The 144,179-nt window shown below is 39.3% G+C and overlaps 1 non-coding gene across 1 annotated transcript; it reads left to right on the top strand.

Moving 5' to 3' along the window:
* Positions 1-52,730: 52,730 nt before the first annotated feature.
* LOC145044530 (small nucleolar RNA R71) lies at positions 52,731-52,837 on the top strand. The gene has a single exon (XR_013681478.1). It is a non-coding gene; the product is annotated as a small nucleolar RNA R71 (small nucleolar RNA).
* Positions 52,838-144,179: the final 91,342 nt, after the last annotated feature.

Raw genomic sequence — 144,179 nt, 5'->3', positions numbered from 1 at the left:
TTGATTAATACCATGGGATCACTATCCCGAAAGAGATGTAAAATATAGATGCAAAACCATGGGATCACTATCCCGAACGAGATATAGTTTCTGAACCCAAACTGTGAATAAACTGATATTAATACGTGTTGTGAGTCGGGTAACCATACTAATACGACAACGTGACCTCCTTGACATTTGTCAGACGTCGAAACGATATCCAAAAATTTGTCACCCCAGGCGTGCCCGCCTAACTGTAGCTAGCAGTTAAGGTGTGGGATTGTCAGTCCCGAATAGATCTATTCACAAATTCCGCGCTCTCCCTCCAGGAGACTCTGGTTACACTTCCGGGGAGGATTTACTGATCATCCATAAAGGGTAGTGACTATCTCACAAACCAGTACTAAACTATTCACAGGGTTCTCATAAGATATCGACATACAGTAAGTTATGAAACATAGTACAGTAATTATAGATACATACATGAAATTATCTGACAATACATGAAAATGATACGGAGATAAACTGAAACAGACATAGTTTATCTACTAACTTGATATAGATATCAGTATACGATAGAAAGAACAGAAAAGACCCCAAAATTATTCCCATAATAATTTGATTAGTTTGATTGTTTCCTTAACTAAAATCCATTTAGTTGAAATCGAATAGTCATTCCTTATGCTCAGCATAATACATAAGGAGTAAAAGAGTTTATAAGTTTGTCAGATATTGTTTGAAACATATCAATGTTGTGATTGGAAAACAGTTATAGTTTGCTTGTATTCCCCCCCTGAAAACATTGAAAACAGTGAAAAAAAGCCGTAGGGGTATGAACTCACCGGACGAGATACGAGACAGTTTGGATGCTAAGAGTTGATCTGGAACTTGTAAACACACGAGGTTCCTAATTATCATGTAAAGATACACATTTGTATCTAATTAGGACTTAGTTTATTCATATGATAGGGACACTTGCTTCAAGTCGCGATAACACTCCGATACAAGTGTTTGGAGTGACCCGGGTGGCGTTTTAGGGACACGAGTGACACAAGGGACTTGGGAAATGAGCTGGGACATCAAAGGAACACTCCCCTTATGGGATTTTACGGCCTAAACACCCATCCCCATGAGTTTACGGCCGTAAACTCATGATGGGTGGTTTATGGTGCAAATTTGACTTACAACACTTAGGGGATAATTTCTAGACTTGGTTTAAGGACTTGGAATGATTACTAAACATCAAATAGATCCCTTTTATGGGAGTTTACGGCCTAGCTTAGCTCCATGGCCGTAAACCCCTATTTTTCCAAGAAAATGATGTTAAATGGTGCTAGAACAAATCACATGTGATTGGTAGAATTAATCCAAGGCCTAACATGAGTTTGCAAGGGACTTTTGGGGTGTTTGTGGAGTTTACGGCCCATGAAACCCCCTTCATGGCCGTAAACTCTAATACATGGTGCTCCAAGGTGTTTCAAGGTCTAGAACTTGCATGAAAGGACTTCTAAAATTCATCTAAGGGCCTTAGGGGTGTTTAGTTTGCATTCTAACACCAAAGATTTTGGAGTTTACGGCCCAAGAACAAGCCTTGCCCGTAAACTCTTAGAAATCCCATGAATGATCTGTTTAAGGTCCTTAAAGTATTTTTGGTTGGTCCCTTGATTTATTCCAAGGCTTTTGGTGGTGTTGGATGGCTTTCTAACACCTTAGAATTGGATTTATGCCAAGTTTCGGGGAGTTTACGGCCCAAGAACTCTCCTTGGCCGTAAACTCATCTAAATCCCCCAAAATTCATGTTTTAAGTGTCCAAATGCTAGAATCAAGGTCCTATAATTCATATCTAGGCCATAGAAGTGATTTGGAAGGGTTTAAGGGCATGAAAACCCTAATTATATGAGTTTACGGCCCAAGAATGATCCTTGGCCGTAAACTCCTTCAAACATCACAAAATTCAAGTTTTACATGTTTAGAGTCCATATCTTGAAGTACCATAGCCATATCTAAAGTCCAAACTAGTCAAGGAGGGGTTTAAGGGTTCAAAACCCATCATTTTTGGTGTTTACAGCCTAAGCACCTTCTTAGGCCGTAAACTCATATATATTGTCCAATTTCATGATTAAGTGTCTAGTTTGGAAGCTAAACATGCTATAGATTAAGGCTAGGGAGGTACCTTAAGGATTTGAAGCCTTAAAAATTGAGTTTTGGACCCTTAATCTTTGGATTTTGGAGAGAGGTTAGAGAGAGAGTATAGAGAGAAGGAAAAGCTTCAAATGAAAGCTGAAACATGTTTATATAGTTCCTAAAATTTGCACACGGTGGAATTCTACCCGATACAGACGTTAAACGCGGCTTTTGATTGCACCCGATTTAGTTTCCGTCACTCGACGGGAACATTTTTAAAAGTTATGAAATAATGATTTTTGGGCTAATAACATAAGTTCCTGAGTGATTTAGACACTCATTAGAAATAAATAAACATATAAGTTTATATAATTAACTCCAAAGAGAAGACGGAACGAATCCGATAACGGCGACTTTCCGGGTAGAACGGGTTTTGGCGACGAACAAATTTCGGGTTGTTACATTCTAGAAGAAATTTATGGATATGTAGGCGATAATGATCGATGGGACCCAAGAATCGACGGGTTTCTATGGGTATCTCTGATGCCGACTAATTCCCTATCGCCTTAGTTGTTGGAAAGGTTCACGAGTATGACTGCTTTACTTAGCTATATGATCAAGGAGAATGATTTGACCGAAAGGGTACCACTACTAACCCGTAGTGATCATATCAATTCTTGGTCACCGTCTTGGACACGTCATCTCACTGAGGTTTGGTCACGAGGTAGTTTCAGAGATTAAACCGGCGTGAGACTTGGCTATATGTTCGGAAGGAATTCTCGGAATCCTTCGGGAAAGACGTTTAGGAAAAAGAGCCGCAAACTTCTCGTTTCCCGTTGATCACAGGAACGAGGGATACATGTCAATTCTTATCAGGAAAACTTTTCAAGCTTTAAAGTATGAAATGATACGAAGGTTTGATGCCGAAGATCACGGGAGTCGGGTCGGGGAAAGATTTAGACAGGCGACCCTTTCGAATTCAAGGATAACAACATGAATGAAGCTCGGTCATTCCATGTCAAACATAGCATCAAAGCATTTCGTGAAAAGTTTCCCATTTAATCGAATGGAAGAGAATGATCCTCCGGACTGAGAATTCAATCTATAGGTACGAAGTTTGTGTTCTCTATCTTGCTGGTTAGCCGTCTCGATGGTACACATTTTCGATTACCAACAAAAGATTAAGTTTAGACAGGTGTTCGAATAGATAGATAATAGGTTACCATTCTAGTACTAGAATCGAAAAGATTTGTAGGTATAAGAGTTGTCAATGAGGGGTATTCCTGCGGTGACAGTAGGATCAACAGTTGTCTCCTCTCGTCCTATTATTAGGACTCTTCCGGTGTTGCCGGTTGTTGTTGCTTTAGGGCAATTTCTTTTGAAGTGGCCTACGTCGCCACAACTGTAGCAGGCCGGACTGATTCCCGCTCCGGATGATTGGTTTGTTGATTTGGCTGGTTTTCTGCAGGTTTGAGCAAGATGACCCTTCTTGCCGCAGTTGTCACAGATCCTTTCGCGACATGGACCAGGGATACGGTGATGGTAGTTGCACTTACCACACGAAGGAAGGGTACCGGTGTATCCACTGGTAGGAGTTTGGGCCATGGATCCGACAGCTGAGACAACAACAGGGGTAGTAGCAGCATGGACTGCTACCGTTTGCTATTTCTTAGAGGAACCTTGCGTACTATGGGCCTTCCGTTTGTTCCATAATTTCTTTTTACTTCCACCTCCACTTGTGACTTGCTCAGGAGTGGTGGCCTCCTCATCAGAGTTGTCTTTGTGATCGATTAGGATTTGCGCAAGATACTTAGCGCCGTCGTAGGTATCTGGCTTCGCAGCCAAGACATTCCCTTTTATTGGCTGGGTCAATCTCCAGATGAATCTCTCGATCTTTTTACCCTCCGGGGTAACCATTCCCGGACAGAGTAATGCAAAGTCATCGAATCTTTAATTATAAGTGGCTATGTCGAAACCCTTCATCTTAAGGTTCTACAGTTCGTGTTCTAGCTTCTGTATTTCGCCCCGAGGGCAATACTCTGCTAGCAGAAGCTCCTTCATGGCTTCCCAATCCATAGCATTTGCTACAGGTAGAGTTAAGGACTTGACTCGGCCGTTCCACCAAGTCAGGGCTTTGTCAAGGAAGGTGCAGGCGGCGAACATTTTCGGGCTAATTTCATGAGTTCCTAAAGGGTTTGGAATCACATTGGATTATTATAAACATATAAGTTTAAATAATTTAACCCAAAACGAAAACGGAACGAATTGACAAACGGTGAATTTTTACGGGTAGAACGGGTTTTCGACGATGGAAAACTTCGGGTTGTTACAACAAAGTCTGAATCCAAAAGCTCCAAGTCAAGCAATGACTCTTCAAGAATTTCATTCATCTTCCTTAAGCACCAAAACACATATAAACCACTTTGAAGCTCAAGAATCACTCAAATGGAGGTTGGGGTTTAGTTCGTAGGGTTAGAGAGGACGGGGGCTGAAGGAAATGAGGATTGGAGGTGAGTTAAGGTCTTTAAACAGTGACTGAGAGCCTAAATTAGGGTTTTAATCTGGCTTGGTGAATGCAATGCGTTCCCTTAGGGAACGTTGGGCGTTCCCAAATGCACCCGCGTCCAAAATCCTGTGTATGCCATGCGTACCTCCCTTGAATTCCATGCGTGCCTGTTTTGCCCCAACACCCCTCTAACTTCTAATGATAATAAATTTTGCATCCCTTCTCCATTTTTGACATTCTTTATATCTGTGAAAGGGTAACGAGCCCTACACATCTATAAAATTTATTTAGTCTGAAAATTAACCGAACCAAATACCCGAACCAACGCCTCTACTGATACCCTTGGGCCCCAAAACACAAACCGAATACCCAGATCATCCACACTACATCATCCACCTCCAAATGGGCCCAAACTAAATTCTTCAAGGGTTCTAAGCTTGCTAATACGCACTCCTTGATCACGACCTGACAATGGGAAATGATTCGAAACCGGATGTTACATTTATATAGAAAGACCAGTGGCAATCCTTGGTAGGAGGAAGAAGACTCTACAAAATAAGGTTGTAGATATTATGAAGGTGTAGTAGTAGCATCAAAATGGCTCAGAATAGATATGAGAGCCAAAGCACGAGATGAGAGCATTACCTCGAGTTGTTTGAGGTGGCGGACGTTAAGGAAAAAGTCTAATTCAAGTGTGGGAGTGTTGTAATGCCTGGATCTTGAGGTACCTTTTCATGTTATTAAATTTATCCTTTTGGGATTATCACGATGTGGTGGAGGCAGCACAATGATGTGGCATGACGATAAAGAGTCATTTAGGTCACCACTGTGTGGCGATATTATCCATGGCGTGGTGGCTGCTGAATTGCAAACCCTATTTCCGGGATTTGCTCCCTGTTTAAAGGAATTATGAGGCTAGGGTTTGCTCATCCTCAGCCACCATTAGTTCCCTCAATCTCTAAAGAAACCCTAATCGCTTTCCTCAATTATTTAGCTAGTTTTGGTGTCCTTGAAGCTAAAGAAGGAATAAAGAAGGAAACATCAAGAACGCAAGACTCCATTATTCACCTTAGCACTATTATGGACCTTTGTAGGTGTCCAAGACTTTATTTTTATCATACTAGGTTGCTAGATCTTGATTTTTTTCCCATAAACACCTTGTTAATATTTGATGGAATGGTGAGATCTCATAAAGTTTGTAACTTTATGAATCTCTAGCTCATTTGGTAAGCTTTGTGCTTTGGATCTGGAGTTTGGTTGGATTTTCAAGACATGCGTGAGATTTAGGTCATAAACCCTCATTTTGACCTAATATGGATTCAAGACATGCATCAGACATGCATGTATATATAGCACCAACTTTTAGGATAGTTTTGGTTCTAGAATCACTTCTGGAAAACAAAAGGATTTCAGACCTTCTGAAATAAGTGCTTACCAGTTAAGCTCTTGCCTTATTAAGCCTTTTTGGACCTTTGGATGTTCCTAATGGATAAAGTTGGAAACTTTATCCTTTTAGATCATATTTAGGTTTAGATATGAGCTTTGGAGCTCTTGGAGTCGAAGGAAACAACTTAATGCATGAAGTTATTGGAACCTTGGCAACCATGTCGTGGTCCTTGATAACCACAACGTGGCGGTTGGGATTTTCCCGCTTGTTGGATCGCATGCGGACCATGACATGACCAACGAAGACCATGTCATGACGATCGGTTGAAGTCAACATTGACTATTGACTATGACCGTTGACCTTGGGGGTTGACTTTTGACTTGGGGTTTTTGTTAAGTTGTTAATGTTTTAGTAGATAGATTAAGGTCTTGCCTTGTGTGATTATCTAGGTGACATCTAGCACCTGTTGTTGTATTTTGAGTGTGTGTTAACTTTTGATCTTCTTTACAAGGTGAGTTTCCTTCACTATACTTTAGGTCGAAGGCACCAATGCTGACCCACTAGATTATGTTGGTAGGATAATAATTATCATCGTGACAATTTCATGTATCGCATGTATGTGTTTGATGTCTCTGTGATTCTTACTAATATGATTATATGCTAGCTGTAGGGGGTGAAATAGACCCGATACTTTTTGAAAGACCAAAGTGGTTAAAATTCACCCAATACCAGTTGAAAGACACCGAAGGGGGTGAAATAGACCCAATATCGATGGAAAGAGACCGAAGGGTTTGAAATATACCTAGTACCTGTTGAAAGAGACCGAAGGGGGTGAAATAGACCCATTTATTTTTTGACCACTATGTATGTATGGTATGGGGTACTTTAGGGGAGGTCATTAAGCTTGGTGATTATAGTTTTTAGTTTATGTTTCAGGTACTTCTAGCTCAAAAAGGAAGGGCCCGACTTGATTGCACCTTATCCACCCATGTTTCCCACATTATGTGACTTTGGCATTTGTACTTTGATATTATTACACTATGTTACACTTTTGTTTGTTTTGGCATGAATACTAGATGTCTTGAAATGAATTAAAAATGAAAATTTTATCTGTAAGTTTTGGGATGTTACACGTTTAGGGATGTTGGATATGAAGACAAGTATATTAAAGAGTACATGGAAATATAACACAAATACTTCTTTTATTCATTATTAAAAAGGGTTACATTGTTCGATTTCCAAACGCTCCCTAAACATAAACTAAAAAAATAGAAAACAAAACAAAACTTCCATTAGCCAGATGGCGACTTCCTTCGACACTCTACTTCCACTGCTACTCATTTCATGAGAGTACATCAGTTTTGAAAACGTCAACATAATGTTGGTGAGTTTATAGGTTTTTATGGTTTTATTCTTTTTAGAATAGTTATATAACTCTTGAAAACGGTTTCTATTCTTTGTATTTTGTTTTCCTAGGATAAGTTACTCTTTTAGTACGTTTCCTATAACTTTTCCTTTTATAGATTTATATTCCTTTTTATTATCTTTGCATACTTTAATTACTTCCTAGGCATTCTCCTCTAGGTAGTTTAATATATTAAGGGTGGCAAGTAATGTTACAATGAATCCATATAACCAAGCTATATGAATTGAGATTTCCCCGCCACGACACTTCATCGGACATTGTGAAAAAGACTATAAAGTTTTGCCTATCAGGGTTGTAGCTAGCAACCGCAAGTGGGAGTGACAATCTTGTATAAACCTATACATAACTTTAATGCTCACTTAAGATTAACGATTATAGGTCCATGGTAGCCGAATATCAATCCTCTATGGATGAATACTACGTCTTATTTAAAACTTATTTTGATAATCCTTTTAAGTACAATTATTTATCATTGTTATTCTTTTTTAGTATTTCGTTAATATACTTTTCCTTATATATATATATATATATATATATATATATATATATATATATATAGTATATTTACTTGATATATTTGATAGGATATTAGGGCATCATATAGTTAAGTTCATTCCATACCATTAAGTTTTGTTTTGATATAGTTTATTCCATAATTATTTTTATGCATATATACATACATATATATATATATACACACACACACACACATATATACATATATACATATATACATGCATACATACACACACACACACATATATATATGTATATATAATACCATATTTATAATTTAATTATCAGGTTCTTGATATTTATAGAATATTAGGGCAGAGTAACAATTTTGTGCAATACCTATCCTAAAATTTGGCCAGCATAATGACTAGAAACTTGGTTACTCTAGGGAATAGGCCAACATAAAAAACCATGTATAATCCTTAGTGTAATCTTAGGAATTATAACGATTAGGCAAAATATCATTCTTAAAGTTAAGACAGGGTAACTAACGGCATAATATTATCCTACGACTTCCATGTAGTTTTAAAACTATTGATATACTACAAGTAATAATCTTTTTATAAAATCATTGAAATAGTTTTATAGCTTGTACCCCCTTCCCCCCCTCACCCGCCCATAAGACATTTGAAAACGGTGAAAGTTGGGTCGTGAAACTCACCCTGGTAGTGCGAGCCTTTGATGTAGGGTAGATTCGGGCTTGGGACTTTCGAGATCACCTTGGGATGCGAAGGCTTCGACCAATGAGAGAGAAGGATGCTCATGAATGGTGTGCATAAATGGTATGCAGACAATCCTATTTGTATCATAGTTTTGAAGTGCATGTGGCACAATTATATTTTTGCGTCGTGCTTGAGCTTCATGGCTCCATCCAGGACTCACCACATGTCACTCTCTCGTTGGGCCATGTCACCCAAAATCTTCACGAAGCTGAGGTCTGAATGCACTCCGAGCGAGACGCGTACCTCGCGTACAAAAATGATTTTGTAAAACTGATATTTCCTATGTACGGGCTCGAATATTTATCTTTTTTATATTTATGTGATGGTCTCAACTAGTACTACAACTTTCCTTTTAGTGAGACTAGCTAAAAATTGACCAATTTCTTAAATCCTATTTCGATGTTAATAACTTTAATTATGCTGTTGATTTTACTTATTACAAAAATCATAACTCCTCCAGTTGAAGTTAGATTTTTATGAAGCTTATATCCCCGGAATCACATCATCGTGTACTTTTTGAATATACTAACCAACATAGAAATGGACACGACTTTTTGGATACTCGTTTTAGAGATTATGAGTGGATTTATCCTTATACGTAAGAGTATAAGCAATCATATTTATTTAAAAATATGAAATATTATAGTGATATTATATTACATTTGTTTATCGAAGCAATTTCTAACATTGGTCAGTGAAGAAGTTTTTCCAGATTTCATATTGAGCATCTTCAACTTCTGAGCATCCTTGAACAATCTTGAGCATCATAGTGGATTGTTGGGTTTTGAGCATTCTAACACTCCTAAGTGTACATGCAACCCTAAATACCTTGGATCTATGTTTTCTCTATTATACATGCAAATATGAACTTTCCAAGGTATTTATCCTAACTAGCATAATAACATGATTCATATGAATATATCAAGTTAGAATTACATACCTCTTTGATGTAGAAAGTCTTCATGAAGCTTGTGTGCCTAGTGCCCCAAGTGTGACACCTCAAATAGTTCACACAACACCAAATACACATGGCATGACTTGAGAGAAATTGGAACACTTCATAAAATCGGATAGCCCTTTCTATCACTCATAGTGCACGATTTCTTGAGCCATGGGATTGTTTTATATGGTGGCTATTAGGGTTACACCATGTAACTCATGACTTTACCCATTCCTTATGCTCCATTGAGTATCCATGGGCCACCCCATGGACTTAGTCCAACATAAGGAATCTTGTATCACAAGCCCACATATATAAGAATGAATGATTTACACAATCAACCCATATATTTAATTAGTCTCCTTTTGATCACTTAATTAATTCCAAATTAATTCTTGATCAATACTAATTAAATAACCTTATGAATATATTAGAACTTATAATATAGTAACAAACCTTAAGTGTTATTTCTATCATTTTACTCTATCCAAATTCATGATGCCATGCAACCCAAATGGACCATGCTGGGTCGGGTCAAGTCTTACCAATTATAGTTTTGGACTTTGACATTAACCCAATAGTCTCCCACTTGGATAAGTCTAAAAATATTATTGCGTATGACTTCAAGAACCGACTGGCAATTGTAGCTCTCAAAAGCTTCTGTCAAACTCTAACGTTGTAGATGAACTCTAACCTTTGTCAATGATTTGTCTATTAGATAAGGGATCATATATTCCTCCATTCTAGACATCATATGGACTGAGACATGGATTATAATCATTCTCTTTGTCCATTTGTTGTTTCCCGATTTTCGATTTATGAAGACTGACTAATTAAACAAATCAAATCAGTCCTAGCCCGGCTGAGCACTTCCATTTGTCATCATCAAATCATTGAGGGGCCGACATATATCGCTTTTATCTCGAAGGTAAAAGGAATGGATAAACTTCAACTCATATGGCTTGTTCTACTACTTGTTGAATCATACACAAATGTACGTTTTATAACACCGAGTTACTGTATGCGTTTTCGTGCAATCAATGTTCAACTAACTCATAGTAACAACTCATATCTCTAGGTTTGAAGAATATAAGATATTATCGTCTCATAATCACCCGTGATAAAATCCATGAAGTGATTCCAATAAGCGCGGGTTGAATCCAATACTCAGAACTTATGAGCACCCATGAGTATTGTAGCCCTTTGTCCAACATCTTAGACCTCTACAAGCCAACCCATGGCAGTCTTAATTTATATCTACTTCCAACATATGGCCGACTGTGGATTGTTTGAACAACTTAGTCATCCAGAACAATGACCTAGTTATTCTGGAAGTTAAAACATGCAAAATGAAACACAATAATAATTGAATCCAATATGGTATCAAAACCTATGAAAATAAATAAAACACCTTTTATTTATCACCATATGATTACACATTATTCATTGTATACTATTTCAACTATCAACTTTATTCTTGAATTTAAAACAATAGTTGTCCGATGCTCCCAACATGTACACTATGTTTTCTAAACACTAGTCATGACATACACCAAGTATGTATACTATGTTTGTCTATGATCTTTACTTTGTGAATTAGATCAATTGAACATAACTCCAACGATCCTCTTTTCACAGTCCCAAATCCTTACTGCAAATGCAAGAATTCCAAATTCATGCCACTTACAGAAATCTGTTAGATTCTTAACTTATATGCATTGATCCTCTTGTAATGATTATGCACAAAGTCAGAAAGACTTGACAACAACCATTACAGAGCATTCCAAAGGATATCAACTCCTTGGAAACATCCTTCTTGCATTCAGTTTCCTAATCTTACACAGATTGTATAATTTCTAACTTTGAAGCATTTCCAGATTCCATTTTGACTATCACTTCTGAACAAGAGTTTCCTCCTTACACATTATGTCAATATGGTCCTTCCAGAATTATCACTATACTTCCAACTGTCCTTGAGCAACCAATCTTTGGTAAACCTTAGATTGTCCTCGACAATTGTTTAATCCTTTTAGTCATATCCAATTCTAGACCTATTCCCTTCTTAATGCCCTATGCATTCGAAAAATTTGAGAAAGGATGAATATAGCACATGTAATCGATCCTATATCCGAAGCATATGGGACCCCATTCGTGATGTCTCACATAAAGACTAAACCAATCTTTTGCTATAATATTTCCATTTCAATTTGCCAAGTTCTCTTAATTCAGATTATGAAAAGGGATGTCGTAATCATAATCGAATTTTAGAACGCAAATAATGGATACATATATAGAATTTTTCTTATGTTGAGCCATTCCAATATGAAATTCATATATATATATATATATATATATATATATATATATATATATATTTAAAACCTCAACCTAAGCTTTTAGATTTGAGATGAAGTATAATTTCCTCTCCCTTAATTATAGCAAAACAACTTTTTCCCAATTGAAACCTTTTGTTTTCTATAATTAACATTTCTAACTTGAAACCTTTATCATAATTATCATGCTCCCACAAACATGATGATTATTAGCATACCACTTATGCTCCCACTAGCTTTGACATGTACTCAGAAATCAGCTGGACTTCTTGGAGTCAATACTTTATTGACTTTCTTACCAAAATTTCAGAGTTCTGATACTAGATTGCTTTGGTAAATCTTTATCAATATCATACACCTTATCTTAGTTAGCTCACAGGTATGTCTAAACAATTTTAAGAACAATGAAAAGGGATGCCGTAATCATAGTCTCGATTGTTTAGACCTTTGCCACTTCTCACAAGTCCATGTTAGTGTGCCGGTAAACCACACACGCTCCACTAATGACTTTGAGAATGCAAATATCACAATTGCTATCTAGCTAAAATGTACTTAGTGAAAGTGTTTCCTCACCATCATTTTCATGAATCGGAGAGAAACCTTATGACACTTAGATTTAATGGTGTATGTGTTCTTATCCATGTGAATTGTCAAAACCATAGTCACAAGACAAGGATAATGACAAATCCAAACTCATATGGACTAAACTCAATCTTAATTCCTTGCAATCTGGCAGCTCAAGGGACTGCAATTGCTGCCAAGTTGTTGTGCAACCAATTGAGAACTCTAAGAATTCATATGAAAAGCCAACTTTAACTGGAATGGGCACAGAATATGTCAACACGATAGGTTATAAACCTCAAGTCGTGTGCTAGTGAAGAACTTCAGGTTTTATTCTTGTTTAGTTCTTGAGACTTTCAAGACCTTTAACACTCCCACTGTCCTTTTGACATATAAGACTTTCTTGTCAGATATTCAAGAAATAGTGTGGATTCTAATCAAGAAAAACACTTCACACAATTGGCCTTAGTTGGTCTTTGTTTTATCCAAAACATCAGAACTTACCAACTTCAAATGTACAAGAGTAGAAAACTTTTACTCTTACATTTGATAAGTGTTTTAAACCTTCTTTAAGACATGTCACTCAAGTTAAAATCTTAGAGTATAACTCTAAGAATTGTTTTTGGAATGAAGTATGAATCATCTTCTAGATTTAACCACTTCAACAATTCATAACTCCTCTGCTTAACTATCAGAATGCACTTAGAGGATGAATTGCGATAAGGTCTCAAAATCATTAAGATGGTCTTAAAACATGATACTAAAGTACTCTCCCATCTTTTTCAGATTTGAGAAACTTTTATCTTTCTGCCTAAATTGATTCTTCTTATTCGCCCTGCTTTACATTGAAAATTTTCCAATGTTTCAGAATTATACTTAAACTTCTAAGTATAACCATATTTACTGAACTTAAGTAAATCATGACGAATAGTCTTATCGATCTTTTGTGTTGGACTTAATCAGTGCACAAGAATGTGTACTCGATCCCTTAGTCCATCACTTGACTCACACATACATGTGAACAAGGAACTAGTCTTAATTTTTCAAAGATGAAAATTTCTCATTCATCATGCTATACAACTTGCATGATTCCAAGTTCCGGTCCAATTGAAACTTGGGTGATGAGGATCTTTCCTTATTTGGTAAATTTAGACATTACCACAAATGAGAGAATCAAATTCACTTTCCAATATTGCTATCAGTGGAATCTTATAAGCAACAATTTTCTACAAACGACATTGTAAGGATACATAAATAAATAAAATAAAAAATTTCCTTTTATTTTAAAACTTTGCGGAAAAACTTATCCTTACAATCCATATGAAAACTTGTTGTTATATATTCCTAAGCAATATCTCATAACTCCTAAGAAGTAGCTCAAGAATCCGATCTTCAAACTATGCGATAGAAATCCATCTACGCGATCAGATTCAACATATTCTTTCTTTAAGTTCCTTCACTTTTCTTTGATTCTTAAAACATCACCATGTGACCCAGTCACATCATGTATCAAGAATCTCGGAATAGAAACTTAGCAGAGTTAGATAGTGGACTTTACCTGAAGTAGAGTCAAACTTATTAACTTAAACACCCTTAGGTAAATTGGTAGCTTCGTAACCAATGCTCCTTCCTTTAGCAATTTAACATATGGACGCCTTGGTAATGGAACATGGGACTATCATAGACTTAGCCTTTCTCTTTACCATTTATTCAACTGAGTTGACTATGGCTGATCCCTTTCCATTGGGAAGAGAGAGCTTTACTGCATGTCCAATGTCATTATTGTCAATATCCACAAGTTTTAGGAAGTTGGTCTTAGCAAATAGATTAGATCATTAAGGGTCTTGTGATAGTCTTATTTCATAGGAGTCCCAAAGGAACTCACTACGTGACTTAGAAAGTGATTGAACCACCAACTTTCTCAAGACTTTGACACCCAACTCTCCCGGCTTGTCAATATGTGACTACATCTCCAAGATGTGACCACACATAGACCTTTGCTTGCCAATAGGGCTTGAGTGACGTTAAACATTTTCAAGAACTTGTGGGTTAGGGAGAATAATTGGAGGAGGTGAAAGAAGTATGATTTCCATGGGACATCATCTTCATTTAGGAAAGCTTGTTTCAAGAGATTTGGGTAGATCATAAATGTTTCAACTAGACATCTTTTTCGGAGATATTCAAGATAGTTGATTTAAAGTCCTTAATATAACACACAATATGAAATATTAAGGCTAGGACCCAACACAATACTTTTATAACATGGAAGAGGGATGTCGTAATCCAAGCTATAAAATATTTGAAGGTATGTGAATGACGATTCACCAATTTCCACCATGAAAAAACGAAATAAATTTATTAGTTTTTTTAATTGGATTTGGAACTCCTATATCTTTTGAGATTCATTGAACTGTTCAATGGCATGTTTCAATCTCGAGTGTGCCCTTCAGGTTTTGTGAATGGGATGCCGAGGATCACAAAACAAGGTGTGAATAACCATGCAAATATACTTGGTACCCTTAAGTGTTTACCCCTCAATCGATGTGCCGGTTAACCACACACGCTCCATCGATACTATGATAAAAATTAAGTTACCCTTTGCCTACCTTGTTAAATACGAGTTAGTGTGCCGGTTAACCACACACGCTCCACTAACTGACTTAAACAAAGTGCAAAGTGTAATATCATGGATTAGCACCTTATTCACATTTTCCTAAGTAACTAAGATTAGGTATTTATAAAAGGTTTAGTTACTTAGTATTTATCATTAATACTTTTAATGAATGGAGAATTATAGTCCTTTTCCTAGCCGTTTGGCTAACAACCCTCCACCAGTCAAGGAAGTGGTGGGTGAGAGTGGACACCCATTAAACTGCCATTTTATAGGCAGTAACCTTATACCCCCCTTACAGACCGACTTCATGGATGAGGCCTACTAACGGTAAGTCTGACTTTACTCTTATACATATATATAAATATTATTAACTTATAATATTATAAAGTATAAGGGTTGAATTTTAACTTTTAAAATTATAAGGGCTTAACATGGAATTAAAGTATTCAGGGGAAAATTTTTTAAATTCCAAAACTTGAGGGAAAGTTTTGAAACTATTCAAAACTCTTGGATTTTCATAACTTATGAGTTTAATTAAAGTTTTAAAAACTTTAATGAAGAGACTCTTGAGCATCCATAACTTGAGGACAAGTTATGGATTCATAAAACAATTTAATGAGGAAAAAGACTCATCATTTTGTAACATATGACAACTTTTATGAGTTTTAAGATTCATAAATGTGACTTTTAAAACAAGGTAACACAAAAAACTTTTGGTGATCCATAACTTATTCTTAAGTTAGGGAATTCTTTAAAAAATTAACGCCAAATTTTGTAACTCCATAAAAACTTTGAATCAATTTTTTTTAAACCTTTTAATATCCATAACTTATGGAGGTTTCAAAAAATTAAACTCTTTAGATCAAACTTTTAAAATTAATAAAATAATCATATCATTTTATCTTTTACTAAATTTCACCTAATTCAACTCATATAGCAAATTATTCAAATTTTACAAATAATTATTTTTTCACAAGAACAAGTAATTATCTTAAAATTTGACAAACTTCATGTTGTTTTTTTTTCCTTTTTTTTCAACTTTGAAAATAAAATATTTGCATCAATATAACAGAAAACAACCCGTGGCTCTGATACCACTGTTGGGTTTTGAGCATTCTAACACTCCTAAGTGTACATGCAACCCTAAATACCTTGGATCTATGTTTTCTCTATTATACATGCAAATATGAACTTTCCAAGGTATTCATCCTAACTAGCATAATAACATGATTCATATGAATATATCAAGTTAGAATTACATACCTCTTTGATGTAGAAAGTCTCCATGAAGCTTGAGTGCCTAGTGCCCCAAGTGTGACACCTCAAATGGTTCACACAACACCAAATACACATGGAATGACTTGAGAGAAATTGGAACACTTCATAAAATCGGCTAGCCCTTTCTATCACTCATAGTGCATGATTTCTTGAGCCGTGGGATTCTTTTATATGGTGGCTATTAGGGTTACACCATGTAACTCATGACTTTACCAATTCCTTATGCTCCATGGAGTATCGATGGGTCACCCCATGGACTTAGTCCAACATAAGGAATCTTGTATCACAAGCCCACATATATAAGAATTAATGATTTACACAATCCACCCATATATTTAATTAGTCTCCTTTTGATCACTTAATTAATTCCAAATTAATTCTTGATCAATACTAATTAAATAACCTTATGAATATATTAGAACTTATAATATATTTCTTTGCCGGGGCTTCGGCCTCTTTCCCAAAAAAAAACTTATAATATATTAACAAACCTTAAGTGTTACTTCTCTCATTTTAGTCTATCAAAATGCATGATGCCATGCAACCCAAATGGACCATGCTGGGTCGGGTCAAGTCTTACCAATTATAGTTATGGACGTAGACATTAACCCAACATGGATATGACAACATAAGTGGCTCATTAGGGATACCATGGCTCATCAAGGAACCAAATGATGCATCCTCACATCAAGATGGTACAACAAGCATATATATATGATGCATCTTGATCAAAAGATGGCACATCCTTTCCAAGGGCGGTATATCCTCTTCCATGTTAGCACATCTCCGTCACAATTTGCGCATCTAGACTCTAAAGTGGAATACTCTCTCCATAGTGGTGCATCAAGGCTATAGATGCCGCACTTGCTAAAGGAATGACGCATCATGCTTCCTAATGGCACACCTCATGTAATGCTAATTTCTGGGTATGTCTCTCTTAAAAGTATTAATGTTTCAAGTTTTGGATTTCTAGTGGCCACGACATGGTGAATGAGTCCAACGATGTGGCTATGGACAGTGATTTTGTGGAGGTTAAGTAAGTGCCACAGTATGGAATTCAATTTTCCACGACATCATCGCTATTTAATGAAAAGCCCTAATTTCGGAGTTTATTCCCCTATTTAAGGGATGTGATGGCTAGGATTACCCATCCTCAATCTCTAACACTCTCCCTCAGCCTGCATAAGTAAACCCTAGTCTCCATTGCCAACTATTGGGATTTTGTGGTGTTTTGAAGAAGAAGATGGTGTCCATGAGCTTTGTTTCAGCAAGCAACTCTCCCCATCCTCCTTGTGCATGTTTCCTGGACTTTTTTAAGTCCTCAAGATCCAATTTTTATGTTCCTTGCTTCTAGATGTAGCCATTTTGTCCCCTAATTTTCACCGTGTTAGAGTTTGAAAGGTTGGATTCGATAAATTTGGTAACTTTATGGATCCTTGTGGTCATCTTATTGTTATGCTTTCTAGATTTGAGAATCCTTGGATTTTTGGTCCTATGCTCAAGCTTTAAGTTCATAGTTGTCATGTTTTCGACCTAAAATAGAAAGGAGATTCATTGGACATGCATGTCCATACATATATGATTTTTATGGTCCAGTAGGTGTATGAAACCCTTCTAGAAACCTTATATGAGTAACTCTAAGTGATTAAGTGCTTAATTGGTGTTTGCATTCCTTGAGTTGCCTCTAAAGACTTAGGGTTTGAGATCTCCGCCTATTGAGATGCCTTAATGAATAAAGTTGGAAACTTTATCCATCAAGACCTTAGGAAGAACCAGATTTGAGCGTTGAAGCTTTTGGAATCGTTCGAAAACAACTTAAAATGTTAAGCTATTCATACAAATCCCCACAACATGGCTTTAGGTTGCCACATCATGGACTTAGTATGCCACAACATGGCGACTGGGTATGGACCCATTTATTTTGTATTTGTGATAACAAAACATGACCGATGGATGTCCATGACATGGCGATTCGTTGATTTGGAATTTTTAATTTATGACCGTTGGATGTTGATTTTGACCAAGTTTGACTTTAGGTCAAATGGATAAATTTGAGTTGTACAATAAGACTTGGTCCCTGTTTGTTGTACAGGTGACTTGTAGTGCTGATATTTAGATATCTGATTAGTTCAACTATATTCTAGATTTCGAGGTGAGTTATACTGACTGTATTCATGGGTTGAAGGCACCAATGACTACCCACTTGATAGTATCATGTATCCTTATGTATAGGATATTGTAATGCTATAGTGATATGTTAGACTTGTGAATATGTATGATTACTTGTAGTTGTTGTTTAATATTTATTTGTTGCATATGTCGACATAGTGTGGTTGGGTTGAGGTGGTACTGCTTTGTACTATAGGCCAACAAACCCATGGCAATCCAGTCGGGAGACTGTAGGATAAGGCAACCCAGTCGGAAGTCTATGAGCCACAGGTAATCCAGTTAGCAGACTGTGGGCACATTGAGCATGTGTAACAACTTAAATTTTCAAACAAAAAATTTCATTTTAAAACACAATAAACTCATATTAAATTTTCTCAAAAACCACAAGTGTCTTAAATGTCAATAAATCCACATGTAAAAATCACTATCCCAAAATCATAAAAATAATCTCACTCTAGTGTGTACTATCAAGCTGGTGTCTTCCCGCGAACATGAGAAGTACCTAAATCACATATCACACAACACCGTAAGCATAAAGGTTAGTGAGTACCCCAAAATACCACATACACAAATAATAAGCCTCTCATGGCTATAACTCAGTGTAGGCCCTCCAGTCTCATAGCTCGAGTTGCATCCTCCAGTCCTATATCTTGGTGAGGACCCTTCGGTCTCACAACTCAGGTTGGAACCTTTAGTCCTATATCTTAGTGAAGAACCTCCAGTCTCACAACTCGGTTTGGACCCTCCGATCCGATCTCATAAAAACACAGAATAACATAGCAAATATCATAAAGACAGAAAAGCACAATATCACATAACTCAATATAAGCACATAGGACCCTCCGATCAAATAACTAAGATAAGGCCCTTCGGCCGCTCAATATTACCACTCAGGTAAGTATAGTGAGAAGACTCACCTCGTAAGAAATCGATAACCTCGAACTCAAATCACCGGTCTAGCCTCCGCCTAACACAAACGATAATTATTTCTAATTAATAACGGTTCTCAAAGAAGCTAGAGTAATCCTTCTACAAACTCACAGAAGGATAAAAGACAATTTTACCCTTCCATGGCCTTAATAGTCCACAAATTTACCAATCCCTAAAAGTCAACTCAAAGTAAAAGGTAGCGCGTACGTGATGTGTACGAACCCTCTACGCTGGGAATACTCCTTTGCCACACATGCATCAGGGATTCTCAATCCTATGTTGTGCGTACTGGGATTACGCTCAACGTACGTCGTTGTTTTGTTCTTCTTACTTGTTTGGTCTTAATCCGTTAAGACCTTAGCTCAAATCTCAGATCTAGACATCCTAAATACTCTTACTCCATAAAGTCTGTGACTTTAAGCCTTTACATGGCTGATAAAGTCACAAACTTCAAAAAGCTCACTCTATATCCTCAAATATGCTCATAACTCATGCATGGTTTGATTTAAATGTCCAAGTCTCGATTTTATGACTCTGCACCACTCAAAACACACAAAGGAGATGATAATAAACTATGGAGCTCAATATCTAATGAAGCATCCATCTTTGGGACCAAAACCCTAAAATTGACTAAAATGATGCACAAATCAAAAGTGTGAGAAGGCTTTGAGCTTTATACCTCTAACTAAAGCTCCAACCACAGATAAGCTCAGATCTAAAGCCTGGACTCCCACTCCTTCCTCTTCAAAGCTTCTTCTTCACACATAGGAAACACCAAAACAATCAGTAAGTCACAAATGACCTCACAAGCTCAAGGGACGAGAAATTAGGGTTTGAGAGGTTTGATGTCTGGGAATGGTGGCCAGAAATGAGACCATCATGTCTTTTAAATAGGGGCACACCTCAAATTAGGGTTTTCACTCTGAGCGTAGTAAGCCTAGCATAATAGGTGGCTTCCACGTCAAAAACAAGCTTATGTGTACGCTAAGCGTACACTCACGTATGCCCCGCGTACTCATTTACTACCCTTTTTCTCATTTAAGGACCAAACTTGACAATTACTAATAGAACAATGGTTTATAGAGTATACCTAATCTTGGGATGTTATAAATCTCCCGCACTAGAATCAGACTTCGCCCTCGAAGTCATGCTCTTGAAATAGCTCTGGATACTGCTCGTGCATCTCGGACTCTGGCTCCTAAGTCGACTTGGATCCCTTTCGGTGTTACCACTGGACCTGAGCCAAGGGCACCTATTTGTTCCTTAGAACCTTCACTTTCTAGTCTAAGATCGCTATCGGCCTCTCAATATAATTTAGGCTCGCATCCACCTAAATGTCCTTTAATGGTACCACCGCTGTCTCATCGGTTACACACTTCCTCAGCTGAGACACGTGGAAGGTGTTATAAATCTGACTCAACTCTGTAGGTAGCTCCAGCCGGTAAGCTACCTTACCTAATCTAGCGATCACTCTGAAAGGACTAATGTATCGGGGCTCTAGCTTGCCCCGTTTCCTGAATCGGATCACCCTTTTCCATGGGGATACCATCAGGAGAACCAAATCTCCAACCTGGAACTCTAGCTCGGATCGTCGCTGATCTGTGTAACTCTTCTGGCGGCTTTGGGCTATCAGTAACTTCTGCCTGACCTGCTGAATTTACTCAATCATCTTTAGCAGTATTTCCATGCCACCCATCACTCGTTTCCCTACTTATCCTCAACAGATGGGAGTCCAACACCTCCTCCCATATAGGAGCTTGAAGGGAGGCATGCCAATACTGGAATAGTGGCTGTTGTTGTAAGAAAACTCAACCAAGGGCAAGTAGGTGTCCCAACTTCCTCCAAAGTCCATGACACATGAACGTAGCATATGCTCGAGCATCTGAATCGTACACTCACTCTTCCCGTCTGTCCGAGCGTGGTATGCGGTACTGAAATGCAACCGAGTACCTAACTCCTCATGAAACTTCTTCCAAAATCTGGAAGTAAAGCAAATGTCTCAATTTGAAACTAACGAGGTTGGCACTCCATGTCGTGCTATCACCTCTCTCACATAAATCTCGGACAGTCTCTCTACAAAAGAGCTCTCACTGATGGCGAGGAAGTGAGCGCTCTTCGTCAGCCGGTCCACAATCACCCATATCGCGTCAACCTCACGCTCAATCCTCGGTAGCTTTGTGATCATCAAAATCTATTTCCACTTCCAATAGGGAATCTCAAGAGGCAGTAATAGGTCATGTGGTCATTGGTCCTCCGCCTTAACCTGGCCCCAGGTCAAGCACCTCTCAACTACCCATGCCACGTCTCTCTCAAGTCACAAACTCCAAAACTCTCACTGTCTATCCTCAAATATGCACATAACTCATGCATGGTTTGATTCAAATGTCCAAGTCTCGATTTTTATGACTCTACACCACTCAAAAAACTCAAAGGAGCTGATAATAAACTCTAGAGATCAATATCTCATAAAGCATCCAACTTTGGGACCAAAACCCTAAAATGGACTAAAATGATGAACAAATCAAAAGAGTGAGAAAGCTTTGAGATTTATAACTCTAACTAAAGCTCCAACAACAAAAAAGCTCAGATCCAAATCATGGACTCCCACTCCTTCCTCTTCAAAGCTTCTTCTTCACACCAAGGAAACACAAGAACACTCAATAACTTACAGGCCTCACAAGCTCAAGGGACGAGAAATTAGTTTTTGAGAGGTTTGATGTCTGGGAATGGTGGCTAGAAATGAGGCAATCATGTCCTTTATATAGGGGTACACCCCAAATTAGGGTTTTCACTATGGGCCTAGTATGCGCAGCGTACCCTCTGGTACGTCCAACGTACTAGGTGGCTTCCGCATAAAAAACACACTTATGAGTACGCTAAGCGTACACTCACGTACACCCTGCGTACTCATTTAACACCCTTTTCTCATATAAGGACCAAAATTGACAATTAATAATAGAACAAGGGTTTAAAGAGTATATCTGGTCTTTGGATGTTACAACATGTATTGTTTATGTTCTGTTATATGAAGTATTTAAGGGAAACTCACTAATCTTTGGCTTATAGTTATTTGTTTCATGGTTTTAGGTACATCAGATGATCGGGGCAAGGTGTAGGCATGATCGAACACATCCTCCTACTGATATATGATTTGAGAGATTTTGTTACTCTGATTTTATGAATATGTTTTAGGAAATGATGTTTTGTATGACTTATGGTTTATGAAAATGGGTTTCAAAAAACAAACTTTTATCATGATTTTGGGATGTTACAAGTTGGTACTAGAGCCCTGGTTTGAGAGAATTGGATGGACACTTGTTTGATTACAGACGCAAGCTAAGGAACTACAAAATGTTTTTTCAGAATCAACTCTAAAAAATATCGATAGAGTCGGTGCGGTGTGTACAATTAAATGGAGCCTAGGAAATTATTCCCCAAGATACCCACACTTGTTTTGTATATTGATAATATGATAGAACTACATGATAGTTGGTAGGTTTGGGATCTCCAGGAACTAAATGATAGAATTGCTTGATTTATGATGTCTGACTGCCATGGAAAATTTCTTGATATTCTATATGGAACATACATTATTACTGTGGTTGCGTAGTGTGTGAGTCATAGTTGTACATAACTATGATTTTATATCATGTGAATGTTTGATTTAGCCTTATTTCGTATTACTTGTTTGGTTGTGGGATTAGGGTAGAATAAATTATTCGAATGTCTATTGAATCTAATGTTATGTATGATTAGCATACATGAGCGGCTACAGGGTTGGTAGAAGTGACATGAGTGAGTGTGGTTTGTAGAAGGCCAATATAAGGAATGATTAGCTACTCTTGAGAGGGTAAGTATAGTATGTATACGTTTCCTAGTTGAGAGGGAGAGGTTTGCATGGGAGTATCTGTCGTTGAAGTAGACGACAGAGTTAGTGATGGAGATCAGCAAAATTTTTACCGAGAGAGCCCTTTTCTACCCTGAGTATGTTGCTTCAGAGCAGGTTCAGATTTTCTATTACTTGAGCATGCTCAGAATAAAGATTTGCGATTTTATGTCGAATCAAAGATATAAATCTTTCTCTAAACTGCAAACTTTCCCTTAGAGGAGGAGGTTGAGATTGATACCCAAATGAGAGAGAATATGATGACCCTGGTTCAAGCGCAACCAGAATCAAAGCGGTTTAAACATGTTGATTCACGATCTGGAAAACAGAGGGACCACACTTATGGCAAGTACGAGAAGATTCATGAGGGAGTGTTTCGATAAATGACAACGTGCCACAATTACGGTAGATACAGGAATTATGGAAGAGATTGTTATCAGTATCTCCCTCGTCGAGCACTAGGATTTTTTAGCACTGTGATTAGGTTGGCCATGTGAAGTCCAACTATCCATTGCTTTCTACGAGGCCGATGCATGCACCGACTCTGACCACTCCTCGTATCACATGTTGGCCACCAGGGGAGGGCTGAGGCCTCGAAGGCTAGGGGTTGTGCATTTTAGCTCATAGCAGAGGAGGCTAGGGCGGCGCTTGGCTTCGTTACTGGTTTGTATTTATGATTATATTCTGTTAAATTGTTTCCTGTATGTGTATGATTGTATTTATGATAGGTACCTTCTAAGTGAATTCCTTTCCTTCTCTTGTGCTTTTTCTCTTGGGTGTGAGTTGGTCTTTTGTATCATAGTCCTTTAGTAGATATGACCTTGTGGAGTTAGACTGTCTGGTGCAAGTTTCCATCACTAATTAACACAAGGTTTCTGCTTTGATTGTTTTTTAAGATTTTACTTTAGATATATTTGGGGTGGCCTACCCAATTGACTTGATTCCCTTTCTGATGGAGGATGTGTGTGTAATCGTTGGGATGGTCTGGTTGAGTAAATTTGGAGCTATGATCGATTGTGAAAGACAGTTGGTAGTGGTTCTGATGTGTGTGAAACTAACTGGTTTAATCCTACTTTTAATTTATGAATTTGACACACAAAAGGCAGTGGACCTGTCAATTGGTAATATGAATTAGCAAGTAGGGTATCGAACTCAGGGAACGGAAATTAATCTAACTACTAGAATTACCTAAAACAATTTGTAAAATAGAAGGGTTTTCTCTAGTTTTGCAAGACTAGAAACTTAACTAAAATTTAAATAATCAACTAACAGCTGAAAACATGTAAAAACCAACTAAATTCATTGATCAAAAGGGTTTCTGTTTAGGTTCGATTCATTTACTCCTATGGTTAATTTTTATGGTAATGTAATGGATTAATTGTTATTGGTTACCGACTAAGGTGATTAGATTCACATTCGTTATTACCAATCCTTAGATAATAAATTAATTTAAGTAGTGATCAAGTGATTAAACTAATAAATTCCCTAGTTTAATTATCCAGGTTAAATAAGACTTGTAATTAGCTAATTAAATTGGTGATCAGTTAACCTCTTGTTGATGGTGTATCACACAAGCTCACACATTAATTTACCCATTCTCTAGTTAATCCTAGTTTCATATTCACTATTCCTAGGTATATAGCAATGTTTTTACATAAATTATATGAGATAAGAAATTAAGAGATGTTCATGCAACTTAATTACTTAGCAATTAACAGAAAATAGTTATGGTTAATACATAAGGGCCTTTAACAAGCTTAATTTAACAAGATTCACCACATAACAATTAATCAAAAGAGTAAATTAATCCATAGGAGCAAACTTGTCTACCCTAAAAACTCCAAAAATATTTTTTTCTTGTGTGTTCGTGTTCATTTATGGGGATAAATTTGATGATTTTCCTAAGTGTCCCTAGAAGCATGCTGCTGTATGTGTCTCAAGCCTCATAAGATTTTGAATAATGGCCTTCATGACCTGGTATACACAAACCTTGTCTTCCCAAAAAGGCCAACTCATTTATTCTAATCGTGAGCTACCTCACTCTTTTCTCACATGAGTTAAGAGTTTCCTGCTTGGTCCTTATTTTCGCAGCAGAGGTACTACGTTCTCTTACACCATCTCCACTTTACCTCTCCACTACACTCATTCCATCAAAGTAACCCTTGAGACTCTCAGAAATTACCGCTGAGGTTTATGGTTACACAACATCTGTGTTTATGATCTTAGTCTCGTGTCACTACGAGCTAAGTGAAACCCAACATTCAACACCTAATGAATTGATGGTGAGCAATTAAGTTGCTCAAGTTTTCACTAAAGAATTGACGAATGTACCCTACTAAAATCTCAAATTCTACTTTGTGTGATTCCTATGAAATTGTTAAACACCATAACATTTCTCCCCTTGGGATCCAGTTTTTCATTTTCTTCTGAGATTTTATATTATTCCAAACCATCCTTATTTAGCCTAATTAAAAGAAGCCTTTCAACATTTCTTCATAAATGGTTGATCGTAATTTAACGGGAATCCACTCTTAAACCTTAAGTTCTCTCTTGTCCTGTGGCATTAAATGCGCGTGTGGAAATAGTAACGGCTTGTCTCTCTAAAACGGCGCTTGTTGGGCGGCATGATCCTAGGAACCTGACACTCTCTCTCCTACGTGATCATCGCACGCCTCAACTGTCATCCATCTGTCACTCAACAACCCGGTTCAAATTCCCATAAGAGATTTGAAACGATTTTTCTCTCTCCTATCACGCACTATAAATAGCCCACTACACCACCTTTTATCTCTTTACCACCTTCAAAATTTACAGAGCGCAAATACTCCCAAACAGTTTCCTGTTCATCATCTTCTTCATACCTGCAAAAATGGCTGATTCCTCTTCTGTTCATGCTACCTCACAGATCCTTCCCATTCGCCCACAACAATGTCTGGTCATTGATCTTAACCCACTGGCGTACGACTCCTATATGTTGCCGGTCATAGAATGTTTGAAGTATTCTCAACTTGTTCCGGCTCTCTCCAGAATTGAATCTGTGCCAATGGAGGCTCTATCGCAGGTTTACGCGACTGCATACTACGACAAGGCCGTCGACCGGGTGTTTTTCGAGATTGCAGAACACAAAACCTCAGTCTCTCGCCAACGTTTCTGCACCTTGCTAGGGTTTGCTGTTGACCCTTCAAGAGTTCATCCGGAGTCGATTCAGATTGGCCATCTGTATAACATGTTTTACAACATGGGATACACAGAAGTTCTTACCTCTGTTGCTAAATTCAAAAAGTCATGCCTGCCGCCACAGTGGAATGGCCTATTTACAGTCCATTTCAAGGGCTTGTCGGAACGAAGCTCAGGATCAGACGGTGCAAGTCGTCTCTTCCTAACCATAATGTACGGGGTCTATAATGGGATTAACCTGGACTATGGGTTTGTCCTATGGCAACAACTTATTCAAAGTCTCTCCTCATCATCCCGACACTCTGAGGTGTCATTGGCCCGATTCTGGATCCTGATTACAAAATGGGCCATGGATAGATTTGATGTTCCTACTGCGGACGGTGCATCGATGTCTTTTGTTGGTACCTTCCATACCAAGAAGATCATCGTCTCAGATGCATCGAAGTTTTCCTTCATTGGCTCCATCCCAGAGTCAATGTATGGCGATGTGCCCTCTGACATCCGGTTGATTCGGAAGATCAAGGAGCTAAGGCCATCTGGTCCAAGGGAACTGACACCGGATATGCTCAGGTCGATTCATGATGCCGACAAACCGGTGAGCAGGGGAAAAAAGGCGGAAAAAGGGAAGCATGCGTCCAAAGCTCCAAAGGGACCTTCTCCCAAAAAGAGGAAACAAACGAAAGCTGCACAATCCCCACAGCCAAAGAGGAGGAAGACTCAACCGAAGCGAAAGCTTATTATTACCTCTTCTTCGAGTGACTCTGAGGGTGAGAGTTCGGGTTCTGACGACTCTCAAGGAGCCGACTCTCCTCAACGAGGCAAAACACCACCTCGTTCCCCTACCCCAGAGATGGCACTTCCCAATTCCCCAGTTCCTTCACCTCCACCAATCTTTACAACTACAACCGAATCACCTCACATAACCGAACCACCACAAACCAAAACCCATACAACCAAAACTACCCATACTCAACAACCACCCAAAATTATACCAACACCCATTCAACCTGATCCTACCAAACCCACAACACCCCCAACTTCACCACCCCCTTCCTCTCCTGAAAATGCCTCTGAGGGTGAAAACCCTTATCTTGGTGGTGAAAATATGATCTTTGATTCGGTCTACTATAGTCCGTTTCAGGTTCAGAGTGACGAGGAGGATGATGCTCCAGTAACAAAGAAGCATCTCAAAGAGCTCAACGAGAAGATTGACCTACTTCTCGCCTCCTCTTCCAACCAGCAGTCCTCTCTTTCTGAAGCTGCCCTTCAAAAAATTGTTGATGCCTTCTCCAGGGCTCAACATGATTCGGTGGCTTCAGCAACTGCTGCCATTGATGCATCCACTCGAGCCTGTGAGGCAGCGACCGCAAAAGTCGATAAACTATTTTCTGACGCTTCTGCCCTGCTGAAGTCCTTGCAGGACAGCGCCAATGCCACCAGGACATCTTTGGAACCAATTTTTCAGCAATTGGCCAACTTTGTCTCATCGGAGTTGACTTCGTTCGCTACTCTTCGCCAAAACCTAAGCGACGACAACTCGGCACTTCGTGCCTCCATTGATGCTTGCCTCGCCAAGCTACAAGAAGATCTTGCAACCGAGCATTCGTTGATGGACGATCTGGCAAGCCAAACAACCGCCCTTGAGCTCAAGACAACTCAACTCTCCCACTCCCAACAACAACTGGAAGATCTTCGATCCGAAAGGGAGGTGATCAAAACGTGTGTTTCGGATGTCCACGCTGCTATATCCAACATTCTGGAAGCACACGATCCCGTATTAAACTTTTCGGTGAGGCGCTCCCTTGCTGAAAAACTATCTCCGGCCATCGATCTTCTCAACAAAGTTGAAGGGCTACCTAGTTTCGTGTCCATTCCGAAACAAGGGGGAGATGAGAAGTCAGGATCGAAACCACCTCCTTCCTCCAAAGCTACTCACACGACCGAACCATCTTCGACTGGTCAAGCCTTAGGCTCGGGTGTGAAGAACAAAGGCAAAAACATAGCTGAGGAAGAAGATGAAGAAGGAGACAAGGAGACCATTGCTGACATTTTAAAAAGAAAGAACAGTCGCAAGGTTGACGAAAATGCTAGTCGTGTGGCGCGAGAAGCTGAAGAAGCCGAACGCAAACAAAAAGAAGCCTACGATCTCCTTGAGAGCCGAAAGACTCTCTTCCCTGCCTGGACCAGGGAACGTTTGATTAAAGAGACCATTGAAACTCCTAGCATTTTATGGCTCGAGCCGGTTATCTCGTTCGACTGCAACAACACTGTCGATTCGCAGTTCGATATGCCGCTGACTCGAAAGGCGTTCATCTTCCACGTCTTCTCAAACATATTTCAAGTCCCTCACCCGAATGCTGAGCTTGACAGGGAGCTCATTGACTTCTATCTAGCGGCTGCTCGTCCACAATACCTTACTTGGAGCGCCCAGAAGATTGTACACGTTCGGGTGCTGAAACCTTATACCGAAGGTCGTTTTATAAATGTTCGGTTCAAGTTGATTCGGGGATCTGCAAGAACTGCTCATATTATCTCCCTGGCAGATCTACCGAATCTAAATCCTCATGATTGGATTGTCCTGTATAATATCCTTTTGACTAATGAAGCTGAATATGGTCCCATTCTAGACCATGTCAAAAGGATGTTAGCCTGCTACATCATGGAGGTTGCCCTAATGGATCAGGAGGTCGCCACAGTCTTCAAGAAGAAACCAAAGATTGCTCCTGTGGGATCGGCCAGTGATCTCAACCAAATGCTATTGGGCAGGATCGACCCGAGACGCAACTCGGTTATGTTCACTAGAGCGGAAGGACAGAAATGTCTCTTCGCTTTAGCTGACAAGCATCTTTACACCACAACTTGTTTGGAGCATGTGTTATTCATTATCAAACGGTGTAAAGAGAACTCGGCTGAGGACATCAAGTACTTTGAAGATATGATTAATTGGTACATCCGGTTTAGACAGACCATTCTCTCCATCACCAAATGTCTGTTTAGTACCGTGAAGAAGAAGGTACCTGCTTCAGCTGCTGGCCCAAGTAACTAGTGAAGGTCTCGCTCCAAATTGACGCAAAGGGGGAGATTGTTGGGCTAGAGATTATTTTTGAAGATTGCGTCTTTTGAGCTCGATAGCTTAAGTTGCTTTGTATTCCGGTTTGGGCCTGTCCAGCTGTGAACCTTTTATGTTTTGTATATAAGTTTGCGCTTGCATGCATATTAGGTCAAGGTTTTTAGAGATCTGTGAAATAGCGATTCATCAAGACGATAATAGGTTTCTTTAATCGTTCTTGTAACCTTCCAATCCTCTACAGTTGATGTTCTTAATAGAGCTCTTCTGAGGATTTTGTTTAATCATTCGACACGTTTGATTCCATCTTGACTTATTCATATTATTGCGTTCATATTGTTTATGTTTATATACTTGTTCAAGATCTAATCGATCTTTATAGATTAAAGGTTAGTTTAATCTCATCAGCTACTCATCGAGTAGACAACCGACTTGTTGACTCCCCTTGAAGAATTCGTATATGGCAAGGACTTTATGTATTTTTCTTCGCGAACCTTCATGTGTACTCATCGAGTAGACATTCCTACTCGCCGAGTAGCTTCAGTATTTAGCATTTTTCTTCTTTCTTTAATTCCCGAGCTTTCGATCGTATCTCCTGCTTCCTTTTGCTTCCGAGCTTCTCTTTTGGACTGAAAATACAATTTGAACACTATTAAGTACCTATTGTTAATAATATGTAAATAATTAGCTAATAAATAATGAGAATACATAGTAAAAATATAGCTAAATATTCACATATCAGGTTCAAACCCCAAGTAGGGAGAACTGATCATTTATGGCGAGGGTACCAAGGTTTGCTCATCATTTTTTTTCTTCTACTAGGGCTCGACAGCATCTCCAACAGGGATATTTAGGTTACCTCACGTATGTGGTTGACACTCAAGATGAGGAGAGAGTTTCGATTTTAGATGTGCCAATGGTTAGAGAGTTCCCTGACGTATTTTTGGAGAATCTACCTTGTGTGCCTCCTGTAAGGCAGGTGGTGTTGAAGATCGATCTGATCACCGGTGCTGACCCAATTTCTAAGGTACTATATCGCCTCGAACCACTAGAGATGCAAGAGTTAACCTTTCATCTTGAGGATCTGTTGGGTAAGCAATTTATCAGACCAATAAGTTCACTCTATGGAGCATCGATTCTGTTTGTGAGAAGAAGGATGGGTCTCATTGTATATGTATAGATTATTGGGAGTTGAACAAGTTGATATTGAAGAATTGTTACTAGGATTGATGACCTATTCAACTAGTCTCAGGGTGCATCTTGGTTCTCCAAGATCGATCTAAGGTCAAGGTACCATTAAATGAGAGTCTGAGAGAAGGATGTAGAGAAGACAAGGTTTCGAACTCATTATGGTCATTATGAGTTCATGGTGATGTTGTTTGGGATCACCAATGTACCGAATTTTTTTATGGATTTGATGAACTGGCTTTGCAGGCCGATGCTTGACCGGTCAATTATTGTTTTCATTGATGATATTTTGGTCTACTCCAAGACCAGGGAGCAAAATGAAGAGCATCTTCGGGAGTTACTTGGAGTACTGAGACAAGAGAGGCTTTATGCCATTTTCTCTAAGTGTGATTTTTGGTTACGAGAAGTACATTTTTTGGGATACCTCATCAATCTGAACGTGATTCTGGTTGATTCGGACAAGATTGAAGCAATTATACAGTGGGTGGTCCCGAAGGCCCCATATGAGATTAGGAGGTTTTTTTGGGGCTGGCTGGTTACTACATGAGATTCATTCAAGATTTCTCAAAGATTTATGTTCCTCTGACTCGCCTAAAGAAAAACAGTGTGGATTTCCATTAGGGGCTTGAGCAATAAGCAACATTTAAGACCCTGAGAAGGAAGTTATGTAGGGCCATGATATTGACCATTCCTGAGGGTGTTGACGATTTTGTAGTATTTTTTGATACATCAATCACAGGTTTAGGGGTGATAGTTATGCAACGTGGCATGGTCATTGGGCATGCATCCTTGCAGCTGAAGCCTCATGAGGTTAGGTATCCGACACATGATTTATTTGGGAACAATAGAGTTTTCTGTAATGAATTGGTGACATTATCTTTATGGGGTATGTTATACCATTTAAATGGATCACAAGAGTCTAAGGTATCTTATGGATTAGCCAAATTTGAATATGAGGCAACGTAGGTGGCTTGGCATGGTCAAGGATTAGAATTGTCAGATTCTCTACCATACAAGGAATGTTAATGTGGCCTTGGACGCCTTGAGCCACAAGACAGTTGGTTCTCTTGTCTGAGGACTTTGTTTGAGGATGACCATCGAATCACCATTGGATTTGATAAGGGAGGCTCCACTCGAGGGTATTAGAAAGGAAAATTTGAGAAAGGAGAGAATCAGAGGTCAGATTGATAGTTTTACCACCGATAGTCGCGGGCTTTTGACCCAGTGTGGTTGGTTTTGGGTCCTAGTTTATAGTGGGTTCCATTAGATTATGATGAAGGAAGCACACAAGTCCAGGTTCTTGATCCACCTTGGAGCCACGGAGATGTATTAAGACTTGAGACTTAGCTATTGGTGGCCGTGCATGAAGTGGCAGATAACACGGTATGTTGAGAGACTCTTGACCTGTTAGATGGTCAAGGCTGAGCACTAGAGGCTGCATGGCAAGTTGGGAGCCTTTAGAGGTTCCTATGTGGAATTGGGAACATATCACTGTAACATCCCAAAAAATCATAAAAATTTAAAACTTTTGAATAACAACCATTAAGCATCATCGTTTACAAATGACCATTGTTTCAAAAGTAAAAATCATGTCAGAGTGTCCGAAAAGCCAAATAATAGTGAGTTCCCCTAAAGTACCAACACACATCATAAAAAACAAAGCTTGCAAATATGAGCCTTCAGCCTGACTAGACCGCCTTGCAGGGCCTACAACCTATCTGGAATGCTCTATGAGCCTTTGACATGACTGGACCGCCTAGTGTTGTAAAACTCATGGAGTTCGCCGAGTACTCGGCCTTGTACTCCCTACTCGGCCCCTTACCGATGTGAGTTACAGAATCCGAGTACTCCTTGATCGGCCCCTTACTGAAGCGTGCAATATTGTAAAATTCGACCAAATCGGTGATTAATATTTATAATATACTTAATGAGTTATTATTTAACACACACATGTGATTATTACTACATATATATATCTTAATTTTTTAGTAATTATTCACAAAGTGAGACCATTGTGTGTTTTTCTGTTTTTGTGTATTCACATGTATCTAATTTTGTTATATATTTCAATCAGCTTATGTTTTTAACTTATGATTTTGACATATATATAATTTCCCTAAAAATATTTCTACATGAATTACCAAATCCGAGTACTCCCTGAGTACTCGCTACTTAATAGTCGGCCGAACATGCCCCGAGTAGAGGGATCTACAAGCATGGGACCGCCTCACAGGTCCTACAACCATTCCGGGCCACTCTCCAGGCCTTTTACATGAATGGACCGCCTCACAGGGCCTACAGCCTATCCAGATTGCCCCGAGTATCTTGGACTTTATCACAAAGCACGACGACCTCAACCTAACCACAATATATCGACATATGTAACAGATAAACATAAACATAGAACCAACAAATACAGATAATCATATAGATATACTAATCATTCATATACTAGCATAGTACTATCCCATAACCAAGACACATAATCTAGTGGGCCGACATTGGTGCCTTCGACCCACGGGTACAGTGAGGAAAACTCACCTCTCTGTCCGAAGAAAAGCCGGATAAATCTCTGCTCTGAAAACCGACTCTTCCCGACACTTATTATTAAAATTATTGCACAACTTTAAATCAATATCAATTACCCAAAATACCCTTCGGTCAAACTCAACAAACAAACCGTGTCAACCCAACCGAGTTGACCCAGACTAGTATGCGGGGTGTACTCAGATGTAGGCGAGGTGTACACCATTTGACCAAGAAGTCGGGACGAAGACCGTGTACGCACAACATACCATTTGGTATGCCTAACATACATACCTGGTCTGCCAACCTTCTCAATAAGTACTTACTGTTGGATCTATATGGCCAAGAATCATTATGGAGTGATATTGCTAATAATATATGATCCTATAGGGTCACACCTTTATCAAGTTGGCACATATTCTATATTGATTATTAATGTGATTATTAATAAATAATATCGATTCTTTTATTTAATTAAGTAATAATTATTGTTTTGTTAAAATATTAATTTTAAGATAGTATAGCTACTTCTTATTTCATATAGTATGAATTAATAAGTTATGCACAATATTTTGGACTAGTTGGATTCTTTTGTCTTTTACCTAAAGACAAAGTTTATATTTTATAAACTTGGAGTTATAAAAAATAAAGAATAATCCTCTTTTCAAGAGGTATGGCCTAAAATATTAAAATATGGGGGTTGCTTTTCAACCTCCATGCTTAGTCTCCTATGCTTCTAAAGGCTAGCCATTACTTTAGAGTATTTTAATGGTTAGGCCTTAGCTTTCATGGACTATATAAGATATGCATGAGGCTTGCATTTTTCTAAGAGTGAAACACTCTCTTCTTCCCTTCTTTCATCTCTAAAACCGTGAGATTTATGACTCTTTCTCCTCTCTCTCTTTTGAAGTTAGTTTGGTGGTTTAGAATACCTATTGAGTTGTCTCCTTTAGTTTTTAATTGAGTTAAGCACTCAAAGGCTTAAGACACTCAAGAATACAATGAAAAACTAGCATTCCAAGTGCCTTACTCTTGATGGTGGATACCTGTAGAGAAATCATACACTTTGATTTTGTGCTATCTTCATCAAAACCCCAAAACTAAATGAGCTCAAAGGCTGCAAAGGTTATCTCTAAAATATCCAATGTTTGTCTTTATTTCATTCTAACCTCTATAAATGGATCTATGATGGTTTGGTTTGTTATGAACTAAAAATAAACTTGTTATTTTTAATATCTTCCGTTGCCAGTTATTGTGAAAAACAAACTTTTATTTCGTATCAAAACGCAACAATAGTATCGAAGCCATCTTTTATATGTTAGAATGATTTTTATGTTTTATAATCTTTGGGTTTTGAAAAATAAGCATGAATTTCTTTTGGTTACGAAAAATCCGCATTTGTTTTCTTTGGCAGCTTCTTGGTTAAAATTGTTTATTTTTATATATAACCATTTTTCATAAACTTTGGTTATATAAAAGTTTTCTTAGAAAAAACAAAGAGTTGTTTATTTTAATATTTGATATGTTGTTGTGTATAAACAAGCCATTTGGACCTTTATGTTGTGTTTTGTATTTATTTATTTATTCATAAGTTGTAATAGATAAATAGGTAATTTTTTCATTTGTTGATTTGATGTAAAAAATTAGTGAGACTAGTTCTATTTATTTTAAATGTAACACGATGAAGAAATGACCACCTTGAAGATGATTTAATTATTTAAGATCATAATCCCAACCATAAGCTTCTAATTTTGGTTTCGGGCTTAATTATCGTCTTAATGGTTTGTGTTGCAAGTTTCACAACATGAGTATTTGAAGTCCTTTTGCAAGCAAGAGCTGACTTGGCAAATGCCAGCTTGAATACTTTTTGAAGTGTCCCTTAAGTCCTATAAGAAAGAATTAATAATTCTTGTGATGGCTCACAAAATTTTTTACTAGACATGGATTGATTTATACACATTATAATGCATGTTTGTGTTTTTTGATTTATGTTAAATGCATGTTATGTTTTATGTATAAAAATGTTTTGTACATGTCAAAAAATATTTAAAAGATAACATAAGATGTTTATAAATGACTATTTATAAAAACACGTTTTACCGGTTAAAAATCAATTTTTTTTGTTTAAAATAATTTTATTGTAAAACTAATAAATAGGCAACTTTAAAATATTTAAAATGGTTTAAAAGATGTTTAAACATTATATAAACTCCATGTCTTCATAATAAATAAGGAGTTTTAGCGTTATAATAGCAAATAATAAAACTATGATTATTTTTTGCGTCGAAACTTAATATATGATATTAGTGTTTTAAACATAACGCAACATGTTGATATTATATTTTATGCATGCTAAATGAGATTTAAAACATAAGTATCATCACCCAAGTTTCGGTTTATCAAAGTATGTCTTTTATCATACTGTGCATAAAATTGAGTTTATAAAATAAAATGAGTTTATTATATAAATTCATGAAGTCATAAGTTTGTGATTGTTAAAAGGAGATTTAAAATAATGATTTTATAATTCATCCAAAACTCCAAGTCTTAAGCATAAAATAAAGTTTTATTATGACTGTTCCTGGTACTTAAAACCGATCTACGACCAAACTTTAAATACCGGATTTTAGTTTATAATTGATCGTGGTTAATAACAAATAAAATGAAATTTTATTTGGAACCTAAAGAACCTCATAACAAGTGATATGAGTTTCACAAAAGGGTATATGAATTGTTGGATACATGAAATATTCACGAGTCCATGTTTTTTTTATAAACTATAATTGTAAAATATATATAAACCCTTATTTACAAAACTTAAAATCTATGCAATCCATTTAAAATTAAGATGGGATTTTTGTGCAGTTCATATGGATATTAGGGTCACCTTATTTGTTTGAGTTGTCAAAAATAGCAATGTATTTTTTGTATTTGCTTATGGGATAAATGACACCTAACCATTTGTGAAATAGAACTTACATGTTTTTCAGATGGATGATTTGATCAATTTCTTATGTGATAAAGGTCACCTAAGCATAAGAGTTTTGAGGCATAGATAGGATAAACATGTCAAACTAAACAATAGTTGTTTAGGATCCCATAATCTAGGAGTTATATATCGGATGCAATTGGTAATTGCTACCTACCGAGTTTGATTAAATTTATGGGATAAAGGTCATCTAACCATTTACTTGTTTCGTTACTTGGATCCTAGAATTTAATAAATTAATGTTATAAGAAACAATATACGACATTGATTTTTAAAGATTAAATATTGAAAATACTAAATGAAACTTTGCTAAATTTTGTTGATAATTGTTAATAATTTTACACCCTACAAAACTCTCTCTTGTTGAGTTTCAAGAGATACTAACATTTTATGGTTATAATTTCTATAACTGGTATAATATCTTTAGGTTCTACCTTTAAGATAAATAGAAATTATATATACTGAAAGATCTCATACCTGAATAACCTCTTCAACCAATTAGTTTGATCATGATACTTTGATGGAAGTGTTATTGTGATGATGATGATGTGTCTCACATCATACTGAAGAATTTAACCATGACTTGCAGTAAGTCTTGGATAACTATGGAGCATATCAGATGTCTCATCATGTAAAACAAATATTTATAATGAACACTAGAAATAGCTTCAAGTCTGTTCAAGCATTGAATAAAAGGAAGTCTAAGAGATTGTGCACTCATATAGACTTATAGTTTAGTTAAGGGAAATGTAGCATAAACCTAGAAATCAAGAAAGGACCAAGTGATTAATGTTGTTTTTATTGTGGAAGAAACTAGACACTAAATGAGGAATTGCTCCTCTAATCTCATCAAGCTGAAGAAGTCTGACTTGGATAAGACTTCAGATATCAATATGATAGAACTATTTATTTTTCCATCATTCACTTGAGTATGTAATAATTCATTTGACACGAATAATTGATATTCTGTGTTGATGATTGGAAGAAATAATCAACTGATTACAAACGGATGGTATTTTATATTGAAGATATAACAAGTGTTGTTATAGTCTTTTATTTAAACAATAGATGTATTGTACCTATCCTTATAGGAACATGTAACAATTGTAATTTTTGAATAAATCTAGATTTACTTATCATTTAATGGATGTTCACATTCATGTTCTGAAATGATATATTCTGTGTTAAAGAATATTTTCTCATAATGTTATTTATGAAGTAAATCTATAATCTTTCATTAAATTAAAAGTTCTGATCATAATACCTATATAATCAAACGATATTTGATTGGAACTTATCTATGTCATGATCATCATGAAAATATAAATAAGAAATACATATACCAACTTCAAAAGTATGGAATTTTTGAAGGCAAATGAGCTTTATTCATTTGATATATGTGAATCCTGTTTATATGGGAAGATGATTCACAAGTGTCTTAATCTATTAGTAGTTAAAGAACAAAAGGCTTGAAAATAGTTATACATAAGTGATGTGTGTAAGATTTTTCAATCCATGAATAGATTCAGTGATAGATACTTACTCAATTTCACTGATGACTTTTATTTTTCATTGATGAAACCTTCTAATTTGAACAATTTTTTCATCGTGAAGATTGAAATACACATTAATGAGATCATCATTAACCTTTCATTGTGATAAAGAAAATGAGTTTTGTAAACTAATTCTTCTTGGAACATCTTAGGAGTTGTGTATTTTATTCACAACTCATTCCGACAAAAACACTCACTTGTCATTAGTATGTTTCTTGTGGCACATGATCATCTGGTCACTTGGATCTGTATTTTGATGTTAGAGGTAGCCTTCAAATTCACTAGTGGGATGGGTTCACCTAACCACTGTTGGAATGTCGATAGTACAAGGTTTTGAAGAGGATAAAAATAGAACTTGCGATCTATTATATGATTATTTAAAAGAACTATTTACTTTATATATTTTTGGAATTATGCTCACTTCAACAAATATATATTGAACATATATTTTCCAACCAAACAAGTGGATTAGATGCTTATATTAGGCTAAGGATAAAATGGCTTATCCTTATCTAAAAAGGTATATAGTTATAGAGCTTATGTTAGACAATTAGTTTGACCACTTTAGCATCTACTAACTACATTCATCTAGAATATCCTAAATGATTGTTTAAGATGTAGTTTCTACTAATCCCACTAATTGTCATTCCTAAGACAAGTGATTAGAAAGTTCTTTTTCAAAGTGGTAGCTATATGGAATTTTAAGAGCTTAAGAACCATAAACTAAATGCATCATAGTTACGAACTACCAAGTTTTCAACTATTGTTGAATCTGCTTAATGGTTGATCAGAAACTAATAATACACAGAGATGCATTCATGTTTGATTATCAAGTATGGGCTTGATTAATCTTCCTTGATATAGTTTGACTATAAAGGGTAAGTGAGTTTTCAAGGGAGAAAACATACATGAATGAAAATCTCTCTCAGATTTAAGCTAACATCTCAAAGTAAAAATCTTATTTCTTATAAGATAATTACATAGTGTGATTTGATTATAAATCAAGATGACTCTTGTGTTTTTCTACAAAGATAGTGGGAGTGAAATAACATTCCTAATGTTATATGTGGTCAACATATTAATTCATGGAATAAGGATCTATATAAATAGATCATGGAAACTTAAAGGATTAAGTAAAATTGCATTAATTGCCAAGGATCTTAAAGAGATTAAGATACAAGACTCCGAGAGAGTCATCTTCTCAAATACATAATGACATGATTTTGAGCAAAATCCTAGTGAAAATGTTTTTGAACTAGATAATATGATTGTATTCCGTATGCTAATGCAATTGGAGAAATCATATATGTCATGATTATGCATAAAGGCCAAATAAGTCGTATGCTTAGAGCATGTCGGATGATACCAGTATAATCTGAGAACAAGTCATTATATGACTTATAGGAACATTCTAAAGTACTTGCGAAAACTAGAGAAACATTCCTAATCTGCAGAGTATTTGAAAGAAATCTATGTTTAAAGTTGTTATACATGTGTTGAATATTCAAATAGATTAAGATGACTCTTAATCACAATCAGGAGTGTCCTCATTATGAATGAAGAAATGGTTACATAAATAGTGGTTCCATGTAGATTTTAATTATAGTTACACATTAAAGTTAGAGTACCTCGTGGTTGGGAGAACCACGTACAAAGATTCTTAATGTATAGTTCATTGTGACTATAAGTAATCCCATTACACATTTATTTGTATCTAAGTCATATTCAAGCATCTAATTCATTCTCAATAGTTTTCCTTTACAGATAAGTTATATATAAAACCTAAAATGATTGTATTTGCAATGTTTATTCAAATCAAGTTTGAAAAAGCTCCATAATTATCTAAAGCATGAAAGTCAAGTTGGTGCTATAGGGCCTTGTCGATATAAGTAGATGTATTGATTGAAATTTAGTATTTGGATAATGGAACAATAATGACAACATATATTGTAATGAATGATATATTAGATATGAGGCTTTCATTAAATAATTATTGTGTTTTGTATTAGAATGTTTAAATCCTTGAATAACTAGGTCATTCTAAATATCCATAGTCGTTTATAGTTATGGGAGCATCTATGAGGTAAGACTAATATGAGTGGATTGGTGGATTCTCATGGAGATGAGAATAGCAAAGGGTGATGGGTTTTTAGCCATAAGAACATCTTATGTGCTCATGCAAACCCTAATGGTTGGGTCTAGGTTTCTCTATTGTACATGCAATTCATCCAAGACTATAAACCCTAATTCTAGCATATGATAATCAATATTAACATAATAATGGGTTTAAGATAATACCTTGATTGTTATGTAGCAATAACAACCTCAATTCCTTCTTGTATCGACTTTAGAAAGCTTAGAGTCACAAATGTCACTCCTCTAATGGTTCACAAACACCAAGAGCAAGAGGATGAAGAGGAGAAGAGAAGGTGGCTGCCCATAATCATCCAAAACCCTAGAGGATCTCATCACCACGTTTTTGGGGATTAAGGGTGATATTTATACATGTAGGCTATTAGGGTTTTAAACTAGGAAACCCTAATCTGACTGCTTAAGCCCTAAGCAGCCCATGGATTCCTTTCTTAAAGGCCTTGGACGATTTCTAATGGGTTGCCCCATAGAATTCGTCCAACCTTATATAATAAGGTAATCCATAGCCCAATTGCAATTATCTTATAATTACAGTTCCAGTCCCTTAAGTTTAATTAATCACTTTTAGCCACAAACTTAATTCTTATTAATTCTTGACTAATATTAATTAAACAATATGATTTCTCCTTTAATATATTATTCTCATAATATATTAATAAATCATATTTAATCCTTTCTCTCCATAATTCATCCTATCAAGTTGCTTTGGTGAAGGCCACCCAAAAGGACCATGCACCATCGGGTCAAGTACCTACCAAAATAGTTATGGACTTAGACACTAATCCAACAAAGAGCTGCTACCAACTTCATAGGTACTTGATTAGGGGAATAAGTGTTGGACTTAACCCGCATCAAAACCACTTTATGGATTGTAGTCAAGAGTGATATTTTGATCATGGTTGTATTTTTTTAAAGTTAGACCTGAGATACATATTTGGGACTTGAAGTGTAGGGATCGTGGAGTTTAGAAATGGTTTAACGTTGTTTCTTAAAAATCAGTCAGAAGGGCCATCGTTGGTTATGAAATGAACTATATTGATAGGCGTATGTAGTCGAGATGATCTTTGTATTCTTAGATCTGAGATACATATTTGGGACTTGAAGTGTAGGAATTGTTGTGCTTTAACATGGTTTAATGCTTTTTCGTAAAAGCCAGTCATAAGGGCCACTGTTGGGTATGGCATGAACTACATTAATAGGCGTATGTTGTCAAGATGGGATTTTCCCTCTTATTATTTGAGAGCATGACATCTAAGGCCTTAGTTAAAGTTGAACAGTAAATGAGATAGATCGCGATCCATATCTCATGTTCGACATGATGCCTGAGACAAATGAATTATTTTTTCCACACCTTTAGTAATAATTGTAGCTTAGAGCTCCTAGAATTGGTAGTTGATGAAATGGCACCCTTCCTATGTTGTTAGGGGCAGTAGCCCGTTGCTAGACGTGAGCTACTGTCTATGTCAGTTTATAATGAATCTTGTGCAACTGGGAGATTGTTAGATCTATTTTCTCAATACTCATTATGGAGTGATATTGCTAATAATATATGATCTTATAGGGTCACACCTTTATCAAGTTGGTGCACTTTGTATATTTATTAGTAATGTGATTATTAATAAATAATATTGATTATTGTATTTAATTAGGGAATAGTTATTGTTTTGTGAAAAATAATAATTTTAAGAGAGTATAAATAGTTATTATTTCATATGGTATGAATTAATAAGTCATGCACAATATTTTGGACTAGTTGGATTGTTTTGTCTTTTACCTAAAGACAATTTATATTTTATAAACTTCGAATTTATAAAAAATAAAGAATTCTCCTCTTTTCAAGAGGTATGGCCTAAAATATTAAAACATGGTGGTTGGTTTTCAATCTCCATGCTTTGTTTCCCATGCTTCTAAAGGATAGCCATTACTTTAGAGTATTTTAATGGTTAGGCCTTACCTTTCATGGACTATATACGAGATGCACGAGGCTTGCATTTGGATTAGAGTGAAACAATCTCTTCTTCCCTTCTTTCATCTCTAAAATCGTGAATTTTATGAGTCTTCCTCCTCTATCTCTTTTGAAGTTAGTTTTGTGGTTTAGAAGACCTCTTGAGTTGTCTCCTTTAGTGCTTAATTTAGTTAAGACCTTAAAGGCTTAAGACACTCAAGACTATAAGATGGAACTAGCATTCCAAGTGTCTTACTCTTGATGGTGGATACTTGTAGAGAAATTATACACTTTGATTTTTTGCTATCTTCATCAACACCCCAAAACCAAGTGGGTTCAAAAGCTTCAAAGGTTATCTCTAAAACATCCTATGGTTGTTTTTATTTCATTCTGACCTCTATAAATGGATCCATGATGGTTTGGTTTTGTTATGAACTACAAATAAACTTGTTATTAAATAACTGCCCAGGTTTGACCACAATGTCCAAACTTTATATACTTCTATTATGTTCTTCTTGTGATACTTGTTCTAGTATGTATATATGTTATCAGCACGTATGTATACTTTTATAAAGTATTATTATATTCATAAAATATATTATTATTCAGAGCAACTTCGGCCCCATTGTATTTATAGTAGTATATCTTTTATAGGTTGATATACTTAGTTCACTATAAACAATGCTCTAATGCCAATCTGTCACACCCCCAAACCGAAATGACGGAAACGTTCGGGGGCAGAGGACGTCATGTTTAGTATCACAACACATGTATCATAGTAAGCATAGTAATAAACAACCATTGTATTAATACAATAGTGTTTACAAGTAGTGATTCACAAAAGATTGAATCCAAAAGTAATTAACAAAACAAGACATGAAGCAACTATACTCCATCTTCTGAATCCCAGAACGTGTACCTGTCTACTAGTTTCCTAAGAATATAAGTTATTTTGAAAGAGAGGATCAACATTTAAGCTGGTGAGTTCATAAGTATTTTAGTGATGTTTAGTATGTTGAACGTTCTTTTTAAAAAAGTTCGCATGTTCCTCCATAAAATCGTATATTTTCTGATATGATGAATGATATGTAAAATGACTATACAATCCTTTCTATGAGTACTAAATGGATACAAATTATATATATTTTAGATAAAACAGACAATGTATTGTGTAAATCTGCCCTAAACCCACAACCACATAAGGAACAGGGAATGAGGCGGAAGTCACACATCCCATTGTTTGTTAGATCTTCAATGTATATACCCCTAGTGTATTCATTCGGTACTTACTGAGTTAATTGTAATAGTTCCTTTATTTGATTGAAAACATTCTTTAAGAAAACCCTTATTTTCTTTAGTAAAATGATAAACACAATAGTTCCTTCTATAATCACTTAGTTTACACTAGCTATAGATAATCTAATATCAAATGGGTCGTTAATTGTGTCAATCTGCCCTAAGCCCACAACGAAACAAGGAACATGAAGTAAGGCGGAAAACACACATTCAACTGCCTATCGGATGTTAATTATGTATAACTCTACTGTATAATCTAAGATATTATAGAATTAACCACTAGAGGTCCTTTAAGTTATACTGGGTTAATAAAATGAATTAAACCCTTCATTGATAAGTTACTAGTTTAGATTATTCAATGTTCTATCTAAAAAATCTGTTAACGTACTAGAGCACGGTGTATTGAATTTGTATACTATGACCTGACCCATACGTGGTACTCCTTATGATTACTTGGTGTATACATAATATATATATATATATATATATATATATATATATATATATATATATATATATATATATATATAGCTAAGGTCAATTAGATAGTAGATTGAGTGAATCTACTCTAAGCCCACAACCAAACAAGGAACAAGAAATGAAGCGGAAAGCACACGTTCTACTGTCTACCAGACCCGATTAATAAATATCCCTGATGTATGCGCTAAGGAATCATAAAGTTAGCATTATAGGCCCCTTTCTACTTAATGTTCATGTTACTAGGATGTTATGCGACGTTGTTCTACTGTTTGGACGCCTATTAGAAGTAATGACATCCGATACTCTTAACGCCTTAGCTGATACTGTTGTGAGTTATTGTATATATTTATGTGTTTTATTTATTATTGATTGGTACTTTGCAGATGTACCCCCTTTATAAATAAATCTGGTACTTTGTAGATGTACCCCATATATAACGCTGGTACTTTGTAGATGTACCCCATATATATAACTTTGGTACTTTGTAGACGTACCCCATATACATATAAATCATGGCTTATTGTAGATGAATCATATATGTATATCCTTATACCACTTTTATTATCATCCTTTTGTTAGAAAAATGAGTTAATGATACTTTCCCTGCATAGGTTACTGGCAATTATTAGTATAAGTGTGTTAATCATGATTTGTTCTTATGTTTGTAGCATATTGTATGTTCCTCCCTGTTTCTCTTTATAGTATGTTCCTCCCTGTCGTAGTTATAGTATGCACTGAACCCCCTAAACTATACCTATTATAGTTTACTATTATGACTACTTGAAATGATACTGACTTTGAATAAAAGACTCCTTTATCTACTGAGTTATGATTGTACTTTAAAAACGGAGTTTTGTAAACTATAAAGTAACATAACTTTAAAAGAGGTTTTGAAATGTTTTGATCACTTATAAATACATAAGCAATCTTTTAAAAGATGTTTATAACAAAACATTTACATAATTTATCATTTTGTCCAACTTGTATTCCCTCCTTAAAATCATTTAAAACAATTTAAAAGATTGATTATAGGGGTATGAACTCACCTTTTGTGGGTGATTCAACTGCAAACGCGTGTAAGGATGAGAAGTTCCATGAATGAAATCCCGAGACATAACGAGTCCTAAATGACCTATATTGGCATATATAGGCATGAATTTAGTGTTCAAAGCAACTATCATGCAAGGAAACACCCCAAGGGACTAAAGAACACTTGAAATGAAGTATGGAATCACATGTGATTGATCAAAGGGGTGTTTACCACCACTACTTGGCGTTTACGGCCATGGAGTGTACGGCCGTAAACTCATGGTAAAACATGCACAAGAGGGTCTTTTGAACAATGGGAAAGCTAGTGGGTCGATTGCTCATCAAGAATATGAACTAGATTCTCACTTTGGAGGCCCTTTTGGGGTGTTTTAAGTTGTGTACGGCCATACACTCCTTTTGTTCTTGAGAAATGATTGATTTTAAGGCGTTCAACAAGAGATCCATTAGTGTACTAAGCTTAGGCGAAGGATACTTATAATTTGGAGGCTTGAAGAGGGTTCACGGCCACCAAGAACAAGTGTGTGTTCTTGGTGAAAGATGAAGATTTGAAGATCTATCATAAAAGAGATGTTTTCATGGATGAAATCAAAGGATGATACATGATTAAGAAGGGTAACAACTCAAAGATGGAAGAAACACTTACGTTTTTGAAGATCTAGGATGAAGAACTCGATGATACTTGAGAGAGAATCGATTTTCTTGATTGGAAATGTGAGAAGTGATGAAAATGAAGGGATATCATGTATATGGGAGGAGTTTACGGCCAGCCCAGAGTTTACAGCCATAAACTCCTAGTTTGCGGCCGTAAAATCCTTGTGATGGAGTTTCCGATTTGATTGCAAACCAATGAACTTAAGTTGTCATAACCCTGCACCCAATCCTTAAGTGTACTATGCTTATAACTCATTAAACGATCCTTAACAATGCTAAAAGATAGCAAAACGAGTCTGGCTCTCGATTGGCTGGGCATATAAGGCAAAAAAAGTTTCGGGTTGTCACACCATACTTCTTGAAGTGTATTACACCCTTCCAGGGTGATACCTTCAATAAGACCATGTCCCCGATGTAGAACTCCAACTCGCATTGATGCTTGTCGACATAACTCTTTTGCAGACACTGAGTTGTCTGCAGTCTCTACCTAATCTGCTGGATGAGTTCTTTCCTTTGAAGAACTACATCAGTCCTTCCGATGACCTTATAACCAATCTCTCCCCAACACAGTGGGGTGCGACACTTCCTCCCATAGAGGATCTTGAAAGGTGAAAAACTAATACTGGAGTGGTAGCTATTGTTTTACGAGAACTCAGCTAAGGGAAGGTAGGAGTCCCAACTCACACAAAAATCAATTACACAAGCTCTTAACATGTCCTCAAATGTCTGAATGGTCAACCCACTCTGACCGTTTGTCTGCAGATTTTAAGAAGTGTTGAGGTGCAACCTTATACTTAGTTCCTCATTGAACTTCTTCCAAAAACGAGATGCAAACCTAACATCTCGATCATATACAATGGAGAATAGAATAACATGTCGAGTAACTATCTCACGCACGTATAAGTCGACCACTCTCTCGGTCGGTGAACTCTCACAGATAGCTAAGAAATGGGCACTCTTGGTCAACCAATCTATTATCACCCAAATTGCATTGTGCCACTTAACAGTCCAAGAAAACTTGGTGATGAAATCTATAGTAATATGTTCCCATTTCAACACGGGAACCTCCAACGGCTTCAACTTTCTATGCAGCCTCTGGTGCTCGGCCTTAACCATCCGACAGGTCAAGCACCTATCGAAGTATCATGCTATCTCTCTCTTTTCATGCACGACCATAAATAACTAAGCCTCAAATCCTTATACATCTTGGTGGCTTCGGGGTGTATCAAAAACCTGGAATTATGTGCCTCGTCCATCATAGTCTGTCTAACTCCACCAAAATCTGGCATCTAAACCCATCCATACTGGGTCAATAACCCACAACAGTCAGTAGCAAACCTATCAATCTCAGCCCTGAGTCTCTCTTATTTCCAATTCTCTTTGTTAACTCCCTTGATATGAGCCTTCCTAATCAAACCAAGAAGCAGAGATTCAATCGATATCCTCATACATAGACTCCCAATATTAGATATAGCCGTCTTGTAGCTCAAAGCATCAACGACCACATTTGCTTTCCCAGGGTGATACATAATCTCGCAGTCACAATTGTTGACCATGTAAGGCCACCTACGTTGTCTCATATTTAGATTCGGCTGGTCCATGAGATACCTCAAACTCTTGTAATCCTTGTAGATAGTACATTGAACCCCATACAAATAATGTCGCCAAATCATGAGAGAAAACACCATTCCTCTCTACTTCAAGTCATCAGTCGAATAACATACCTCATGCAACTTCAACTACCGAGAAGCATAAGCAATGTCCCTCTGATGTTGCCCAATCACTGCACCCAAAACTGTGATTGATGCATCACAAAATACCACGAAATCCTTAACACCCTCGGGGAGGTTCAGTAGTGGGGCCTCACCTAATTTTTTTCTTAGATTCTTGAATGCCACCTGCGGCTTAGGGCCCCAATGGAAATCCACAAACTTCCTCATCAGACGAGCGACGGGTAGTACAATCTTAGAGAGATCCTAAATAAAATCTCCGATAATACCCTGCTAGGCACAAGAAACTCCTAATATCCGAGGGAGACTTCGGGACCTCCCACTGAATCATGGACGCAATCATGGATAGATAGACCAAAATCCCATTTTGATTAATGAGATGTCCCAAGAACTGGACCTCTTGTAACCAAAACTCACACTTCGAGAACTTGGCATACATCCGTTCTCATCTCAATACTCCCAGAAGCACTCGAAGGTGCTCATCATGTTGTTCTCGGGTCTTGGAATACACCAAGATATCATCAATGAAAATAATAAATGATCGATCGACCATCGGTCGGCAAACCCCATTCATCAAATCCACAAATGTCGCGGGTGCATTGGTGAGCCCAGATGGCATCACCATGAACTCATAATGACCATAAAGAGTCCAAAACACGGTATCCTCCATGTCTTCCTATCTAAGCATCATCTGATGATACCCTAACCTCAGATCAATCTTGGAGAAACAAGATGCACCCTGCAACTGATTGAAGAGATAATTGATCTACAGAACGGAATAACTGTTCTTCACCGTTAATGTGTTTAACTTTCAGCAATTAATGCACATCCGGTGTAAACCATCCTTTTTCTTGATGAAAAAATCGTTGCTCCCCACGAAGAACTGCTCGGTCTAATAAACTGCTTGCCCAACAGCTCCTGAAGATGAGAGGACAACTCTTGCATTTGTGTAAGTTTTGGATCATTTCTTGAAGGGTTATAAGGTTTTGTACTCTCATGGAAGCTTGTTGGAGGTGTTTAGGGGCAAACTAACACCTTCAAATGAGTTTACTCCCTATGAATTGGTGTTTACGGTCCACGCATGTGCTTGGGCTGTAAACTCATGCTTATGCCCCCAAATGATGAGTTTAAAGTGTTCTAAGTACATGCAACTAAGTCCTTAAGTCATATCTAAGCTCCAAATGAGGTTTGGAAGGGTTTTATGGCACAAAAAACCCCCATTTATATGAGTTCACCACCTAGGGATATTCTAGGACTGTAAACTCATGCTAGTGGTCCTAATCCTCATAAAAATCTCGAATTTGAAGGCCAAAGGTGATAAAGTAGGAGCTAGGATAGTTACCTTGATGATTTGAAGCTTGATTTGAATGATTTTGGCTCAAAATTGGATTTTAGAAAGAGAGAGTAGAGAGAGAAAGTAGAGAGAGAGAGAGAGAGAGGAAAAAATTCAAATGAGGCTCTCGCAACTTTATATATGCTGAAAGTTTGGGACACTATGGAATTCTACCCGATACTGGCGTTAAGCGAGGCTTTTGGTCGTACCCGATTTAATTATTTTTATAACTTGACGGAATAAAACAATTATTTTTCCAATTAATAAATTGAGGCGTTTCCATGGATCTCTAACGTATTTGGACAATTATTAAGTCATAATAACAAACTTAAAATAAATGACTTAATTTAGAAACGAACGGAAGCAATTTAAGTCGATGATTTTTTTTATGACGTATCGGGTTACGACGACGGAACGAACTTCGGGTTGTCACATGTCTCCTTCTTTAGAACTGTTAGAACATATTCCAGCCCCATAGGCACTGTTGCAGCTAATTTGTGCTATGGCAGTGGTTAGAATAGTTGCGCTTGAAAGACAGGAGTATTCATCGGTGGGGGTGGTGGTGGTGGTGGTGGTGTTGGTGTTGTTGTTGTGTTTTTGAAACTTCTGTTAGATTTGCACGGATGCATTTTACTGCTATAAAGTTCAAACATGAAATTATGATGAGTTTTGAATAGTGGTTACAAGTCATGTGTTATCGGACAAAATTATTTTAGTTCCATGTGTTTTATGTTTTGAGTTTAATGTATTCAGTAAGAGATATACGGTGGAAATCTTTTATAGTGAGTTGAGCGATCAATAGATGAGTTTAAATGAGACAACTCTATACAATAACGTGCATGTCAATTTCATTGATATATTTTGGTACTTAGTGTTGGAAATTTTGACCTTTTAAGCAGGTCCACAATACATGAATGTAAGGGAAAATTTTGACAACATATTAACTCCTAGGAATAGTGTAATCACTTATTCATAGGGTCGTACTTACATATGGAAATGAAACGCCTAACCTATTGATGTGCATGGAAGTACCCACTAATTTTAATATTTATAACCTAACAAACAAAGACTAACTATTCACTTATAGGCAGTGTACCTAGTCAGATTACAATATAGCTTAGGTAAGTCGGGTGTCGATCACAGGGAACGGTGTTACTAATTAATCTACTTGCTATCAAATTAACCTAATTAGTAAAAAGTTTAGAAAGGGTTTTATATGATTTTACAAGATCAGACGAACTTAACTCAAATTCAATCAATAAGTAAAAACACTCTTGTCTAGTTCGAATCCACTTCGTCCTTATGGCTAATTATGGATTATCAGTTTGGTTTTAATTATATTAGTAATTTAAGTCTAACTTTACCAATAGTTAATTAATTCATGTAAAACTATGTATGGTCACACACAATTAAACACATACCCAATTATGAATATGAATATGCTGTGTAAGATTTATTATGTAAATGCAATTACAGTCATAATCTACGTTCTCTAGCACAACTAAGTTTACTTACTTTAATTAATAACTAAGATTGGTCAATCCTAGCTCTAACAATTTAATGTTCACTAAATCATTAGGTAAACAAGTTCATGCAGTTAATGGTCACTAAGCTACACAGAACATGAAATTAAGCAACTAAAGAAACAACCACAAGCATGCTAGGTAACTATAAATCAAACAAAAGCAATTTACCAACTAAATAAATCCATATAAAATTAAGCTATTCATAAGTTGGAAGCTTCATCTAGCTAAATAACAGTAGCTAGATTCAGCTGCTCATAATAGTAACTAACACACTAACACAAATCGAAGTATAATGAAACATGTTCCTAGTTAACAAATAATTAAACTAAATTATGGACCTTCACTCTTTTGGTGTTGAAACCCTTTTTCCTGGACCTTTCTTGGCTAAAAATCGCGTTCTGGAACCTTTTTCTTTTGCCAAGAGTCTCCCAGTCGTAGAGTTTAAGAGCGTATAAGTATTCTGAAAAATCCCACGCCACGTCGTGGTTACCAACAGATTCTGTAGCGGGCAAGGACTCCTTCTTTGCGTAATCCTGTCTTCTAGACTACTCATACCACGTCGTGGTTATCTACGCCACATCGTGGTTTTAGTAAATTACGTGGCCTCCTTTGTTTTTTACACTCGAAGTCCCCAATGTTCCATAAATTGTCAAATCTGGCCCCTCTCTTCGAAAATACTCCGAGATGGCTGCAAGTAACAATTTAAACTCATAAGTACCATTATTCTAAACAAATTAACAACTTATATATAGAAATGTACTTAAAGAACTCTATGGACAATTCCCGGTAAACGTGTTCTTGGATGACAAAAAGATTCCTCCATCCGTTACAAGTAAAAGAAAAATCTAGTCCCTGATATACTTTTTTCCAAAAGCGTTCGAACTCAGAAACCAGACCCACTTCACGCAACCATCTCCAATCTACTATGGGCGCGATTGCAAATTCTCTATTATATAACCACCCCAATCGGTTCTCATACATAATCAATAAATCACGAGAAATGTTTTGTGGAAATCGATATAGAGGATGAAGGCTTCCCAAATCAATTTGAACATCTTCCTGTGGAATATTTCATCTTGGAGCCATTCCTGAAAAAAAAAATAATAATAATAAAACATTTTCTGATGAACCAGGAACCACGTCGTGGCCGTTAACACCACATCATGGTTCGTAATCGGGACGTGTACACTGTTCAAGTTAACAGACTCGATTTCGACCACAATTAACAGTTGGTGTTTGGTCCTAATGTATGTAAACTAAAAAAAAAAAAAAAAAAAAAAAAAAAAAAAAAAAACTCATCCGATTTCATCCAAATGAGGAATTTACACAAAACCCTAACTACAAATGTGTAAATTGCAAGTACCAACTACAATTAATGAATGAAACACATACCGTATAGAGTTAAAAACAAAGAATGCAAGAGATTTTGGAAAGAAAAGTGAAGAAATCGGCTGTGGGGCACTTAGTCTCCGTTTGTGAGGCAGCAACAAATGAGGAACAAATCAATGGTCAAAGGGATAAAGTACTGGTCCCCCCCCCCCCCAAAGATTTTTAAAGGCCATGACGTGGTATATAAAAAAAAATACTAATCTGTTAAACAGTTCAAACTATCCTCGTAATTGCTCTGTAACCACGACGTGGTATTGACAAACCACGATGTGGTTTATGTCTGAACAAAAAAATGAGTAAAATAACGAATTATAACTAACTACTTTGTATTCCATTTATTAATTAAGGCAACCCACAGCTAATTCTTACCATGTATCAGTTATTAGACGATGAGTTGATATCTTTCCTAATTAAAACTCAAAAATTAAAAGAAAAGAAAATACAAACCAAGCTCGGGTTGCCTCCCGAGAAGTGCTTCTTTTTTCTTGGAGTCTTGAGCTGGACTCCGTGCCTCCTACATTGAATCTTCTGAAGAGTCCATCACCAACTGGACCTTTTATTCCTTGAAACGCCTCTTGTAAGCTTGCACACGTCTTTTATATGCCTTTTTCGAATCTCCTTCTTTGTCGTGACTTCATCTACATCGAACTTGCGTTTAATCCCTTGAGTCTTTAATTTTTCTTCACTCTTTACCTCCATACTACTTGTCTCTTCTTTCACCATTTGCCTTGTCACCTTTAAAGTAATCTCTTCTTCATCACTTGTCATCTCATCATCTTCCTTGCTCACCCAAGAAGGTGGAATTTTGTAAGCAATGACTTCAACTAAACAGGGGACAGATGCTCTTGGTTTTGTTCTTTTGACTTGATGAACTGTCTTGATCATAGGGCAGCCACTCTTTCTTTGCTTTCCTCCAATCTTCATCATACTTGTCCCCACTCGAATAGCACACTTGAGCCATTTTGTTCCCAAACTCATCTAAATTGCAGTCCTTGGTCAAGTGTGGACCACTACACCTCTCGCAACCAACTCTAATTGCATGAATGGATTGGTCCATTTGTGTTAATCTTCTCTCCATAGTGTTATGCATTGCCATCACTGCAACTATCTCTTCGAGTTGTGCACCCCCTACTCCTTTAATGCCTTCATTCCTTGGATTATGATATTCCCGAGAGTGTTTTGCGAATTCTTCAATTAATTCCTTGACTTCACCCGGATTTTTCTTTGAGTGGTCCTTGAGAATCAAGGAGTTGTCTTGTCATCACGTTTACCCCATCATAAAATATTGACAGCTCCTGTTGAATGTTATGGTCATGTTGAGGACAATTTCTTAACAACCCTTTGTAACGGTCCCAAGCTTCGTAAAGTGATTCTCCCGGGTTTTGCTCAAAATTGGCTATTGCCTTCTTGAGTTTAGCAATCTTGGATGGTGGACAGAATTGATCTAGAAACTGCTCACGCATTTGAGCCCAAGTAGTTACAGTACCGGGTGAAAGTGATTTTAACGAATCCTTTGCAGCTCCTTTAAAGGTAACGGGGAGCATCCTTAGAAAAATGGTGTCTCTGTTAATATTTGGTACATTGAAGTAATCAACAATGTCATTCACTTCATCTAAGTGTTTGAATGCATCCTCGTGATCCTTTCCATATAATGGAATATCCTTTAGTACGGAAAGGATAAGTCCCTTTAGCTCGAATGTGGCAGTGGCAGGGATTGCAGGTTGTACTAAGCCTGGACCAACATCATCTCGAATTCTCTTTCTGTAAGCTACAATGGACATTTCCTTAATATTTTCCATCTCGTGCCTTGGCTCGTTCTTGGGTTCGCTCGTATGTTCTTCAAATTCAGGCTCGGTATCGTACTCGTATTCGGTTTGGACGGGTATTTGATCCAAGTGTTCAAGCTTGCTTTTGTTCTTCGAGGATGAACATGACTCCCAAGTGTTCTTCCCTGATTTCTTTGAAAACACTGATTTGAATTCTTTTAAGGGCATCTTCTTCTTGTTAATTGAAGATTCGAGATCTTCAAGTGGTGGCACCAAAGGTGTGTTTGAGCCTCTGGTCATGAACTCCTACAGATAAACTAAATAAAAAAACGTAAAACTGAACTAAAAAAAATAAACTAAAATTCTCAGAAACCACGTCGTGGCACTTATCTGGCCATGTTGTGGACTCTGTAACTAAAAAAAAAAACTTGCTGGAAAATTAACTTTTTGTGGGTTTTACCCCACAAAAAGGATCGATTAACCTAAAGCAAATAAATAAATAATAAACTAAGCCGTTTCCCCGACAACGGCGCCAAAAAAATTGATGTGCACGGAAGTACCCACTAATTTTAATATTTATAACCTAACAAACTTAGACTAACTACTCAGTTATAGGCAGTGTACCTAGTCAGATTATAGTATAGCTTAGGTAAGTCGGGTGTCGATCACAAGGAACGGTGTTACTAATTAATCTACTTGCTATCAAATTAACCTAATTATTAACAAGTTTAGAAAGGGTTTTATCTGATTTTACAAGATCAGATGAACTTAACTCAAATTCAATCAATAAGTAAAAACACTCTTGTCTAGTTCGAATCCACTTCGTCCTTATGGCTAGCTAATAATTATAGATTATCAAGTTGGTTTTAATTATATTAGTAATTTAAGTCTAACTTTACCAATAGTTAATTAATTCATGTAAAACTATGTATGGTCACACACAATTAAACACATACCCAATTATGAATATGAATATGCTATGTAAGATTTATTATGTAAACGCAATTATAGTCATAATCTGCATTCTCTAGCACAGCTAAGTTTATTTACTTTAATTACTAACTAAGATTGGTCAATCCTAGCTCTAACAATTTAATGTTCACTAAATCATTAGGTAAACAAGTTCATGCAGTTAATGGTCACTAAGTTACACAGAACATGAAATTAAGCCACTAAAGAAACAACCACAAGCATGCTAGGTAACTATAAATCAAACACAAGCAATTTACCAACTAAATAAATCCATATAAAATTAAGCTATTCATAAGTTGGAAGCTTCATTTAGCTAAACAAAAGTAGCTAGATTCAGCTGCTCATAATAGCAACTAACACACTAACACAAATCGAAGTATAATGAAACATGTTCCTAGGTAACAAATAATTAAACTACATTATGGACCTTTACACTTTTGGTGTTGAAACCCTTTTTCCAGGACCATTCTTCTGCTAAAAATCGCCTTCTGGAACCTCTTTCTTTTGCCAAAAGTCTTCCAGTCGTAGAGTTTAAGAGCGTATATATATTATGAAAAATCCCGCGCCACGTTGTGGTTATCTTTGCCACGTCGTCGTTATCAACAGATTCCGTAGCGGGCAAGGACTCGTTCTTTGCGTAATCCTATCTTCTAGAATACTCATACCACGTCGTGGTTATCTACGCCACGTCGTGGTTTTAGTAAATTGCGTGGCCTCCTTTTTTTTTACACTCCAAGTCCCCAATGTTCCATAAATTGTCAAATCTGGTCCCTTTCTTCGAAAATACTCCTAGTTGGCTGCATGTAACAATTTAAACTCATGAGTACCATTATTCTAAACAAATTACCAACTTATATATAAAAATGTACTTAAATATTTCCTAAAAATAGGTATAAATATGGCAATATCACCTATAACAAAACATCACTTGTATAGGTAACTACTTGTAGTGGTCGGTCCTCCGTGGGCCCTGAGAGGAAGTAATGAGGCCTGCATTTCCTTCATTCGGTGCTTAGCCTCAAATATACGCCTCTTCTTTATGGCCTGACGTTCCCGATATTATCTTATTTCAGCTTGAGTCGTGGTAACTTCCCTCAGAAGGGCCTCAGAATGATTTCGGGTCCTATCATGATCTTCGTCCAAACGGCAAAGGCAGACTGTCGTGACTTCGGTGTTGGCACCAATCTCCATGATATGGTTAGCGGATTCCCTTGCTTGCTCTCCATGACGGGCGATGCGACAGACCATGACAGGAAGAACCCTGTCCAGAGGTTGTAGAAACCTCATTCCTTACCACAGGGTGGGCATTGTCCCTGCTCTTGGCTCCATCTCTTCAAGTCCACTTCCCATCGAGGCATCGGGCCATGAAAGTTCCGCATGGGATTTTGGACAACTTCTGGGGGTTTGTAAACTTCGGGATTTAAATAGGTGTCTTCCTCGACTTCTTCTTCATCCTTTTTTTCTTCTGAGATCTCTTTTGGATCCTCCTATGGATCTTCCTCTATACAACCATTGTTTCTCTGATTAGGGTAGTAGGGATCTACAGGTAGGTGGAATCCTGCCATAGAGTCTATTCGGGAATAGAGGTAAGAGGTACATAAAGATTCTAAGTGTGGGGTTTTATAGTATCATAAAACACTCCTATATTATTTTAGGTTTAGAGGTTCTTTGTATGGTTTATTAGTAGGTTTAGACTTGCTCGCTACGACCATTCCTCGGCATACATTAGTCATATCCTAGATAAATATAGTTGATTAGGCTATATTCATCCCAGATTTGATTGCATACCCTGAGACCTACTTGTAGTGTTCAACTTATCATAATACTTTTTGTTTTGTTATTTTTATGACCCGAACTAGTAAGTATGATTGTACTTATAAAAATATCATAATATTTTAAAGTATAATTGTACAGAAATGTTACGTCAGAGAGTTTTAGTCCAACTGTATTTATAGTTTGTATATCTTATGTGGTTTGATATACTTAGTTCACTATAAACATTGCTCTGATACCAATCTATCACACCCCCAAACCAGGATGGAGGAAAGGTCTGGGGGTGGGTGACTTTCATGTATTGTATCATAATAATTGAATACTAGTACAGAAAGCAAACACAACCATCATATATATTTATAATTGAAAGGTTACATCATTGTAAGTATTACATGTTTCAAAACTCAGTTACAATATGATGTCAAAATTTTTTGTTTGACGCCTTAGCGTCTGTCCTCAAAAGCTGGTGGTTACTTGTATTACCGATTCCCTGAGAGTACAAGTTGTTTGAAAGAGTGTCAACAATTAAGTTGGTGAGTTCATAAGAGTTTATATGAAAAATAGTAAGCCTTTCTGTGAAACGATGTCATGTTTGTTATAAGAAAATCCAAATTTTCTAATAAATCTAATGTAAGCCATTCACTTGTAAATTGATTGTGTTTATCCCAGAAAATCGGATATTTTCCAATAGTTTAATGTAGTCTTAAATGTCAAGAGCAAAATGTACCAATGTTTTCCACACTTGAAGTGGTAAAATGTAGTTTTATTCGTATATAAAACCCTTTGAAGAGATATGTTTTTGTGTAAAATGTACGTATAGTCGTTTCCCCATTTGAGTTTTTATAACCATGCTTTTAAGATGCGGTACCTGCCTCCTTGTTCTTCAGGCACTAAGATATTTATGACATTTGTCACCCATAACCTGCCGGTCTGACAGTAGCTAGTAGTCAGCGTGTGGGATCATCTGTCCTGCATAGATGTATACACAAGTATCAGTCTCTCGTATCAGAGATTTCGATTATAAATACAAGACTTTATGCATACCTCAGTTAGGTACGATGAACACAATGTCTCACAAATTTATTCAACGAGTGTACGTGTTTTTGAAATGAAAACATTTGTTGATGAAGTTATCCCCTCTTTCCAGGATAATATCAAAAATATCGTAGAACAATTATATATGTACTTTATATAATGTTACCCTTTGCTCAACGGGTTACAAAGGAGTAAAGTTTCATAAACTATATTTGTAAAGTTTTGACGAAATGATCATTATATATATATATATATATATATATATATATATATATATATATATATATATATATATATATATATATATATATATATATATATACATACATATATAGTGTAATGATTATCAAAATGTTGTTCATGAAATCATAAGCGATTGAGTAAAATTGTTTCGTATATTTAATGTTTTTCATAAAATAGTATAGTACCATGTTTAAAATGTTTTCTTTATAATGAAAATATTATTGTGTGTTGTGGTTTGATAACGAGACAACAACGGTGAACTTCAAGTTAGAATACGGGAAGGATTTCGTAATATTAATGGTTTTAAGCACACAATAATGTGTGATTTAGATGATACTAAGTTACTAACCATGAACTTGTTTTAAAAAAAAAAACTAGATTTATATAAGACTTACAATAATGAGCTAAGGATCAAACTTGAAGAAGTGTGCTCCTGGAAGTGTTTGAATATGAGTATTGAAAGGAAAAGAGTTTAAGTTTGAGAGCAATGTGGAGAATTTTCATTTAATGGAACTGTGAAATGAACTCCATTTGGTGATTTAAATAGGAAGGAAATAAAATAAGATTATGAGGTGATGTTTGCATTGAAATGTGAAATTATCTCATTAGGAAGTTGAATATCAAATCAAGTGGCATAACTTGGCCACTTTCATGTTGATTTTGTCCTAACCAAGACTGGAATCTCCTTGATTTCGGCCATAGTGAAAGGCACAAGGTGATTTCAGCCGTAAACAAATCCTAAAACTCAATTTCATTCAAGATACCCCAAACCAAAAACTCAAAGTTTTTAGATTCCCCAAAATGAAATCTCATATGTAAGGTATCTAATTTGGATTTTAACTTAACTTTTTGACTTTTGTTTACTATATTATCATTTTCAACAAGGTATTTAGTATATGAAATATATCAACCTATATATATATATATATATATATATATATATATATATATATATATATATATATATATACACATGCATATATAAACATGTAAAAGCATGCCTTCGTGACTAATGGTGATTTAATGTAACAAGGTTACAATGTGGTTGTACTTATGTATAATACATCTTTTGAGTTGGCTTCGCTCCTAGTTTGCCAGTTGTCACATAGATCTAAGCATAGCTTCATAAAGTTTAGAGCTTTTAACCTTTAAAGAGTGCCCAAAGTTGATGAGATTCTAGATCCAAAGAGTTTCCCTCCTCCAAGATGTTCTTCTCTTCTTACATTCTTCTCCAAGGCTACGAAAACAAACACACAAGCTTAAAATGGCTTCAAAAGGCGCTAGGGATTGCTATAAAGTCGAAATAGGGGTTGGGGCTGACGGGGGAATGGGAATTAGGAAGATAATGATGAATATAAAGCGTCCAAACACTAAAAATTAGGGTTTGAGGATCATACATGTACGCCCTGCATATAATAGGTATGCCCAACGTGTGAGACCTCGGGGCATATATTACAAAAATGCCACTACGGGGGATTTTGCAACATTTCTCATACACAAGGGCTAAAATACAACAATTTTTCATACTTAGGGTTTAAATTGGAAATACCTAATCATCGGAATGTTACAATCACCATGGATTTCATTACTAACTTCCGAAGACGACTAAGGGATTCGATCCTATTTGGGTCATTTTCGATCATTTGACCAAGAGTGCATATTTCCTTGCCATCCGGAAGAGTTCTTTGGCCGAGAAATTGGTTGATGTGTATGTGTATGAGATTGTCGCTCGCCATGATGTGGCAGCTTTTATTGTTGTTGATCGCAATGTATGGTTTACTTATCGATTTTAGCATAGAGTTCACGAGGAGTTGGATACGATACTGCATTTTAGCACTGCTTATCACCCTCAGACTGATAGGTAGAGTGATCGTATCCTTCAAATGCTCCAATATATCACTCTAGTATTGGTGCACTGTTATACGAAATTCTCCATAGGAGGAAGTGTTGTACACTAGTTTGTTAGGAGAGGTCAACCACAGGGTCATGGGGAGAAATGAGGAAGCCCTTCAAATGACAAAACTTATTCATCAGATCAAGTAGAGGTTACCGATAGCTTAGAGCCAACAAAAGAGTTATGCAGATAGACAACAATCCAAGTTAGAGTTCCAAGTCATAGATTCGGTTTTATAAAAGGTATCACACCGTAATGATGTTATATGCTTTAGGAAGAGGGGTAAGTTGCGTCCTCGATTTATCGGACTGTTTTAAGTAGTGTCCAGGGGTAGTCAAGGCCGCTTACCGATTGGATATGCCTGAGGTGCTTAGTCAGATTCACAACACATTCCAGGATTCTCAGCTTTAGAAGTGTGTGGTTGACGATTCAGTGGTGGTTCCTTTGGACGAAATTCACATTAATGAGCACTTGAACTAAATGGAGAGACCGATGACTATACTGGATATGAAGATGAAGGCCTTGTGCAACAAGGTGGTACCCTTGGTCAAGTTTTAGTGGCAACATCGTAAGGGTTCCGAGTGGACCTGGGAGCCTGAGGAGGATATGCACTATCCAAAATTATTTTTAGCTGAGGATTTCGGGGATGAAATATAGTTAAAGTGGGGAGAATTATAATCCCAAGTTTTAGGTATGTCTCTCTTAAAAGTGTTAATGTTTCATGCTTTAAATTTTTGGTGTCCACAACATGGTGAATGAGTCGCACGACCTGGCCATGGCCAATGATTTCGTTGAGGTTAAGTAAGCGCCACAGTGTGGCCACTATTTAATGACAAACCCTAATTGTGGGGTTTGTGCCCCTATTTATGGGATGTAATGGCTAGGGTTTCCCACCCTCAACTTGCATAAGAAAACCCTAGCTTTCATTTCTAACTTTTTAGATTTTGTGGTGTTTTGAAGATGAAGGTGTCCTTGAGCTTTGTTTCAACAAGCAACTCTCCCCATCTTCCTTGTGTACGTTTTCTGAACTTTTTTAATCCCTTAAGATTCGATTTTTATGTTACTTGCTTCTATCTCTAGCCCTTTTGTCCACTAATCTTCATGGTGTGAGAGTTTGAATTGTTGGATTCCATAAAGTTAGCCACCTTATAGATCCTTGTGGTCATCTTTGGGTTATATGTTCCTTGGAGTTTTGGACCCATGCTCAAGCTTTGTGTTCATAATTGTCATGTTTTTGACCAAAAATGGAAGGGACATGCATTGGACATGCATGACCATAAATATATGATTTTTATGGTCCAATAGGTGTAAGAAACCCTTTTGGAAACCTTGGATGAGTAACTCTAAGTGATTAAGTGCTTAATAGGTGTTTGCATGCCTTGAGTTACCTCTAAAGACTTAGTGTTTGAGATCTTGGCCAATTGAGATATCTTAATGGATAAAGTTGGAAACTTTATCCATCAAGACCTTGGGAAGAACCATATTTGAACCTTGGAGCTTTTGGCATCGTTGGATAATAACTTAGTATGTTAAGTTGTTCAGACCAGTCCCTACAACATGGCCTTAGGTTGCCATGTCGTAGTGACTCGGTAAGGACATGTCTGCTTTGTCTTTACGCTGCCATGACGTGATCGATGAATGTCCATGACATGGTGATTCACTGATCTGGACTTTTGACTATATGACCACTGACTGTTGACTTTCACCAAGTTTGAAATTTAGGTCAATTAGAGCAATTTGAGTGTTAAAATAAGACTTGGCCCCTTTTGTTGTATAGATGACATTTAGATCCGGTATTTCAATCTGTGATCAGTTCAACTATCTTCTAGACTTCAAAGTGACTTATGCTCACTGTATTCGTGAGTCAAAGGCACCAATACCGACCCACTAAATTGCATCATGTATCCTTGTGTATAGGATATTTCTAGCTATAGTGATATGTTAGACTTGTAAATACATATAATTACTTGTATTTGTTCGTTATTATTCATCTATTGCATATGTCAATGTAGTGCGGTTGGGTTGAGGCGGTATTGCTTTGTGTTGTAGGCCAACAAACTCGTAACAATCCATTCGGGAGACTGTAGGCCAGGGTAATCCAGTCAGGAGAATGAGGGCTAAGGGTAATCCAGTCGAGAGAATATGGGCCTAGGGGTAATCCGGTTTTATATTGTAGACCCGTTAAGAATGTATTGTATATGTTCTGTTGTATGTGGTATTTCGGGGGAAATCACTAGATGATCGGCGCAAGGTGAATACGTGATCGTACACATCTTCTTACTGATACATGATTTGATAGATTTGGATACTCTAATTTTATGAATATGTTTTGTATGACTTATCGTTTGTGAAAATGGGTTTTCGAAAAACAAAATTTTTATCATGATTTTTGGGATGTTACACCTTGACTCCTAAGTGTTGCATCCAAGGATAGGATGGCACATCTTGATCATAGATGTCCCATCGATGCACCAAGATGATCCATTTCACTCTGAGGTACTCCATAACCCTTTTAAAAGATTTGTTCCTTGGTCACTTGATCCATTCCTTTATGATGATCTGTTTGCCTTCTCATATGATTCATTTCTTTGTCACATGCTCCATGAACCCAAAATTCTATATTGAGTTCTAGGTGCTCCATTGAAGTCACATGCTCCAAATGCTTAAGTCACATTTAACAATCTCCACCTTGACTTGAGTATCCTCTGAACTGCACCTTAAATAAGAACTTCCTCTCCCTTCATACCATCCATCCATGAAGGGATGTAACTCATGTGAACATCAATGAAGTCCAAACAAAGCTTGAACATCTCTCTTGGCAATGATCTTGTCAATATGTCATTTGAATTCTCCTTGCTACCAGAATTTTGAATACAAAACCTATCATAGAACAGGGTAGGTTTCTCCACCTTCAAAACTAGACTCAATATGAGACCAGCCACCAATGATCTTCTTATCACCAGATCACTTTCAGGTTCTAAGTCTATTGATCCAACCAAGTCCGTATGTCGTGGATTATCACCACACACCAGACAAGCATCAATCGTTCCCTTCAAATGTCACAAGATCTACTTGATCACTTGCCAATAAGCTTTCCTTGGATTGCCTTGAACCACCAAAGAAATATCAATAAGTTTGAACAAGATTAAAATAAAACAACCACAAGACTTTCTCAATGTAGTGAGAAATATATAATTATCATGATCTTCTATCCCTCAGAATCTCCATCCCCACTATCTTCTTTTCAACTCCTAAATCATTCCTCACAAACTCATTCTTGAGAAGATTCTTCAAGTTCTCTTTCCCGACATCAACATCACTAGAAACTTCTTCCCTAGGTTGAACAAGGGATTCTTGATGTCTATGTTGTTCCATGCCATCCTGTTGTTCCTCTTTTGTTACAAAACTATGTATAGTTTGTGTTGCAAACTCCACCTTCTAGCTAGCACCTTGATAGTTCCCCGCAACACTTGTATTACCTCATCTCTGGTAACATCAATACATCTAGCTCACCAACCGATAAAAAACAAAGGTAAACTGTAACATCCCGGAATCGCAAGAGTAGAGTTGAAAGGCTAAAAGAGTAAGTTTTAGAGGGTGACTCGGCGAGTCCATGGATATACTCGGCGAGTCAGGTCGCGGCTATGGTCGCGTGTCTAGTGGCCTACTCGGCGAGTCCAAAGATGGACTCCGTGAGTAGGTGCTGTACAGAGAAAACCCTAATTTTCGGGGTTGAGCCTTATATAAAGAGCATTATACCACTCCACAGCCTCCCTTATTCCCCCCTTGAGTTCCAGAAACCCTAAATTCGTGGAGAGTCCATTTGTGGAGCAAATTAGAGCTTGGAGAGGTGTTGATTGATGAAATCTTGAAGGAGAAGTGGCTTGGATCAAAGGGCTTTGCTTGGATTCGAGTTTGGTTGCTATTGAGGCATCTTTTGGAGGTAATACCTTCGTTCTTGGGCTGTATCTTCCTAGTTTCATCATTTTGGGGTTTGTGGGGAGTATATCTTGGTATGTTTTGGAGTTTGGAAGTTAGATCTGAGGTTGCTACCTCAGATCTGGAATATTGAAGGCCTAGAGTGCATTAAAGTTCCGGTGTTAGAGTGCTTAGTGAAGCCACCATGTCCCAAACCTTGGTTCTAAGGTGAATAAGGCTTAGATCTCATTAGATTCACGTAAAGTTCGCCACTTTACGTGATGGATGGATTGTAGGAGGTTGGATCTATGTTTTGGATCAATTGCATGGCCTGAGATGCTTCTGTATGGATTCAGACCGGTGGTACTCGACGAGTCACATGGGTGGACTCGACGAGTTGCTTGAAGATGGCCTGGAACTCAACGAGTTGGAAGAACAACTCGGCGAGTAGGTTGAAGATAGCCTTGGACTCGGCGAGTCTTGTCGAGGAAGTCCCAATATTTCTGGTTGAGTCGAGGAATCAGTGAGTCAAGGGATGACTCGGTGAGTTGGGTGCGAGTGGACTCAGAGTCGTTGGACTCGACGAGTCTTGGGGTGACTCGGCGAGTTGGGCCGCTGATTGAAGGAAGTTCTGAGCGTATGGACTCGGCGAGTCATCGGGTTGACTCGGCGAGTAGGGTCAGTCAGGGGTTGACTTTGACTTGTCCAAGGTTGACCAGTTGTCTTCCAGGGGTATTTTGGTAATTAAGGGTATTTATTGAGTTGTATGTTTTGATGTTCAGTGGAGGAGTTCGTGTCAGAGTTCGGAGCAGCGGGATCTTATCTTTTCAGCCGACAGTTTCGAGGTGAGTTATCCTCACTATATCAACAGGGTCTAAGGCACCAAGGTCGACCCTTTATTGGATTGAGATTCGGATATGGTTATTATGTTATTGTTTGAGGTGTCTGCATCCTAGTAGCTAGGATGGTACATGCTAGGAGGCCTTGCTTAGGTCAGTTTCCCGATATACAGAGTGATGCTATGCTAGTGACCGGTTAGGTCGGTAACTCGGTTAGAGTAATGATATGCTATGTGATCTGCTTGCTCGGTTTGTTGACTATGACTGTTATATGAATGAATGTTTTGTGCACATGGTTGTTTGGACTGGAGATGGGTTGAGGCGGGTCCTGCTTTGTGCTGTAGGCCAAGATACCCAGGGCGGACCGGTTGTTCCGAAGGCCCAGCGAGCGGTCCGGATAGGCTGTAGGCCCCACGAGGGCGGACCAGACGTGCCGAGGCTCGAAGAGTGGACCAGGCCGACTGAAGGCCCGATGCGGGCGGACAGTCACACTGTAGACTCAGAGAGTGGACCAGGTGGGTTGAAGGCCCGATGCGGGCGGACCCACCCCACTGTAGACTCGAAGGACATGACTAGACCTGGAGGATGGATCCGGTGGACTGAAGGCCCGATACAGCGGACCAGTCACACAGTAGACCCGATATGCATGGCTATTCTATGTTCTGTTATGTTATGTATGTTTATATGTTTTGGACCGGAAGGTCGCAGCATGGAAGGGCGTATTCGTGGTTGGTATTTTGGGGGTATCTCACTAAGCTTTCGGGCTTACAGTTGTGGTTTAATGTTTTTCAGGTTCTTCAGGGGACCGTGGCAAGGTGAAGGCGTGATCGTATCGCTCCTCATGATTTTGTAGCAATGTGATTCTGGGAATACTCTATTGATTTGTATTGAAAACCTTTTTGTAAACATTTTAATGAAAAATCGGGTTGATTTGAAAATTTTAAATTGGTTGTAATTTTCGAATGTTACAAGTTGGTATTAGAGCCTTGGTTTGAGTGAATTGGAGGAACACTTGTGTGACTCCAGTCTCAAATCGAGGAGGGTTTTCAAAAAGAGAATTTAAAAATGGTTTTCAAAATAAGTAAAGGAGGACGCGGAGGTACGATCAGCCGGAGCCAGTAAGTAACCCCAAAATACCATACATGACACTTGTTTTATTGAGCTTTGATAGAACAGCATGTTAGAGTTAGGCTAGGGATCTTCAGGATTTCTTGATGAGTTGCCTGATTTATGATGCCTGATAGCCTAGGGTTCCTTATGAGAGATTTCTAGTGTTCCTCTAGTTGTGAGGATAGAGCGTTGCTATGTATGTCGCTAGGGTGTTATGGGAGTACTTCATACAAATATGGGTTGGTGTGGAAGGTAGTATGGGCCCGTACTACTGAAAGCACGGACTCATACGCGTATCAAGGAAACCATGACCTCTAGGGTTGGGATGAGAGCTGGTTCCCGGGATAGTGGAATATGTCTGAGATTTGGTGTTTTATTTTCAGTATGGAGATTTCAGGGCACGCTGGGAGTGGATCCGGGTCAGGATCAGGAGCAGGGGAGGGAGTTCCGGGTGGGTCTGTACAACCCGAGGTTGTCAGCCAGATGAGTACGCACGAGTAGGATGCGAGGATTTGTGAGATCTTGCATGATGAGATTGCTGTCGGAGTTGTTTGGGTCGATCAAGACCACCATGGTGGAGTATTTTGATGAGCGCTATGCGGCTCTCACGGAGACGGCTGCCGCGGCGGCTACCGCAGCAGTAGCAGCGGCAGGGGGAGGAGCCAGTAGAGGTTTTCAGTATCGGGACTTCGATAATACGAAGCCTCCCACTTTCGATGGAGTTCATGATCCGATCGTTGCTATGAGATGGTTATCAGATGTGGAGGGATGTTTCTTCACGTGTTCATGCCCTGCTGATCAGAGGGTGAGGTATGCTCTGAACCTATTGAGGCTAGGAGCAAAGGATTGGTGGAGATTGACCACGGGGTCATACTCGGATGCGCAGAGGGCTGCGATTTCATGGGATCGGTTCAGAGAGATGTTCAGCACTCGTTATGTTCCGCAGGTCGAGAAGGAGAGGTTGTCTCAGGAGTTCTTGGAGCTGAAACAGGATTCGGAGTCGGTGACGGAAATCACCAGGATGTTTACTGAGAGGACGATGTTTTGCCCTGAGTTCGCTTCGGAGCAGGCTCAGATGTCCCGATATCTGAGTATGCTAAAGAGAGACATCAGACAGTTTGTGTCTGAGCAGAGGTGCGAGACTTTGCTGGAGTTGCAGGAGGCCGCCAGGCGGCGGGAGTTAGAGATTGAGTTGCAGATGCGTGAGCTGAGGCACGCTCCGGTTCAGTTGCAGCCGGCGACGAAACAGTCTAAGACCGTTGATTCCAGGATGGGAGACCAGGGTAGCCACGTCTGTGGAAAGTGTGGAAGGGGTCACGCCGGGGTTTGTCGGTCCGGTGGAGCATGTCGCAAGTGCGGAAAGGAGGGACACTATGCGAGGGATTGTCGGCAGTCAGTGCCGGTTCGGGATTTGAGGATATGCTATCATTGTAATCAAGTTGGACATTTGAAGGTCAACTGTCCACGGCTTGCTGCAGGACCGGTGCAGGCTCCAGCACCGGCTACGTTGAGGATCACAGGTGGAGGTCAGGATGGAGCGGAGCCCCCAAGGGCTTAGGGACGTGTTTTTCAGCTTGCTGTTGCGGGTACGTTTCCTTCTATTGTTTTGATTATTTATGATTATTGTGGAGTATTGTTATCTGCTAGTTTTGTTGGTTGGTTATGGAATTGCGTTTCGGGTTTTCGTGTGGTATCCGTTGTCCCTTGAGGGTTTGGCGAGTGTGATCGAGATTTCATCTTGGTATCTTTTGTTCCCTGAAGGATCGATATGGTTATGGATTAGTGCTTCGAGCTATCGTTGATTATCTTTGTGAGGATTGATGGCGGATGCGGCGTTGGTTTGAAGGCCGGGTAGATTTTTCAGTCTGAGGAATGGATATTGGAAGATTGGGTTCCTTTCGAGCGGGTTGTTCAGTGTGGAAACATGATTTTTATGAAAGTTGTTAGCGCTGGTGAGAAACATTTTGCGTGTAAGTGTTGATTTTCTGCAAGGTTGATTTGGGAGATCGGTGATGGCGACCGGTGATTTATTTGTCAGTGTCTTAAGTGGGGGAGAATTGGAGATTCTCCAGATGATCGTTGGGTCTGAGAGGTTGTCTAGCTGCTTGGGGAAATTCAGCGATATTTCTATCAGTCGGGAGTAGGCTCGTATGGGTGAGTAACAGGCGTGCGGGGCGGAATACAGACCTAGAGCACTTGATTGTGGAAGGCATGGGAGCGGGCCGGGATCGAGGATGTATGATGGAGATAGAGTTCGGAACCCCTAGAGGGCTAGAACGGCATGCATGGGAGGATTTCCCGAAGGGATAGTTCGGAATGATGAATGTTAGTTGAGCGGTCCGGATAGACTGAAGGCCGGTAGGCGTACCAGTCAGGCCGAAGGCTCGGAGGACAATCCAGACAGATTGACTGAAGGTCCTGAGAGTGGTCCAGATTGGCTGAAGGCCTGGGGAGGCGGTCCAGTCATGCTGAAGACTCTGCGAGTATTGTTGGATCGGTTCGAGGTTATGGGTTGCATATGTTGCAGTGGGATTACATTAGGAGGTCTGGCCCCGGGTAGCAATTTTGAGCAGTGAAGGTAGTGCATGGGCTTGAAAGTCCCTGCGATGAGAGTCAGCATAGTGGTGATGCATGGATGTTGGGTACGCTTTAAAGAGGTAGTGTAGCGTGGGATGAGCACCATAGTGCCTGTCATGGTGACTGGGCGGATGAGTGGTTTCCTTGGTAAGGAAAGAGGGAGGAATGAAATTCCGAAAAGGGAGTGCGAATTCACAGAAGTGAAAGCGGCAGTGTAGAGTTACGATCGGAGTGGTCCGTCGATGGTCTTTGAGTAGTGTGTTGAGGCGGTAGAATAAAAGCTCATTCGACTTGATATGTTGCTTAGGGCGCGGAGGGAATACCACGGCATAGAGCCAGGGAGAGGGGTTTGGAAGGGATACAGAGAAAGAGTCTTGGACTCTCAATGACATTATGATCAGGGTTTTGGGTATGTATCAGCGGTTCATCCTGGAAGGATGTTTTGAGGATATCATCAGTGTATCAGGTTATCCAAACCTGAGGGTGCTAGAACGAGATCAGCATGTGTGTGTAACTGCGAGAGGAGAACTCGGGGGAGTTGCTCCAGAATGGAAGAATGGGTCTTTTGGTTGTCATGGGATGGGTAGAGTGGAATTCTGATCGGGGATCCGATGGTTCGTGGCTTTATAGCCATATGAGTCAAGTGAAAGATGAGAATTGGAGCAGTAAGGCATCATGGGTAATTCTCGGTTGTTGAGTGTGGATTATCGGAGGGTACAGCTGGTGCCCGGTTTGAGTAGGTGGAGGGGACACCGTATGGAAGGAGAAAGTGAGCTTCTGGTTTCTATGATTGTACCTTGAGGGACATGGTTCGGTCAAGGTCAGGTGGCGCGTCGTGGGAAGTAATTTGAAGATGAGATGCGGTAGGCTTCGAGGACGAAGCCTAATTTAAGTGGGGGAGAATTGTAACATCTCGGAATCGCAAGAGTAGAGTTGAAGGGCTAAAAGAGTAAGTTTTAGAGGGTGACTCGGCGAGTCCATGGATAGACTCGGCGAGTCAGGTCGCGGCTATGGTCGCGTGTCTAGTGGCCTACTCGGCGAGTAGGTGCTGTATGGAGAAAACCCTAATTTTCGGGGTTGAGCCCTATATAAAGAGCATTGTACCCCTCCACAGCCTCCCTTATTCCCCCCTTGAGTTCCAGAAACCCGAAATTCGTGGAGAGTCCATTTATGGAGCAAATTAGAGCTTGGAGAGGTGTTGATTGATGAAATCTTGAAGGAGAAGTGGCTTGGATCAAAGGGCTTTGCTTGGATTCGAGTTTGGTTGCTATTGAGGCATCTTTTGGAGGTAATACTTTCGTTCTTGGGCTGTATCTTACTAGTTTCATCATTTTGGGGTTTGTGGGGAGTATATCTTGGTATGTTTTGGAGTTTGGAGGTTAGATCTGAGGTTGCTACCTCAGATCTGGAATATTGAAGGCCTAGAGTGCATTAAATTTCCGGTGTTTGAGTGCTTAGTGAAGCCACCATGTCCCAAACCTTGGTTCTAAGGTGAATAAGGCTTAGATCTCCTTAGATTCACGTAAAGTTTGCTACTTTACGTGATGGATGGATTGTAGGAGGTTGGATCTATGTTTTGGATCAATTGCATGGCCTGAGATGCTTCTGTATGGATTCAGACCGGTGGTACTCGACGAGTCACACGGGTGGACTCGACGAGTTGTTTGAAGATGGCCTGGAACTCAACGAGTTGGAAGAATAACTCGGCGAGTAGGTTGAAGATAGCCTTGGACTCGACGAGTCCATTTGGACTCGGCGAGTCTTGTCGAGGAAGTCCCACTATTTCTGGTTGAGTCGAGGAATCAGTGAGTTGGGTGCGAGTGGACTCAGACTCGTTGGACTCGACGAGTCTTGGGGTGACTCAGCGAGTTGGGCCGCTGATTGAAGGAAGTTCTGAGCGTATGGACTCGGCGAGTCATCGGGTTGACTCGGCGAGTAGGGTCAGTCAGGGGTTGACTTTGACTTGTCCAAGGTTGACCAGTTGTCTTCCAGGGGTATTTTGGTAATTAAGGATATTTATTGAGTTGTATGTTTTGATGTTCAGTGGAGGAGTTCGTGTCAGAGTTCGGAGCAGCGGGATCTTATCTTTTCAGCCGACAGTTTCGAGGTGAGTTATCCTCACTATATCAACAGGGTCTAAGGCACCAAGGTCGACCCTTTATTGGATTGAGATTCGGATATGGTTATTATGTTATTGTTTGAGGTGTCTGCATCCTGGTAGCTAGGATGGTACATGCTAGGAGGCCTTGCTTAGGTCAGTTTCCCGATATACAGAGTGATGCTATGCTAGTGACCGGTTAGGTCGGTAACTCGGTTAGAGTAATGATATGCTATGTGATCTGCTTGCTCGGTTTGTTGACTATGACTGTTATATGAATGAATGTTTTGTGCACATGGTTGTTTGGACTGGAGATGGGTTGAGGCGGGTCCTGCTTTGTGCTGTAGGCCAAGATACCCAGACGGACCGGTTGTTCCGAAGGCCCAGCGAGCGGTCCGGATAGGCTGTAGGCCCCACGAGGGCGGACTAGACGTGCCGAGGCTCGGAGAGTGGACCAGGCCAACTGAAGGCCCGATGCAGGCGGACCAGTCACACTGTAGACTCAGAGAGTGGACCAGGTGGGTTGAAGGCCCGATGTGGGCGGACCAACCCCACTGTAGACTCGAAGGACATGACTAGACCTGGAGGATGGATCCGGTGGATTGAAGGCCCGATACGGCGGACCAGTCACACAGTAGACCCGATATGCATGGTTGTTCTATGTTCTGTTATGTTATGTATGTTTTATATGTTTTGGACCGGAAGGTCACAGCCTGGAAGGGCGTATTCGTGGTTGGTATTTTGGGGGTATTTCACTAAGCTTTCGGGCTTACAGTTGTGGTTTAATGTTTTTCAGGTTCTTCAGGAGACCGTGGCAAGGCGAAGGCGTGATCGTACCGCTCCTCATGATTTTGTAGCAATGTGATTCTGGGAATACTCTAATGATTTGTATTGAAAACCTTTTTGTAAACATTTTAATGAAAAATCGGGTTGATTTGAAAATTTTAAATTGGTTGTATTTTTCGAATGTTACATAAACTAGGATAAGAAATCTTGACTAAGAATGAGACTTTAGTGGATACAAAACCAAAGCTACAACCCAACGTTGGATCTGAACCAATAAAGATGTAATAAAAAAATATTCTATATCCTTGAAGGAATAACTAGAAATATAAGGAAATTTTATTCTTTACTTAGTAAACTCACATACATACTTAGGATGGTAGGCTTTTAGTAGCCTCCTAACCCACTTAACCCAAACCCGACCTAATAGGATGGGCAAGCTGGACGATGGTCCCAGGCCTCATAACAGTTTAGGGCCCCAAAATTAATTCGAATATATATATATATATATATATATATATATATATATATATATATATATATATATATATATATATATATATATATATATATATATATATATATATATATATATATATTCTTTGCAATAAGATCAAAAAATAGTTTTAGGTTAGCTGTTTAAGACGCGCCTCCTAATATCCGAGTGGCTGTATTCGTCTCCGCTCGAATTCTCTTTATACATTTTTATCTTTATACATTTTTAAGTTCTAACCTACAAATATACACATACACAAAGGAAAATATATTGTTTAAAATATTGTTTTTCTTTCTCATATATGGCCACAAAAATAAATATTGTGGCCCACATTTCAAAATCTATATTTGATTATGCTAATCATTTTTCTTTTTCATATTTTTACTATTAACCATAGATATTATTTAAGTCGACAACTTATATTTCCATTTTCCACTAAGATATTTGATATTAATGTTCCCTTTTCTTTTTGTTAAACCTTTTATATGTTCAATGTAGTATTATCTATTTGATAGTAAAAAAATACTTTTATCGTTTCAAAATCAAGTATTGAATCCTAAGTTATATTAATTGTTAATGAAAATATTGTAAAATATTAGTTATCTTAAATTTTAGTTGATATAATCAATCAAATTATACATGAAATGTTATCTTTTGAGTATTCCTTTTTTCTATTTTTTCGGTTTTTTTACGAATAAAAAGCCAACCAAATTAAAATTTTGGTCATTTTTAAAACCCAAAAAACAAAACTGCTTTTCAGTCCGGTCCGACTTTCTGTTTTTGTTCGTCATTGGTTTTTTGCACATCTTTATAGTTGAATTGGTTTTATTATTTAGCTAACACCCGTAAAACCAGTATAGTTTTGGAAATATATAATGAATAATAAGAGGCTTCTTTTTTGTTTTCGTCCCGGGCCCAAAATACGATACGACCGGCCCTCACTCAACCTATTGTTATATTAGCTCCACATCAGCTTTCTCTTATTTCATTCATCTTTCCCAAGCCATAACACATGAAAATAACATCTTTCCCAACCCACTTAATTAAAAAGATACAAAACAACATAAGGTACAAGCTCATAAGCACATGGAGAGAGAGAGAGAGAGAGAGAGAGAGAGAGAGAGAGAGAGAGGCCAAAGCATCAACCCGTTCATTCTCGAGGGAATGCTCTCGGTATCACCACCATCTCAAAATCTGTTAACACGAGCTACTCCGACCACCATTACCCTTATGTACATTAGTAATAAGTAACTACTCATCATATCCGGATTTATCTTTCTCACAATTTATCCATGCAAGTTTGATCCATATATAAACCCACTTACTTTACTAAGTTGGATTTTCTTATAGTGAAAACATAGTTCCATGTTTTCTATTTTCTTGTCGACTATTTCGTCATTCTCATCCATATTATCATCTATCTATTTGTCCTTCTATTCAATTTCATGATAATATAATCCATATTCTCATCAGGGGCGGCTCAATTGGTTTCGGGGTTCTAAGCGAACCAAAAATTTGAGCTCCTTTATATTTTCCTATACTCAATGTTATAAACTCTCCTTTTATCCAGGCTTGAGACCGAAAATAAACGCCAACATATGATTTAACATAACCAAATCATTAATACATCCAAAAAGATGTAATTTATCATTAACCATTCATTTTGATTTAATGTATCTCTCATTCACCAAGAGTAACCATTCTTTGTAGATTGTTTAAAGACTTTAATATACAAAATTAGGTATTGGATCAACACAAAATAGCTAGTTCATTTTAAATTTAATAAAATTTAGATACGTGGTATTATCGACTTTGAGAACATTTTGATCAAAATATATTATATATTCAGTTATTAGTTATATATTTTAAATATCATTTATTGACATATTTGTAAATAATTGTGTGTTTTTACGGCATTTCGACTCCCTTTCACCATGTTACACAAGGCTCGACGATCTTAACATAACATACTCACACACTAGTATATGAGAATTGTTTCACTAGTATTAATATGTGGATTTATATTGATAAGAACCAGTTATCTCTTAGAGGAAATTAAAATTTTGATATCTAAAATGTATAATAACTGTTTCAGCGACAAACTTTTGGGATGAAATTGTAGTGCGGATATATTTTTTAAGTTCGTAATGTTAAGTTTTATAATAGGGTATGAGCATTAATTTCATGCATTTTGGCTTACCACTCTCCCTACGTGGAGTACCATAAAAATTTAATTTAAACCAACTTCATATCTTTTTTTGTTCATTATTAGGAGTTCCAACAGAGTCATCATTGCAAATTTCTAGCTTAGTAAAGATACATCAGTGCTTGCTGGATGGTGTAAATAGTAAGTACAATTTTTTTTGTCAATATTTCTATTGTCTTCTTAGATATCATAAAAAGAAAGGCTATTGAGTATTGAATGAATTTTTAAAGACAATTAATAGACTTCATGGAGTCACACTAAGTAATCTACATAATACATGGAATTTTAAAATTAGAAGACATCACCTATAGAGCAGTAGAAAATATCAGAAAAAAGAATGTAGATAAAAATTGTTGATTATTTGATTAAGAATGACATTCATCAAGACTAGAAGATAAAGGAAAACTCAAAAACTAGAAAAGTGGAAAACACATACCGTTTCAGTTGTAGTTGAGACCCCGTCCCTGATTTGAACAATGGAGAGAAAGAAGAATCGAAGAAGAGAAAAGAAAAAAAGTCGTTTTGTCAAAATTGAATAGTCCTTGTGGAATTGTTGATTGTGGCGTGCATTTTTTATACTAGAAATCTAAAATTGGGGCTTTTTAGAATTGAGGGGCCTAAGCCTTTGTTTAGTTTGATACAAGATAAAGCTGACCCCGATTCTCGTCTATCTATTTGTCCTTCTATTCAATTTCTTGAAAATATAATGTTATGCTCTGATTATGATCCTATTTGTTTTATTTTAGCAAGATAAAACCAACATTAAAATATGTAATAGGAAAAATAACACAAAAGCCCTTCAAAGTACAAATCTTTTTGAGATCTTTTGAAATGATCGATACTACCTTTATTTTGACAAAAAAATAAAAAATAAATAAATAAATAAAAAATAAAACTACTTAATTTGTGTTTCTATATATTTTACGTAGTGTAAAATATATTAATCATAATAACAATACGGTAAGCTAAGAGTTTGTAAGATTGTTCCAAAAAAGAAATTGAGTTTGGACAACTGTTTTTCTTACATCTTTACAAATGTAAATATAGAAAATTGCTAAAACCTTTGCGACGAAATTCTTAAATTCAAAAGTGCTTAGGGACTAAATCTCCCAATATCTAAAATGTTTGTGGAAAAAATCTTAAATATAAAACTTTAGTGTTCATTTCAAGTTTTGGTAGCTTGGTACCACATTTATTTCAAGTTTCATATATGTTGTAAAATTTTTAAATCGAGACTATAACTTTTAGTAGTTTTCGATCTTTATGGCCTAACCGTGTTATAGATTAATGTGGTATTTGAATAATCTTCTTAAGCCTATATTAGTGTTGAACTCTATGGTTCTTATAACATGATATCCTTTGTGATAGAAAGACAATGTTTATTTTTAAACCAAACTAAGGAAAACTCTCTACTTTACATGGGTTGGAAGACATGTAATTATAAACATTTTTGGTCATGAAGTGTGTACATTGGCATGTTAAGGAGAACATTTTATTTATTTATGAATAGGCGCAGGAAAGACTAGAAAATGTCTATGATACACATTTATTGTAAAACATAAATTGAAACAATTCATTTTTGGATAACCTTTTAATCAAGTGTTATATATTTTGCAATGACATAAATGCAAGAAATAGAAATGTACCTGCTATTCCCTTCTATTATAACATTGTATTTTCAATTTTTTTTCTCATTAAACATTTAACTCTACCCAATAACAGCGATGTACTTTCAACATAATTTTTCTTATAAAGACGTTATGCTTTAAAAAACTTTGCAATAATAGCAACAAAAAATTGCGTTATATTGGATCTGTAATGCCACTTCTAGAACTTACAAACCCTTCACAACAATTCACTGCAAATGAATGAATAATTAACACTTTTGGTCCTAAAAAGTTCTCTTGTCAATTTATGGGATCCTATGTGTAAAAATCGGCTATAGTAAGGTACCAAAAGTAGTCATTTGATTTGGAAGATGGACGAAAAAGATTTTAAAAACCTCAATTAATGAAAACAATTGAAAGAGAAAAGCTTTAGGGACGAAAATTGTGAAAATAAACTATACTCATCTACCAAAATGTAATTTACTATAAAAGTACATGATAATAAATAACAAATGTGATTTACTACATAATTAAGTATCTAGGTAATAAGGCTATAAAAAGACACAAAACTGCTAATCTTTAATTCAAGCAGAAAGAAAAACTTATAACAAAAATATTTACCTTCACAAAAACATAAATACCAAATAGGTTTGTTTCTTTGCTGACCAAACTGCAGGCTGAAAGGATTTAAAGATTTTACTAACTGACTTCAAAATAATAAAAACAAATTTAGAATTTGTCCATGATGTTGCATTAAAAGCGACAGGAGATTATCATCTATAAAACGAATGTCTAAATAACATGAACACTTAAATTATTAATCTAGAAAAAGAATTATTTGTATCAATGTCAATATTTGAAGATCCCGGTATTGTAACACAAGCCTCTGATCCAGTGAATACTGCAAGCTCCTTTGCTACAAATTGTGTGGTGAATGTTGCATCCTTCTATCTTGTTTCTCTCACAGACTACTACAACCTGGATGAAAGATGCAATGTAAATAGAAATTGATCCAAAACAGAGACCAAACCATAGCATTAGACGATGAACTAAAGCCATAAGATTGCATAAAAGCACCATAGGGATTCGCAAGAAAATGTTCAAACATAGTTATTCTAAACGACATTCTAAATACCATTAACTTGAAGGAGGCAATAAACACCCATAATTTTTGTTACCATGAAAAATTATCTTATGAGATGTAGTTTACCTTCAATACAGATGGCTAAAGTGAACTCAAAAGGCTCTATCCGAAACAAAACTTACTTCAATTGCCACATTTGATCTATCGAATGGTTTTATCGTAGTTTCCATGTCTGTAACTCAATTAAAAGTAGATAGTGAATATTTATCAGTTCTAATGCGTAAGCATCATCTTATGTTAGTATATCATCATACAAAAATTACATATCCTTCTTCCATGTTTCTTTATGTTAACCTTCTAACATATGAGAATTGGAGTTGAGTGAAGATGTGAACCTGTGAAACTATTGAATAGATACTATTAATGGTAAAAATATTATAACCCATTAGAAGAAAACAGAAATAAAAGAGATTCCACCTGAAGATCTCTTAAAAGGCTTTCCACCAAACTACCGCCACAGTAAGGAAGCATTGATGTATTTGATCCTTCTTATAAAAATTCAAGAAAAAATAAGCTTACCTTGATTGATTTCAATGAGACAATCCATTGAACAATCGTTTTGCATTTAAATATTAGATATCTTCTATTACTTACTGTAACATCGCAAAATTTCAACAATTTTTTTTTTCAAAAACAACTGATTTACTAATAAAAGTATTTACAAAACATTGTTTCCCAAAAACATTATTTAAACATGTTTTCCTCCCAAGATCGATGACATAAAATCCAGATGTCTACAGTCACGCCTTCGCCTTGTTACGATTCTCTAAAGTGCCTGAAACCATAAACCAAATATTGTAAGCACATAGCTTAGTGAGTTTCCTCAAAGTACCACCACACAAACAGATAACATATACCAATAAACAACGTGCACTAGGTCCACAGCTAAAAGACTATATTACCCCTGAGCCCATAGTATGAGTCTGGCTTGCCTATCAGGCCCACTACTCATATTTGGCTTATTCCTGAGCCCACAACATAAGTCTGGCTTGCCCATAGGACCCATATCATATGGCTGGCTTGCTCCCTGAGCCCACACCGTAAGTCTGGCTTGCCCCTGGGGCCCACAGCTTATGTCTAGCGTGCTCTCTGATCCCAATCAGTCATCGAACTAAAATACTCTCAAGCCTACCCGGAATGCACCTAAGCCCTCAGTATGAGTCTGGGATGCCCTACCCAGCCCTTAGTTCATAACAGGAGTGTTCCAGGGTTTGTTGGCTACATTATGATGTACTAAAATCTCAACCCAATGCAATATGTCAACATTTAATAGATAACAACATATAACAAATAATCATGCAGACAGAACCACATGTAATCCTACAGATCTACCAGACTAGCATATTGACAACTAGAATAATTATGTATATCTATTGCATAATTAGCATATCAACGAATAACAAGATATTAAACCAATGGGCCGGCCTTGGTGCCTTCATCCCGTAAGTATAGTGGGGAAACTCACCCCGTACTACTGAATCTCATAGAAAGAATCTATGACTACTGACCCATAAGAATCCATGCACAATCAATCACAAGATAAATGTCCATAAATAATCTGATCTGACCCAGAATAAGTGTCCAAACTAGGGTAAAAGACCTTTTCATCCTCTTCAAATTGGCCTAAAGCCAAGGCCCACTCCATCAATCCAAAAGCCCAAATTCCCATGGAATACCCTAAGCGCAATTATGGCCTAATTTTTCAAATTCGGCCTAAACCCTATTATGGGCCTTAACCAGGGTCCAAAAAATTCCTAGACCAAAAAACTTGAATTATGATATCCCAAAAAGGCCCAAATCATCAAAGTCCAAAAATCTTCCAAACCGAAGATCCATTAATCTGAGGCACAGCCTGATGAGTACACAGGGTGTAATCAGCTCGTGCGCTCACTGTACTCACCTTAGGGCTTGTACGCTCGCTGAAGACCTCTGAAAATTTCCAATCATGACCTCTTATCATTACGGATTTCACACCAAAGCATAAGCAATTACTGACTTACGATCCAAAACGTACCTTCCTTGCCTGCAATCCCAACCGATGATTCGATACTTGTCCTGCTATAACCCAAGAACATGGGCCCTGAAAGTTACAAGCCTGCTCACTCCTTCCCCGAACTTAGAACACGGAAGTGACAGAATCCCTACCATGGATAGCAGCATACCAAACCATCACTTAATCATTATATTCCCAACTGCAATCCCTAAGCCGATCATAATAATCTTTCCATTCATGAGTTCCACGACTCGAATACACGGCCTCGAGAATAACCTTCAAGACCTCAAACCAAAAAGCTCATCAAGGTCTACACCAAACAATCCAAATCTATTTTCCACTAGGCCCCAAAACAATTTCTAGACCCGACTTAATGCCCGAGCAACCATAACCAAAGACTGACAGATGCAGAGCCATTGTCATGAATCATGGTATCCAACCATGCTATTACCCTGACCAGTCCTTAGAATCCCCGAAACTCTCCTTGATTTGAGTGTGGATCCTATGCTTCTAGTAGTACAAGCCCAATACTACCTTCCACACCTATCCATACTTTTCGTCAATGATCATCTCAGGTCCTCTAAGATCTATCATAAAATACTCGCAATACCTAATCCACAGTGAAACAACCATACTAAAATACTTGCTAGGCTCTACTAGGATTCCTACCACACATCCTCTGCCATCAGCTGCAAAAGGACCCCTACTAATGTCAGCTAACCACTTCATGAATACAATTACATGCAACAAAGCTTAAATAATCCTTCGACTAAATGAGTCAACCCTACAACAGTTGGACTCAGACAAGACATGAGCAATAGGTCCAAGTCCTTCATTCTAAGATTATTTAACCTTCATAGCATGTAATTTAATGTATCTTTGCTGGATAACTCTCATCGACATGGGTCGCATAAAGCACAAAAGAAGCATCATTCGAGCAAAGGAGCCGACTGTCAGTAAAACACAATAAAACCAGACAGATCCTCATATGAAACTCTCGATCTCAAACTCCAAGCATCTCGGATGAACCTTCATCCTTCTCTCTCTGGTGGTTGCCGAGGCCAACAAAAATAATAACCCTAAATATTACACACTAAAATAGTGTATAGTGGTAAAGGGATCGAATCCACGGAGATTGGTTCAATTTGATAACTCTATGAAAAATCTCTTTGTAAAAATACTTGGAATATGACAATAAATTAAAAATAAGGTTTTTGATGTTTTGAAATACTTGAAACAAACTAGAATTAGCTTTGATTTAAATAGACAATTGCAACAAAAATAAGAGTTTGATGTAAAATCAATAAGGGAGTGATGGTTGACTTACAGTTTCCTCACTTTGACTTTTGATGAACATGTCATTAGAATCCAATGGTGCAATACTTTGATTTAAATCCTTAATTTGGATATGGTAATCCAAGAAGCTTGAGATTACCTACACTTTTCTTAATTGTTGAAATGGCTAGAGAAGCTCATAACAATTTCCTTAGTCAAAGTTACTAATTCCAAATAGCATGTAATTAGTGAAACTCAACTAGCATTAAAAACCAAAAAGTCACCAAATCCAAGAGGAGTCAATTGCTTTCACTACCATGTTGGAGAAAATGTTTTTACGATTGTGTGAAGCAAAAACAACACAAAAATCATTCGTTGCTTGCTAATTTGAGGATCATTTACTTAATCAAGAAATTAGCCAACTAATCACCAAACACATTTAAACTCATGAATAAAAACGTACTAGTAGTGATAAAATGATAAAACACAAAACATTTCCATAAAAATTTAAGAATAAGTTCATAGATTCTTCAACATTCAACAAAAGTTCAAAGGATTTAACAAGAAATCAACCAATATTTGTTTAGCCAAGCATGACTAAATGCAAAGAAGAAAAGTTAGAGAAGATTGTACCAAACATTAAGCAAGAATCAAGAGATAAAAAGATAATGTTCTTCAAGTGTTCTTGGCCTTCAAAAGTCTTCAAAACTCCAGAGAGAATCTCCAAACATCAGATGTCCAAGAGTATGCAAAAGATAGGCACCAATCTTCCCCATATAGCTTAAAACATGAATTCCCGGAAATGCCCCTGCAAGGCCTTGTGCGACCTGCATGCTGCTGCGCGGGTGGTGCCTGATATGGGCTTCTTTGAGATTTTGGGCCTCCAAAGCATATCCCACTAGCCCAGATCGGATCCAATCACCTCCTAGCCCATTTTCTTCAAGTTTTTCTTCATTTTAAGCCCAATTTGGCCTCTCCAAATCCTCCAAACTCACCCGGTTAATAATCTACGCACACTTGAATAAACTCCCGCATCTTGCAAATTTAAAGTTTATTTCTCTCTAAGCCTTAAAATAATCATCAAACTCGCTCCATGCATCATCTCCACAATCACCAAGCCTAACATCCTTTTTGTCTACCAAATCCCATCGCTTCCCATACGTCCCCAACACTCCCGCTCCGCTAGACCCGAAAACCTGCAATTATGCTCACAAGATTCGAAAGTACTCGAAATAAGCATAAAATAACAAAAAGGAAACTATGCATGGAAATTATCTAAATTATGAATGAAATATGCTAAAATAAACTATAAAAAGAAGTAAACAAAAATAACTATCAAATCACCCCAAGCTTAAACCTTACTTGTCCTCAAGTAAGACAAGACTAAAATGAACTCGGGATGAACTATCCTAAGAAAATAAAAAGAATGGATAGAACCACGGAACCTGATCACCGTTAGTCAACATGGTCAGAATTAATCTTGCTATTATCTCACAACTTTTTCATCCGATGACAATGAAACCATAAACCACAGCCAAGACAACTCCTTTAGGTGAGTAAGGAGGGATGAGCAGTCGCATCCTCAATAGAACATGCATACAATGAAGAATATCTGTAGTAGGGAGAAAGCAGCTGGATGGGCTCAGGTGGAGCTCTTCTTTAAATGCACACTCTGATCTCACGTTTTCCGGTTTCTCTCATGTGTAACTAGGTTTAATCGCTCGGGCACCGTTGTAGGAATCGGCTCACTTGGTGTTGGCCCAAACCTCCCGTAGTATCCAACTCGACAGTCTCCCTAACATCCCCAATTTGCGAAAAACAACTCGATCTATATACAATAAAACATACCTAAATAAATGAATATCAAACGTCGGGTGACCACAATGTTGGAAAATTTAGTTCAATAATTGAACCGGTCACCCATCTCAGATTTCTGTAGCTGGGAATTTGCCTGCCTTTTTTTTTGAAACCATACTTGATGGTAATGTAGTAACAATCGAAATTTTTTAACAAGAAAACCCTTTGACTCAAAATTTGGTTTCTAAAGTGTGTAAGTGGAACCGAAAGGGTAGTAATATAATCCGAATGGTCTAAGCGAGAAAATGACCATGTGTGGAGCATAAAGATGTAATGTAACTCCTTTTCAAACTTGTAATTATTTATTTATTTATTTATTTATTTTTAAGAACAAAGAAAATATCCACATGCGGTCTAAAAGACTTCTCTAAAATCCTAAGAAAATCGCAAAAATATATGGTGATATAAAGAGACCGGATATGGATTCTACTCGGGGACAAGCACTAGTGCTTCATCCTAACGGTTGAAACATGATCAAGTGTGATCCTCTCGGCGGTAGTGACCGCAAGGCTAAGACATCCATTGCTATAGTATATCCTACATTCATTAGTATTGTATGTGTAATGCCCCGTTCTTAAAGTATTTAATTATGAGTCCCTGAGATTTAAGAGGAAGGGTAATTTTGGTCCTTTTGCGGGAAATAGGTTTTATCTGAGAAGGTTTGGTCAGGTGTGTGGGTTGATAGAAGCATAAGGCTTCTTGCCACCCTCGTGTGAATGTAAAGTTATTGGGAGCGGGTTTAGAGTAGAGGAGTTGCGGCGTTTTGAAGATGATATTGATTATAGCACTTAATGGAAAAAGTGGAAAGGGTCCCATGCAAGCCATGCATGCATAATTGGGTTTGGCTGGGTACGCCCAGCGTAGTGAGGGAAAGGAATGCGGGGGGTTGGGGCAGGGGAAGGTGAGTACGCCCAGCGTACTCTCAGAAACCCCAAAACCCTAAAATTAGGGTCTACCACTATATAAGGAACATGTTGGTTCATACCCTAGCCTCCATAAACACTCTTTTACCCCCAGAAACCCTAGAAATCCATATTCCCTCCATTATTGGGTGTGTTTGGCCTTGGAAAGCTCATTTTTGGCAAAAGAAAAGCTAGAAGAAGAAAGGAGAAGTTGTCAAAGAAGGAGAGGAATGATTGGAGCTTGTAGATATGGAGAGATATCATCCTTTGGAGCTTATTTGAGGTATAAATCTTCTTGCTTGTCAATTATTTTGCATAGATCTAAGTGTTGTGAAGTTTGGCATCATTCTTGTCCCAAAAGTCCTCATCTTGATTCATGCTTTGTGTTGGCCGAGATTATATTTCCTTTCAGACCTTTGGAGAGGTCTTGAGTGAGAAAAATGAGGTCCCAAGGGTTGTGGTTCTTCCATGTGTGAGATATATAGGTCTTAATGGATTAATACCTTGGATTAAGAGCTTTATGGACGTCCCAAGTGATAAAGTTTGAGAATTTATGAATCTTAGGCAGATTTGGCCTAAGGATCTGAAGTTTGGGCTTAAGAGCTTAAGCCATTAAGTCATTATATGATTTTGTTGAGCCACAAGGTTACGCCCCGCGTAACCTTTGAGTACGCCCCGCGTAGAGAGAGAGTGCCCCGATCCGTTTGTGAATCAATGTTGTACGCCCAACGTACCAGAGAAGGTACACCCAGCGTACTCCCCCTGATTGGACTTCCATGTTGGGCCTTAGAGTTTTGGCTGTTTTTGGGTTATTAGTGATGGGTTTTTGCCATAAGAACTTTCCTATGTGCGCATGCAAAACCCTAATGCTTGGATCTAGGCTTTCTAATTAAACATGCTTTGAATCCAAGACTTCTAATGGCTAATAGGTTAAATAACAACATTGAAACAGATCTAGAATCATACCTTTGAGTTCCTTGTTGATCTTGTTGTCTTGGAGCTTCTAGAGTCACAAATGTCACTCCTCTAATGGCTTACAAACACCAATAGCAAGCAAGATGATTTAGGAGAGAGGAGAGGGGAGGAATTCGGCCAGAGTATCTCTACTTTAGATGGTGTGTCGAATTCCCTCATCCCTAGGGTCTATTTATACTTGTAGACTCCTTAAGGGTTACAACCTAAACCCTAATTGGATAATCTTCTCTTAAGGCTATCCAAATCCATTCCATAGATAACCCTATGGATGATTTTGGCTTATCCAAGCCCTAGAAATCGTCCATCCTATCTAGGATAAGGATTTATAGTCTAAAGTGTAACTATCAAACAATTGACAGTTTATACCCTCTTATTTAATTAATCTCTTTAAGTCACCAAATTAATTCCAATTAATCTATGACTTATATTAATCAAATAACCATATATTATTCCTTATAATATTTACTCTCTTTTAACAAATCATCCATCAAGTTGCTATGGTGAAGGCAACCCAAAAGGACCATGCACAACCGGATCAAATACTTGCCTAATATAGTTGCAGCCTTAGACACTATTCCAACAGTCTCCCACTTGGATAAGTCTAGTAACTATACAAGTACAATTCGGTTTGCAATCGTAGCTCTCAAAGACGCTGTCAACTCTGATCTAATCAATCTTGTCCTTTAGATAAGGGATCGTACAGTCCTCCGTTAGATATCATGCTGACAATCCTATGGAATGGTTAGTCTAGCATTTGATTTCTAGATCTCTGATTTATTTGACATAGAACTCAATCAAACACATCAATTCAGTTCTGACCGGGCCCGGCACATAAGTCAAATCAAATCATCGAGTGGCTAAGATATCTCTTCTACCCTCTTAGGATAAAATTTACAGATAAACTTCGACTTATATGCATTTACTTATTCATTAACCAACCATACACAACAATGCGTTTTATAACACCAAGTTACTGATGCGTTTTCGCATTATCAATGTACAATCAATTAACAAATAATAAACCATATATCTAGGTTTTAAGACTATATGATATTATCGTCTTGCGATCACCTTTTATATCGTATTCCATAAAGTGATTCCAGCAAGCGCGAGTTTATTCCAATGCTCAAAACCAGTTCATAAGCACTCATGAACGTTGCAACAACCCTTGCTATGTCTAACACCATTTAGACATTCTACACACCAATTCATGACAATCTTCATTCATATCTACTCCCAACATATGAACGATTGTGGACCATTTGAATAATTCGATTATTCCTAATAAACTCAATTATTCTGGAAGTCAAAACATGCAAAGTGAAACAATAGTTAAACAATTAACATGTGACAGTAACTTTACTCATAAATAAAACTCCTTTATTTAATCATCAAATGTTAATTACATTTATCTATTATACGTTTCTAATACTATCTAATTTATACTAATATCATCCTTCAGCCCAATACTCCTAGCATGCTGCAAGTGCTTAACCTTACTCAGTCCCTTCGTAAGTGGATCTGTTGGGTTATCTTCTGATGATATCCTCTTCACTACGAGTTGTCCTTCTTCTACACGATGTCTAATGAAGTGATATTTTCTGTCGATATGTCGAGATCTACCATGATCCCTCGGTTCCTTGGTCAAGGCAACCGCACCTTCGTTATCACAGAAAATCTCCATGGGTTCCTTTATGGCCGGCACAACTCCAAGATCACCAATGAAGTTCTTTAGCCATATTGCCTCCTTCGACGCTTCGCTCGCTGCGATGTACTCTGATTCGCACGTTGAATCAGCTACGGTTTCCTACTTGGAACTTTTCCATGTCACTGCTCCTCCATTTAGGGTAAAGACCCAGCCCGACTGCGAACGATAGTTGTCCCTGTCGGTCTGAAAGCTGGCGTCACTATACCCTCGCACCTTCAAGTCATCACTCCCTCCAAGGACTAAGAACCATTCTTTCGTCCTCCGAAGGTACTTAAGGATGTTCTTCACCGCAATCCAATGTGCTTTGCCAGGGTTCCCTTGGTATCTGCTAACCATGCTCAAAGCGAAGGCTACATCAGGGCGAGTACAAGTCATAACGTACATGATTGAGCCAACTGTGGAAGCGTATGGTACTCGGCTCATTTCTGCTATCTCAGCTTCGGTACTCGGACTTTGAGTCTTACTCAACTTGGCATTTCCTTGTATCGGTAGTTCTCCCTTCTTTGAGTTTTCCATACTAAAACGTTTTAGTACTTTCTCTAAGTAAGTATTCTGACTAAGTCCAATTAGTCTCTTACTTCTTTCTCTTACAATCCTTATTCCCAAAATGTAAGAAGCCTCTTCGAGGTCCTTCATAGCGAAACACTTCCCGAGCCAGGACTTGACCTCCTGCAGAGTCGGGATGTCGTTCCCTATGAGTAATATGTCATCGACATATAGAACGAGAAAGCTTACTATACTCCCACTGGCTTTGACATATACACAAGATTCGTCTTCGCTTCGTACAAATCCAAACTCTTTTACTTTCTCATCGAAGCAAAGATTCCATCTACGAGACGCTTGCTTAAGTCCATAAATGGACTTCTCAAGCTTACACACTCTATTCGGATGCTTCGGATCCACAAACACCTCTGGCTGAGCCATGTAAACATCCTCAGCCAACTTTCTGTTAAGGAAAGCGGTCTTGACATCTATTTGCCAAATCTCATAATCATGAAATGCGGCAATTGCTAGCATCACTCTAATAGATTTAATCTTCGCAACTGGTGAGAAGGTCTCATCATAGTCAACTCCGGGAGTTTGAGTAAAGCCCTTCGCGACCAATCGCGCCTTATATGTGTGTACGTTCCCATCCACGTCGGTCTTCTTTTTGAAGATCCATTTGCACCCAACGGTCTTACGTTCGGGCACATAATCAACCAAATTCCAAACTTGGTTATCGTACATGGATTGGATCTCGCTATCCATTGCCTCTTTCTATTTCGCAGACTCCGGGCCTGCCATGGCTTCCTTATAGCTATTAGGTTCATCAAGATTTACTAGTGTACCATCACTAATATACGTGTCCCCTTCGGTAGTAATATGAAAACCATAAAACTGGGGTTGAACTCTAACTCTATCGGAATGTCTAAGAGGTAATGATTCATCAATCGGTTCAACCGGAGTTTCCTCCTCGGGTTGAATGCCAGCGGTAGAGGTTCCTTCATCTATCGACTCTTGAATCTCTTCAAGTTCGATTTGCCTCCCACTGTCTCCTTGGCTTATGAGTTCTCGCTCTCGGAAAACTCCTCTCCTCGCAACAAAGACTACATTGTCTTTTGGTCTATAGAAGAGATATCCAAAGGATGTCTGCGGGTAGCCGATGAAAATACATCGCTCACTTCGAGGTTCAAGCTTATCGTGAGTATCTCGTCTTACGAAAGCCTCGCAACCCCAAACCTTGATATGTGCCAACGAGGGAGCTTTCCCTGTCCACATCTCGTGAGGTGTTTTGGCAACCTTCTTAGTAGGGACTCGGTTAAGGATATGGGCTGCAGTCTCTAAGGCATACCCCCAAAAGAAGATAGGTAGTGAAGCACGACTCATCATAGAGCGAACCATATCCAATAAGGTTCGATTATGCCTTTCTGCCACACCATTCAACTGCGGTGTCCTAGGAGGCGTCAATTGCGAAACTATTCCACACTCCTTGAGATAATCGTGGAATTCAAGACTTAGGTACTCTCCTCCTCGATCAGATCGAAGCATCTTGATTTTCCTGCCCAATTGATTCTCCACTTCATTCTTGAACTCTTTGAACTTTTCAAAGGTGTCTGACTTTTGCTTGATTAAGTAGATATACCCATATCTACTATAGTCATCGGTAAAAGTCACATAGAAGCGGTTCCCATCCTTCGTGGTCGATCTAAAGGGTCCATATACATCGGTATGTATTAGGTCCAATAGCCCCTCACCCCTTTCACAAGTACTCGTGAATGGTGACTTAGTCATCTTTCCAAGTAAACAAGACTCGCATTTGTCATCTTCCCTAAGGTCGAATGACTCCAACACTCCATCCTTTTGGAGTTGGGCTATGCGTTTCTTGTTGACATGTCCAAGACGGCAATGCCACAAGGATGATTTATCCATACTAGTGGAAGAATCAATATTCAAAACATCATTTCCTAAGTTATCAACAATCATAACAGTTTCATATATTCCATTACATGGTATAGCTTCAAAGTAAAAGACACCATTTAGATAAGTCAAAATAGAGCCATTCTCATTATTAAAAGAAAATCTAAATCCTTGTCTATATAAACCATGAAATGAAATGATGTTTCTAGCCATTTCTAGCGAATAGCAACAATTGTTCAAATCTAAAACCAAACTATTCCTAAGCACTAAAGAATACACTCCAATCTTGGTCACAGGCGACGATCTTCTGTTCCCCATGATTAGATTGATCCTTCCTTGCTCTACATCCCTACTTCTTCTTAGTCCCTGCACATTAGAACAAATGTGATAACCACAACCGGTATCAAGAACCCAAGAAATAGCATGATTAGAATCATTAGATTTGATTGTGTATATACCTGCGAAAGATGGCTTGATCTTTCCTTCCTTGATCGCTTGCAGGTAATCCAGGCAGCTTCTCTTCCAATGTCCTATCTTGTGGCAGTGGTGGCACTCTGCCTCCTTTGGGTTGGAGCAGGGCTTAGCGGGATCAACTTTGGTCCCACTAGAAGAGGCACCATCTCGGGCTTTCACCTTGCGATAGTTATTCGATGAAGCTTTCCTCTTCTTTCCCTTCCCTTGACCAATAGCCAAGACAGGAGCAGCGGACGGATTGGGAGTAGGTGCAACAGACTTGTCCTTGAAGTTGCTCTCAGCAACCCTCAAGAGACCTTGGAGCTTGCTTAGGGTGACCTCTTCTTTGTTCATGTGGTAGGTCATCCTAAATTGGTTGTACATCGGGGGCAAAGAGTGAAGCACCATGTCGATCGCCAAGTCTTCACCAAAGTCAACATTTAACTTGCGAATGCGGTCGACATACCTTTGCATCTTTTGCAGGTGCACGGTAAGAGATTCTCCATGACCCATCTTAGCGGAGATCATGTTAGTGAAAATCTCGTAACGCTCTTGTCTCGCGTTTTGGTGGTATCTCTCCAATAAGTCTTGATGCATCTTGTATGGATACATGTCCTCGTAGGACTTTTGGAATTCGGAGTTCATGGTGGTGATCATGATGCAATGTACCTTTGTTGCATCTCGCTCATGAGTTTCAAAGGCGGTGATTTCTTCGGGAGTAGCAACTTCGGGGTTGATTTTCTCGAGCTTCTCATCGAGGACATACTCTTTATCCTCATAGCGAGCAATGGTGCGAATGTATCTTATCCATTCGCTAAAGTTCGTTCCATCGAAGGTGACCTTTTGGCAAAGGCTCATCAACGTGAAAGAACTAGCAGCAGTGTTGTTTGCGTTCGACATCTTCAATTAGAAAAGGACAAAGATATATTAGAATAAGAATCCCTAATTATCACCCAATAATAAAAATTAGGGCTAGGATCCAACAATAACATTTACATACTAGAAAAGGGATGCCGTAATCTAACATGCAAATAAATTGAAGGTAAGTGAATGACGATTCACTAATTCTCTATTACAAAACTTAAACTATTAGTCCTAAGTGTTTTTTGAGAATTCCTAGGTTCGGATGATATTCATTGAACTATTCAATGGCATGTTTAAATCTCGATATGCCCCTCTCGTTTGTGACTGGGATGCCGAGGATCACAAAGCGGGTGTGAATTACCATGCAAATTCACATGGTGCCTTCATTGTAACGATCACCTATTCGATGTGCCGGTAAACCACACACGCTCCATCGAACTATGATAAACAATGAATCACCCTTTGCCACCTTCGCTTAGAACCAATTAGTGTGCCGGTAAACCACACACGCTCCACTAACTTCTTAGCAAGGTGCAAAGTGTAATTTCATGGGATTGCATCAATTCACTTTTCCTAAAGTAACTAAGATTGGGAAATTTTTAAAACGTGTAGTTACTTTGTATTTCTTATTATACTTTTAATGAGAAGATGAGGTTGCCCTATCCTACCCGTTCGGCTAACGACCCTCCACCAATCAAGCAAGCGGTGGGTGTGAGTGTACACCCATTAAGCGCCATTTTATAGGCCGCAACCTTATACCCACCTTATAGATCGGTTTAGTGAATGAGGCCTACTAACGGTAAGACTAGCATTTAGTTATACATATATATATTATTCTAGTAATATCATATTAGTATAGGGTTGTATTTTAAAACCTTTTAAAATCTAGGGTTTGAAATTTAAGTTGTCTAAATTAAAACTTTTAATCACAAATATAAATTTCAAAACTTTAGGGTAGGTTTTAAACATTTAAAACATGAAGGATCAAATAACAAATAATTCCAATTAACAATTAATATCCTAATCATCTTTATTTGATTTATCCAAGATTTCTTTTAAGATAATTATCAAAATAATTAATCATTTATCACATAAGGAAATTAAATATTTTATTAGATGATAAATATCTTTAATTAGATCAAGATAATAGTCATATATATCAAAAAATCGGATTAGGGTTGATCTAATATGATTAAGGTAAGTTTCCATAAGATAAACATGAAAAAATCCCGGTTTTGCCTAATCCAGACGCTCGGACTCGCCGAGTACAGGCTTACTCGCCGAGTACATGACTCATAAACCCAAAATCGAATTTTGCAGGTTTGTTTCAGTTAATCAAGCAACAATTTAAAGAAAACCAAGCCAGGCTCTGATACCACTGATGGGTTTTTGCCATAAGAACTTTCCTATGTGCGCATGCAAAACCCTAATGCTTGGATCTAGGCTTTCTAATTAAACATGCTTTGAATCCAAGACTTCTAATGGCTAATAGGTTAAATAACAACATTGAAACAGATCTAGAATCATACCTTTGAGTTCCTTGTTGATCTTGTTGTCTTGGAGCTTCTAGAGTCACAAATGTCACTCCTCTAATGGCTTACAAACACCAATAGCAAGCAAGATGATTTAGGAGAGAGGAGAGGGGAGGAATTCGGCCAGAGTATCTCTACTTTAGATGGTGTGTCGAATTCCCTCATCCCTAGGGTCTATTTATACTTGTAGACTCCTTAAGGGTTACAACCTAAACCCTAATTGGATAATCTTCTCTTAAGGCTATCCAAATCCATTCCATAGATAACCCTATGGACGATTTTGGCTTATCCAAGCCCTAGAAATCGTCCATCCTATCTAGGATAAGGATTTATAGTCTAAAGTGTAACTATCAAACAATTGACAGTTTATACCCTCTTATTTAATTAATCTCTTTAAGTCACCAAATTAATTCCAATTAATCTATGACTTATATTAATCAAATAACCATATATTATTCCTTATAATATTTACTCTCTTTTAACAAATCATCCATCAAGTTGCTATGGTGAAGGCAACCCAAAAGGACCATGCACAACCGGATCAAATACTTGCCTAATATAGCTGTCAAATTAACCAATCTCAACCATTCTAAAATTAATGTTTCCAAATAAACCGGGCAACAACTAACGATCCTAGGTAATTTTCAAAGCATAAGTGGATGCAATTATCTAATTGGAACAATGCAATGTGATAAAAACCAAGGAAAGAAAATACCCGAATTGTCCCAAAATTGAACTTGAACCCGGAATCTACTACCGTGCACCCGCAAGCTTTGTGGTTATTCGTGGGTGCCAAAATGCAAGACTTGTTCACTGAAGGAATATTTTCAACTTGATTTGTGTGAAAAATCCGGCGGCGGCTCGTGGTGGCTCAACAATCATGAGAAAACTTTTGCTGAGATTTTGTGGTTTTGTTCGGTTAGATGTAAAGAGCGTGGAAAAAGAAACACTTTTGTGGTGTCGGAATTGCGAGAGGTGGTCGGAGTTGGCCGGTAAATCGCCGGAAAACAGCGAGTTGGGTGGTGGTGGCACCCCTGAACCCGGCAATGGATCGGAGTAAAGTTTGGGTGGGGTTTGTAGAGCACGGAAAATGATGAAGAATGGCGGTGGTCTCGTCAGATTCCGACCGGTAGAACTCCGGGAAATCGATTTTTAGCGAAAAGGTGGTTTTTGTGTTCTTGAGAGTTTGAGAGAGAATGGTGGGTGTTTGAGAGAATGAAATGAGGAAGAAGAGTTGTTGGAGGTTTTCAATCCATATTCAAGTGTGGTCAACACCCGGTCAACGTTGGCCAACTCATTAAAACACCTAGTCAACGGAAGCCAAAGCTGGTTAACAAAATAGGGGTTGGTCATCAAGGCAGCATGCGGGTCGTGCACAGGGGGCACACGGGTCACGCAACATATGCAGTTAGGTTCTAATTTTGTGTCGCAAGTTGAAGGTCGGCCGCGCACACTAGCGGCGCGCAACATCCTGCTCCCGGTTCTCGATTTTTCTCCGTTTTCTTCAGTTTCTTCACTAGTTCTTGATTCGGAAGGCCCCAAACACCTAGAAACTCTTGATTTATTCAAAAATGACTTCAAAAGTCGCATCAAAACATTTTCAAAACTTCTTTATTCGAACGTAGAAACATGAAAGCATATAGCTTTCCAAAAATGCTCCTTTTTAACGTCTTAGGCGAGACGTCCTTCTAGCTTGATTCAACACACCGGGACATCCAAGTGGATGATTTCAGTAACACTTGCATTAAAACCTTCATTGAATGGCTTTAATCGGTGCCTATTGACTTTGAAAATTTGTCCCGTTTCTTCACTTTGGATTTCGACCGCTCCATGGTCAAAAGTCTTTATTACAACAAATGGGCCAATCCACCTTGATCTTAATTTGCCCAGGAATAAATTCAATCGTGAATGGTAAAGTAAGACCCTATGCCCCGGTTCAAAATTCTTCCGGGTGATGCATTTGTCGTGGAAAAGCTTTGTTTTTTCCTTGTAAATTCTCAAGTTTTCATAAGAGTCATTTCTCAATTCTTCTAACTCTTGAAGTTGAACCTGTCTATGTCTTCCTGCCTCATCAATATTGAAATTGCGTTTTTTGACGGCCCAAAATGCATGGTGCTCTAACTCGACGGGAAGATGACAAGATTTTCCAAAACCCAGTATGAAGAGTGACATTCCTATCGGGGTCTTATAAGCAGTCTGATAAGCCCATAAGGCATCATCAAATCTCAAACTCCAATCCTTCCTTGTCGGATTCACTATTTTCTCTAGAATAGACTTCACTTCACGATTCGAAACCTCTGTTTGACCATTCGTTTGAGGGTGGTAGGAAGTAGAGACACGATGGGTCATGTTGTACTTTTTCAATAGAGCCTCCATCATTTTTTTTTTGCAAAAGTGCGTCCCTCTATCACTAATCAAAGCCCTAGGTACACCAAACCTCACAAAAACATTAGACTTCAAAAACTCGATAACCGTTTTGTCATCGTCCGATCTTGTGGCTTTGGCCTCAACCTATTTAGAAACATAGTCAACCGCGAGCAAAATATAAACGTTGCCAAATGAGACGGGAAATGGGCCTATGAAATCAGTCCCCCATACGTCAAAATTTTCACAAACAAGGATTGGATTTTGGGGCATTTGGTTCTTTTGCGAAATGTTTCCCGTCCTTTGGCACTGTTCACAACTTTTGCAAAACAAGTAACAGTCGCGTGACATGGTCAGCCAAAATAGTCCACACTCAAGGACCTTTCTCAAAGTCCGACTAGGTCCGAAGTGTCCCCCACAAGCAAATTCATGACAGAATTGCAAAATGGATTGATGCTCTTGTTAGGGTACACATCGCCTAATGATTTGATCGGGACAATGTTTCCACAAACAAGGTTCATCCCACACATAGTATTTTGCATCACTTTTTAACTTGTCTTTTTTACCATGTGCGAATGTGTCGGGATACCTTTTTGTGACCAAAAAGTTAACGATATCGGCATACCAAGGAATAGATTGAGTTAGGGAAAAGAGATGCTCATCCGGAAACTCGTCCCGCAATGGGAGAGGAGTTTCATTTGAAGTGATCCGACTTAGATGATCGGCAACGAGGTTCTCGCATCCGCTCTTGTCCTAGATTTCCAAGTCAAATTCTTGTAACAGTAGGATCCACCGGATGAGTCTTGGCTTTGCATCTTTCTTCGTCATCAAGTACTTAAGTGCTGCGTGATCCGAATACACTATGACCTTGGTACCAAGTAGGTATTGTATGAATTTCTCCAAGGCGAACACTATGGACAATAGCTCCTTCTCAGTGGTAGAGTAGCTTCTTTGAGCAATGTCTAGTGTCCCTGATGCATAATAGATCACGTGGTCTTGTTATCTTTGAGCAATGTCTAGTGTCCCTGAACTCGAAATTGACCTCCTTTTGCAAGAGTTGACACATTGGTCTTGTTATCTTTGAAAAATCCTTGATGAACCTTCGGTAGAAACCTGCATGGCCCAAAAAAGAACGAACTTCCCGAACACAATTCGGGTAAGGTAAGCTTTGAATAACATCAATTTTGGCCTTATCTACCTCAATTCCTTTTTTAGACACAATGTGACCCAAAATGAGACCTTGACTCACCATGAAATGACATTTCTAAAAATTCAAAACCAAGTTTGTTTCAATGCATCTTTTTAAAAATTTTATGAGATTAGTCAAACATTCTTGAAAAGAGTTGCAATATACCGTGAAATTATCCATAAAAAACTCAATTATATTTTCAATGTATTCCGAAAAGATACTAACCATACAACGTTGGAAAGTGGCTGGAGCATTACATAATCCAAATGGCATTCTCTGGTATGTAAAAGTATCAAATGGACATGTAAATGTTGTCTTTTCTTGGTTGTCTGGTACCATCGGGATTTGGTGAAAACCGGAATACCCGTCGAGACAACAATAATGAGACTTCCTGGCCAACCTTTCTAACATTTGGTCAATGAAAGGCAATGGGAAATGATCTTTTCGTGTGCTTGCATTGAGCTTACGGTAGTCAATACATACTCTCCACCCGTTTTGCACACGGGTGGGGACCATCATACCTTTGTTGTTCTCGACCACCGTGATTCCCGTCTTCTTTGGAACGACTTACATCGGGCTCACCCACTTGCTATCCGAGATTGGGTAGAGCATCCCCGCATCAAGAAGCTTTAATATCTCTTTCTTCACAACTTCCATCATTGGCGGGTTCAATCTTCTTTGCGCATCCCGACTTGGCTTGCATTCATCTTCTATTAAGATCTTGTGCATACAAGTGGAGGGGCTCATCCCTTGATATCCGCAATCGTCCAACCCATGGCTTCTTTATGCTCCTTCAACACCTTAAGGAGTTGATCTTCTTCAAATTCGGTTAAGTGAGTTGAAATGATAACCGGAAGGGTTTCGTTATTTCCCAAGTAGGCATACTTCAAGTGTTGAGGTAAGACCTTCAATTCCAATTCGGGTGGTTGAATAAGGGATGGAGGCAATTTTGTATGAGTTGGGGGCAATTCAATTTGATTGACATCTAATCTTGTAGATTTCTTCATCTCCATTTTAATTACCAAGTTATCAACTTCTGGATCCAAAGAATAAAACTTTAATTGCTCAGCTAGCTTCCCACAATCGAATCCTTTGCTTAAGATCATCTCCAACATATCACCATTAGATAACTCAAACAATTCTTGAGTAATTGGCTCGACAACATCAACAAAGTACAAAGATGAAACATCACTAGGATATCTCATGGCATCATAAATATTAAAACTTATTGTTTCGCCATCAAACTCCATTGTCAAGTTTCCCGCATACACATCGATCTTTGTCCTAGCTGTCTTCAAAAACGGTCTCCCAAGCAAGATTAGAGCCAATTTGGAGGACACTTGCTCATCTAGATCAATCACATAGAAGTCCGCCGGGAAGACCAATTGGTTCACTTGCACTAGAACATCTTCTAAAACACCTCTAGGAAAGACACTTGATTTATCCGCAAGAGAGATTATGACACCGGTTTCACTTAAGGGTCCGACATTCAATGATTCATACACCGAATAGGGCATGTCATTGACATAGGCACCAATATCAATCATAACACTACTAAAAGTGACATCTCCAATCTTGCAAGGAATCGTGAACATTCCGGGATCTTTGCATTTGGGAGGAAGTTTCCTTTGTAAAACCGTAGATGCGTTTTCATTCATCAAAATTTTCTCATTTCCCTTCAACTTTCTCTTGTTGGTACGAAGTTCTTTCAAGAACTTTGCATATCTCGGGATTTGCCTGATTGCATCAAGTAGAGGGATGTTTACTTCCACCTTTAGGAAGGTGTCTAAAATCTCTTTCTCCTCCATATTCTTCTTCGAAGTTGCAAGTCGGGAAGGGAACGGTGGTTGAGTGGTTATTGGTGTTACTAGAGGGGTAGTCTTCTTTGGAACTCCAGCTTATGCATCATTCTTGAGTATAGGTTCTTCAATGGAATGATCTCTATTTCTTCCTCTTCTTCCCTTGGCTTCTTCTTTGAACTACTTTCTCCAACTTGTTTGCCACTTCTCAAGGTCACCACATTGACATTTGGGTTCTTTTCGGTTTGAGAAGGGAGTTTACCACTGTTGGGATTAAAACCCTAATTGTGATCTGATGAATAAGATGCGGAAAATAAGAACAACACAAATATGAAGATTAGGTCGAATGATCACTCGATTTATTCAATTGTGAGGAACAAATTACACTTAAGGAATAAGAATCTAACTCTACAAGAAACCTCACAACGTGGCGGCTACATTTTCCTCGCTCTCTTAACCCTAATAATGAATAATACATGACTATTTATAGGGAAAAGATAAGTCTTGGGCTTTTAACCTACACTTCATCTAGGGGCCCATTGCAATCATCCATGGAGTGCTTTGAAACCCTACAATCTCCCCCTCAAAGTATGGAATGGATGACAATGCTTTAACTTCCAAAACAAGCATCTAACAAATATAAAGATTTGCAACGAGGAATATATGAAGCAATCCACGAATCTTGATTCTTCAATAGTCTTCAAACACGGGCTCTAGGATATATAAATCAAGCACTGAAGTAATGTCTTTAAACTTCATTTTCGAATGTAATCCCAAAGAATCTTCATGAAAACCAAACCCGCCATAAAAACCCATTTCAGAACAAAGAAACCGAATCACTTCTTGTCTTTGAAGAGCTCCCCCTCCAAGTCACAATGATCTTTAAATAAGCTAATGATATAAGCCATCAAAAAATATCATGTAACAACCCAAACTTTAAGATTCGTAACGCCACTTGATCGAGAAAATACAAGAAGTCGGAGATATAACAAGTCCTTAGCAGAGCTCGATAAAGAACTTCCGTTACAGGATACTTCTCTGTAAAAGCTTTAGCAGAGCTCGATGAAGAACTTCCGCTGTAAAAGCTACCTTCATAATTCTACCAAAAGCTTTATTAAAAATCTTCAACTTTGAAAAGTCACAAATCCAATTTCGAATGGCCATACCAAATTCTCCCCCGATTTATAATCGAAAACGTGATTATAAAGCCTTCTTATGGTCATGAGAATGATCTTCAATGGATAAAATCTACTGTGCTCCCCCGCGACAAATGATATATACAATGAAGTATAAAATCCGAAAAAGTCATGAAAATTTGTCGTTATCACGAAAAACGACTTTCCGAACCGCCAAGACTTGATGGAATCCATAGTTTTTTGTTCACGAAAAAATATGAGCGTTGAAAAATCCAAAACTGTTCACCGGCCCTCAAATTTGAAAACTTTTCGAAAAAAAACGGGCTGAAACTATCACACTGTTGAAAGTCGGGGACTAAAAATGTAACTCTGCATCAATTCCCCCTTTAATTGTAATAATATCTGGAATGGACCAAAATAGCCAAGCTTTGAAAACAACATGGATCAAAAGTGTCAAATCATTGAAGTTTCAAGGACCAAAAACGTAACTGGACTCATCTTCATCCCCATTTAATATCTTTAATATCTGATGAACGAACAAAGCTTCATAAATCATAATGGTGAACTCTGAATGCAACTTCGATCAATCATATATTCCGAGCACAGAGTTCCGCCAAGCATCACATTCCGATTCCGAATCCAACAATTCCAGTGCCGATTGCGAATCAAAGATACAAGTTCGCTACAAATCCCAATTAACCGAGTTCGCCGTGAATCAATGTCTACCACAAATGCGATGTGAAACACTAGGAAATCCGAATCCAAAGTTTTGAACGATTCTAGGAAAAAACGAGTACGAGCCTAGTTCTGATCGTTCGCAGGTTGGCGTTTGCAATTCATCAATTTTGACTTTTCTGTTGACTTTTCATTCATCGTATCCTAAATTGGTTTCGCAATTTCTGTTAATATAAGTTCCGATCTCGTGATTTCATTCCAACTGCCGAATTGTTCAATATCACAAGAACTATTTTGATTATGTTCGCAGGTAAGGTCTTTCGTTCATAGTTCACCCCGAAATTAATTTTGACCATCAAATGTGAACAGATACACATAACATTCTGAATGTGATGCCATCGCACCTACTGCCGTCATTCTGATTTTCATTCACAGCTTCTTTCACATATCATCTTCCATAAACACAAAATTTCCACTTTCAAGATTTTTTTTAATCAAACATCATATTTCAATCTAAGTCGACACCATCTCCATCTGTTCTTGAACTGGTTCTTGATTCCATCATCTTTGATAAAGCTCAAACCAAATTACATTTAAGAACCTTTATCTTCATCATCAACATTCGATTATCACACAATATTCAACTCGTTTTATAATTGATTTCAAGAATCAAAATAAAAAATTGAGAATCAAAATATAGTCGAATCATGAAATCGTTTTGAAAAACAAAATAAGATTGATAAGCAGAAACACATTAGACGATATCGATCAAAGAATCGAGTGATGAAATCGATTAAGGGAAATTTGTGAATCGGAAGTTTTAGAATCGAGAACTGATTATGTGTTGTCCAAGTGATGAACAGTAGCGATTATAATAGGCTCAATAACAATAACAAATCGGAGGAACAAATATGGGTCAAAATAATAGGGCTAAACGATCAAAACAATAAAATGGATATTGGATCGAAGAATTGATCAGATCCAAACAGAATATATGAAACCGATACGATTTACGAATGACATTGACATAATACTAGATGAACAGTAGAAGAACAGCATACATCATCATGAGCAGTAGAAAAAAACCTTGATTCCAAACTGTCAAAATACCAATAATCTTCAATAACTTGTGTAGAAAATCATCAAACCAAGAACCGATACTTCAAAAATCAATAGATCTTCAAAGACCCGCTCTGATACCACTTGTTGAGTTAAAAAAAACAATCTTTGATCGATTAGATCTTTGCAATAGGTAGATAATGAAAATAAAACAATGAAACAATACTCAAGAATGGATTCGAATGTGTTGAATGATTAGAACATTCAATCCTTAGCAGAGCTCGATAAAGAACTTCCGCTATAGAGGATTCTAGGGTTACAAAAGAGATCTTCTAAAATTACACGTAAAAACCCACGATCTATCAGTTGTGGAAAAGATGCATGCAAGCATCTATTAATACACAAACCCTAGTAAAATAAGATACGGATGGACAGGCCCATGCCATATACAAGATGTGCTAGGAAGCGAGCCCAAGATGCAACATCAAGTACCCAACAATCTCCCCCTTTGCGTCAATTGGGGCGAGACCTCACTCCAGCTTACTTACCCCCGCGGCACTGGCTTTCTTTACGGTCTTGAACAGGCAGGGGATGATGGCAAGAAGTGTTTGTCGGAAGTGAATGTTGTAACACCGTAAATTTCAAAACAAATTTTTGAATTTTCTTATAAAACATAATTCAATTAATATTCTTCAAACAACCATATTAATTATCCAAAATAGGTCAATACAAAATCCCAAGATCACAATGTAAAAACTCCGAGTGTGTGTGTACGGATCAAGCCGGCGCCTTCCCGCGGTCGTCACTAGTACCTGAAACAATAACATCAAACACTGTAAGCACAAGGCTTAGTGAGTTCCCCAAAATACCACATATAACACATATTAGCCACTCAAGGCTATAACTCTGTGGGTCCGTGCACCCAAAATCTGTGAACCCTCATGTTCTAGCTCTGATAAACATGCACTACATAAATCACATAGAAATAATGCAGTAAATAGAAAAGAGAGCGTCGGTGCGTAGCCTTCATTCTACTACGCTACGAAAAGGTTAGTGACGATAGTGATGCTAGTGACGATATTGATGCTAGTGACGATATCCTTGATATGGAGCTGGAACTGCTAACTGGAATGAATGCGCTAACTATGGCTATGATGCCTGAAGATGAAGACCTACTTTATATCACCCTTCAATTCGAATTAGCAAAAGCAATGTCTCCTTGCATAATATGGATTCCAAACATTCATGATCTGGATGTGAATGAGTCGAATTACTTGTCCCTAGGTCTATTAGTGAACCTTCTCTCCAGGGATTATGAAACTAGAAATATTCTTGTTATTGCTTCGACTCATATTCCCCAAAAAGTGGATCCCGCTCTAATAGGTCCGAATAAATTAAATACGTGCATTAAGATACGAAGGCTTCTTACAACACATAACATACATAGCATACAATACTCTATCACATAACTCAGGTTACCTACTCAAGGTAATATAGTATAGTGAGAAGACTCACCTCGCGTATCTTGGTATCTCACGAATCCTGGAAATCCCTCGTGCTCGATCCTCCGAGCTCTAATCCTCCTATAACGTTATATGTTTCTAATTAACACTTTATATCTCTAAGGTTGACTAACCATAAGAAGTCAACACAGGTCAACTCTGGTCAACGGTCAATGGTCAACTCTGACCGGACTCGGTGAGTCCCATGGTGACTCGGCGAGTCTAGACGTTTTCACCAACCCTCTGAAATCCTCTTACTACACGTCGAGTATCCCCCCCTTTACTCGACGAGTTTCACCTGAATGAATCGTGGGGCCACCCCGACTCAACTCGCCGAGTCTCAAGGACAACTCGGTGAGTCCAAGTTTGACTTAGTCCACTTGTCATCCCTCTCCAACTCACCCTGACTCACTGAGTCTACCCATGACTCGATTGGACCACTCGATGAGCAGTCCCAAGGCAATCTTCAAGCTACTCGTCGAGTCGGATGAACAGACTCGGTGAGTCTATGCCATGCAATCACTCCAACTCGCTTCTAAGGTCAGATCCACTTCCAAAAACTATAGATCTGGCCTCCCTCGACTGATTCATCACGTAAAGCTCCTATCTTGGTGCTCATAACACACCCTATAGCTCAATAATGGCGTTTTTGACCTAAGGCATGAGGATTCCAATCCAAAGCCTCAATTGATTCCTAAAAAGCTTGGGTAAAGGGACACTCTGGACCTCTAAGGGTCCAGATCTATGGTTCCAACCTCATAAGGGACCAAAAGAACACCAAAACTTGCCATAAAAGGGTTCAACAAACCCTAAATCTAGATAAATAACAACAACAAGAAGGTAACTCGGATTTATTACCACAAAAGTGATGCTCTGGACTCCAAACCCACAGAAGTGGCTCCTTCTTGCTTTCCCTTGGCTAGCTCTTCTCCTTTCCTTGCAACAATGGCACCTCCAAGGTCGATAATGGCCTCCTACTTAGCTCCAATGCTCACACTCGATTAGGGTTTCACTCAAGGGGCTGGTGAGCACAAATGACGGCTATTAGGCCCTTTAAATAAGTCTCAAACCCGAGAAATTAGGGTTTCATTACACAGCGCTGACTCGCCGAGTCCATATCCTAGACTCGTCGAGTCCAGGCGCGATCCTGCGTCCAAATCCGCGTCCCTACTCGGCGAGTCTGAGCTCCAACTCGCCGAGTCCCCCTCACAAATCAACAAAATACAACAACAAAATACCTGATAAAATCCGGTTGTTACAACTCTCCCCCACTTGGACTAGACTTCGCCCTCGAAGTCTCGTTCTAAAAACAGCTCCGGGTGCTGCTCCTGCATCATACGCTCTGGCTCCCAGGTCATCTCTGATCCCGTCCGGTGTTACCACTGAACCAACACCAGAGGTACCTCCTTGTTTCTCAGAACCTTGATCTTCCGATCCCTAATGGCCACTGGTCTCTCGGCATAATTCAGGCTTGCATCTACCTGAATATCCTCTAACGGAACCACTGCCGATTCATCGGCTATACACTTCCTCAACTGCGACACATGAAAAGTATCATGAATTTGTCCCAACTCTGCTGGCAACTCCAACCGATAGGCTACCCGGCCTACCCTTGCAATCACACGAAATGGACCTATAAACCGGGGCCCCAACTTACCCCTCTTCCTGAACCAGATCACCCCTTTCAAAGGAGAAACCTTCAGGAGAACGAAGTCACCGACCTGAAATTCAAGCTCGGACCGGTGTCTGTCCGCATAACTCTTTTGTCGGATCTGGGCGGTCAATAACCTCTGTCTGACCTGCTGTATCTGCTCTGTCGTCTGAATCACGATCTCTGTACTGCCCATCACTCTCTACCCAACCTCACCCCCAACAAATGGGAGTCCAACACCTCCTACCATACAACAGCTCAAAGGGCGGCATACCGATGCTCGAATGATGGCTGTTATTGTAGGAAAACTCTGCCAAGGGTAAATACGTATCCCAACTACCCCCAAAATCCAATACACACGCTCGAAGCATATCCTCAAGCGTCTGAATCGTCCGCTCACTCTGGTCGTCTGTCTGGGGGTGATATGCGGTACTAAAATGCAGCTTAGTACCCAACTCCTCATGAAATTTCTTCCAGAATCGGGAAGTGAAGCGCACATCACGGTCCGAAACAATCGAGATCGGCACCCCATGCCGAGATACTACTTCCCGCACATAAATCTCCACCAACTTCTCCGCCGAAGAACTCTCACTGATGGGAAGAAAGTGAGCGCTCTTCGTCAACCTATCTACAATCACCCAAATTGCATCGACTCCTCTGGCAGTCCTCGGCAATTTGGTGCTAAAATCCATAGTGATCTGTTCCCACTTCCACTCGGGAACCTCCAATGGCTGCAACTTGCCATGCGGTCTCTGGTGCTCGGCCTTCACCCTTCGACAGGTCAAACACCTCTCGACAAACCATGCGACGTCCCTCTTCATACAAGGCCACCAATACTCTTTCCTCAAATCCAAATACATTTTCGTAGCCCCGGGATGGATTGAAAATTTCGATCTATGAGCTTCCTCCATCAATATAGTACGCGTACCGCCCACAAACGGTTCCCAAATCCGGCCCTGATAAGTCATAAGCCCTCGACTATCCGACACAAACTCAGAAACCAAATCAACGACCCGTTCTCTTTTCTGCATCTCTGGATGCGCAGCCTCGGCCTGTGCCCCACGAATGGCGTCCAGAACTGGAGCTATCACGGTCAATCTCAAACATACATTTCGCAGTGGAGTACTCTCCGCCCTGCGACTCAATGCGTCGGCTACCACATTAGCCTTGCCCGGGTGGTACAAGATCTCGCAATCATAATCCTTGACTACATCTAACCACCTCCTCTGCCGCATATTTAGGTTAGACTGATCCATCAAGTACTTCAAGCTCTTATGGTCCGTGTATATCGTACAACGAACCCCATACAAGTAGTGCCGCCAAATCTTGAGAGCGAACACCACTGCCCCCAACTCCAAATCATGTGTGGGATATCTCGTCTCATGAGGCTTCAACTGCCTCGATGCATATGCTATCACATGTCCCTTCTGCATCAGCACCGCTCCCATCCCTAAAATCGATGCATCACGGAATACCACAAAATCTTCCATCCCTTCCGGAAGAGCTAATACCGGAGCTTCACATAACCTTTGGCGAAGCGTCTCAAAGGAGGTCTGCTGCTCGGGACCCCATAAAAATGTAACACCCTTCCGGGTCAATCTGGTGAGTGGCACTGCAATCTTGGAGAAATCCTTGATAAACCTCCGATAGTACCCTGCCAACCCAAGGAAGCTCCTGATCTCAGAAGGTGACTTTGGCACCTCCCACCTCATCACCGCGTCAACCTTGGCCGGATCGACCAATATCCCATTCTGATTAACGAGGTGCCCCAGAAATTGGACCTCCCGCAATCAGAAATCGCACTTGGAAAACTTTGCATAAAGTTTCTCCGATCTCAAAACTCCAAGAACCTCCCTCAAATGCTCCTCATGTTGCTCTCTAGATCTCGAATATACCAGAATATCATCGATAAACACAATCACCGACCGATCCAACATCGGCCTGCATACCCTGTTCATGAGGTCCATGAACACAGCCGGGGCATTGGTGAGTCCAAAAGGCATCACCACAAACTCATAATGCCCATAACGTGTCCTGAATGCTGTCTTCTGGACGTCCTCGTCCTGCACTCTCACCTGATGATAGCCCGACCTCAAATCAATCTTGGAGAACCAAGATGCTCCCTGCAACTGATCGAATAAATTGTCGATCCTCGGCAACGGGTAATGGTTCTTGACCGTCAGCTTATTCAATTCTCGGTAATCAATACACATTGGATGCGAGCCGTCCTTCTTCTTCACAAACAGAATGGGTGCTCCCCACGGCGAGCTACTCGGCCGAATAAACCCCTTCCCCAGCAGCTCCTGAAGCTGCGAGGATAACTCTTGCATCTCTGGAGGTGCAAGGCGATAAGGCACCTTAGCGATAGGTGCGGCTCCCGGAACCAAATCGATATCAAAGTCCACTTGCCTCACGGGAGGCACACCTGGTAATTCTTCGGGAAAAACATCTGGAAACTCACGCACCACTGGAACTTCATCCACTGAACTCGGTCTCTCGGAGATCACTCGCGTATCCATCACATACGCCACAAAACCCTTACAGCCCTGCTGTAAACACTGCCTCGCCCTAGCAGCCGAACAAAAGGCTGATCCAGAACGTGTACCCTCGCCGTATACCGAAAGAACTCCCCCACTAGGATCTCGTATGGTCACCAGCTGACGCTCGCAGTCGATAACCGCGCCGAATCGCCTCAACCAGTCCATGCCCACTATGACACAGACATCACCCATCGCAATAGGAACCAGATCGATCGGAAACTCAATCCCAAAAATCTTTAACACACATCCCCGGAGGACCTCCGTGGCACAAATGACTCTGTCGGCGGCTATGGAAATCCGCAGAGGCCGACTTAATGCCTCACGACTAACACTGATATGCTGACTAAAGGCCAAAGATACAAAAGACCGACTCGCACCCGAGTCAAATAACACTAAAGCAGGCACAAAGTTCACAAGGAAGGTACCTATGCATAGCATAATATAAGCATAATATCTCAACACCAAAAATAACTATATAAAAGGAAACGTACCAGCCACAACGTCGGGTGCAGCGCGGACCTCCTCCGCAGTCAGCTGAAAGGCTCTCCCTCAAGCTCTCGGTGCCTCGGCCTTCACGGGCCGACTCTCTGTATCTCTGATGGCAGCGGGAGCAGATCCCTGAGACGCTCCACGCAGCAGCGGACACTCCGCCTTCCAGTGTCCGGTCTGGTTGCAGTGAAAACACACTGCAAACCCCTTGGGGCAGTCCTTGGCCATATGCCCCTCCTTGCCACATTTGTAGCAAGACCCTGCTCGACATACTCCATCGTGACCCTTGCCGCACTTCCCGCAAGTGCGGCCCTTCTGGCTCCCAGGCTTGGGATCAGCGGGCTTGGCCCGTTTGGCTGCCGGCTGAAGCTGTGCCGGCCGCCGATCCCTGCCCAGAGACTCCGCCTCCTCCCTGGCCTGAGTCTCAAGATCAATCTCCCTCTTCCGGGCATTTGCCTGAAGCGAAGCAAATGTCCGATACGAGGAGTTCGCAGCGAACTCCCGAATATCCCGTCTCAAAATGCTCAGATAGCAGCTTATATGTGCCTGCTCAGTGGACACGTGCTCAGGGTAGAACATCGCCCTCTCATGAAACATCCTCGTGATCGCTGTAACTGACTCAGTACCCTGCTTGAGGGTCAGAAACTCCTGTGCCAAACACTCCCTCTCCACCTGGGGAACGTACTCATCTCGGAACATGGTAGTGAACCTCTCCCAGGTCACTGCCGAAAGCTCAGCAGGCGTGAAATGCGCCGTCACAAACTTCCACCAGTCCTTCGCTCCCAAGCGAAGCTGGTTCAGCGCGAACTGAACCTTCAAATGCTCAGGGGATGAGCAAGTGAAGAAGCACCCCTCCATATCAGATATCCACCTCATAGCTGCCACCGGATCCTGTGTACCATCAAGCTCTGGTGGTTTGGTGTTGTTGAACTCCCGAAACAGTGACGCATCACCTCCCTGGGGTCTCGCCGCAGCGATCGCTGCGGTAGCCGCTGCAACAGCAGCCTCAGAAAGAGCGGCATAACGCTCGTCAAATGTCTCAATCAGCGCGGTCTTAATAGACCCGAACATCTCTGGTATCTCAGCTCTGATGACCGCAGCCACCTCCTCATGAATGATCTGCCGAATCTCCTCATCACTAGCTCCGGCATCCTCCGGCATATGACGTGTCCTCACCATGATCAACCTCTGAAATACAACATGCGATAAATTAGAATTTACTCGAACATTCCCACACTCGACAATCCACCCCTCCTTGATTCTTGGTATCCCAAGATTCTTATTTAGACTGTGTACTGCCCCGGTGCTTTCAGTAGTACGGGCCCAATACTATTGTCCACACCGTCTCAGTACACACCCCAAACCTTCCTCTTCGGATCCCAATTCCCAAGTACTCTATCATGCGTATACCACTCTCTAATATATCTCTCGTAAACCCCTTGCTGCAACCTACTCACTCTCAGCATCTCATAGCAGCTCACCCCTCCCTAGGCTAAGGCATCACAAATCAGGCCACCCTAGTCCTATTAGCAACACCTAGCCTACTCTAGCATGCAGATACATCATATCAATATTAATATCACGTAATATAAAGGTATTTTGGGAATTCACCGTTCAGGCGCTGACTGATCGTACACACGTTTCTTCCTGGAATTTGTTTCTTTTTCAAGAAAATCTTTTACTCTTAGAAAAGTTAGGTTTTCTTTTGAAAATATATTTCCAATTCCTCAGTTTGAGCTCAAATACTGCCGAAGGTGTACCCGAATCCCTCAAACCAAGGCTCTGATACCAAATTGTGACACCGTAAATTTCAAAACAAATTTTTGAATTTTCTTATAAAACATAATTCAATTGATATTCTTCAAACAACCATATTAATTATCCAAAATAGGTCAATACAAAATCCCAAGATCACAATGTAAAAACTCCGAGTGTGTGTGTACGGATCAAGCCGGCGCCTTCCCGCGGTCGTCACTAGTACCTGAAACAATAACATCAAACACTGTAAGCACAAGGCTTAGTGAGTTCCCTAAAATACCACATATAACACATATTAGCCACTCAAGGCTATAACTCTGTGGGTCCGTGCACCTAAACTCTGTGAACCCTCAGGTTCTAGCTCTAATAAACATGCACTACATAAATCACATAGAAATAATGCAGTACAACACATAACATACATAGCATACAATACTCTATCACATAACTCAGGTTACCTACTCAAGGTAATATAGTATAGTGAGAAGACTCACCTCGCGTATCTTGGTATCTCACGAATCCTGGAAATCCCTCGTGCTCGATCCTCCGAGCTCTAATCCTCCTATAACATTATATGTTTCTAATTAACACTTTATATCTCTAAGGTTGACTAACCATAAGAAGTCAACACAGGTCAACTCTGGTCAACGGTCAACGGTCAACTCTGACCGGACTCGGCGAGTCCCATGGTGACTCGGCGAGTCTAGACGTTTTCACCAACCCTTTGAAATCCTCTTACTACGCGTCGAGTATCCCCCCCTTTACTTGATGAGTTTCACCTGGATGAATCGCGGGGCCACCCCGACTCAACTCGCCGAGTCTCAAGGACAACTCGGTGAGTCCAAGTTTGACTCAGTCCACTCGTCATCCCTCTCGAACTCACCCTGACTCACTGAGTCTACCCATGACTCGATTGGACCACTCGCTGAGCAGTCCCAAGGCAATCTTCAAGCTACTCGCCGAGTCGGATGAACAGACTCGGCGAGTCCATGCCATGCAATCACTCCAACTCGCTTCTAAGGTCAGATCGACTTCCAAAAACTATAGATCTGGCCTCCCTCGACTGATTCATCACGTAAAGCTCCTATCTTGGTGCTCATAACACACCTTATAACTCAATAATGGCGTTTTCGACCTAAGGCATGAGGATTCCAATCCAAAGCCTCCATTGATTCCCAAAAAGCTTGGGTAAAGGGACACTCTAGACCTCTAAGGGTCCAGATCTATGGTTCCAACCTCATAAGGGACCAAAAGAACACCAAAACTTGCCATAAAAGGGTTCAACAAACCCTAAATCTAGATAAATAACAACAACAAGAAGGTAACTCGGATTTATTACCACAAAAGTGATGCTCTGGACTCCAAACCCACATAAGTGGCTCCTTCTTGCTTTCCTTTGGCTAGGTCTTCTCCTTTCCTTGCAACAATGGCACCTCCAAGGTCAATAATGGCCTCCTACTTAGCTCCAATGCTCACACTCGATTAGGGTTTCAGTCAAGGGGCTGGTGAGCACAAATGACGGCCATTAGGCCCTTTAAATAAGTCTCAAACCCGAGAAATTAGGGTTTCATTACACAGCGCTGACTCGCCGAGTCCATATCCTAGACTCGTCGAGTCCTGGCGCGATCCTGCATCCAAATCTGCGTCCCTACTCGGCGAGTCTGAGCTCCAACTCGCCGAGTCCCCCTCACAAATCAACAAAATACAACAACAAAATACCTGATAAAATCCGGCTGTTACAAATGTACCGATTTATCATATCATTGAAGTACTTTTTATCTTTATCCGAGTTCTGCTTGCAACGATTGATGATGCCCAGAACATGCTCCAAACAGGTATAAAGATGTTTGTCAGCCAAAGCAAAAAGGCATTTATGACCTTCTGCCCTGGTGAACATGACTGAGTTCTGTTTCGGATCAATCTTTCCCATCTTCATTCGGTTTATATCGCTTGCAGAACCGACTGGAGTGATGATGGGCTTCTTCCTCAAAACATTAGCAACCTCTTGATCAAGCTTAGCCACCTCCAAAATATAGCAAACTAACATTCTCTTGAAATGGTCTATAATCGGACCATATTCTACTTCATTGACAAGAAGAATGTTGTGCAAGACAATCCAATCATGAGGGTTTAGGTTGGGAAGATAAGCCAGAGAGATGGAATGCTCAGATTTTTCAGATCCCCTCAAGACCTTGAATCTAACATTAATGAAATTGCCTTCACGGACAGGTTTGAGAACCCGAACGTTGGTTATCTTCTGTGCGCTCCATGTCTGGTACTGAGGTTGAGCGGTCCTCAGATAATAGTCTATAAGCTCCCTATCCACCTTCGGGTGAGGATGGGGAACTTTAGCTATATGATCGAATGCATGGAAGATGAAGGTCTTTCGGGTCAGGGGCATGTCGAACTGGGAATCGACCGAATTGACACGGTCTAAGGAGATGACCAGTTCTAACCAAAGAGTGCAAGGGGACTCAATGGCTTCTTTGATAAGCACTTTGAGAGTCCAAGGAGGAAACAAAGTTTTCCTACTTTCAAGGAGATCATGAGTCTCCTTTATCTTCCTCTCCTTGGCCTCGGCTTCCCTGATGATGCGAGCGTTTTCATCCAACTCTCTCTCTCTCTGGTCTGTTTCCTAACTAAGCTGACAATCAGTTCTTGATCATCACTTTCATCACTGTCGTCAGCAATTTGTTTGGATTTGGTTTGAGCACTCAAACCTGATGAAGGAACAAGTGTTGGTTTGGGTGCTTTCGGAGGGACAAGTGATGAAAATGGAATAGATTGAGCTTTGGAACTTGGAGGGGGTTTCGGTTGAGCTGTGGACTTCTTTTCTCCCCCTTGTTTCGGATGGTCCTCCTGCTCAGGAATGCCTTCAATACGGCTAAGCAGGGCAAGAGCAGGAGCGAGCTTCTCTGCAAGACTACGCCTCACCGAATAGTTGAGAATCGGATCATGGGCTTCAATAATGTTAGACAAAGCTCCGTGGACATTTGAAACACATCTCTTGACCACAACTTTCTCAGACCAAAGAGAATCGATCTACTTCTCAGCTTGGGAGAGCTGATGAGTTGCCAAACTAAGCTCGGAAGATTTTCGAGCAAGCTCTTCCTTTGTGGTGGATTCAGCGGCAAGAGTGGCTTGGAAGGAAAGAAGACGATCCGCAACCGAAGACTGAAATGATTGGTTATCTTCTTTGAGTTTTTGGTGAAAGCTGGAAAATTGGTCTTTTTCGGTTTCGAAGGAGTAGACCAGATTCTCCACAACAGTGCGAATCTTCTTAGTGTTTGTCTCTAATGCCGCCTGCAAAGACTCCAGCCAGATCCGGGCGTCTTGGAATAGTTTTTCGACTTTTTCGGTCGCAACAGCACTAGACTTCGTGGATTTATCAATGGCAGCAGCAGCTGAGCTGATAGAGGCTTCATGTGCTTTGGAGAGAGACTCCACCATCCCCTGAATGACAGCCTCCGAAAAGTGAGATGTTAAAGAAGAGGAAGAAGCCACAAGGTTGTCGATCTTCTCGTGGAGTTCCTTGATGTGCTTTTTAGTGACTGGAGCATCATCATCATCATCACTCTGAAGTTGGTAGGGGCTATAGTAGATCGAATCAAAAACGGTATCCTCCCCTCCCAAAAAGGTTTCGGATTCAGCAGATGGAGTGGGAGATAAGGGTGCGCTTGGTGCTTCGGTAGTGGTAGTGGGTTCGGGTTGTGAAGTTGGAACCCCCGTATTAGATACGTTGGTTGGAACCTCACGAGTGGTAGTTGTGGTGGCTTTTGTGAAAAGTGGTGGGGGAATGGAGGTTGTTATGGTCGGAAGAGAAGTAGAGGTAGTTATGGGGGGAATAGAAATAGGGTTAGATATGGAGGGAATGGAAATGGAGGAGGTTATGATGGGAATGGAGGAGGTTATGATGGGAATGGAGGAGGTTATGGTGGGAATGGAAGAGGTGGTTATAGGAGAAGGGGAAGGAGGTTTTGATGAAACATGTACCTCATGAGCATGCGAGTGAGGCGGAGTTTCGCCTCTAGCCGACTCATCTGAGTCAGAATGGTTCTCTTCTGAATCGCTGGAGGAAGAAGAAAGAATAAGTTTCCTCTTTGGCTGTACTTTCTTCTTCTTCGCTGATGGGGAAAGATCTGTTTTTTAGGGTTTTCGCTTCTTAGGAGAAGGACCCTTTGCCCCCTTTGCTGCTTTCTTGATCTTCCCTTTCTCGGGTTTCTTCCCTCTAGCAGCAGGTTTATCTGCATCATTAATGGACTGAACCATTTCAGCAGAAAGTTCCCTTGGACCCGAAGGACGAAAGTCCTTGTAGGCCTTCATTATTATGCTCTCCTTTGACACCCCAGCGGACATAGAATCCGGAATGGATCCGACGAAAGAAAATTTAGTCGGATCGGTAACAATGATCTTGGTGGTGTGGAAGACACTGATGGTGGAGAGAAGGAAACCTGCAACAGTGGGAACGTGAAGTTTATCCATGGCCCACTTGGTGATGAGCATCCAGAACTGGCGTAGGACACCTCAGTGTGGCGAGAGGAAGGGGCTAGGATTTAAATGAGTTACTGCCAGAGAACTGAGCCATAGCCGAGGTTGGGGCCATGATAGAGACCATAGAGAATGGTTATGAACAACTTGCTGGCCCCATCAGAACCAGAACTGCGCTCGGAGAGCCCTTTGAACAGAATGGTGAAGAAACCATTCCATGGAGGAGGGAGATACGACTTCTTGAACTTAGTGACCGTTGTGAGAATCTCCGTGTAGCCCATGTTGTAGAACATCGAAAATAATTGTCCGACGGTGATGGAATCGGATTTAACCCTAGATTCATCGGCTTCAAAGCCTAGGAGCCAACATAATCGTTGCTTGGAGATGGAGGTCTTGTGAGAAAGAAGATCAAAGTAGATTCGATCCACTAATCTATCGTAATGGGCAGTGGAGAAGACCTGGGAAAGGCATTCCATGGGCACAATCTCGACCTTGGAAAGAGCGAGCACCAATGGAGAGTATTTGAGACACTCCACCATGGGATACATATAATTCTCGTAAGCTTTAGGGTTTAACTCTATCACCAGGCTCTGTTGAGTGCGGATGGGAAGAATGTTGGTGCGGGAAGAGGTTTCCTGAACAGATGAAGAATCTGCCATTTGTTGAATGTAGAAGATGATGAACAGTAAAGTAGAAATCACCTGATTTTGCTCGTTTTGAGTTTTTGATGGTGGTAAGTTTGGAATGAAGCAGATGTGTTCCTTTTATACTGTGGGTTGAAGAGAGAGAAAGATCATCCCCAAAATCTTCTTGATACACGAATCGGTTTCAGATTTGACAGAAGCGCGATGGTTGGCACCCCCGATGATTACGCATGAGAGAGAAGAATTTTTCCGTTTTGCACGCGTGCCCGTCACCTCACTATTGAGGCCGTTACTCTGTCGGCTGAGTCAGCATCTTATCTGTTTAATAGCTGTCATCCAAACATAAGATTATAATGGAACCGAACGAGATTTTCGTGCATAGACTGTGAAAGATAAGGAAATAAAGCGAGATATATGTGGGAATTTGTGATGTCAATATAGACACAAAACAGTTGATCTCGGGCACGAATCACTTTCTTCAAGGTCAAGAGAGACCTTAAAGTGTTTGTATGGATTCCCGTTAAATTACGATCAGTCACTTTCTAAGAAGTGTTGAAAGGCATCTTTTTGTAAGGCTTAAAAGGGTGGCTTTCGCTTCAGTTTAGAATTCCGGACCTTGACATAAGACCGAGACTAAATGAAGTACTTGTGAGACCGATGTGGTCTATTGAACAAGTAGGCTGGATAATATATATAGTGACTTGTTGAAGATCTGTGATGGTGAAATCTAAAAAAAAATTAAACTGGATTCTAAGGGAAGAAATGTTATGGTAAATAACAATTTCATAAGAATCGCACAACCAAAAAGAGATTTCATGTTGACCGTCAATTCATGTTAGGTATTGAATTTTGGGTTTCACTAAGCACGTAGTGACACGTGGCTTAGATTATAAACACAAAGATTGTGTAACCATAAACCTCAGTGGTTAATTCTGATAGTCTCAAGGGTTACGATATGGGACCGAAATATGATGGAGAAAAGTATTGAGGTGGTGAAGAGAAATGATAGTTCCTCTGCTGAAAATAGTGACCAAGCAGTAAACTCTTAACCCATTTGAGAAAAGAGTAAGGTAGCTCAGGATTAGAATAAATGGAGCAGCCTTATTGGGAAGACAAGGTTTGTATATACCTAGTCATTAAGGCTTTTATTCGAAATCAGTTGAGGCTTTGGACAACATGCAGCAGCATGCTTCTAGGGACGCTTAACTAGTTAGTATAAAGTGTGAGAACCAAACCTGTCCCATTGATATTTAAACAAGAATGAAAGAAGAGAAATTTTTTTTTGGAGATTTTAAGTTTTTCAAAAGAGAAAAACCAAACAGAATAAGTAATAAAAAAATTTTGAACCGAACCCGAAATGGACCGAACGCTCGGTTCATTTCGGTTCCTAAAAAAAATATTTTTGGATTTTTGGAAAACAGCTTTACAAAAGTTTACAACCATAGATAACACCTTTTTGAGATTGAGCGAAAATATGTGCTATGGGACCGAACCCGAAATAGACCGAACGTTCGGTTCATTTCGGTTCCCATGTGAACCGAACCCGAAATAGACCGAACATTCGGTTCATTTCGCTTCTAACTTTTAACTTTGGGATGGTGTCTTTGGTACCGATTCTGATTCCATCATTCCTAGACCATGAAGGATTTTATTGAAACTTACTTCAGGTAGGGCTTTGGTGAAGATATTGGCCAGTTGATCAGTGGTTCGAACAAAGTGAATTTCGACATTTCCATCCTCCACATGATCCTTAATGAAGTGATACCTCAGTGCTATATGCTTGGTCTTAGAGTGTTGCACTGGGTTATAACAGATCCTAATTGCACTTTCTGAATCGCAATATAGTGGGATCTTTTTCATGTTGAGTCCATAATCTTTGAGCTAGCTTTGGATCCATATGACTTGAGATGTGCAAGAGGCAGCTGCGATGTACTCTGCTTCGGCTGTAGAAAGGGAAACACAGGTTTGCTTCTTTGACTGCCAGCTGACCAACTTCCCATCAAGGAATTGGCAACCCCCTGTGGTGCTTTTCCTATCTAAACCACATCCTCCAAGGTCTGCATCAGAGAAGGCTTGAACGAAGAAGCCTGAGTTGGATGGATACCATAGACCGAGAGAGGTAGTTCGCTTCAGATACCTGAGTATATTTTTCACTGCAAGCATATGTGGTTCTCGTGGGTTCGCCTGAAACCTAGCACAATAACATACGGAAAACATGATATCAGGCCTGCTAGCAGTAAGATACATTAAGGACCCAATCATCTGGCGGTATAGCGTAATGTCAACTGATAATTTCTCTAGTGAAGGTGTGAGTTTGGTGCCGAATGCCATTGGAACTTTGACCTTTGAATCTCCCATCATACCAAATTTGGCAAGAAGAGTTTTGGTGTATGCTTCCTGGTTGATAAAGATGCCTTCGGGTCCCTATCTAATATTTAATCCAAGGAAAAAGTTAATCGGACCCATGGAGCTCATTTCAAATTTAGTCTCCATCAGCTTTCTGAATTCAGCTGTTAAGCTGGGATTCGTTGAGCCAAAGATGATATCATCGACGTAAATTTGTAGAATCATAAGGTGGTTACCTTCCTTTTTACGAAAGAAGGTTGGGTCAACCGAACCTTTTTTGAATTTAGACATCTTTAAAAGCTTTGTTAGCGTTTCATACCAGGCCCTAGGAGCTTGTTTCAGACCGTAAACCGCCTTGTCCAGAATATAGCAGTGATTTGGGAACTTTTCATTGACAAAACCAGGAGGTTGCTCCACGTAGACTGTTTCTTCTAGTTCTCCATTCAAAAAAGCGCATTTGACATCCATTTGGTAGACCTCGAAGTTTTTGTGTGCTACATAGGCAAGAAATATTCGAACAGATTCCAGCCTTGCAACAGGAGCGAAAGTCTCTTCATAGTTAATTCCTTCCTCGTGACAGTATCATTTCACTACCAGACGTGCTTTCTTTCGTATCACATTCCCTTCCTTGTCCATTTTGTTCCTGAATACCCATTTCAGACCAACAACTGATGCATTTTGAGGAGTTGGAATGAGGCGCCAAACTTTGTTCCTTTCGAATTCATTCAGTTCGTCTTGCATAGCTTGAACCCAATCGGAGTGATCAAGAGCAGTGTTAACTGTCTTTGGTTCAACTTTTGAAATGAAGGAATTAATTATACAGAATTCTACTTTTAAAAATAAGGAAGTTTGTTTTGCCTTATGTTGTGATCGGGTCAGAACCTTTTCAGAAACATCACCCACAACTTGAGAGACATGATGATTTCTGGTCCATTTGACGAGAGGAGGGTAATTTGGATCATAGGATGGATCCAATTCAGCGTTTACCATCTCTTCTGGTTCGGATTGACTTTCATCGTCATAAAGCATATTGGCATTCTCCCCCTCGAATGATGAGCTTTCTGGAGCAGTGGAACTTTCGGGTATAGTGAAGAGTTTGGGTGCTACTGTGCCTTCAGATGCTGTGGAGTGTTCGGGTGCTACAATACCTTCGGGTGTTGTGGAACGTTCGGGTGCTACAGTACCTTCTGGTGCTGTGGAGCGTTCGAGTGCTACAGTATTAGAGTGCTCCCCCTCGACTGAAGCGTTGGAACTGGATACTCCTTCATTCATTCGCCGTGTAGCATCTTCTACTAGTTGCTTCAGATGATCCACCTTGTTGTCTGCTGCATTGGCTTCCGAGTTAATGGCCTTCTCTGGTTCATCAAATAACTCGACAAACTTCTCAAAGGGCTTTGCAATTGATACTGTGACTTGACCTATTTGAGGAAAGATTTCACCAGTTGTGTCTACGTTGGCTTTTAGCTTTTTGACATAGCTATCATCAAAGGTCACGTAATAAGTCTCTTCTATTTTCCTCGAACGTTTGTTTAATACCCTGTACGCTTTAAAAGTGAGAGAATAGCCCAGAAAAATCCCTTCATCGGCTTTGACATCAAACTTGTTGCGATGTTCTTTAGAATTGAAGATGAAGCACCGGGAACCGAACACATGGAAGAATTTAACATTCGGCTTCCTGTTGTTGACGATCTCATAAGGAGTGAGCGTGAATCGCTTATTGAGATATGACATGTTCTGTGTAAAATAAGCTGCAGAGATAGCATCAGCCCAAAAATATAAAGGTAAAGAAGCAAAACTTAGCATGGTTCGAGCTGCTTCACACAAAGATTGGTTTCGTCTCTCGACAATTCCGTTTTGTTGAGGTGTGTAGGGAGCTAAGAAGTTGTGACTGGTTCTTCTTTCTGCCAAGAATTCTTCGAATTCTTTATTTTTGAACTCCAGCCCATTGTCGCTCCTGATGTTGCGAACAACTTTCTTCAGCTGTACTTCAACCTGCTTGATGAACATCTTTAGCTTGTGAGTCGCTTCAGATTTAAGCTTCAGAAAGAACACCCATGTAAAACGCGAAAAGTCATCAACAATAACAAGAATGTACTTGCTACCGCCGATGCTTTCAATAGATGATGGACCACACAAATCAATATGAAGTAACTCTAGTGGTTCAACAACTTTAGTGTTTATGATTGATGGATGACTTTGACGACTCTGCTTCCCCATTTCACATGCCGCACACAAATGTTCTCTATCGTACTTGAGCAATGGAAGACCACGAACATGACCTCCAGTGACAAGTTTGTTGATATCCTTAAAGTTGAGATGAGAAAGCCTTCGGTGCCACAGCCAGCTTTTATCAGATTGTGCTTTTGATAACAAACAGATTGTTGGATTCCCTTTGATGGGTTTGAGGTTTAGGGGAAACATTTCACCTTTGCGCTCTGATTTGAGAATAACTCTGTTCGTTTGCTTCTTAATTATTTCCGAACCCTCATCATCGAATGAGACCTTGAGACCTATACCTCCAACAAGCTGAGATACACTGATGAGATTATGTTGTAGTCCTTCTACATATGCAACCTTCCTGATCGTGAAATCATCGTTTGTAATCATTCCATAGCCTTTTATGGTTCCGAAGGAGTTGTTCCCGAACTTGACATTTCCACCGTTTGAAAGAGACCTGAATTCCCTTAGCTCTTCCTTCCTTCCTGTCATGTGACGTGAGCAACCACTGTCGATATACCATTCTTCGTCAAACTGCTTGTAACTGATAACCTGCACAAACTAAGCAGATTTAGGAACCCAAAGTTCCTTGGGTCCACGTGAGCCTTTCACAGGAACAGGAGTAGTAAGAGATATGTCAACAAAATATGTTCTTTTTATTAACGTTGTTTCATCTTTCTTTTTGATGGTGAAAGTTTTAATTTTATTGGGATTTGATGCTTTTGGTTTGGACTCGGATTTAACTGACGAAACCTTTGATTTCCTTTTCAGATCAGTTGAAGATTTAGGTTTTTGAGTTTGAACAGAATTGGATTTAGAATGGGGTTGAGAAGAAGAATGATTGAAAGAATTAGTAGAGTTAGAATGAGAGAATTTAGACTGAGATGATTTCTTGACTTGATATTCTACGTGACCCTAATTTAGGCTCTGATACCAATTGATGAGTTAAAAAAAACACTCTTTGATCGATTAGATCTTTGCAACAGGTAGATAATGAAAATAAAACAATGAAACAATACTCAAGAATGGATTTGAATGTGTTGAATGATTAGAACGTTCAATCCTCAGCAGAGCTCGATAAAGAACTTCCACTGTAGAGGATTCTAGGGTTACAAAAGAGATCTTCTAAAATTACACGTAAAAACCCACAATCTATCAGTGGGACCGAACCTAGAATTTTGGTCTCTTTTGCTCTCTGAACCGAACCTCTGCTTTCGGTTGATGTTGTTTTCTGAACCGAACCTCTGCTTTCGGTTGACACTGTTCTCTGAACCGAACCTCTGCTTTCGGTTGACACTGTTCTCTGAACCGAACTTCTGCTTTCGGTTGTTATTTCTCTCTTGTGGTCTAATAGTAGTTTTCTCTGACTTTAAATTTCTATCACGATATGAGAAATAGGCATTTTGAGACTGCCAAAACTGTTTTCTTTCAGAAAGATTCATCTTGTATCTCTGATTCCTTTGTTGCTTTTGGTTTCTCATCTGCTTCGGCTGATGATGGATGTTCGCCTTTTGTTTTTGTTTTGTGTCAACAAGTCCACTTTGAACTGATGAAGATTCACTTGAATCCGCTTTTTCTTTAGGGACATCTTTTGTACCACTAGTACTTGGTACGTCAAAGTTATCAGGCTTGTTTAGTGGCTCTGGAATATATCTTCCTTTTGTTTTCCAGGATGTTCGCTCTGACAGACCAACTGTTTCATCAGCATTGTCGATAGGGGCGGACCAGAAGAACTCATCACAACCATCTGCATTATCTTCATTTACAATGGCTGTGAGTTCGGCTGTCTGATGTTCGGTTACACCTGTGACCTTATACACCTGATTTGGTGTTGTCCTTACCTTTTGGTAAACAACAACCTTTTCTTCAAGGTTCGGGGACTTTTGTTGGGACAAGCGAGCAAACTCCACAGAATTTTCTGAGATGAGATTTTTGTGGTTTTCGGGTTCGCTCTTGACAAACTCAGAACAGTCAACTTCATCCTCTACAGAAATTTCACTCATATCATCATCCTCATTAAGCTCAGATGCATTTTCAACATTAATTTTATTTTCTGAGCTCAAATTGGCATTCAATGAGTCAAACTTTTGTATGGTTTCGGTCCTTAGATTCAGTTTGTCATTTTCATCCAAAAGGTTTTTCAGCATGTCCTTATGGTCCTTGGACTTTATGAAAGATTCAATTTTGTCTAGACCATACATATATGTCGGATTAACATCCTCAGACGAAACCACACTTTCATAATTGTATGCTTCAGCGTCGATTTCATCCTCCCTAAACTCAAGGAAGGGCAAAATCATACGATGAATTTTATGCCCTATTTCACAGTTTAAATGAAGTTGAGTAATATTATTGTAAAGACGCTTAGCAATCAAACAAAAAACATTTCGCTGTTTTAAGAGTTTTAAATTGTCTCTTTGCAAATAAATGTTTTCATCCTTGGTTTTGATTAACTCCGACTCCTTCAGTTCGATCCACATCCTCCGTTCCTCACTCTTCGAAGTCACCCTGCTTATTTGGTCAGTTAGGTTAGAATTGGTGACTCGAGTATGAGTTAAACTGTTGTCTAGATGAGAGATTCTTGAATTAACATTTTTTAATTGTTTTTCATATGAGCATTGTGGGACTTTGAATGAAACAAAAACGGATTGTACCTTCTTCATCGGTTCATCAAGCTCGTTGAATTGCACACTGAGCGGTTTTGCTGTAAAGCACATGTCCTGTTGCTCCTTTGTGTCTTCATTCCCACCATCTGTGTTGTATCCCCTTATATGAGATACATCAGTCACCATCAAGCATTTTCCACTGCTATCCTTCTCTTTTGCCACATAAGCCTTTCCATGAGAAGGCCTCCTTACTTCATCATCTTTGGAGTCGGATGACCAGACCTCCACTCCTCCGAACTCATCATTCGCTACCGAACCCTGCATAATTAAAGCATTCATAGAAGGGTTAGCAGTAGATTTCTTCTTCCTGATCTCATCCAGCTTTTTCAGCAACAAAGCTTCTTCATCTTTCTCCTCATCCTTTTCTGCCATTTTCTTGAGGACACAATCTTTTGCATAGTGATTCTTTCCTCCACAGTAATAGCAGCTCACTCCCGAATCTCCTTCAGCTTTTGGTTCCTTCTTTGATTCTTCTGCCTTCGGTTCATCTTTGACCTTTTCAAAACTATAACTTCCCTGCCAATTTCGGTTCTTATTGGTGGGAAATCTTTTCTTGATGAACCTCTTGGGGTTTGATACCATCATAGCATAGTCTTCAGAAGTAAGGTCATAGTCCTCCATGTTGAGGTCTTCATCTTCCATAACCGCTTTACTTTTGGATAGGAGGGCCAATGAACCCAGGCTTGAAACTACATTTTTTTCCTGTAGTATGATCTTTTCTTGAGATTTCAGAATGCCTACCAGTTTTGCCAGAGAATAAGATTTGAATTGCTCATGCGCTTTAACTGTGGACACTACAACTCTCCACTCAGATCTGAGGCCGTTCAAAAACGTAACCTTCTGCTCAATTAGCTTCCTTTCAATATCGTGTTTAATCATCTTGCTAAGAAGATGATTGAAGCGATCGAACGTTTGAGTCACGGTTTCTTCGGCTCCCTGCTCGAATTCACCAAACTCGGACAAGAGTAAGGTTTGAATGGAGTGTTCAAGATCTTCGTCCGTAGAATACAATTCTCGAAGCCTGTCCCATATTTCTTTGGCAGTAGTACATGAACTCACCAGCCTGAAAGTGTCAGATTGAAGAGCGAATCTGATTAATCTCAATGCTTTAATATTGCACTGAAATTTATCTTTTTCGTCTTGCGGCAATATCTTTAACATCTTTCAAAAGATCATTATACTCCTTTTGAGTTTTAATAATCCTTGAAGTTGCAGAATGAGCGAAGGGTCCCGATACGATTGCTTCCCAGATGAGGTATCCATTGTCCTCAAATCCTATAACATAATCTTCAAAGTAATGTGCCCAGACTTCATAATCCTGGGTGTAAAGGATGGGAATCTTCGTTGTTGATCCAATGTTGTTCGAAATATTAATGGGATTGGATTGCGACTCGTCCATGCTTGATCGAATAACCTGTTTGAAAGATCAGACTTGTAATATATAATATTAGGGAAAACGAATAAGTAATGAGATACGTCAATTATGGAGTGACGGCTCAATAAATATTAGTTAATGTGGAATAAACCCTAATAGCTTCTTTCACAGAAGAGATGTGTATGAATTACACAGTCTCCTGCTCTGATACCACTTGTTGGGATTAAAACCCTAATTGTGATTTGATGAATAAGATGCGGAAAATAAGAACAACACAAATATGAAGATTAGGTCGAATGATCACTCGATTTATTGAATTGTGAGGAACAAATTATGCTTAAGGAATAAGAATCTATCTCTACAAGAAACCTCACAACGTGGCGGCTACATTTTCCTCGCTCTCTTAACCCTAATAATGAATAATACATGACTATTTATAGGGAAAAGATAAATCTTGGGCTTTTAACCTACACTTCATCTAGGGGCCCAATGCAATCATCCATGGAGTGCTTTGAAACCCTACAACCACGGAATTCCAACTTGCTTATGGATGTAACTATATCTCCCATTTGTGCTTAAAGGTTGGAGATACTAGTCCTTGTCTCTTTTTGGAATTGTTGGGTACTAGTGGCTAGAGATTTGACAATGTCTTCAAGAGACATTCTGGAGCTACTTGGTTGAGATTGAGGAGGTTGTTGATGATGATGCGGAGGGTGCAGTTTGGGTTCATAGTGTGGTTATTGATGTTGGTAATGAGGTTGGCGGTGGTGGATAGGATGGTCTAACCAATGCATTTTGAGGTAATGATCTTGGGTTGTAGCTCATGTTGGGATTTGGCTTCCAACTTAAATTATATGCATTTTGGTAACCGGATGGTTTGTTGTGGTAGTTTTGGAACTCTCCTGTGGTATTCACATGCTCCGCATCTTCTTGAAGGATGGGACACATATCCGTAGGATGTCCCATTGTTGCACATATTCCACAAACCATCACTTGTGGAGTTTGTCCCATGGCTAGCCTTTGGACAACGGAGGTTAGATCTTTGATTTGATACTCGAGATTTAATGTTCCCGCTTCATTGACTTTGTGTTGTGTGTCTCTCTTCATGTCTTGGCGCGGGCCAAAATGTTGAGAATTCGCGGCTACGGTGTTGAAAAGTTGTCTTGTTTGTTGTGGGGTTTTACTAAAGACATCTCCACCACTTGAGGCATCAACTAGTCTTCTCTCCATTGGCAACAATCCCTCATAAAAGTGTTGAATGAGGAGTTGTTCCGGAATTTGGTGTTTTGGGCAACTATAGCACAAGTTGTTGAATCTCTCCCAATAATCATGGAAAGTCTCATTTTGACCTTAGCGGATTCCACAAATCTCATTTCTAAGACTTAGGACCCTTGAAGCGGGATATAATTTATCAAAAAAAGCTCTTGCCATGTCGTTCCATGAGTTGATTGACCCCGAGGAAGATAAAATAACCAATCCTTTGCTCTATCGACCAATGAAAAGGGGAATGCCCTTAGCTTGATTTGTTCATCGGTTGACCCTTGTGGCTTCATGTTAGTGCAAATAATGTGGAACATCTTCAAGTGCTTATGCGGGTCTTCGTTCTCCAATCTATGAAAACTTGGGAGGTGATGGAATAAACTTGACTTCAATTCCGAACATCCTTCCAAAATCGGGTAATTGATACCGATTGGAGTTTTTGTAGCATCGGTCTCCATCATTTGCCTCAAAGTTCTTTCAGGAACTTCTCCTCCGCCCGCCATTGCAATTGGTTCAATAATGGGTGGGTTTTGTTGTAGAGGTGGTGTTTCGGGAATTTCTTGGCGAGGGTCGGGACTAGAATCGGGTTCTATATCACTTAATGAAGCGGTTTCAACCTCCGGGACCCCGTGGGGGTTAGAAGTTTGACCACTTTTAACTCGTTTTTCCTTCGCCAAATGCCTTGCTTCTTTTTCAATTTATGGGTTGTAAATCAAGTCACATGTATGCTAAGATCTGGGCATAGAGAAACAAATTGATTAAAAATAAACCAGTCCCTGGCAACGACACTAAAAATTTGGTGGTTGTCGAGGCCAACAAAAATAATAACACTAAATACTACACACTAAAATAGTGTATAGTGGTAAAGGGATCGAATCCACGGAGATTGGTTCAATTTGATAACTCTATGAAAAATCTCTTTGTAAAAATACTTGGAATATGACAATAAATTAAAAATGGGGTTTTTGATGTTTTGAAATACTTGAAACAAACTAGAATTAACTATGATTTAAATAGACAATTGCAATAAAAATAAGAGTTTGATGTAAAATCAATAAGGAGAGATGGTTGACTTAAAGTTTCGTCACTTTGACTTTTGATGAACATATCATTAGAATCCAATGGTGCAATACTTTGATTTAAATCCTTAATTTGGCTTTGGTAATCCAAGAAGCTTGAGATTACCTAAACTTTTCTTAATTGTTGAAATGGCTAGAGAAGCTCATAACAATTTCCTTAGTCAAAGTCACTAATTCCAAATAGCATGTAATTAGTGAAATTCAACTAGCATTAAGAACCAAAAAGTCACCAAATCCAAGAGGAGTCAATTGCTTTCACTACCATGTTGGAGAAAAAAATTTTATGATTGTGTGAAGCAAAAACAACACAAAAATCATTTGTTGCTTGCTAATTTGAGGATCATTTACTTAATCAAGATATTAGCCAACTAATCACCACAAACACATTTAAACTCATGAATAAAAACATACTAGTAGTGATAAAATGATAAAACACAAAACATTTCCATAAAAATTTAAGAATAAGTTCATAGATTCTTCAACATTCAATAAAAGTTCAAAGGATTCAACAAGAAATCAACCAAGATTTGTCTAGCCAAGCATGACTAAACTCAAAGAAGAAAATTTAGAGAAGATTGTACCAAACATTAAGCAATAATCAAGAGGTAAAAAGATGATGTTCTTCAAGTGTTCTTGGCCTTCAAAAGTCTTCAAAACTCCAGAGAGAATCTCCAAAAATCGGATGTCCAAGAGTATGCAAAAGATAGGCACCAAATTTCCCCATATATCTTAAAACATGAATTCCCGGAAATGCCCCTGCAGGGCCTTGCGCGACCCGCGTACTACTGCGCGGGTGCTGCCTGACATGGTCTTCTTTGAGATTTTGGGCCTCCAAAACATATCCCACTACCCCAGATCGGATCCAATCACCTCCTAGCCCATTTTCTTCAAGTTTTTCTTCATTTTAAGCCCAATTTGGCCTCTCCAATTCCTCCAAACTCGCCCACTTAATAATCTACGCACGCTTGAATAAACTCCCGCATCTTGCAAATTTAAAGTTTATTTCTCTCCAAGCCTTCAAATAATCATCAAACTCGCTCCATGCATCATCTCCACAATCACCAAGCCTAACATCCTTTTTGAGATGGGTGTTGAAGGAATGATTTATATAGGTTTTTAAATAATTTAAACTGTATATGTATTTTTATCTACGAAAAATGTTGGGTAAAACATGGGTAGATGAAATAGTGGGTATGATGAAAGTTGAGTTGGATAAAGGAGATGATCAGTAATATTGATCATGAGTTGAGGGTGAGTGGTGAAATTTGAGAGAATCACTTTCCCAAAATGTTGGCCCCTGTCATTCAGCAGAGTATGGATGACAACCGTGGACTATTCTAGACAGTCTGTGGAACACTAGCAGGCCCGCAACCTGTAGGTGTAATGAACTATATGTTCATTTGCTGTACTATAAAAAAACCCATTAACATTTATTGCAGGAAGAATACCTGTAAATAATATTGTCGATAAATGAGAGATATGGACTTAGCACATGTTGAATAAACCTTGGCAACTATGGACTTAGTGCCCGTTGTATAAACCCCAGTGACGAGGTGACTTTGTGCCTATTCCTTAGGATGAATCCTGAGGAAGGAGTGATAGTTGATTCTTAGGTTAAACCCTTAAGAAATAAATGAGATAATGGGGTTGGGGAAATTTGGTTGACTGATTGATGTTTAAACATAATAAATTTATGTATTGTGGGTTGAAAACCCTATACGCTCACCAGGTTTCCAAGCCTGACCCACTCAACTGTTTATATTACAGGTAGAGGACCCCGAGCATAGTCGGATGATGATGATGAGTGAATTTGGATTATAGGCCAGTAGTTACAAATAACTGTTGTAAGGCTTATAATGTCTTGTTTATGCTTTTGATCTGTATCGGAACATGACATCCCGAGGTTTTGATATAAAAGGAAATGATATATTTCTAAAAGAAAGGTTTTGACAAACTTTTATCATATTTTTTTTGGGCACCAATTCCGCAACATCTTTTATAAAGATTTCTCTGATTTGATTTTAAAAAGCATAAATTAAATCGGTCTTTTCTGACCGAAAAATTAGGGGATATCATAGTGATACAGATGACAACATATGAAACATGAGATTAGCAATGGGTTGAGGGGGATGAAAGCGGAGGAGAAGATGGAAATGGACGTGTAATGATATAGATTTATTTGACACAGTAGACGGTGTAACCAAGGTGGAGTCAAATAACCCTATTAACAATACGCGGATTACATATTATGAAATTCATAAGGGATTTGGATATATATATATATATATATATATATATATATATATATATATATATATATATATATATATATATGTAAGTTACTACTCCTGTTTCCGCCGCGGAGGGGGGGGGGGGGGGGGGGGGTGAACTTGTGTAACTACAAAACTATAGGAGCAAACTGCAAACCTACGAATATACAAATCTCATGTGGCCAAAGTATAAAACCAAAAAGTGTAGGGATGAAACATTGCAATATATTGTAGGGGACGTAGGAGGCGTAATTTGCAAATTTCCTATTACGTAGAGATTATTTTTGTAAGTTTTTTAAACACAAATTGTTTATGTAAAAAAAATGCACAAGGATCTTTTCTGTAAATTGCAGCGACAATTTTTGTACTTAATTTTTACATAAGGTCTAAACCTACCAACATATTAAAATGTTAAATATATGGAATGTTTCTTTAAAAAAACTTCACTAGGACATTTTCTATAAATTATGAAATTATAAGGACTAAATTTACATTTTGATTTTCAATTTTTATAGCAATCTATTTTTTTTCTCACTTTCTACCATTACAGATAGTTATGGTTAACTATTAATATTAATAGATATCCAAAAGTATTAACCCATTAAAACCATTTACTACTGAAACCATGTTGGAATGATTTACGTACACATACACTATGTATGTGTGAGAAAGATTATATCACTCTAGTAAAAAATGATGGCTAATAACTTTCACCAATAATTGGAAATTGGATGATAATAATAAACAATATAAATTAATAGATTTAAAAAGAAACATCTAAGGTTCGACTAATATTGCATTGTTTAGTAATGTACTTTCTGATTTTTATTTTTATAGCAACCTCTCTCTCTCTCTCTCTCTCTCTATATATATATATATATATATATATATATATATATATATATATATATATATATATATATATATATATGACTAATTATGATTAACCCTTATTAAAAGATACCCAAAATAAAACAAAAACAAAAAGTAAATAAATTAATTAAATTAAATTAAAATCATTTACCGCACATGATCTACATATACATACATGTATATATGTGTGACAGAGATAGATCATATCACTCTAGTCAAAAATGATGTGCTAAGATCTTACACCAATAATTAAAAATTAGACAATAATAATAAAACAATATAAATTAAAAGATTTGAAAAGAAAACATGTGATTCTCGACTAATATTGCATCGGTTTTGTAGTACTATTTCTTTATGCCGATTATTTTTAAAAAAAATGGTCAACTCTTTAAGATACTTCATAAACGATGGAAAGAAAATCTTTATATACTAATAAAAGAATAATTCTTTTGCTATGTATTAGACTTCTTAATTAATATGTTGCCACTTTTCAATTTATTAATTCTTCATTTTAAATTTATTAGACCTCCTCATTAATGTGATGGTATTTGTCATTGTATTTTTATTCTCTATTTAAATTTAAAATTTAAATTTTATAATATTGTTTTCATTAATTCACAAATAAAACATATATAATATATATTAAAAATTAATTTTACATATTTATTTAAACCAACAATTATAATTTCACATAACTAATAAAAATATCTCTTAAATTAATAATTTATATAAAATAACTGATTAATAATTTTGAATTTTTATTATAAAAGTTTAATTAATTTTATAACCGTAGTTTCCACGGGTTATAAACTAGTTTGTTAATAAAATTTGAAGTCTACTTATTTCCTTTATTTATGAAGTAGGTTGCCCAAATATATATATGTATATGTATATGTATATGTATATATATATATATATATATATATATATATATATATATATATATATATATATATATATAAAGAGAGAGAGAGAGAGAGAAAGTGTGTGTGTTAGGTTCATATATAACCATTATATATTGTGTGATTGTATAACTTACTTTTGACCAATCATTTAAAAAAGGTGTGATACTAATTAACATACAAATCAATAAATGCATTTTCAGTTATAATCTTATAGTTATTGTAACTCATTTCATTTAACTTCCCTCCTATAATTTTGATAAATAGTTTAAATTGAATTCTTTAATATACGTATCAAGAAGTTAGTGACAAAAACTCGGATACAATGCCGAATCTAATGCTCGTTCTTTCAAAATTCATAAAAAGAATATGTTAGTTTATTGCATATTCTTTAAGATTATGTTACACAATGTAACATATTTTTATTTGTAAAAATAATATTTTCTTATTTTTCAAGAATTTTCAGTTGGTCTATAGTTTTGGTGAATCTGTGTAAAAAGAATATTGCATTTGCATATATTTAAAAAAAAAATATGTTATAAAGTATTAATGGATCGTTCTTAAAGAATGAATTTTTTTTTTCATATATCTCACTAGTTTTATGACAACAGTTCAAAAATATTTATTACTCAATGTAACGACCAAAATTTTCAACATAATTTAAACCTTTCAAAACAATCCATTTTAATAACGTTATTACAAAAACGTTTTCAATACATTTATTATCAGAGTATTCCCAGGTCCATACCATAAAACATAAACGAGAGGAGCGGTACGATCCCGCCTTTGCCTTGCCACAGTCTCCTGAAGAACCTGAAAACATTAAACCACAACTGTAAGCCCAAAAGCTTAGTGAGATACCCCCAGAATACCAACCACATATACGCCCTTCCAGGCTACGACCTTCCGGTCCAAAACATATTGCCTTCCGATCCATAACATATTGTCTTCCGGCCCATAACATAAGAAACATACATAACATAACATAACATAGAACAGCCATGCATATCGGGTCTACTGTGTGACTGGTCCGCCGTATCGGCCTTCAGTCCACCCTCCGTGTCTAGTCATGTCCTTCGAGTCTGCAGTGTGGTTGGTCCGCCCGCGTCAGGCCTTCAACCCACCTAGTCCACTCTCTGAGTCTACAGTATGACTGGTCCGCCCGAATCGGGCCTTCAGTCGGCCTGGTCCACTCTCCGAGCCTCGGTACGTCTGGTCCGCCCTCGTGGGGCCTACAGCCTATCTGGACCGCTCGCTGGGCCTTCGGAACAACCGGTCCGCCTTGGGTATCTTGGCCTACAACACAAAGCAGGACCCGCCTCAACCCAACTCCAGTCCAAACAACCATGTGCACATAACATACAATCATATAACAGTTCATAATCAACAAACCGATCAAGCAGATCACATAACATATCATTACCCTAACCAGGATATCGACCTAACCGGTCACTAGCATAACATCACTCTACATATCGGGAAATCGACCTTAACCAGGTCTTTAGCATATAACAACCTAGCTACCAGGATGCAGACATGCCAAGCAATAACATAACAACCATATCCGAATCTCAATCTGATAAAGGGCCGGCCTTGGTGCCTTAGACCCTGTTGATATAGTGAGGATAACTCACCTCGCGAATGCCGATACTCTGAATGGAAGAAGCAGACTCTCGAACCACCAACTCACCGCAAATCCCAAACTAACCAACATAACAAGCATAAGCGTTAGGTCAAACATACTTCCACTTATTGGTACAAAGTCCAAATCTCACACAAAGTCCAACATTGGCCCAATTTACCAAATTGGGCCCACCTAACCAAATGGGCCTAGATCCAATATCCATAATATTAATTGGACCCAGAATACTCTACTCATAATTTCCAGACTTGGCCCAAACACCAACAACCCACAAATGGTCCAAACTCAAAAGCCCAAAAGAAAGTCCACAGGAGGAGTATGCTGGGCGTACTGCAACGAAACGCAAATGAAAACGGGGCACTGGCCCGCTACGCGGGGTGTAACTGAGAGATTCCTTAAGTCTTTCTAACCTCTTAATGGCTTAAGCTCTTATGCCCAAACTTCAGATCCGTAGATCAAATATGACTAGAATTCATAAAGTCTCGGACTTTATCACTTGGGACGTCCTTAAGTTCTTAATCCATTAAGACCTATATATCTCATACATGGAACAACTACAGCCCTTGGGACCTCATTTATATCACTCAAAACCTCTCCAAAGGTCTGAAAGGATAGATAATCTTGACCAAATCGAAATATGCAACAAGGTGAGGACTTTTGGGACAAGAATGGTGACAAAGCTTCAAAATAGATAGATCTATGAAATATGAAGGTCAAGCAAGAAGCTTTATACCTCAAATAAGCTCCAAAGGGTGGTTTTTCTTCAGATCTACAAGCCCACACGTTCTTCTTCTTCTTTCACAACTTCCCTTTTCTCCTTCAAGCCTTTCTTTTGCCAACAAGAGCTTTCCAAGGTCAAACACACTCAAATATGGAGAGAATACGAGATCTAGGGTTTCTCTGAGGTTGAAGATGACCATAAGTAGGCTGAGGGGTGAACCAACATGTTCCTTATATAGTGGCTGACCCTAAAATAGGGTTTAGGGTTTCTGAGAGTACGCTGGGCGTACCTCCCTGGTACGCTAGGCGTACTCACCCGGCCAACTTGCATCATTCACCCAATTACGCTGGGCGTACGTCCAGCTTACACTGGGCGTACCCAGCCAGACTTCAAGATCAAAAGCATGCATGCATGGGACCATTTCCCTCTTATTCCACAAAGAACTATAAACAATAATCATCTTCAAAACACTACAACCCCTCTAATCTAAACCCACTCCCAAATAACTTTGCATTCATACGAAGGTGACGAGAAGCCCAATACTTCTAACACATACACCAGCTCGAAACCTTCTCGGATGAAACTCATATCTCGAAAAGGACCAGAATTACCTTTCCTCTTAAATCTCATGGACTCATAATTAAACACTTAAAGAACGGGGTGTTACAATTCTGGCCCACTTAAATTAGGCTTCGTCCTCAAAGCCTGCGACTATTCTACTCCGAAACTATCCCTGCAATGTTCCGCCTGGCACTCACCGGACTAGGCTACCCAAGACTCGACCACCGATGTCCGAAACCCAAATTTACCTTTCTTGCCGATAGGATGAAACAAACTTCAGCCCTAGAGAAACTCTCACGAGTTCTCCACCGCAATCTCATACCCGCACCAAACTGGCTCTAGTGTCCTCGGGTTATGAAAACCCCGATACACTGCTGACACTTCCAAACACCCTTCTGGATGTATTTTTACCACATAAACAAATCTATCTAGAATTCCAAAATTCCATCCATGCATTCCTGCCGAGCCTCAGCAACCATCCAACCCGGATGTGCTCCATACCACTACCGTAGTCTTGCTGCTCAATGACCATAATTGGACCACTCCCATCGTAACCCTGCGCTGCTACTTCCACTTCCATGGATTTACTTTCCCTTAGCATGACCGCTAACCATGCGACATACATGTCTTGAGCTTGCTCGCAAGGACCCTCGAGTCCATGCACCACTTCCACTACTCACAATCAATACCCGGGGCCAGACCTTCTAATGCTAACACATCGCAACATACCAAACCCATTTCCTCGAACCGATCCGATAATACCTGTAGAGTCTTCAGCATGACTGGGCCACCTCACCAGGTCTTCAGTCAATCTGGACCACTCTCAAAACCTTCAGCCAATCTGGGCCGCCCTCCATGGCCTCCAGTTTGGCTAGACTGTTCCTCGAGCCTTCGGCCTTACTGGTACGCCTACCGGCCTTCAGTCTATCCGGACCGCTCAACTAGCATTCATCATTCCTAGTTATCTCTCTGGGAAATCCTCTCATGCATTCTGTTCTAGCCCTCTAGGGGTTCCGAACCCTATCTCCATCATTCATACTCGATCCCAACCTGATCCCAGGCCCTTCACAATCAATGCCATAGGTCTGTATCCCGCCCCGCACGCCTGTTACTTACCCATACGAGCCTACTCCCGGCTGATAGAAATACCGCTGAATCCTAAGCAGCTAAACAATCTCTCAAGCCTAACGACCATCCGGAGAATTTCCAATTCTCCCCCACTTAAGACACTGACTATCAACCACCGGTCGCCATCATCGACCTCCCAAAACAACCTTGCAGAAACCCAACACTTACACGTGGATTGCTTCCCACCAACACTAGCAGCCTTCATCAAAATCATATTCCCACACTGATCATCCTGCTCAAAAGTACTCAATCCTCAGCTAACCACTCCTCAGACTGCAGATGCTACCCGACATTCAACCAACGCCATACCTCCACTAATAACCCTCACGAAAGATAACCAACGATAGCCCGAAACACTAATCCATAACCATAACAAACCCTCAACGAACAACGGATACCAACCGAAAACCCCCCAACGAGACTAGCAGATAAACGATACTCCACAATAATCATAAATAAACAAGACAACAAGAAATAAACATACCCGCAGCTGCATCCGGCACTACTCTAACCTCCTCCGATGCAAGCTGAAAAGCACGACCCTAAGCCCGGGGGCTCCGCTCCACTCTGACCTCCACCTATGATCCTCAAAGTGGCCGGTGCTGGAGCCTGCACCGGTCCTGCAACAAGCTGTGGGCAGTTGACCCTGAAGTGCCCAACCTGATGACAATGATAACAAATCCTCAAATCTCGAACCGGCACTGACTGCCGACAATCCCTCGCATAGTTCCCTTCCTTTCCGCACTTACGGCATGCACTGCCGGACCAACAAACACCGGCGTGACCTCTTCCACACTTTCCACAAACATGGATGCCTTGATCTCCCATCCTGGAATCAACGGTCTTAGACCGTTTCGGCGTAGGCTGCGATTGAACCTGAGCTTGCCTCAGCTCACGCAACTGCAACTCAATCTCTAACTCACGCCGCCTTGCGGCCTCCTGCAACTCCAACAGGGTCTCGCACTCTGTATGGACACAAACTGTCTGATATCTCTCTTTAGCATACTCAAATATCGGGACATCTGAGCCTGCTCCGAAGCGAACTCAGGGAAAAACATCGCCCTCTCAGTAAACATCCTGGTGATTTCCGCCACCGACTCTGAATCCTCCTTCAGCTCAAGGAACTCCTGAGCTAACCTCTCCCTCTCGACCTGCGGAACATAACGAGTGTTGAACATTTCTCTGAACTGATCCCATGAAACCGCAGCCCTCTGCGCATCCATGTATGACCCCGTGGTCAATCTCCACCAATCCTTTACCCCGAGCCTTAACAGGTTCAGAGCACACCTCACCCTCTGATCAGCAGGGCATGAACACGTGAAGAAACACCCCTCCACGTCTGATAACCACCTCATAGCAACGATTGGATCCTGAACTCCATCAAAGGTGGGAGGCTTCGTATTATTGAAGTCCCGATACTGAAAACCCCTACTAGCTCCTCCCCCTGCCGCTGCTACAGCTGCTGTAGCCGCCGCGGTATCCGTCTCAGTGAGAGCCGCATAGCGCTCATCAAAATACTCCACCATGGCAGTCTTGATCGACCCAAACAGTTCAGGCAGCTCGGCCCGGAACAATGCAGCAACCTCATCATGCAGGATCTCACGAATCCTCACATCCAACTCGCGCGTACCCATCTGACCGATAACCTCGGGCGGTACTGACCCGTCCGCAACTCCTTCTCCTGCACCCGATCCTGACCCGGATCCACTCCCAGCATGCCTCGAAATCTCCATACTGAAAATAAACCACAAAACCTCAGACACTTCCCACTATCCCGAGAACCAACTCTCAACCCAACCCTAGAGGTCATGGTGTCCCTGATACGCGTATGGGTCCTGTGCTTTCAGTAGTACGGGTCCATACTACCTTCCACACCTACCCATATTTGTATGAAGTACTTCCACAACTCCCTAGAAAAACATACATAACAACGCTCTACCCTCACTACTAGAGGAACACTGGAAATCTGAAACAGAGGAAAACCCTAGGCTAGTAGGCATCACAAATCAGGCAACATTATCATGAAATCCTGAAGATCCCTAGCCTAACACTAGCATGTTGTTCTATCAAAGCTCAATAAAACAAATATCAGGTATGGTATTTTGGGTTTACTTACTGGCTCCGGCTGATCGTACCTCTGCGTCCTCCTTTACTTATTTTGAAAACCATTTTAAATTCTCTTTTGAAAACCTTCCTCGATTTGAGACTGGAGTCACACAAGTGTTCCTCCAATTCACTCAAACCAAGGCTCCGAGACCAACTTGTAACGACAAAAAATTTCAACATAATTTAAACTTTTCAAAACAATCCATTTTAATAATGTTATTACAAAAAGGTTTTCAATACATATATTATCAGAGTATTCCCAGGTCCATATCATAAAACATAAACGCGAGGAGCGGTACGATCTCGCCTTTGCCTTGCCACAGTCTCCTGAAGAACCTGAAAACACTAAACCACAACTGTAAGCCCGAAAGCTTAGTAAGATACCCCCAGAATACCAACCACATATACGCCCTTCCAGGCTACGACCTTCCGGTCCAAAACATATTGCCTTCCGGCCCATAACATATTGCCTTCCGGCCCATAACTTAAGAAACATACATAACATAACAGAACATAGAACAGCCATTCATATCGGCTCTACTGTGTGACTGGTCCGCCGTATCGGCCTTCAGTCCACCCTCCGTATCTAGTCATGTCCTTCGAGACTACAGTGTGGTTGTGTGACATCCCCAAATTCACGGCCAGAAAAGACCGGTTTCTTTATGCTTTGTTTAAAAATCAGAGTAACATTTTTAAATAAAAGTGTTGCGGAATTTGTCCCAAAACAACATATGATAGAGATTTATCAAAAGCATTTCCATAGAAATGTATTTCATTAAAAGACTCGGGATGTCATGTTCATACAGATCAAAAGCATAAACAGTACAATACAAGTCTTACTACATTATTTCATATCTACAGGCCTATATCCGTAATCCCTTGTCCAAACATCATATCTATGCTCAAGCTCCACTAACTGTAATACATAAAACTGAGTGGGTTAGGCTTGGGAGCCTGGTGAGCACATAGGGTTTTCAACCCACAATAAATAAGTTTATTAACTTCATTAAATTAAACAAACCCGATTACCCGTTCCCGTTATCCTCACATTACATCCCTAAGCATCTATCATAAGGGACCTATCCTAAGGATTATCATCGGGATGGACATTACTGCTAAGGGGATTCCTTAGCAACAAATGTCCTTAAGGCAACCATGTGGGGGATGGAGTACATCTGGTGAGCACACAGTTCAAATAAACACACAGTTTGAATAAACACCTACAGGTTGCGAGCCTGCTAGTGTTCCATTGGACTATCTAGAATAGTCCGTGGTCGTCATCTATACTCCGCTAGATGACTGGATCATCAATAACATCTATAACGAGGCCTCTCATTATTTTATTTTGTCACACAACAACTATTACATCTACCCATGTTTTACCCAACACATGTTGTAGATATAAAATACATATACAGTTTAAATCTTTGAAAACAGGTATAAAACGTTCATCCAGCATAGATAGCAAGTATTCAGATAATATGCACACATAGCACGTAATTTATATTAAATACTTCATATCTATGTGTAAGCTGAAAGTAACTATGCACTCACTTGATTAGGTGGTGACTCAGCACTCGGACAGGGCTTCGATACTCTCAAAATGATAATCCTTCGATAAAACCTAGTATCGATACCACTAGGATTTAGTATAACGATAACCGCGACAAATAAATTAGTCCGAGTATTATTAAGCGTTAATAATACTCGATATATCTCATAATAATAGCCCAAATAATTATTTTAAGGACCTAATAACATTCCTATAATTATTTGAAAGCTATATTAAAAATTGCATACGCGTAGCACACTTACAACGAATTTTATCGAAAACCAGAACTTAATTGAAGCAACGTTTCGAAACCGAAAAACTCCTTTTTCTCGGGACTCCGGGGGCCTCGAGGCTTCCCTAGGGTGCTAGGGGTTTAACTAGGGCTTAGGGGTGGTTTGGGGTTGTAGAGAGAGAAAGTAGTGAGAGAAAGAAGGTGGAAAGGTGTGAAAAATGGAGGCAACCTCGATCTCCTTTTATAGCCACGAGGGCCTCGCTACACTGGGCGTTCGGTAGCGCTACGCGGGGCGTAGCTCGAATGTGGTTGCCAGCTTGCACCAGCTGGCTCGCACTAGGACTCGGAAGGATAAGGCCGGAGGTATGAGGGGCGTACCGGACCTCGTACGCGGGGCGTAATGTGAAGGGGGCGTGTCACAATCCGAAGCGAAGACCGTGGGCCGCAAGCGACGGCTGGGATCGTGCCACGTCATCAGTTTCGCAACAGGTTTCGCAATTTCATGCTTCAACTTTAAAAATTCGTAACTTTCGCATACGAGCTCCCTTTTCAACGTTCTTTATATTCACGCGAAAGTGGGAACGTACTCTACAACTTTCGTTTAGACTTCATCGGCTAATTTTGGCTCGATTTTAAATTTTATATTATCAACGGGCCGGGGCAGGATTGGTCCGTTAAATCCTCATAACTTCTTCATCCAACATCCGTTTTCGCCCATCTTTTTCTCATTACGCTACTCTCAATGAGATCTTCTATTCTCGTTTAGGTTGTGTCGGCTAAAAATCAATCGATCGAATATTCGAATTTCGGGCTGTACACTACTATTCCGAAACTTTGAAAAATCATAACTTCTTTATACGAAGTCAGATTTGGGCGTTCATTTTATCGTTGTTCTTATTTTAACATATTCTACGAATTTCGTTTAGATCGCTAAGGCTAAATCTCGCTCTATCGTAAATTCACTATTTACGCTTTCCGGTATCGTGCCGGTTCTGTCGTGAAACTTCGACGTGTCATAACATATTCGTTATAACTCGGATTTCGGCGTTCTTTATATGTACGGAAACCTTGAGACATAGTCTACAACTTTATGTAGAGATATCGGGATTATCTCACACTTAAATTTTGACGCTCATTTTTTTATTCTTTATTAATTATACACATAAACACACATAATTCACATAATACTCAACTATTTCATTTTTATTACTTCAAAAAGAGTTACAAGAGTTGACCTAGAATATTACAATGACAAAAATGCTTAGCCCTGAAACCCGGGCGTTACAATTCTCTCCCCCTTAGGATGATTCCATCTCGGAATCATGCATCAGCAAACAGATGTGGATAACGACTCATCATGTCATCCTCTGTTTCCCAAGTGAGATTCGGCCCATTCGAATGTTTCCATCGGACTAGCACTAAGTCGACCATCTTGCATCGTAACTTCTTAGTCTTACGGTCAACAATTGCCTCAGGCTCTTCGATCAGCCTTTTATTCTCATCCATCCTTAACTCTGAGATTGGAATTATGTCGGGAACATCTCCCGTGAATTTCCTCAAATAACACACATGGAAGGTGTTATGAATACCATTGAGTTCTTCGGGCAATTCCAGCTTGTAAGCTTGGTTCCCAATCTTCTGAAGAACTTTGAACGGTCCAATAAACCTTGGACTCAACTTTCCTCGTTTCCCAAATCGTATAAGTCCCTTCCACGATGAGACTTTAAGCAAAACAGAATCCCTAACTTTGAAGGTTATCGATTGTCTTTTCTTGTCAGCATATCTCTTCTGACGATCCTGAGCTGCTAACATTCTTTCCCTAATCACCTTCAATTTCTCAGCAGTCTCATGGACTATCTCGGGGCCCATAAACTGCTTCTCTCCGGCTTCAAGCCAACAAGACGGCGTACGACACTTTTGTCCATACAAGGCTTGATAAGGTGCCATCTTGATGCTTGAGTGAAAACTATTGTTGTAGGAAAATTCTACTAGAGGTAAGTGCTCGTCCCAATTCCCTTGGAATTCGAGGGAACATGCTCTCAGCATATCTTCCAACGTCTGAATCGTTCTTTCTCTCTGACCATCAGTTTGCGGATGGTAAGCAATACTCAAACACAACTTTGTACCCAACTCCTCTTGTAGACTCCTCCAAAACCTTGATGTGAAACGACTATCACGATCTGATATAATCGTAAGAGGGATACCGTGAAGTCTTACAATTTCCTTCACGTAAGCATTTACGAGCTTATCCATAGACCACTTCTCGTTGGCTGCTATGAAGTGTTCACTTTTGGTGAAACGATCCACGACTACCCAAATCATGTCGTGACCATTCTTCGTTCTGGTCAGTTTAGTCACAAAATCCATGGTGATGTATTCCCATTTACCCATTGGTATAGGTAAAGGTTCTAAACTCCCCTACGGTTTCTGATGTTGTGCCTTCACCCTCAAACATGTTACGCACTCGGCCATGTACTTCGCAACATCGACCTTCATCGTCGGCCACCAGTAGTAGGGTTTTAGGTCCCTATACATTTTAGTGCTACCGGGATGAATTTAGTACATGGTCTTATGTGCTTCTTCCATCAGAAGATCTCTTATTCCTCCCGTTTTAGGTAGCCAAATTCGATCTTGCAATACCTTCAGTCCTCGACTGTTTGTACCGAACACTAACGTTTTTCCCAAACGTTCTTCCTTTCGGTCATTCTTCTCTAAGGCTTCTTCTTGAGCTTTCCTGATACTTTCCACAATCGTCGAGACGACTTCAATTCTTAACGCTCTTGGCCTTTTCCTTTCAAGATTGACTTTCCATCTGAGAGCATTAGCAACAATATTTGCTTTACCTGGGTGGTAAAGTATCTCACAGTCGTAGTCCTTGAGAAGTTTTAGCCAGCGTCGTTGCCTCATGTTCAACTCCTTCTGATTAAAGAGATACTGGAGACTCTCATGATCAGTGAAGAGCTTGCACTTTGTGTCGTAGAGGTAATGCCTCCATATTTTTAAGGCAAATACTACCGCTGCCAACTCCAGATCATGTGTGGGGTAGTTCTTTTCGTGCTTTTTCAACTGTCGAGATGCGTATGCTATCACCTTTCTCTCTGGGTTAGAACACAACCCAACCCAACTCTAGATGCATCACTATAAACCGTGAAATCTTCGACTCCATTGGGTAGAGAAAGTATCGGTGCTTCACATAAATTCTTCTTTAGTTTCTCGAATGCGTCATTGTGCTTCTCACTCCACGTATACGTAACTCCTTTATGAGTCAAAGCTGTTAATGGGGCAGCTATCGAAGAAAAACCTTGGATAAACCGTCGATAATATCCAGCTAATCCTAGAAAGCTTCGAATCTCCGTGGGACTCTTTGGATGTTCCCACTTCATTACAGCTTCTATTTTTGCTGGATCAACCATTATTCCCTCCTGGTTAACCACATGACCCAAGAACTGGACCTCTTGTATCCAAAAGTCGCATTTGGAGAACTTAGCGTAAAGCTTCTCCTTCTTTAATACTTCCAACACTTCTCGTAGATGCTTGCCATGCTCCTCCTGGATTTTCGAGTAGATGAGAATGTCATCGATGAACACTATCACGGATTTATTGAGGAATGGTTTACAAACCCTGTTCATCAAATCCATGAATGTTGCTGGAGCATTGGTTAGTCCAAAAGACATAACCAAGAACTCGTAGTGTCCATATCGAGTTCTGAAGGCAGTCTTCTCAATATCCTGTTCCCTCACCTTCAGCTGATGATATCCCGACCTAAGATCGATATTTGAGAAGTAGCTCGAACCTTGCAGCTGATCAAATAGGTCATCAATCCTCGGTAATGGATACTTGTTCTTCACCGTTGCCTTGTTCAGCTCTCGGTAGTCTATACACATTCTCATGCTTCCGTCCTTCTTCTTTACGAATAACACCGGAGCTCCCCAGGGTGATGAACTAGGTCGAATGAAACCATTGTCCAACAGCTCCTGAAGTTGCGTCATAAGCTCCTTTCATCTCCGTCGGTGCTAATCGGTAAGGTGTCTTTGCTATCGGTGTTGTTCCTGGTAACAAGTCTATACGAAACTCCACTTGCCTATCAGGTGATAATCTGGGAAGATCTTCGGGAAAGACGTCCGGATAATCGCACACAACTGGTATATTCTGCACCTCTTTCTTTTCCTTCTTAGCATCGATTATGAATGCCAAGTATGATGCACATCCTTTGGTCAAACATTTCCTGGCTTTCGTCAGGGAGATGATTTCATAATTCACTCTGCGTTTGTCCCCGTACACCATAAATGATTCCTTTTCGGGTGGGTTTATCCTAACTATCTTCTTTCGGCATAATATCTCGGCATCGTTGGCACTAAGCCAATCCATACCCAAAACTATGTCGAAACCGTTTAACTCTATGGGTAATAGTTCCTCATGGAATTCGTTTCCATTTAGGTCAATGACAATGTTCCTCATATGATTACTAACAGGTACGAATTTGTCACTAACAACTTCTACAATTAGGGTGTTATCAAGTTTTTCTACAGGTAATGCTAATTTTTCACTAAATTTATGTGACACAAAGGAGTAGTTGGCTCCGGAATCAAATAGTATATTTGCAGGTAAACCATTTACAAGAAAGGTACCTAAAGCGACGTCTGCTGCCTCCTTTGCAGCCTCGAGCGTCATCTGGAAGGCTCTTGCCTTCGGCTTCGGTGGTATGTTGGGCCTTCCCGCATCTTTCTTCTTTCAGAAATCCTTAGCAATATGCCCTTCCTCATGACACTTGTAGCACACCTTCTTGTTGGTGGTGCACTCATTGGCATAGTGCCCCGTTTTCCCACACTTGTAGCAGGTTACTTCCTCGCCATATTTTTCCGAGTGCTTCTTCTTGCACTTCTCGTACCATTTAAATTCATTTCCTCCCCCGAATTTTTTTGAACCGAACTTGCTCTTCTTTTTGTTGGGTTTAGCAGACCCTTCAAATTTCCTCTTCTCTCCAACCTCGATTTTGCTGGCAGCTCTTCCCTTAATCATGTCCTCCACGGACTTGGCAGCCCAGATAGCTGCCTCCAAAGTAGGTGCCTGACGCACTGGCACTGCGTACTCCCATGGAAGTCCCTTTGTGTACTTATCAATTTTTGTTAGCTCATCCAGAACAAGAAGCAAGGCAAACTCCATCTTTTCTGTGAAGTTGTTCGTGTATTCATCGATTGACATGCTTCCCTTCTTCAGGGTTAGAAACTGGTTCTCTAACTCTAGCAGGTTTTGGGCTGAGCAGTACTTTCGTTTGAATTGCACCAGAAATTCTGCCCATGTCAGTTGTAGGGGCTTGTTGGGGCTTAAAGTCTTCCCCAAGGTATTCCAGCAACGTACAGCGCCTCCTTGAAACTGATGCACTGCAAACGTGGTCTGTAGCTTTCCTCTACAACCGCACGTCATGAAAGGTAACTCCATCTCTGAGATCCAATCCATGACCCCGATTGGATCTTCCTTTCCCGTGAATGTCGATGGCTTGCAAGTCAGAAAATCCTTGTACTTGCATCCATTCCTCTTGACTTCGTCACCCTGGTTGTTTTGTTGAACTATTGGTGGGTTGGCTTTACCAACAGTCCCACTGTAGTTTCCCTCCTCAGTCTGCCCTTCGTTCCACTCGGGCTGTTCGATCTGAATAGTTGCTTCCTCTCGATTTTGTTGGAGCAAGAGTCTGGTTTCCTCCATTTGACGATCCAACATCGCCTGGATCATCGCTTGCACACCGGCCATTGTTATTGGCTCAGCAGCGGCTACCACAACTGGTATTTGTTCAATTACTGGGGGTTGGTTTCTGTTCCCATTTGCATTCACGTTTCCGCTACGGGTCCTTGCCATCTTGATCTATACACCGAATAAGGTGAATTTAGATCTTTATTTAGGACTGATGTTCAAATCATCCTTATCTCTCCGAAACGTTTACATGCTAGTTCTAATATCGTACTCGTACATTTAGAATCCTAAACACATAAGGTTTCCAGATCCGGTCGGCAACAGACTATGGATCCGAACAATTAACAACATATCAGGCACAAAGTATTTAGCACATAAAAGCATTTTAGGCATAATTCCTAAAATAAGCTAGTGCTCACACCTCACAATCATCCCTTAGCATTCTAAGTTTAAGTCTAGAAATCCTACAAATTCCTAGTTCTCTTAAACTAATGCTCTGATACCAACTGTGACATCCCCAAAATCACGGCCAGAAAAGACCGGTTTGTTTATGCTTTGTTTAAAAATCAGAGTAACATTTTTAAATAAAAGTGTTGCGGAATTTGTCCCAAAACAAAATATGATAAAGGTTTATCAAAAGCATTTCCATAGAAATGTATTTCATTAAAAGACTCGGGATGTCATGTTCGTACAGATCAAAAGCATAAACAGTACAATACAAGCCTTACTACATTATTTCATATCTACAGGCCTATATCCGTAATCCCTTGTCCAAACATCATATCTATGCTCAAGCTCCACTACCTGTAATACATAAAACTGAATGGGTCAGGCTTGGGAGCCTGGTGAGCACATAGGGTTTTCAACCCACAATAAATAAGTTTATTAACTTCATTAAATTAAACAAACCCGATTACCTGTTCTTGTTATCCTCACATTACATCCCTAAGCATCTATCATAAGGGACCTATCCTAAGGATTATCATCGGGATGGACATTACTGCTAAGGGGATTCCTTAGCAACAAATGTCCTTAAGGCAACCATGTGGGGGATGGAGTACATTTGGTGAGCACACAGTTCAAATAAACACACAGTTCGAATAAACACCTACAGGTTGCGAGCCTACTAGTGTTCCACTGGACTGTCTAGAATAGTTCGTGGTCGTCATCTATACTCCGTTAGATGACTGGATCATCAATAACATCTATAACGAGGCCTCTCATTATTTTATTTTGTCACACAACAACTATTACATCTACCCATGTTTTACCCAACACATGTTGTAGATATAAAATACATATACAAATTAAATATTTGAAAACATGTATAAAACGTTCATCCAACATAGATAGCAAGTATTCAGATAATATGCACACATAGCACGTAATTTATATTAAATACTTCATATCTATGTGTAAGCTGAAAGTAACTATGCACTCACTTGATTAGGTGGTGACTCAGCACTCGGATAGGGCTTCGATACTCTCAAAATGATATTCCTTCGATAAAACCTAGTATCGATACCACTAGGATTTAGTTTAACGATAACCGCAACAAATTAATTAGTCTGAGTATTATTAAGCGTTAATAATACTCGATATATCTCATAATAATAGCCCAAATAATTATTTTAAGGACCTAATAACATTCCTATAAGTATTTGAAAGCTATATTAAAAATTGCGTACGCGTAGCACGCTTACAACGAATTTTATCGAAAACCGGAACTTAATTGAAGCAACGTTTCGAAACCGAAAAACTCCTTTTTCTTGGGACTCCGGGGGCCTCGGGGTTCCCTAGGGTGCTAGGGGTTTAACTAGGGCTTAGGGGTGGTTTGGGGTTGTAGAGAGAGAAAGTAGTGAGAGAAAGAAGGTGGAAAGGTGTGAAAAATGGAGGCAGCCTCGACCTCCATTTATAGCCGCGAGGGCCTCGCTACGTTCGGCGTTCAGTAGCGCTACGCGGGGAGTAGCTCGGATGTGGTTGCCAGCTTGCACCAGCTGGCTCACACTCGGACTTGGAAGGATAAGGCCGGAGGTACGCGAGGCGTACCGGACCTCGTACGCAGGGCGTAATGCGAAGGGTGCGTGTCATAATCCGAAGCGAAGACCGTGGGCCGCAAGCGACGGCTGGGATCGTGCCACGTCATCAGCTTCGCAACAGGTTTCACAATTTCATGCTTCAACTTTAAAAATTCGTAACTTTCGCATACGAGCTCCGTTTTTGATGTTCTTTATATCCACGCGAAGGTGGGAACGTACTCTACAACTTTCGTTTAGACTTCATTGGCTAATTTTGGCTCGATATTAAGTTTTGTATTATCAACGGACCGGGACAGGATTGGTCCGTTAAATCCTCATAACTTCTTCATCCGACATCCGTTTTCGCCCATCTTTTTCTCGTTACGCTACTCTCAACGAGTTCTTCGATTCTCATTTAGGTCGTGTTGGCTAAAAATCACTCAATCTAATAATCGAATTTCGGGTTGTACACTGCTATTCCGAAACTTCGAAAAATCATAACTTCTTTATACGAAGTCAGATTTGGGCGTTCTTTTTATCGATGTTCTTACTTTAACATATTATACGACGTTCGTTTAGATCGCTAAGGCTAAATCTCGCTCTATCATAAATCCACTATTTACGCTTTCCGGTATCGTACCGGTTCTATCGCAAAACTTCGACGTGTCATAACTTCTTCCTTATAACTCGGATTTCGGCGTTCTTTATATGTACGGAAACCTTGAGACATAGTATTCAAATTTATGTAGATATATTAGGATTATCTCACACTTAAAGTTTGATGCTCATTTTTTTATTCTTTATTAATTATACACATAAACACACATAATTCACATAATACTCGACTATTTCATTTTTATTACTTCAAAAAGAGTTACAAGAGTTGACCTAGAATATTACATTGACAAAAATGCTTAGCCCTAAAACCCGGGCGTTACAGGTTGGTCCGCCCGCGTCGGGCCTTTAACCCACCTGGTCCACTCTTTGAGTCTACAATATGATTGGTCCGCCCGGTCCACTCTCCGAGCCTCGACATGTCTGGTCCACCGTCGTGGGGCCTACAGCCTATCCGGACCGCTTGCTGGGCCTTCGGAACAACTGGTCCGCCCTGGGTATCTTGGCCTACAGCACAAAGTAGGACCCGCCTCAACCCAACTCCAGTCCAAACAACCATGTGCACATAACATACAATCATATAACAGTTCATAATCAACAAACCGATCAACCAGATCACATAACATATCATTACCCTAACCAGGATATCGACCTAACCGGTCACTAGCATAGCATCACTCTACATATCGGGAAATCGACCTTAATCAGGTCTCTAGCATATAACAACCTAGCTACCAGGATGCAGACATGCCAAGCAATAACATAACAACCATATCTGAATCTTAATCCGATAAAGGGTTGGCCTTGGTGCCTTAGACTCTGTTGATATAGTGAGGATAACTCGCCTCGCGAATGCCGATACTCTGAACGGAAGAAGTAGACTCTCGAACCACCAACTCACCACAAATCCCGAACTAACCAACATAATAAGCATAAGCGTTAGCTCAAACATACTTCCACTTATCGGGCCAAGACTAAAGTCCAAATCTCACACAAAGTCCAATATTGGCCCAATTTACCAAATTGGGCCCACCTCTCCAAATGGGCCTAGATCCAATGTCCATAATATTAATTGGACCCAAAATACTCTATTCATAATTTCCAGACTTGGCCCAAACACCAACAACCCACAAATGGCCCAAACTCAAAAGCCCAAAAGAAAGTCCATAGGAGGAGTACGTTGGGCGTACTCTCCTTGGTACGTTGGGTGTACTGCAATGAAACGCAAATGAAAATGGGGCACTGGGCCGCTACGCGGGGCGTACTCGAAGGTTACGCGGGGCGTAACTGCGAGATCCCTTAAGTCTTTCTAACCTTTTAATGGCTTAAGCTCTTAAGCCCAAACTTCAGATCCATAGGTCAAATATGACTAGAATTCATAAAGTCTCGGACTTTATCACTTGGGACGTCCTTAAGCTCTTAATCCAAGGTCTTAATCCATTAAGACCTATATATCTCATACATGGAACAACTACAGCCCTTGGGACCTCATTTTTATCACTCAAAACCTCTCCAAAGGTCTGAAAGGACATATAATCTTGACCAAATCGAAATATGCAACAAGGTGAGGACTTTTGGGACAAGAATGGTGACAAAGCTTCAAAATACATAAATCTATGCAATATGAAGTTCAAGCAAGAAGCTTTATACCTCAAACAAGCTACAAATGGTGTTTTTTCTTCAGATCTACAAGCCCCACACGTTCTTCTTATTCTTTCACAACTTCCCTTTTCTCCTTCAAGCCTTTCTTTTGCCAACAAGAGCTTTCCAAGGTCAAACACACTCAAATATGGAG

This window comes from Lactuca saligna, chromosome 4, assembly GCF_052625555.1.
Source record: "Lactuca saligna cultivar CGN05327 chromosome 4, ASM5262555v1, whole genome shotgun sequence".
Classification (NCBI taxonomy): Eukaryota; Viridiplantae; Streptophyta; class Magnoliopsida; order Asterales; family Asteraceae; genus Lactuca; species Lactuca saligna.
The sequence above is the reverse complement of the archived record's forward strand: the minus strand, read 5'-3'. Positions and strand labels throughout refer to the sequence as shown.